At 38.6% G+C, this 131,941-nt stretch overlaps 21 protein-coding genes, 1 long non-coding RNA gene and 1 other non-coding gene across 32 annotated transcripts in view; 9 read left to right on the top strand and 14 right to left on the bottom strand.

Annotated features, from left to right (window-relative positions):
- The window catches only part of LOC133713630 (uncharacterized), a 2,695-nt gene extending 660 nt beyond the window's left edge, over window positions 1-2,035 (top strand). The window contains exons 2-7 of the mRNA XM_062139664.1: window positions 170-260; window positions 399-514; window positions 712-771; window positions 851-916; window positions 1,531-1,730; window positions 1,813-2,035. Coding sequence (XP_061995648.1) covers window positions 170-260; window positions 399-514; window positions 712-771; window positions 851-916; window positions 1,531-1,722 — 525 coding nt within the window. The 3' untranslated portion in view covers window positions 1,723-1,730; window positions 1,813-2,035. The remainder of the gene's footprint in view (window positions 1-169; window positions 261-398; window positions 515-711; window positions 772-850; window positions 917-1,530; window positions 1,731-1,812) is intronic.
- A 331-nt stretch (window positions 2,036-2,366) lies between these two features.
- On the top strand, window positions 2,367-8,582 carry LOC133713626 (probable GTP diphosphokinase RSH2, chloroplastic). 3 transcript variants are annotated; one of them, XM_062139658.1, is made up of 18 exons: window positions 2,378-2,784; window positions 2,879-2,937; window positions 3,036-3,167; window positions 3,254-3,394; window positions 3,905-3,961; window positions 4,052-4,146; window positions 4,506-4,638; window positions 4,743-4,907; window positions 5,043-5,233; window positions 5,394-5,460; window positions 5,605-5,738; window positions 6,170-6,236; window positions 6,437-6,499; window positions 6,579-6,823; window positions 6,909-7,038; window positions 7,263-7,355; window positions 7,611-7,796; window positions 7,973-8,582. In XM_062139658.1, the coding sequence occupies exons 1-18, from the start codon at window positions 2,448-2,450 to the stop codon at window positions 8,252-8,254; spliced, it is 2,577 nt and encodes an 858-aa protein (XP_061995642.1). In that variant the 5' UTR covers window positions 2,378-2,447; the 3' UTR covers window positions 8,255-8,582. The 3 variants fall into 3 exon arrangements, with proteins under 3 accessions (XP_061995643.1, XP_061995642.1, XP_061995644.1); XM_062139660.1 differs by having other exon boundaries at window positions 2,703-2,784; window positions 3,032-3,167; XM_062139659.1 differs by lacking the exon at window positions 7,973-8,582 and having other exon boundaries at window positions 2,367-2,784; window positions 7,263-7,341; window positions 7,611-7,790.
- Window positions 8,583-9,104: 522 nt separating this feature from the next.
- LOC133713629 (uncharacterized) lies at window positions 9,105-12,467 on the bottom strand. The gene is made up of 8 exons (XM_062139663.1): window positions 12,336-12,467; window positions 11,999-12,114; window positions 11,288-11,368; window positions 11,070-11,118; window positions 10,842-10,938; window positions 10,367-10,419; window positions 9,932-9,994; window positions 9,105-9,689 (listed from the first exon to the last, which is right to left on the bottom strand). The coding sequence occupies exons 2-8, from the start codon at window positions 12,103-12,105 to the stop codon at window positions 9,414-9,416; spliced, it is 726 nt and encodes a 241-aa protein (XP_061995647.1). The 5' UTR covers window positions 12,106-12,114; window positions 12,336-12,467; the 3' UTR covers window positions 9,105-9,413.
- A 3,731-nt stretch (window positions 12,468-16,198) lies between these two features.
- Window positions 16,199-24,704, bottom strand: LOC133714014 (protein TOPLESS-RELATED PROTEIN 2-like). Its single transcript, XM_062140029.1, has 25 exons — window positions 23,815-24,704; window positions 23,503-23,682; window positions 23,112-23,225; window positions 22,861-23,019; window positions 22,408-22,585; window positions 22,198-22,324; window positions 21,976-22,085; window positions 21,697-21,835; window positions 21,494-21,603; window positions 21,181-21,250; window positions 21,029-21,102; window positions 20,860-20,955; window positions 20,687-20,782; window positions 20,417-20,544; window positions 19,812-20,046; window positions 19,552-19,719; window positions 19,254-19,361; window positions 19,038-19,184; window positions 18,534-18,647; window positions 18,258-18,440; window positions 17,989-18,117; window positions 17,791-17,886; window positions 17,419-17,604; window positions 16,810-16,982; window positions 16,199-16,714 (listed from the first exon to the last, which is right to left on the bottom strand). Exons 1-25 carry the CDS (start codon window positions 23,892-23,894, stop codon window positions 16,504-16,506), a joined length of 3,411 nt encoding a protein of 1,136 aa, XP_061996013.1. The 5' UTR covers window positions 23,895-24,704; the 3' UTR covers window positions 16,199-16,503.
- A 2,966-nt stretch (window positions 24,705-27,670) lies between these two features.
- Window positions 27,671-36,563, bottom strand: LOC133717989 (serine/threonine-protein kinase TIO). 2 transcript variants are annotated; one of them, XM_062144758.1, is made up of 23 exons: window positions 36,409-36,563; window positions 35,790-35,923; window positions 35,638-35,712; window positions 35,418-35,510; window positions 35,214-35,288; window positions 35,013-35,105; window positions 34,863-34,926; window positions 34,687-34,771; window positions 34,154-34,226; window positions 34,005-34,073; window positions 33,830-33,910; window positions 33,470-33,572; window positions 33,235-33,381; window positions 32,839-32,977; window positions 32,582-32,753; window positions 31,805-31,903; window positions 31,218-31,718; window positions 29,893-31,053; window positions 29,407-29,640; window positions 29,006-29,149; window positions 28,734-28,814; window positions 28,330-28,518; window positions 27,671-28,109 (listed from the first exon to the last, which is right to left on the bottom strand). In XM_062144758.1, the coding sequence occupies exons 2-23, from the start codon at window positions 35,877-35,879 to the stop codon at window positions 27,870-27,872; spliced, it is 4,008 nt and encodes a 1,335-aa protein (XP_062000742.1). In that variant the 5' UTR covers window positions 35,880-35,923; window positions 36,409-36,563; the 3' UTR covers window positions 27,671-27,869. The 2 variants fall into 2 exon arrangements, with proteins under 2 accessions (XP_062000742.1, XP_062000743.1); XM_062144759.1 differs by having other exon boundaries at window positions 33,235-33,369.
- Window positions 36,564-42,224: 5,661 nt separating this feature from the next.
- Window positions 42,225-45,234, bottom strand: LOC133715767 (uncharacterized). Its single transcript, XM_062142403.1, has 4 exons — window positions 45,050-45,234; window positions 44,026-44,488; window positions 43,567-43,824; window positions 42,225-43,447 (listed from the first exon to the last, which is right to left on the bottom strand). Exons 1-4 carry the CDS (start codon window positions 45,161-45,163, stop codon window positions 42,480-42,482), a joined length of 1,803 nt encoding a protein of 600 aa, XP_061998387.1. The 5' UTR covers window positions 45,164-45,234; the 3' UTR covers window positions 42,225-42,479.
- Window positions 45,235-46,697: 1,463 nt separating this feature from the next.
- Window positions 46,698-49,560, bottom strand: LOC133717471 (uncharacterized). 2 transcript variants are annotated; one of them, XR_009849642.1, is made up of 8 exons: window positions 49,402-49,560; window positions 49,187-49,271; window positions 48,951-48,988; window positions 48,669-48,710; window positions 48,504-48,571; window positions 48,296-48,374; window positions 47,204-47,311; window positions 46,698-47,078 (listed from the first exon to the last, which is right to left on the bottom strand). It is a non-coding gene; the product is annotated as an uncharacterized LOC133717471 (long non-coding RNA). The 2 variants fall into 2 exon arrangements; XR_009849643.1 differs by lacking the exon at window positions 48,504-48,571.
- A 689-nt stretch (window positions 49,561-50,249) lies between these two features.
- Window positions 50,250-55,130, top strand: LOC133714827 (uncharacterized protein At1g51745). The gene is made up of 5 exons (XM_062141084.1): window positions 50,250-50,829; window positions 51,797-52,380; window positions 52,473-52,763; window positions 53,387-53,625; window positions 53,725-55,130. The coding sequence occupies exons 1-5, from the start codon at window positions 50,654-50,656 to the stop codon at window positions 54,658-54,660; spliced, it is 2,226 nt and encodes a 741-aa protein (XP_061997068.1). The 5' UTR covers window positions 50,250-50,653; the 3' UTR covers window positions 54,661-55,130.
- A 270-nt stretch (window positions 55,131-55,400) lies between these two features.
- On the top strand, window positions 55,401-58,987 carry LOC133718523 (altered inheritance rate of mitochondria protein 25). Its single transcript, XM_062145380.1, has 12 exons — window positions 55,401-55,619; window positions 55,882-56,196; window positions 56,307-56,393; window positions 56,646-56,687; window positions 56,794-56,838; window positions 57,025-57,090; window positions 57,226-57,282; window positions 57,388-57,449; window positions 57,631-57,751; window positions 58,134-58,211; window positions 58,288-58,394; window positions 58,674-58,987. The coding sequence occupies exons 2-12, from the start codon at window positions 55,882-55,884 to the stop codon at window positions 58,702-58,704; spliced, it is 1,011 nt and encodes a 336-aa protein (XP_062001364.1). The 5' UTR covers window positions 55,401-55,619; the 3' UTR covers window positions 58,705-58,987.
- Window positions 58,988-59,283: 296 nt separating this feature from the next.
- LOC133718525 (gluconokinase) lies at window positions 59,284-60,994 on the top strand. Its single transcript, XM_062145382.1, has 4 exons — window positions 59,284-59,439; window positions 59,603-59,645; window positions 60,207-60,286; window positions 60,412-60,994. The coding sequence occupies exons 1-4, from the start codon at window positions 59,421-59,423 to the stop codon at window positions 60,843-60,845; spliced, it is 576 nt and encodes a 191-aa protein (XP_062001366.1). The 5' UTR covers window positions 59,284-59,420; the 3' UTR covers window positions 60,846-60,994.
- A 524-nt stretch (window positions 60,995-61,518) lies between these two features.
- Window positions 61,519-64,138, bottom strand: LOC133718522 (cell division cycle 20.1, cofactor of APC complex-like). Its single transcript, XM_062145379.1, has 4 exons — window positions 63,600-64,138; window positions 62,713-62,985; window positions 62,347-62,616; window positions 61,519-62,249 (listed from the first exon to the last, which is right to left on the bottom strand). Exons 1-4 carry the CDS (start codon window positions 63,696-63,698, stop codon window positions 61,527-61,529), a joined length of 1,365 nt encoding a protein of 454 aa, XP_062001363.1. The 5' UTR covers window positions 63,699-64,138; the 3' UTR covers window positions 61,519-61,526.
- Window positions 64,139-64,514: 376 nt separating this feature from the next.
- On the bottom strand, window positions 64,515-66,881 carry LOC133718524 (protein VASCULATURE COMPLEXITY AND CONNECTIVITY). Its single transcript, XM_062145381.1, has 3 exons — window positions 66,564-66,881; window positions 65,334-65,536; window positions 64,515-65,106 (listed from the first exon to the last, which is right to left on the bottom strand). Exons 1-3 carry the CDS (start codon window positions 66,657-66,659, stop codon window positions 64,773-64,775), a joined length of 633 nt encoding a protein of 210 aa, XP_062001365.1. The 5' UTR covers window positions 66,660-66,881; the 3' UTR covers window positions 64,515-64,772.
- Window positions 66,882-67,347: 466 nt separating this feature from the next.
- Window positions 67,348-70,161, bottom strand: LOC133717772 (B3 domain-containing transcription factor VRN1-like). The gene is made up of 4 exons (XM_062144502.1): window positions 69,775-70,161; window positions 68,508-69,140; window positions 67,969-68,418; window positions 67,348-67,823 (listed from the first exon to the last, which is right to left on the bottom strand). Exons 1-4 carry the CDS (start codon window positions 69,871-69,873, stop codon window positions 67,557-67,559), a joined length of 1,449 nt encoding a protein of 482 aa, XP_062000486.1. The 5' UTR covers window positions 69,874-70,161; the 3' UTR covers window positions 67,348-67,556.
- A 149-nt stretch (window positions 70,162-70,310) lies between these two features.
- LOC133717773 (uncharacterized) lies at window positions 70,311-72,062 on the bottom strand. Of its 2 annotated transcripts, none has more exons than XM_062144504.1 (6): window positions 71,827-72,062; window positions 71,516-71,728; window positions 71,067-71,233; window positions 70,900-70,984; window positions 70,697-70,765; window positions 70,311-70,605 (listed from the first exon to the last, which is right to left on the bottom strand). In XM_062144504.1, the coding sequence occupies exons 1-6, from the start codon at window positions 71,950-71,952 to the stop codon at window positions 70,435-70,437; spliced, it is 831 nt and encodes a 276-aa protein (XP_062000488.1). In that variant the 5' UTR covers window positions 71,953-72,062; the 3' UTR covers window positions 70,311-70,434. The 2 variants fall into 2 exon arrangements, with proteins under 2 accessions (XP_062000488.1, XP_062000487.1); XM_062144503.1 differs by having other exon boundaries at window positions 71,516-71,731; window positions 71,827-72,057.
- A 1,885-nt stretch (window positions 72,063-73,947) lies between these two features.
- Window positions 73,948-77,394, top strand: LOC133713820 (late embryogenesis abundant protein At5g17165). The gene is made up of 2 exons (XM_062139848.1): window positions 73,948-74,174; window positions 76,804-77,394. The coding sequence occupies exons 1-2, from the start codon at window positions 74,050-74,052 to the stop codon at window positions 77,069-77,071; spliced, it is 393 nt and encodes a 130-aa protein (XP_061995832.1). The 5' UTR covers window positions 73,948-74,049; the 3' UTR covers window positions 77,072-77,394.
- A 274-nt stretch (window positions 77,395-77,668) lies between these two features.
- On the bottom strand, window positions 77,669-80,987 carry LOC133713819 (pentatricopeptide repeat-containing protein CRP1 homolog, chloroplastic-like). 2 transcript variants are annotated; one of them, XM_062139846.1, is made up of 5 exons: window positions 80,814-80,987; window positions 78,843-80,728; window positions 78,545-78,697; window positions 78,162-78,443; window positions 77,669-78,054 (listed from the first exon to the last, which is right to left on the bottom strand). In XM_062139846.1, the coding sequence occupies exons 2-4, from the start codon at window positions 79,719-79,721 to the stop codon at window positions 78,267-78,269; spliced, it is 1,209 nt and encodes a 402-aa protein (XP_061995830.1). In that variant the 5' UTR covers window positions 79,722-80,728; window positions 80,814-80,987; the 3' UTR covers window positions 77,669-78,054; window positions 78,162-78,266. The 2 variants fall into 2 exon arrangements, with proteins under 2 accessions (XP_061995830.1, XP_061995831.1); XM_062139847.1 differs by having other exon boundaries at window positions 77,669-78,003.
- Window positions 80,988-86,631: 5,644 nt separating this feature from the next.
- Window positions 86,632-88,828, bottom strand: LOC133715128 (pentatricopeptide repeat-containing protein CRP1, chloroplastic-like). Of its 2 annotated transcripts, XR_009848947.1 has the most exons (4): window positions 87,505-88,828; window positions 87,226-87,378; window positions 86,835-87,124; window positions 86,632-86,734 (listed from the first exon to the last, which is right to left on the bottom strand). XR_009848947.1 is itself a non-coding variant. In XM_062141502.1 (3 exons), the coding sequence occupies exons 1-3, from the start codon at window positions 88,738-88,740 to the stop codon at window positions 86,948-86,950; spliced, it is 1,566 nt and encodes a 521-aa protein (XP_061997486.1). In that variant the 5' UTR covers window positions 88,741-88,828; the 3' UTR covers window positions 86,632-86,947. The 2 variants fall into 2 exon arrangements, 1 of the variants encoding a protein (XP_061997486.1); XM_062141502.1 differs by having other exon boundaries at window positions 86,632-87,124.
- A 900-nt stretch (window positions 88,829-89,728) lies between these two features.
- Window positions 89,729-90,350, bottom strand: LOC133717034 (protein LEAD-SENSITIVE 1-like). Its single transcript, XM_062143656.1, has 3 exons — window positions 90,257-90,350; window positions 89,962-90,178; window positions 89,729-89,891 (listed from the first exon to the last, which is right to left on the bottom strand). The coding sequence occupies exons 1-3, from the start codon at window positions 90,348-90,350 to the stop codon at window positions 89,729-89,731; spliced, it is 474 nt and encodes a 157-aa protein (XP_061999640.1).
- Window positions 90,351-92,324: 1,974 nt separating this feature from the next.
- Window positions 92,325-94,508, top strand: LOC133715564 (large ribosomal subunit protein eL13y-like). Its single transcript, XM_062142098.1, has 5 exons — window positions 92,325-92,445; window positions 93,078-93,193; window positions 93,289-93,422; window positions 93,874-94,032; window positions 94,119-94,508. The coding sequence occupies exons 2-5, from the start codon at window positions 93,085-93,087 to the stop codon at window positions 94,338-94,340; spliced, it is 624 nt and encodes a 207-aa protein (XP_061998082.1). The 5' UTR covers window positions 92,325-92,445; window positions 93,078-93,084; the 3' UTR covers window positions 94,341-94,508.
- On the top strand, window positions 92,797-92,909 carry LOC133719109 (small nucleolar RNA Z278). Its single transcript, XR_009850837.1, has one exon. It is a non-coding gene; the product is annotated as a small nucleolar RNA Z278 (small nucleolar RNA).
- A 285-nt stretch (window positions 94,509-94,793) lies between the features above and the next one.
- Window positions 94,794-96,882, bottom strand: LOC133715562 (protein AGENET DOMAIN (AGD)-CONTAINING P1-like). Its single transcript, XM_062142097.1, has 3 exons — window positions 96,319-96,882; window positions 95,157-95,603; window positions 94,794-95,052 (listed from the first exon to the last, which is right to left on the bottom strand). Exons 1-3 carry the CDS (start codon window positions 96,769-96,771, stop codon window positions 95,038-95,040), a joined length of 915 nt encoding a protein of 304 aa, XP_061998081.1. The 5' UTR covers window positions 96,772-96,882; the 3' UTR covers window positions 94,794-95,037.
- A 14,648-nt stretch (window positions 96,883-111,530) lies between these two features.
- LOC133718312 (uncharacterized) lies at window positions 111,531-113,772 on the top strand. The gene is made up of 2 exons (XM_062145123.1): window positions 111,531-111,700; window positions 112,473-113,772. The coding sequence occupies exon 2, from the start codon at window positions 112,505-112,507 to the stop codon at window positions 113,588-113,590; it is 1,086 nt and encodes a 361-aa protein (XP_062001107.1). The 5' UTR covers window positions 111,531-111,700; window positions 112,473-112,504; the 3' UTR covers window positions 113,591-113,772.
- A 12,908-nt stretch (window positions 113,773-126,680) lies between these two features.
- Window positions 126,681-129,816, bottom strand: LOC133715147 (SWR1 complex subunit 2). 3 transcript variants are annotated; one of them, XM_062141528.1, is made up of 12 exons: window positions 129,640-129,816; window positions 129,487-129,556; window positions 129,310-129,381; window positions 129,166-129,212; window positions 128,840-129,092; window positions 128,680-128,755; window positions 128,452-128,571; window positions 128,251-128,319; window positions 128,110-128,152; window positions 127,608-127,673; window positions 127,130-127,465; window positions 126,681-127,025 (listed from the first exon to the last, which is right to left on the bottom strand). In XM_062141528.1, exons 1-11 carry the CDS (start codon window positions 129,705-129,707, stop codon window positions 127,273-127,275), a joined length of 1,077 nt encoding a protein of 358 aa, XP_061997512.1. In that variant the 5' UTR covers window positions 129,708-129,816; the 3' UTR covers window positions 126,681-127,025; window positions 127,130-127,272. The 3 variants fall into 3 exon arrangements, with proteins under 3 accessions (XP_061997512.1, XP_061997513.1, XP_061997511.1); XM_062141529.1 differs by having other exon boundaries at window positions 126,681-127,022; XM_062141527.1 differs by having other exon boundaries at window positions 127,134-127,465.
- Window positions 129,817-131,941: the final 2,125 nt, after the last annotated feature.

Below are 131,941 nucleotides of genomic sequence, written 5' to 3'. Positions count from 1 at the left end.
AAAGAATCTAATGTTACCAGAGTATATGAAAAATGGCTTTACTTACATATGCATTTATTATACAAATGCTGGACTTGTAGCGTAGTTTGCCTATCAAAAAGAGCATGATTTTCACTTGGATCACCTTTTATTCACTTTCCTTGTATCAATTTTGTTTGTGGTGGCTTAGGTTGTGATGCTTGGACTAGATGCGGCGGGTAAAACAACCATCCTTTACAAACTGCATATTGGAGAAGTCTTGTCAACTGTTCCTACAATAGGTGGGTATCTTCAATCGCTAGAAGTGGTCTTCCGATACATGAGGCTCTGTTGTTCGGAAGTTGTTATTTGACTGCCGTACTGTTAACATGCATACGTGTTTCGCTGTCAACTTACTAAGGTAGCCTTATTCTGAACAGGTTTTAATGTGGAAAAAGTTCAGTACAAGAATGTGATGTTCACAGTTTGGGATGTTGGTGGGCAAGAGAAACTAAGGCCGCTCTGGAGGCATTACTTTAATAATACGGATGGACTGGTACTGTTTTGTTCTACTGCATTATGATTCTTGCTAGTCACTTGTCTCTCTTTTCATTACTTTCCTGTTTCTGGTTTCTGTATGCCGTTCTACTAATATGTCTTGCATCCTAGTCCACATCTTTTGGCTTTGTTATTGCTTGAATACACACAAGTTTCTTGATATATATATATATATATGTATTTTTGCCTACGCAGATTTATGTCGTTGACTCTTTGGACAGGGAGAGAATTGGACGAGCCAAGGCAGAATTTCAGGTTGCATGTTCAGAAAGAAATACAGTTCAAATACATTTGCCAGTAATTGTTTCTTACTTATCTATGTTTTTTCTTTCAGGCCATAATCAGTGATCCATTTATGCTCAACAGTGTCATCTTGGTGTTTGCGAACAAACAGGATATGGTAAGTAATAGCACTAGTTTCTGATCCCTTTTAGAGTATGAATGATGTAATGGGTGATTGGATTGATTGACGTACAATAATGATGATTCTGAGGGGATTATTGCCATCATTAGTCTGTCAATGTTGCTAGGCATTTGGAACTTAGAATGTGTCATGCATGGTGTCTGACCCTCAAGTAATTAGGTCCCACATCAGAATTCTCTTTTTCTTTTCCTTTCTTTGTTTTGGCAAAAATGAGAATGCTTAAATTACAATCTACTAAAGGCACAGTTAGATGTCAAATAAGGAGTACAGAGCTGCAGGCTGCTGTGTCTAAAGGGGAGAAATAGTATTTTCAGTGCATCTAAAACTTTTTGTCTTGACATATGATTAACTGAAAACAGTTGATTGGTGATGATACCTTTTTGGCTTCAACATTGCATATTCACCAGATCCCCATAGTAGCTAAAGCAAATTACTTTCCACTGCCAAGAGTCTAGCCAGTAGGTTACTTCTCGCTTGTTAAAATTGGTATGCCTATTTCTTGCGGATTCATGCCAGCAACAGCATACATTAATGCACAATTTATGTTCCTTTGCAACTTTGTCTGACTGATTTGTTTTCTCCCTTTACAGAAAGGAGCTATGTCCCCAATGGAAGTATGTGAAGGGCTAGGCCTGTTTGATCTCAAGAACAGAAAATGGCACATACAGGGGACCTGTGCCCTCCGGGGTGATGGCCTTTATGAGGGCTTGGATTGGCTAGCTAACACCCTCAAGGAGATGAGAGCTGCTGGATACTCTTCAGTGGGCACCTCATCATTCTAATAGTTGAGGTTTGACAATGTTACCTTGGTATTCTTTATCAGCAAAGTGGGAAGCCATCAAGTAGAGTCATTCTTTTTATCATTTCCGCAGGTTTATCTGGGTTTTTTGGGACTGTTCAATTGATAAGAGCTGGCGAGTTGCGCATCCAAACGACTGTAATCAACTCTAATCGGGGTTTTCCTGTCACTTAATTATAAACAGCGAATTTTATTAGGTGCTTAATCGTAGCCTTGGTGCTCAGACTTGTAACTAAATCCATTGTATATTGTGCCATCGATCAATATTCTCTAGCAATGTGTATGATTTGAAGCTCCCTTAATATTCTTTTCCCGATATCACAGTATATAGATGATGATAACTCTATTGGAAATTAAAAGATTAAGCTTAGAACCCATTATTGTTTAAGAAAATAGTTGAATTACGGAAAAGAAAAAAAGAAAAAATCATTTAGATTCCGAGCACCATGATAGGGGAAAAGAATCGCAATCTAATTCCACGTGTCAGCGTTTAGAGGGTGAGCATGAGAGACTTATCTTTTGCATGATGTAAGAGTCGGTTGTCTGCTTCTAACCAACAAGGCAAGAACTCTTGGCTTGGCTGGCAACACATGGTACCATTTTCTTTTTATTTTATTTTATTTGTGGTCTTGTCATCATTTCTGAATTGAAAGCATAACCATAACCACCATTTCCCACCAAAGCAAGTTAGCAAAAATTAGCAAAGCAATGCCCTCTGCCTCATGCCAAACCTCAACCTCCTCCTCCTCCTCCGCAATGTTCGTCCACAACTTCCACCGTCTCAGCCTCCGCAACTCCCCCAAATTCCGATGCGTCTTGGACCAGATTGCCCCCAACTTGGCCGTCTCCTCCTCCCTCAGCTCCGTCTTCACCTCTGCCAACCTCGTCGCCGCCGCCGCCGCCGCCTCCTCCGGCTCCGGCTCTCTCCACAGCGCCGTCACCTCCACCATCACTCAAGTCGCTGTCACCGCCGTCGCCATCGCCTCCGGGGCTTGTCTCTCCACTAAAGTTGATTTCTTGTGGCCCAAACTCGAAACGCAGCCAGGTGTGACACCACATATTTTATTTTTGTTTCCATTTTTCAGAATCAAACATTGATGATGCTTTTGATTACTATGCTTAATGTTAATGTGGTGCAGGCTGTGATATAGTGGAGGGAGTAGACGTGACTGGATATCCTATATTCAGTGATCCAAAGGTTTACCGCCATTTTCATTTTCTGCTTCAAATGTACATATAGAATTGAATTTGATGATTCTGCTTCCACTAAAACAGTTTAATTGTCTGTGAAGGCAGGTGCAAAAAGCTATTGCATTTGCCAAGAAGGCTCACCATGGCCAGCTACGCAAGACCGGAGACCCTTATTTAGTCCATTGCATCCATACAGGAAGAATCTTGGCCATGTTGGTTCCTTCAAGTGGCGAACGAGTATGCATCCTTCTTATTACCTGTTACTGTTTGAAAATAAGTTTTCCATGCCCCTAATTCGTTCAAATATTTAAAGTTTGCTGCAGGCTGTTCAGACGGTTGTTGCTGGGATTCTCCATGATGTCGTTGATGACACATGTGAAAGTTTTAACCGCATAGAAGAAGAATTTGGCGATGACGTGGCCAAGCTCGTAGCTGGAGTTTCCAGGTTAAGTTACATAAACCAGGTATTTATTCTCATAAAAATAAAAATAAAGAGCTGGTTAAGAGTTAGAACTTAGAAAATATATCAAAATATACTCGGTTTCTTTTGAATTAGCAGTCTCATGTCTATAGGACCCTTGCTTTCCCCATCAGGGATGCAACTCTCATGACTTTCGTGAAAGTAGTCAATAATTGGTGATCATGAAAACTCATAAGTTATGTCATTGTCATTTGGGTCGCCATACATAATGGACATAGCAGGTAGATATGGTTTGAAGATACTTCTGGTAATCTTCACATCTTCCATTTCAACAGAAATATTAAGCATCGGTGTGTGTATCGTTTTAAGTAATTGCTTTTGCTAATGATCAAAGCTGACGAAATTCACACCTGAAATGTGAGAGATGGGATATAATGGTGCAAATGTTATTTCACTGAGAACATTAGGCACACATTTCTGATCAACTGCACTTCTGCCATGGTGGAAGGGCATTCTTTAGAGTCTTCTCAGTGCTGTTCCCTATTCTTTGCAGCTTTTGCGGAGACACCGCAGGATAAATGTGAATGACGGGAGACTTGGTCACGAGGAGGTATAGGACTTGTATTTGACATCATAAAATGAGATCAGTTTTATATGCTGCAGTTTACTATATCTCATGCTTGCATTATGCATTTATCAGGCAAATAACTTACGAGTCATGCTCTTGGGCATGGTTGATGATCCACGTGTAGTGCTTATAAAGCTTGCAGATCGTCTTCACAATATGAGAACAATGTATGGGTCTCTAAACTTTTATTAATGTTACAGCTGTATTGATTGCCTTATGCTTTTATTAACTATTTCAAAGATAAACAGTTTTCGAAGATAAGTTTTTTGTTCTGATGTAAGCACCAACCACCAAGTTCTTCCTTGATCTGAAGATCTTTTAGTGATGTATAAAGTATAAATCAGCTAATCCTCTAATACTATAGATTATTTGGGAATCCCAACCAACAGAATCCTTTGTTCGTAAAAAACACAACAATGAATTTTCGAGTTGGTTGCTTGGAATTTTCTCTCTCTCTTCTTCTGTAAGTCTTAGGCTAATAACACCAGCAGATTGGTCATACTCCTGGATGATAATCTTTTTACAGTTATGCTCTGCCTCCGGCAAAAGCTCAAGCTGTTGCTAGGGAGACCTTGGTGATTTGGTGTTCTCTAGCATCCAGATTGGGTTTGTGGGCTATGAAAGCTGAACTGGAAGATCTGTGCTTTGCTGTTCTTCAGGTCTGCTCACAATCTCTTTGGCTGTCATTGAAGATCTGTTTATTATCTTTGTGGGTTGCTTGAACTGTTCATTCTATAATTGAATGTTTCTAATTCTTATGCAGCCTCAAATGTTTAAGAACATGAGAGCTGATCTAGCTTCCATGTGGAGCTCTAGCAGCAAAGTAGGAATTTTGAAAAGAATATCTGCAAGATCCACCTTAAATGGAGGAAGCTCAGTTTCGGACAATGAAGGATCCATCAATGATGAAGATGTCACAACCATGAAGGTAAACATTTGTAAGGAAAGCTTTGTTGCTTCTCTTCATAATGTGGTATCCTGAAGAATAATAAGTTCTCTAAAAGAATGAGGTTATACATGAAACTAAACTGCCTAGATACTGAAGTTGATGAATGATTTTCAGGATCTCTTGGAAGCCGTAGTACCTTTCGATGTATTGTTAGATCGGAGAAAACGGTCTAATTTTCTAAGTACTCTAGGACAAGATTTGGAGTCTCATAAAAGACCAAAGGTTGTGCATGATGCTGGAATTGCTTTAGCATCTCTGGTAATTTGTGAGGAGGCACTTGAGCGGGAGTTGATCATATCAACTTCGTATGTTCTTTTCCCCTTTCCAATTGCTCCTTGCAGTTCAATGTTCACTGAAAGTTGAACAGACACATACACATCCACACACAAAATTATATATAATAACCATATTTCCAGTCTGACCAAGGTTAAAAACTTAAAATATGTTCCTGTGCTATGCTTTCAGTTATGTTCCAGGGATGGAAGTAACTTTATCCAGCCGTTTAAAAAGTTTGTATAGCATCTACAGCAAGGTATTAATTCACTTCATGGCTTAATATGTTGCGGGGTTCATTTTCTTACCTAGAATTTATTGCAGTTTTTGTGAAGTACGCATATGGTCTTATGTAGAATTCCATTGTTCTAAAACATTGTGCTTGTATCTCCATTTGTTTCAGATGAAACGAAAAGATGTCAGCATCAATAAAGTTTATGATGCCCGTGCATTAAGGGTAGTTGTTGGAGACAAGAATGGAACTTTGCATGGACCTGCTGTCCAATGTTGCTACAGTCTTCTCGACACTGTGCACAAGTATATCTATTTTAATATATCTTTTTTTTTACATAGAAAATGGAGACTTTCCGTTTTCCTTTTTGTTTAGTTATTGCGGGATTTACTTATGATAGGGAGGAGTGGGATTAGTTAGGTAACTGCCTAAACCATGGAGCAAAATTTGGAGTTGAAATTTTTCTTTAGATGCTACAATTTGCCTTGATATAATAGTATAGATGCAAGTTGTGACTTATGACTAATATGAAACCTTTATTTTTCATTTGGTGTGAATGAATACATACTAAACAACAGTAAATCAACAGTCCACTGAAGGTCAACCAATTGGTATTGTATTGAGTATAGATAGGACTACTTTGCCATAAGTTTCTTATATTAATTTGTAATGCATAACATATATGGAGAGAGTGAGGAAGATTGATTGGCTTGTGATGTTGTTTTTTTATGTGCAGGCATTGGACACCAATTGATGGTGAGTTTGATGATTACATTGTCAATCCAAAGCCTAGTGGCTATCAGGTCAGATTTTCAGCTTTGATTGCACTATGTTTAGAACGCCATTAAAATGATTTGACAACCTGGAATTGTTTACTCTTAGTGTGATAAAGATTATATCATGTATTTACTATACTTGGGGTTAGCTATGTCCGTGTATGTTGTGCATTTTATCAGAGAGATCACCTTTTTTCCGTATCTTAAATGCAAATCCCCTTCTACAGTCTCTGCACACTGCAGTACAAGGTCCTGACAGATCACCTTTGGAAGTTCAAATACGAACGCAGGTGCCAACTTTCTTTCAACTTTAAATGGGATCAGACTCAATTGGCACCATTCAATTTAACTGATTATTCACTTTCCTAGAGGATGCACGAGTATGCAGAACATGGACTTGCAGCACACTGGCTTTATAAAGAGACTGGAAACAAGCTGTCTAACAGAAGCAGCACTGATGAATCTGAAATAGATGCAACATCCTTTATCTCCAAAACTATGGACGACCAAAATGATAGAGAAATTGATTTCTTTCAGAAGTATAGTATGTTGAAAATTGGGCATCCAGTTCTTAGAGTGGATGGAAGTCATCTTCTTGCTGCAGTTGTCATTAGGTACTTGACCATTTGATGTCTAGATTACATACGCTTCTCTAGGAGAGTATGAATCAATAACATATGATTAATTTTGACAATACAGAGTAGAGAAGGATGGAAGGGAATTACTCGTTGCCGTGAGCTTTGGACTAGAAGCTTCAGAAGCAGTCGCTGATAGAAAATATTCTTTTCAAAAACAACGGTGGGAAGCCTATGCAAGGTTATATAAGAAGGTTGACTGGCATTACTTCGAATATATCGCACTATATTTAATCTGAAATTTTATTCATGGAACGAGCTTTGAGACTGTTTACAGTGTTTTTGTCTGATCCATTTCTTAATCAGCGGAATAATAAGTTTTCCCAAATTATCTCCTCATTGACTTTGATTTTGCTCTTCTTCCTTCAACTGAGTACTCTGCTTAGATTATCACATTTGCTTTGACTTGGCATTCCAGGTATCTGATGAATGGTGGTGTGAACCAGGACATGGGGATTGGTGCACTTGCCTAGAGAAATATACGCTTTGTCGAGATGGTATGTACCACAAGGTAAGTTAATATATACATCCTGATATGTAGGAAATGTGGAACATCTCTTCGATCTTCAGAACTAAGTGAAGAAGAAAGTGCTTGTGTTTTCATAATAAACTCAGATCCAGAGTGTATGTATACATATATATCTACAATGTAAAGCATGCAAGGGGATTGAGATTTGAGAGATCCATAACTAAGTGGCAATCAGTTAGTTCCATGCAATGTATCGACTCTCATTAGGTGAATATGAAATTTTGTTTTCTTGTGCAGGAAGATCAGTTTGGGAGATTACTGCCGACATTCATTCAGGTGATTGATTTGACAGATGAAGAAGAATCTGAATATTGGGCTGTTGTTTCTGCTATCTTTGAGGGAAGACAGCTTGATTACATTACACCTACGCCAAGATTTAACTCAGTTACATCAACTTCCATGGAAACTAGCATCAATAACAAGGTTTGCCTGTGACCACATTCAGACACCCGTTCCTTCTTGCTTGCACTTGCTTCATGTATCCTGGCATTATTGCTTCACTTCATGATCCCGACTAATGTTAAGCATATATGTGGAGTTCTTGTATCAGACATGTACACAAAGGGCTCCAAAAGCTAATGCCTGCTTTCAAATTCCAGGTGCATTTGCTAAGGACAATGCTACGGTGGGAAGAGCAATTACGGTCTGAAGCAATTTATGGAAATGGACAAGCCATGTATCGACGGGGTTCTGTTGTCCTTGGGGAAGTGGTGATTATATGTTGGCCGCATGGCGAAATAATGAGGTTGACAACAGGCAGCACCGCCGCAGATGCTGCTAGAAGGAAAGGACTAGACGGAAAACTGGTTTTGGTTAATGGTCAGCTGGTGTTGCCCAATACAAAGCTCAGAGATGGTGATGTGGTTGAAGTCAGAGCGTAATAAATAGATAAAAGTAACTTCTCCTTACTGAAACAGGAAAAGAGAATGGCATACTTGAATTTATAGTATCACATCCTATTCAAGGGTTCTCAAGTTCAAAGTGACAAAAAGATGAAGAGGAAGCAATACCCAGAATACAATTTTTGGAAGTGTTGATGGGGCTCTATAGTGGTACTCTAGGATGAAAATAGAACAGATGCTTCAATGTAAGTGATTTGTGTAGAATATATAAGTTTCAACTAATTTTGTATTATAAAAGAGTAATAATAATAAAAAAGTGTCAAACCCCAATCTGAAAATCCGAATCCAAAAAGTGGAATTTGAACTCGATCCTCAACCAGTTAATAAGTGGGTGACGTTTTTACCAGAAATGCCACGATAATGTTTCAGCTTGACGACGAAGTTGGTGTCCCATTTTCAGTAGTTAAGAATTTGCGGCAAGGGGATTTGGCCTAAATTGCGCAGAACTTTGAAATGTAATTTTATTTACAAAGGAGGTTTCTGATGTTTACATAAGTTTCGGCATTTGAAAGTTCACTGAATATCTCTTACGTAGCAACTTGAATTGATGAAAAGCACTACGCGCGAGTCATTTTGAACTCAATCCTCAGTAAAGGGTTTTTGACTCAATTCAACGAAATTTGAGCGAGGTTTGAAATAGAATTCAAAACGTAAATTTGAGCTCGAGCTGTGTCACCTTTTGCTGATGCTCAGCTTATGTTTCGAGACATTTTCAAGAAAAAATTGAGCCGACAACGTAAGGGCAAAGCGCCCATTCTCGTATCCTCTCAATAGCGGATGCCATTCATGAATAACCCGAGTATCATGCCTTCTAGGTTTAGAGCTAAAATTTACAAAAGAGCTAAATTCCATCATCATCATCATCTTCTTTCCCTTCATACTTCCTCTGCCAATTGATGGTTATCAATATAACTGCTCATATTGTATTATTACATCAATCAAGCATACATATATGATAAGAATGTGAATCTATGCGGCCAGATCCATGTTTCCCTATGCTGCTAACTTGATGGCTTACCAAGCCGAATACCAGATTTCTCATGTAGACTTTCGGACCTTAATAGGGTCTCTGTTCAACAGAAAACATATCAACCAGTGAGCTTTGTAGAACAGGCGATATCTTGACTCCACTTGAAGACTAAGAGTTATTGGTCTGCACTGAATTTGTTTCTGATGACCCAACTATATCTTCAAAAGCTTCCATGGCAATGGCCATGTCATCGTCGATATCGGCCTGCTCAACCTCTACCATTACTTCATCCCTGTCACCTACCATAGGTTCCACCCCATTTTGCACCGAGTCAGAGTGAAGTTTAGGTTCTTCACTTGCTTTTTCTGGTTCATCTGTCTTTTGCAACACTGATTGTGGATACGGATCCGTTGAGATTGTCAGCATAGATGTCACCAATAGGTTCTACAAGCAAGGAAAATGCAAGTGGTAATGATATGAAATAAAATATAAAATACAAAATCTAATAAAATCAAACTAACAAATGTACTTTAGTTGGTTTACAGGGAAAAGTTTAACAATTCTTCCCTCAACTGTCAGTGTTTTTTCCTTTGCACTCTCAATTAAACATTTAGCTAAGAAGCCTAAATTTTGAAAAGCAATAGCCAAAGTGGAGGAAAAGAGTGTAAGGTTTTGGGCTAATATACCTTTTCTAGAGCTAGAGCAAGCTTTGAGAGGTTCGGGTAGATGCTGCGTGCATCCAATAGGATCTGCTTGACACAAATTTGAAAACAAAAATTATATCCGGCAAACAGATATGTTTTATCATATTTAACATATCAAATAAGCAAAAGACTTGCACTCAGTATAACAGTCTACAAACAACTCAGAGAGTACCAAAAATATATGAAAATACCGCATGTTTTTCAGTTAGAAATAATAGGGAACCATCTAATGGGGTACAGAAAGATGAAAGGAGAGACAGGGATAGCAGTTTCAGAAAGGTAGCTAATGTAGACAATTTAACACAACTATCAAAGATCTTGAAAAGCGTCAACAATGAGACGCAGAACACAATAATGAAGAATACCTGCTGGATATTTTCATCACATAAATACATAGTATAAAGTTGAAGTGATCACCTCACAAAGCCTCTGAAGGGTAAATGGAGGACCTTCGGTAAAACCATGAAGAGCTGCAATCAAGAAACATACTATAAACAATTCCCATAAAAACAAAAGTAACTGAAGATCCTATGAAACTATAAAAATCCCATAACAACATAAACTAAACAAGCTTATAGGAAAGAAAATATAAACTAAACTAAGAGAGAGATGCAGCTTCACGTCTTCCACTGTGAATGATGATCCTTCCAGTCATCCAGTGTTTAAAAAGCCCAGATTTGATTATCAGTCAACCCAAAAACCCTAAACCTTGATTTGCCATTAGCTAGTACCATCCAACCCATTTTCATACAAACCCAGAATGGCCTAGACTGTCAGTACATGAGATAGTGTAGGGTGTCAAGATCACACGGCTCTCAAGGAATAACAAAAGGAAGCAACAGATATTCTTTATAAAGTGGATATCATATATGATCAGGCGGAATGAGAATACCTTCATCCAACCTCTTCACCAGTTCTAGGTAGGTTTCTCCTAAAGTAGTAATTTGCTGCTCACTAGTCTTTTCTGCATCAGGATACTCTGACAGAACCTTCATAAATCAGGCAATCAGGAAGAGAAATCATAATATGGGTGCTAGATACAAGAAATAGAATCATGCATTGTGCACGTGTGTGTGTATGAATATATGCGACAACCATAAATACTTGAAGACCCAAATACCTGCTTCAGCTGAAAGGATAGCATGCTCTTTAATTTGTCCCAATCATGCCTGTAAGATGTACATAACAAGAAAGTTAACAACCAAGCAAAAACAAACGTTCCTTTTGCATGCATCTTAGCTAAGAGTAAACAAATTAAAGACAGATGCATGCACCCAGAAAAATGCATCAGTTTGACAAACAAAAGGGAGGGAAATTTCACATAGATAACAGCTTTACCAAAAACTCCCAGTGGATGCAATAACTTCTAGTATGCCTCTAACTTCACCATCAGCAATCTCGTGCTTGGAGTCCTTGGATCTGCATTCTCATGTGCAACAGGACTTTTTTTTAATATGAAAATCAAAGATAAAAATAAACAACATAATTGGGGTGCAGATTTCCAAACCCAATTAATGCCGTGAAAATGTAATATTCCTTTTTAGTGTCTCAATTATAAGGGAAAAACACTAATGATCCCTAAACAATGTTATTCCTTATATATAGTATTGAATCATTTGCGCCCTATCTTTGAATTTCTATGAAACTGAATACATATCAACTGATGTCAAGTTATTGGCACCTAACAGGTGAATCTTATGAATATCAACCTAAACCCTCACTCGGTCAATCTGAAACTTGTCTAATTCATTAAAATGTCCCTCGAGGTCATTCATACATTGTTTTCGTTATCAATTAACAGTGGCACAAATGGCCTATAGTGCATACAGAAGCCTTCAGCGACTGTTGTTTCAGTGTAGTATATAACACGTTGGAAACATTAAGCTAATCAAGTCAATTGAGTCCCAACCGAGATCAGTTCCCATGAACAACACTTTGATAATAGCATCGCAAAACATAAATATCAGCAACTCTATGCTGCTACTAGTCATATCCCTCAATCTTAGGATATTAAATTGCATAGCTTTAAAAAAAAGAAGAAGCACATACCCGTGATTCAATGCATCAGGAACCACAACAACATCATGTTGCTGCTGCTCAGCATCACCGGTTGAATTCGCCGAGGGCTCTGGAATTTCATTTGATGGTATCTCCATTTACAGCAGCTACACCGATTCAAGAAACAAACAAAATAAATAAATCAAAAACCAGATTGAAGCTGAAAAAAACACACACTAATTTCAGTAGCATCTACTATATACTAAATAAATAAAGTTTGAAATCTGTGTTCTGAATCAGCAATTGGCGGAGAAGTGAGAAAAGAAACGAGGTGCGAAAGTTCTGAGAGAGAAGAGGAAAAAAAAGGCGAGGAGGGACGAGAGCTTACCAGGTTCTGGATCTGTAACCCTATCTCTATCGAGAGAGAGAATCGAATTCTGGTTTGAGAGGGAGGACGACACCACAGACCTTCTATCGAATATCGTTGAACTTGGGCCTACTCTTCTTCTTTCAATTTCTCCCCATTTTTTTTTATTTGGTGATTGAGGTCCGTTGGCCCATAACTTGATGAGCTGGGCCTGAACGCTTGGATACTGGGCCTTCATCTGATAGCAAGGTCCCTTCACATGGCGGTAGTATTGAGTGTAGCAAACTACATATATCCCCTTGATAGGATTTCAAAACACAAAAAACTCTACAACATTTGGTTTTGAACATTTAAGGACAAAAGTTTACACTTAAGGACAATATACTCTCCACTTGCCACATGTCATGAGTTAATTTACTTTTTTACCCTTAACTACTTATTTTGACTTGTAATCCCTTTATAAGGATTAAATCTTACAAATAAGGACAATCTGCTCTCCACTTGCCACATGTCATGAGTTAATTTACTTTTTTACCCTTAACTACTCTTTTTGACTTCTAATCCCTTTATATTACTTTTTTTTGTTTTTCTGAGAATAATCCCTTTATGTTACTATTTTTTTTTCCCTGAGAATAATCCGTTTATGTTACTTTTTTTCCCCCTTAACTACTCATTTTGATTTCTAATCCCTTTATATTACTTTTTTTTTCTTTTTCTAAGAATAATCCCTTTATATTACTTTTTTTTTTTTTCTGAGAATAATCTGTTTATATTACTTTTTTTTTTCCTGAGAATAATCCATTTATGTTGCTTCTCAAAAGAAAAAAAATATATATATATATCTTTCTTTTACACGTTGCTAAGAGAAAGAATCTCAGACCTCACTCTCCTACTACTCTTATCTCATCGCCTAATCCTACTATTGCACTCGTCCAATCCTGCTACTGCACTCGCTGCACTCATACTCGTCAAGTTCTGCTACTGCACTTGTACTCGTGTCCAGTTCTGCTACTCATGTTCTGCTATTGCACTCGTCATTGCCTAATCCTGCTACTGCACTCGCTGCACTCATACTCCGTCTAGTTCTGCTATTGCCCTCGTACTCGTGTTCTGCTACTGCACTCGTCATCGCCTAATCCTGCTACTGCACTCGCTGAACTCATACTCGTCCAATTCTGCTACTGCATTTGTACTCGTGTCCAGTTCTGCTACTCGTGTTCTGCTACTGCACTCGTCATCACCTAATCCTGCTATTGCACTCGTCATCACCTAATCCTGCTACTGCACTCGTTCAATCCTGCTACTGTACTCGCTGCACTCATACTCGTCCAGTTCTACTACTGCACTTGTACTCGTGTTTTGCTACTGCACTCGTCATCGCCTAATCCTGCTACTGCACTCGTCATCGCCTAATCCTGCTACTGCACTCGTCATCACCTAATCCTGCTACTGCACTCGTCATCACCTAATCCAGCTACTGCACTCGTTCAATCCTGCTACTGTACTCGCTGCACTCATACTCGTCCAGTTCTACTACTGCACTTGTACTCGTGTTTTGCTACTGCACTCGTCATCGCCTAATCCTGCTACTGCACTCGTTCAATCCTGCTACTGTACCCGCTGCAATCATACTCGTCCAGTTCTGCTACTGCACTTGTAGTCGTGTTCTGCTACTGCACTCGTCATCGCCTAATCCTGCTACTACACTCGTCCAATCCTGCTACTGCACTCGCTGCACTCATACATGTCTAGTTCTGCTACTGCACTTGTACTCGTGTTTTGCTACTGCACTCATTCAATCCTGCTACTGCACTTGCTGCACTCATACTCGTCCAGTTCTGCTACTGCACTTGTAGTCGTGTTCTGCTACTGCACTCGTCATCGCCTAATCCTGCTACTACACTCGTCCAATCCTGCTACTGCACTCGCTGCACTCATACATGTCTAGTTCTGCTACTGCACTTGAACTCGTGTTTTGCTACTGCACTTGCTGCACTCATACTCGTCCAGTTCTGCTACTGCACTTGTACTCGTGGTCTGCTACTGCACTCGTCATCGCCTAATCTTGCTATTGCACTCGTCCTAACCTGCTACTGCACTCGCTGTACTCATACTACATGATGTTAGAACTACTACAAGATGTTTGGTACTGTGTTGACCGTTGCACATCTGCTACAAATTTGGCAAACTTTGAAGTAAATATATAACTTATAGTGTACAAACACTCCATCTCGCTAAGTACAGACCACACACAGAGAAGCAAAAAAAGAAGCTCACAATCTGAACAAACAGTCAACTACAACTAAAGCACAATGAGTTCGGGAATAAAAGCATCCCCAAAGTTGGACCTGCCTAGCAAACAATGCTCTTGAAGGATAATATTACATTATAGCACTAAAAAATGGAAACAAACGACTCATAATTTCTTGCAATGCAGATTGCATAGCAGCCTAAACAACAGCAGCACTAATAACAAAGCAACCAAAATCAAAAGGCAAAACCATATATGGCGAGACACGAATTGTAAATAACTATGCCAATACCATTCAACCTGCTGGCATACGCGCATAATTTACAATGATTGAAGAGTACTTATGAACCCGAAGATTCAACCCAATTCCTCTACCATTGATTTACCATAATTTTCCTAAAGATTTCACGATTTTAAAGTAGCACCTCTTCTTGCTCTTCAATTTCAATTTTGAATCCTGTTTCTGATCATCATGAAGTGGGTCTGGGTTGTTAACAATACCAGAATCAGAGGAAACAGAACAAGAATAAGAAGCAGTACCTGTAGAGGCAAAGACACAGCGTTTGACACAGCGTTTGAATCAGACAAGCAAAGCTGATTAAGCTCGGCCAAGGAAGAGTTCGTACTCAAGGATGCCAGAATTGAATCGAGAAACCCAGAACAGCCGCCAGAAACCACGAACAAAGCGACAACCAACGCTACCCAAAAACACCAATTGTTCAAAACACCAGCAAAACCAAAAACTAATTATAGCACGAGGTGGAGCACGACGAGAGGATAAATTTTCCTACCTCAGACACCACCGGTGATTGCCGGATTGGCCGGAAAATTCCCAGAAACCGACTGAAGATTCAGGCTTCACTCCGTCGCCGTCCATTGTCGCACGAGAAAGCCGAGACCAGAAATAGATCGGCGTTGAGGAGACGAACCAGACGCCGGTGGTCCGCCGTCACTTGGTCGCCGGAAAACAGAAATTTCGGTCGGGTCTTCTTCTGGGTCGCTGGGTCTCGAGAATGGGTCGAGTTGTCTCGATGCTTATCTGTTTTGGGGTGTTTGTATTGGGTCAGTGGCATACGTGTAAATATCTCATCAAACTAAGCATTTTGGTCTTTTTCCATTAAAATTAGGAGTCAGGCTTGCATCATTTCACTTTTGGGCCTGGGCTCATGTCCTTATTTGTATAAATCTTTTTGAAAGTAGGTTTTCTGTGTTTACATCTTTGGTCATGTGCTACTATGTAATTTTCTATATTGAGTGCCATCTATCCCCCTATGACCGGTCATTGAGGATAGACACAGTTTGAGTTTATCCCAGTCAACTGGGATCCTCGAAGGCCTAGGCTTCAGTTTGATCCTTCATTGTGTTGTGTAGAGTTAATCGGTAACCTAGGTTTCACTTAGGCCTCTTGTTTTTTTGGAGGAAAAAATTGCTGCGGCTGTGTTCGAGTCTCTCGAGTTAAAAGTGGGTGTGTTTTTATTCATACGACTCTAAATCTGTTTATTAGTACAAGAAAATTCTCGTTATTTAGATGTACTTAAAAAAAATAAAAATAAAAAACAAAGCAACGATAGAATGTAAAAACAAGCTCAGTTATAAACAATATTTCACTCCAAAAACCATCAACTCATGTGTATTGAAAAGAAAGAAAAAACGGAGCTAAAATACTGCCGGAAGGCAAATTGGCCTTTCATGGTAGACATCCAACAAAACAAACTCTGATAACAAACGATATACAGATTCATATCCCTACAACTTCATTTGGCAAACTAAAGAAACACAAAAAGATATACATAGAATAAAGAACCATAACCCAATGCAATGGCTCGGCCGAAAAAATGGGTAAAGGTAATAATACTAGCTAGCTAAAATTCATGAAACTGCAGCATCAAGTCTGTCTGGTCTACTCGTCTCCAACATAACTTAAACTAGCCACATTCATCACCTGGAAGGTAGTTCTGATGCTTGACCACTAGGAGAAGGATTTGATGAATTGGAAGGACCATTATCTTGAGAGGGTGTGCCACCCCACTTCAGCTCTGCATCAGATGGTTCAACCACATGCACTGACCCGTCAGTCATGCCAACTGCGATCTGGTTAGGCTCAGATGGATGAGCTGCTACAACCACAGGATAGGAGGGGTTGCCACCGCTGCAATTGTACAAAATTAGGTTCAGTATGGTAAAGAGAAAAATACACAAGGAACAGGGTTTTATTCAACAAAGAGCATGATACTTTCTGCTCACCTGAGAGAAAATGATGGTATATAAGCAGAAGGCGCTATTCGACATCTGAGTCTTAAGCTATCAGCATCAAAAACTCCCACAGCACCGTCACAAAAAGTAGCATAAACCAACAAACTATCGCATGAATATATTGCACATGAGATGGGAGCAGCAAGGGCATCTTTTGGAGACCACTGCCAACATACAGGGGAACAAAGAAAAGTCAAATTACAGTAAAGATGTACTAATTTTTCTATTCTAAAAGATGATGGATTAAAATAAATAAATCTCATCGTTCAAGACTTCAAGCATTTCTGGACAGATAACTTTTTACCTGAGTTAAACCCAAGATTGTTATATTACCGAGTAATGCTACAGTGAAAATAAAAATGTGCCTCAAACAAGAGTTTTCATTGAAAAGGGAGATGAGACATTGACCTTGGCACAGATGAGTATATTCTAACCATTGACTTTGGCACAGATGAGTATATTCTAACCAACTGTACACAAAATTTCATTGCAAATAGCTCATTTCTAACTTCTAAAGTTGTTTCACCACCAAACCAATATTATCAACTTATCTTAGCAATTCAAGATTAAATAGTAACGACTGTCTGGTGAATAACTTACAAAGCGTAAACAATCAAGCTTGCTGTCATACACAGCAATTTGGCTTTCATGGGCAACCAATAGATGTGTGTGATCGTTATGAAACTGAACTTTTGTTTCTCCAACCAATGGGGATTGCCGACCAGTTGGTGCTTGTATGAACCTTGTTTTCTTTTTCTCCCACCCATCAATGCTCCACACACATAACTACAACCAAGTCATTTAGAGTAAATGAAAATATCAAGCAATTATAGTCTATGGAATCAAATGTGAAATAATTTCCATAGAAATAAGATTAAAACACTCATTTTGTTTCATTAAAGCAGCATCTCATCTTAATGGAAAAACGTTTTATTTTTAAATTGTTCCCATTATAAATAACCAGCCACCAACCTGGGCATCAGCTCCTGAAGAGACCAGTATGTTAAGAGTCTGGGAAAATGCAAGGCCCGTTATCCGATTCTGGTGACCCTTAAGTTTGGTTTTGACCTGTCAATTCCATCTAACATTTAGTTTTTCAAATAACCAGACAAAATGAACAAAAGCTCAAAGACTTCAAGAACATAGATATAGCCATGGGAGGATCTTTACCTCATCAACCCTGACATTATATATTAAAATAGTAGAGTCCTCCATGCCAATAGCAATTATATTATTATCTTGAGGATGGAATGCCAGAAAAGTGGCAGCAGGAGGGGGAGATACAAATGTTGTCATGACCTGGAAAACAAACCCCAGGCTTATTCAGTAAACAATAATTAAATGAGATTGAATATTTGAGATACCAAATATAACTGAAGTGCAAATATATGCGCTACAGATATTTGTAGATGGTTCTAAAAGAAGCAGTAATAGCATACCTTAAATGTCATCATGTTGAACAAAGAGACCTTCCCGCCAGATGCAGACATTACGTAAGAATCATTTTTAGATAAAGCAATGCATGCAGTAGATTCCTCAGCTGGTTTATTGTCATTTACATCATTAGCCATAAGAATTCCATTCGGGGGCTGCCACAACTGTGGAACAACATATGCACTAGCCTGGAAAAATATCACAAGGTAGGAATCCATAAGAAACATAAACTAAATAACAGGTAGCAACACTTTAGGAAGGACAGAGGACAGAAGCCAGACCTTCCCTGATGGATTATTCCTGTCATTACGCGGCCACTTCCAAAGCTTGTGAACAGCATTGGAGGCGAGGGCTAACAGAGCCAAACCATTATTCGTGTACATTAGTCTCACAACCTGCAATTTCCAATAATTACCGTCGATATGGTATTACGGAATCTAGAATCAAGGATGTAAATGACTTTTTCCCTACAGCATATACGTATGCAGGCACTAATTTGTACCAGTTTTAGATGCAAAATCAGTAAAAGTATGTCCCCTAACTGAACAAAACTAAAGCAGAATTTGCTTTATTTGGTATAAAACCCAAAGAAAAGGAAAAAAAACATAGTTAATTAGAAGGTGAGTTTCCATTGGTGGGGGAAAACAACGAACACCAAAATGAAAACTAAAGAGGTGGGTCATCATCTCATGTATTATAATTAAAGGCTTCATTTACGAATAACTTTTTGAAAGAGGATTTATATATGTGTGTGTGCGCACGCACGTGTGTGCGTGTCTCCACACCTTTCCAGCTGTTGTAGAGTCGGGCAATCTTAAAGCTTTCATTTGAGAAGGATCCGCAATATCAGAAATTTTCCAGCTCTTAATCTTGTCTATATCATCAGGGATCCGAGGTTTAACATCAACAAGCCTGCTGTTCTCCATATTACCCTGCATTGAAAACCAATATAAATGCACGAACATAGGCAGCATTAAAAACTTCATGCCACAAAAACTTACCAGACTACTGATAGAAACAGCAGGTTGGATTCTATCAGCACGTTCGAGGGTTGGAGCAACAGCGTTAGAAACATTCCCAATGGGGCCTAGTGCATTGACAATCAAAGGCTGCCAGAACAAAAGTAACAAACAGTAAGCAATAAAATTACCTAGCTGACAGAAATTAAAATACGAAGCAATAATGTCAGCATAGCATACACAATTGGCACGCATCATATTGATACTGATAGACAAATAATGGATAGGGCCAGCAAACATTTTAGAAATACTGCCCTCAGGAGGACATAGCAAAGACTACCTTAGTGTTGATGGGCTCAGAAGTGCCTCGGTTTCTCTCCATAGCTTTGCTCTCCAACATCCTTATCAAGCGCAAACCATCATTATTTGCTAAAATCTTTATACCGCTGTCAGTCGTTGTTACAGCTAACAAGGAACCTTCTTTGTTGAATCTGAGTCTAGGACTAGCCTGCAAAAAGTAAAACAGACAAAAATTACTTCTGTGACTTATCTACTCCACATGAATGCTATTAGCATAGTGTAAAGGAGAGCATTACTCACAGGCAACCCGCCATCTGCATCAACAGCTGTCAGCACATTGGTATTGTCCATATCCCAGAACTTTATTTGAAATTCATCACCAGCGGCTAGGAACCGGTTCCTTGTTGTGTCAAACTGGACAACATCCAAAGAGCGTTTTCTAAACCCAGAATATGTCCGTTTGATGGCCCCTTCGCTCTCATTCCACTCCACCAGATGAGATTCACCTTCTTTACTCGTTCCACATGAGAAGAGTCTACACATACAATATGCATCTACTTTAAGAAACATATATATTTGAGCGATAAATTTAATATACACTAATGGCTTCCAAGATTATAGAAGAAATAACTGAAAACATTGATGGAAATGTTCCAGAAAGGGGGGAGATGGGAAAATTACTGTAAACTCTCTCAAATTTGCATCATTAGAAATGAGGAGGCTTACTGACTAATAAAAGGAAAAAGAAGTATGAAAAGGCCTCCTCGAGTGATTTATTATTCAAAGGCTTTCCCAAATTTGCAATCAACTAAATATAATGGAGTTCACATATGGCAAATAATAATATAGACACGAACACATCCAGCAGTTTATTAGGACCTCACTTTCATCTGAACAAACTTTACCTGGTTCCATCTGCACTATAAGCCATCATGGTGCACCAAAGTCCAGGAGCATCATAGTCCACCCTTGACCCCAAACAATCATATAGCCAAGCTTTAATCTTCCCATCAATCGCAGTTGAAAAAATGAACTGAAACAAGGACAAGTGCCCTGGTTATACAAGTATAATGGCGATTTTCCCAGCTTCATTTGTTATGTGAATGAATGGCAGACTCCAGCTAATATCTACAAGTCAACATGTTGAAAAGCTACACTATCCAAAGGATACATACTTGTATATTTTCTTTGTAATGAGGGCACACTGAATATACAGGAGCTTCATGGCCTTCAAATGTATATTGTCTGCGTCCGGCTGCAGCATCCCATACCTGTCACAGAGATACTCACAATCAGGAAGCCCAGACCTCTTGTGTGTACAAACCACATCAAATCTTACAGCTAATACCTTAATCACTTTATCATCTCCGCAAGTAACAATACACAATTGCTTGTTGGGATGAGCAAATGCAATGTCATTAACACCGCCAACGTGAGCATCAATCTAAAGAATGAGAAAGATTGTCAATGACCAGTTCCAGTTCCCATAGAGAAAATTATCTGAAGTACAAGCCTACCTCCAAATGTTGTCTCAATTCTCCAGTTGGATTGTTAGTATATATCTGGACGATGTGCTTAGAAAATGCAACACCTGCACAATTTAGAAGGTAAGCCTATTTAACATAACAGATACTAGTTATTTAACTCATTAGATCAGGAGTATACATACCAAGCATAAGTCCATCTGGGCTCCAAACACAACGATTCACTGATATTGCAGCATCATTCAACAAAGCAGTCTGGTGAAAAAAAAAAAAAAAGGATTGGTTTAGAGTATAATCAGTCACTTCTAGAATCACAATATATGGTACCAGATGTTAGTGTGAAGGAGTCACCTACCCTGGTTATGGAAGAAAATCCCATAAGACTCAACTCTATATCCTTCCATAAACTGGACTCGTTATGAGTTTATGAAGGGTCATAACGCACTACTGACTAAACTAAACGAATCATCACCAATATGTAGTCAAAACGTATAATACCTGCAGTGGCATTGACGCAGCTTGTATATCCCAGACCTTGAAAGGTTTATGTACCAACCTTTCCCGGGATCCTAATTCCCAAAGACTGATGTCGCCAACATTTGTCCCAACTACAAACAAATAGTTGAAAATTTCAACAACAAAAAAAATTAAATGAACCTGGAGACATTCAATGCACCATAATAACATCTTTAAGTACAAACCTAGAAGAATATTTTGTTGCTGTGGATGAAAGTCCATGCTCATTACATTAGATCCTTGACTAAGGGTCCGAACAACAGCCTTCGGAAGGTCATCTTGTGAATAAGCATTGGAACTAAGCATCACCCCAGAAAAGGACACCTGCAAGAACATGGTGAGTGTATCATTTCTTTCTTCAAGATTTAATCAGAGAGTTGCAGCGGAATCTCAAATTTGTAGTACCAATACAAGTAACAAACATGACAACTGAGCTTGAAAAATAAATTCTTCCCTCTTCATACCTCATCAGATGGGCCAGTACGAATACGCTTAATCAAGTGCTCTGAATCAGCTGATTGATAATCCATCCCTGTAACACCTGTCGGCGTCCTTGGGTGCTTTAAGAAAGCAGCTGTATAAAGCAAACATAATGGTAAAAAAAATATTAAAAAAAATCATCTTCAAGGCCTAAAAAAAAAAAAATAGAGCTAAAAGCATTTAGTATTACATATGAACCTACTCACCTGCACTAGAAGGCTGCACAAGACCAGGAGGAGCTGCTGCAACAGCAGGGTGAGGCATAGAAGGATTAGCATTTGACATCCACCCAGCAATAGCACCAGGAGAAGGGGAGACAACAGGCTGAAATGGCTGCACAGAGATAAAGGGCTGATCTGAGTATCATTAAACATTGCTGCACTTCACTCTTATGCAGATGAATAGATGCAACTTACACCATGGGCTCCAATAGGAGGAAATGCACCAGCCTTTGGAATTGGTCCAACAAGGGGATTGTTTGTGGGAGGAGGACGAGATCCATTAGCATTCGGAGTGCAAGAATGATCCATAAATAGTGTTTTAATATCAGGATTTGGACGGGGATTCTTGCAAAGTTGGTGCTGCCAGTTGAGACTGAAAATTCAAAAGGGAAATGAACTTAGAAAGAGCAACTCTTTTAGAAAATACTATATGAGAAAGAAGTAAAAATTCCAGGAAGTCAGTTCTCTAATTGATAAGCAGAATTAGTGATAAATAATCAATCAATTCTCTTATCGATTAGAAGGGGCACTCGCTACAGAATTTTCAGGCATCTCACAGCATATCCAGAAGCTTGGTTGTAAAAAGAGTTGATAACAAGTTGACAACAAACTTGCACAAAATAAGTTAAAGAGGGGAGCGAGAGTGACCTCTGGTTTATCAAAGTCCTTAACCGTGAACTTTTGAAGGACGGAAATGCAAGTTTATCACGAAATAATGGGTTCGCTTCAATGAGCTTTTTAAGTTCTATAAGCATGATATTCCGAGCAGATTTTGTGTCCCCGTACTTGGAAAGCTGCTCATTTTGCCTGATGATATAATACAATAGAACTGTGTGAGGACCAATTATCAAGCATACTGCCATGTTGACAATGAACCAGCAGAGGAAAACAAGCAATACCTGAAGTTGTCAAGAGTGAGCAACTGAGTGATCTCCTTGAAAAGTTCCTCATTAAAAGATGCAAAAACCTTAAGGTCCTTCACAAGAATCTCAACAGCCTTCGCCCTATCCTGCCTGATAGCAGAAATAGACATTCAAACAAGCTTATCAGACAGCTGCATAACAACATATCAAACGAACCCTACAATGCTACAGAAAAAGTTCAATCCTACACCAACTAACGACTGAGCTTCTTTCCTTACTTTGAAGAAGATAAAAATAAAAACCACCATTTGCCTTTTTCACATCAACTTGGTATTGAATTTAGTACAGTCAACAGAGGGGAGAAACAGCTTGTTTGCATCAATTCAACATATTTATAAATATCAAAAGCGATGGGTTTGAATGTCACCTATCGAGAGCTTCCAAATATTTCTGCTTCCTGATTTCAAAGAAGATCTTCATTGAATACCGATTGTCTTCAACTTTAGTGAAGCCACCCAAATATCGCTCGACTTCGTCCCACTCTCCAGCCTGGACTTGATCCTCAAAATGCTTCATATTGAAGAAAAAGCCAGACTCTTGCTCTAGCCTAAAAGTTCAGAAGATGCACATTACATACAAGGACACGTAATCAAAACACAGACTAAAATATTTACAGTCTTTTCTTTCCCTAAACACAGGTAACAACTGAACAAAACATCATCATAAAACCGAAACTTACTTATGAACTGTTTCCTTGAACTTCTCCTCGTCCAAGAACTGTAAAATCAAGAACACCAGTTCCCTACTCAAGGAAGACATTGCCCCAGGTAATCCTAACCGCTCCAGTGCAAAGATTGGTGATCAAATCAACTACAATTTTATTTGGGTTTTACCCGAACTCCTTTTCGGATCCGAAAAGGTCAACAATGAAACAAAAAATCAAAGCCGCAGAACCTATTTCTTCCTTCACCTTTCCTATAATTGTGCTAATCTTTGCATCAAACCATTCATCATCAACCAACTTCTTAAAATCACCAATTTCACAGAGAACCAACAATCATCTAACCTCCAGCTCAGTAAAAGTAAATGCCTTCCATCACCAGATAAATTTCCAGAGCAATACCCACCAAAAAAAAGCACAAATACCCAAAACAAAAACAACACAAGCAAACCTCTTGGTTCAAGCAAACCCACTTCACATAAACCCCAAATAAGCCCTCAAATTTCAGATTCAACAATAAAGATCCAACCTTTACTCCAAGCTCACCCAATCAAAACCAGAGCCCACCCAAAGTTTCGACCTTGATTTCAAAATCCGGGTTGGGTAATCGAGATTGAGAAAAGCTTTACAGAGAGTTCACCAGAGACCCAGCAAAATCAAACATTTCTTTCTTCTTCTTCTTCTTCTTCTTCTAGGGTTAGGGTTTCTTTTCTCCGAAGCTCTCTGCTTTCCTCTCTCTTTCTCTCTGCTAAAACTCTGCAACAACAACAACAACCCCCTTCACTTTCTCTCTCTAAAAATGTTTACTTTGTATCTGTCTCTCTCTCTCTCTCTCCCTTCTCTCTATCTTTATATACTTTTTTCTCTCTGTAGGACAGAGACAAAGCTTGTGCTGTTTTGTGCTTTTGCTTGGGGCACTCACTCTCTCTATCTCCTCCTCTCTCTCTCTCTCTCAGTCTTTCAATTTCTGCTTTTATTAATTAATTTTCTTTTCCATTTTTGTATATATATCTGCTTAAATATGCTCTCTCTCTCTCTCTCCACTATCTCTTTCTCTCTCTCTACCTGACTTTCCTCCCTTACTCTAAATTGGACTCTAGTGACTATATATATATACATCACAGTCTACCTAGTAATGCTGAGACTGCACAGAAAAAACCCTAGTAGACCACTGGCAAATAATAATTCGCTGCATGACTCGCTCCAGTGGTTCCATGAGCTCGTGTTGCTATTGGTCCAGTGGCTTTATGGAAGGTCCGTGATAGTCATACATTTGGGTGACATGTGTGCTTCTTAACCCCAAATGGTACCCTCACACGTGGAAGCGATGGGGTTTTACTTTGTTTTTGTTCCAAAAGAAAGCATAATTGAGGTGTGCCTTAAACAGTCTCTCATTGAAGTCGGCAGTCGTCCTTTTCCCACTTTTTCTCACATTCACTTAATGCAACAACTTCACTTTCAACACCCTTTTACCAAAGAAAAATTCGTTTTCAATCACGTTACTTCGTTTTCAATTCTATTCAAAGAAGAAGACAGAAAGAAAACATCTTCCTTTCTCGACAAGATAAAATACTTGCTTCGTAACCGGATCTAAATTAAAGCTCGTAAAATGATTCGCTCAAGCCTGTCATGTGTAGTTTTCCTTGATATTTATAGATAAGATTTGATTAAATAAAAAATATCAACTCTCGCCAATGCATTTGATGATTATTAAATTTCATTATTTATAAATATGTCGTACTTTAAATTTTCACTTGTTATATTTATTTCATCATAAGTGAATTAACGGTAAAAAAAAATTACCCATGAAAGAGATGTTGTATTTACCCAAACCAACAGCTGGCTTCTTGGATAGTGCAAGGTTTCAATCCCTTTTAGTTAATTTTTTTTTTTTTTTTTTTGAGAATAATCCCTTTTAGGTGATTGAATAGCCTATTCATATTGAAAGGTGACCTTCAAAAGCTGCATGGGCTTTTTTAGAGTAAAGTGGTAGATGCGTGGTCGATTTGTCCTTCCCAACCCATCCAATCGTGAGTATCGTACACGTAAAAATGAAAAGGGAAGCTAGTACTCGTGAAAGAGTAAATTCGTTGTAAATAATAGTACTAGTCCTGACAATTATGACATTATTTGTTGGACATGTTAGTACTAGACCTGACCATGATAATTGATAACAAGAAGCAATAATTGCGCGAGCACATTTCCGTAGACTATACTTGTAGTGGAATTACATTTATTTTCAATGCTGAACTGATTAGCCTGACTTCCATTTTGTAAGGTTGTAATGTTGAACAAACCATGTGCTATGTAAAGATTGAAAATCATTTTATTCAGTTCCCTTTGCTAGCTAGGCTGGCCTGGCCATCCATAATGGACCAACCGGAACACAAATTCTGATGAGCACACCCTAAACAAGAAGAGCAAAAGTTTCCTAATGAAAAAGGAAAATTATTGAGTTTACTTAATTGTTTATCCAATTCAAACTCATTATATTCTTCTCACAAAATATTATTTTATAATCTGAATGATTTTTTTTTCTTTCTAAATGTCATGAAATAAATTAGGTCAAAAATAAAAAAATAATAATAATGTGTTTATTAATTTAGCTCAATTGACTGAATGAATTTTTTTTTTTTTCGAGTTCATGAAAAATTTGGTGCCAATAAATCAAAATTAAAATAAATGGACTTGTACCAGACAAAATAAAAACAAATGGAGGATGGCGATTGTGCCGCGTAACCACATCACCTCGTACTTATTTACCACTACCTCCTCTCACTATTCAATTTCTGGTGGTCCCCACTGGTTTCTTCTTTTTCCAACAATAAAATGATTTTATATTTTTATGACTTTTTCGATTAAGAATCTAATTTATTATCTACCAATCAATCAACCTGTCATCGTCGGGCGTAGTGCGCAGTAGCTGTCTTGTAATAGGGGTCTGTGATAAGCAGGACTGCTTATCACAATATTGGAATGTGTTCCCACTTTCCTGACAACATTTATGTTTTTCTTTTTCTTAATTTCCCAGATCTAACGCCCCTCGGCGTTTATTGCATGTAACACTCACACCATAATTCCCTCTGAATTTAAAGACATCACACTCAGAATTTGGGACCACTTCAAAAAAAAATTCAAAGGACAACTGAAAGTGGATTTGAAATCAACTTCAGTGGCCCAGAAATACATAGGGGCACAGCACAGCGTAACGCCAAGTGGCGTCGTATCATCAATAGATTTGGGTAAGTGAGCTTGTCAAGGCCACCGCCTTATTGTACGGAACCACACGTGGACGGCGGACCTACTTTCTATTAACTATAATACTAGGGTTAGCAAACAAATGACGTTCACTCCAAAACGAAGGCCCACCAACCTATTGACTCACAAGGCCCAATCACAATCCAAGGTCCAACCGTAATGATGAAGGCAAGGTAGGCACTCATTTATGGTTGGAAAACCTTAAGAGTGTGTTTGGATGAGGGAAAAAATGATGGAATTTAATTGAAAGTGAGGATTTCATAATTCTTAAAAGCCAATTCCCTTGTTTGGCATTATCAGATTGGTAGTTTTAAATTTCTCTGTGGAAAAAAACGAAGGAATTCGTTATTTAAATTCCTCACTTCAATTTCCACCAAAATAGGTGTTATTTACGAATTCCTTTGCAGTATTCAATTTTTATTTCCAAAATAAGACTTTTCTATTTTATATTTTTATTTGTTTTAAACTTTATTAATTTATTACACATTTCAAATCCTAAATAGATGCAACCAAACAATAGAAATTGCAATTAATGGAATTTTAGATTGATGGAGTTAAAGATTCCATCATTTATAAATTCCTACGGATTTTATAATGTTCTCATCCAAACGCACCGTAAAAGAAAATGAAACACCCTCCAAAGAAATTTAAACTAAAAAGCGAAAAATACAGTTGATCCATATACATACATACATACGAATACTATTGCAGCAAGCATTGTGCTTACCCCATGTGCAAACTTTGGTGGATGCCCTATTTAGTGGCAATGAAGGTTATATATGACAGTTGCTCTTACAAAACTTGGTCCAGGATGATCAGGCAACTTTGTTGATGATGGCGGAGGCGTAGTTGGCAATTGTTGATTCCGGGGATTGGCGGAGCCGTCCGATCACGGGGAACAACTCAGATGAACGGAGGAAATCTCTGCAGGGCGGATGCGAGCACATTTTTGCCAATGAAAACAGAGCTATTTTGAGAGGTGACTCTTGCGCTGAATCTTTCCTACTTGGGTTCAGAGCCAACACTGAGCACTCTGCCACCAACTTCAGCAAAGACTGCAACATTCACCAACTAAATTCTTAGTCATATTCATGAAAGTATAACATTATGAACAAGATTGGACCATTTCCTATTCAGTATTAAAACCAGCAAACTGTATGATCTATAGTCATTTCCTGATATATTTCAAGATAAAGTAGGAAGGGGAAATGGGGATGCACAAGAAAGCTGTATAAGATTATTTCAGATGGCTAACAAAAGTGAAAGACCACCAACCTGCATGGCTCCTCTAGAGACAATGTCTTCGCAAAGTTTGTTGGAGTTGCGGATAAGATTGCTTAGTGCACCTGCTGCATTTGCTTTAGTCTTGTCTTCCTCAGATGAAAGCAACAAATTGGCAAGCTGGGGGATAGATCTCCGCAGCTCTTCATACAACATATCATTATGGTAAGCGGCATTGCCAATCTGCGCAGAAAAGAGAGGAGAGATAGAAAGAGAGAAAGTGTGTGTCAGAATGAAGAATTCTAGCCACATAGCTACAAGGTTTAATTAATTACTCTCTACATATGTTTCTGATTCTGGAAGATTAATGACTATTGCGATGTAGTAAATTATAACCATCTATTGTAACAGTCGGCTACAATGGAACAGTATTTTTATTGCAGGGCAACAGAACTTACAGCAAAACAAGCAAATTTCCGTGTACGTTTGTCTGGGTCAGAGCATCGATCAATAAGGAGACCAATGATTTGATTCTTTGCCTGGATCATCATCATATTCAATTGTAAGACAAAATGGAGATCATCCAGTATCTGCCTACGTGTGTGCTTGTGGGTAGGATAAGCTTCAGATATCCAGATTATAGAGTTTTTGAGCGACACAAAACTTCAAAGCAATCCATTGTTCTCCAAATAGGAGCCAACATATTTCTAAGGATGCTTAGTTTACTTACTAGGGAACTGTAAAAGTAGGAGCTGTGCCGGCACATATTGCCTAGAGCACTGCAAGCCTTCGAACGCACACTAGGATCTTCATGGGTAAGAAATCCCTTGAAGAACTCCAGCAGAGAAGCTCGATTAATGTATTCGTAGAATCCCTAAACACCAAAAAGTATTAAGTACAAGATAGTGTTAAAAACAAATGTTCATGTATCTTCCTATGTTGAGATAGTAAGATTTAACAATACTAAATATAATATTAGCCAACCATTGAAAGTGGAAAAGGAGAGATGAAATTGAGTTTGGAAGACCAAAAGCATTTAGAGGGTTTATATAACCCTAACGTAGGCCCCAAATCTTATCTGGAATTTGATTGACAAGGAAATGATATTGATTAAAGGTAACCAAATCTAACCTTGTCCATGCGTGCCAAATCAGAAACAATCATCAGAACATCCAGCATGACTTCTTTTGGGCTTGAACGATCGAGCAATCTTCTCATCCTAGTAGGATCCAACAAGCCTTTACCCACAAGTTGAACTGCCAATGGTCGGTGACCAATCATTTTAGCCAGAAAGGCCACAGGTCTTCCCAAATCTTTTAACTCCAAATGTTCTAGACACCAAAGAATGATACCAGGCACTCCAACCTGAAAAATTCAGAAGCAATAGAATGAGAAACGCATAGGTCCTTGAGTACCAGGATGGCACCAGATTCAGCATATTAACTGATTCTGCATATCCCATATAATAACTCAACGTCAGTATCCCTAGTAGTGTATCATTCAAACAAAGAATTTGAAGTATCACATGAACCATCCTGAAAAAGAATCTACATATGAAACAAAACCCATTCCCTTGCCCTGTGTAGAGGAGGAAAAATAAAATGAAAAGGATCAAACCTCCAAAAGGATTTTAATATATTTTCCCAGGTCTTCCTCAATCACCTTCACCATGTCTCTGTCTTCAACGCCAACTTTCACACCTGGTGAACCCATGTTCAGAAGGATCCCACTGTTCACTGAGGCAGTCGCTGATGGCAATCCTGGAGCATTCTGAACAGCCACAAAAGGAAATGCCAAGAGGTCAATTACTGCATTTGTTATATCTCTTACGCCATCCATTCCTCCACCAGGCCCAACCCAGGACTTTACAAGTTTGAGATGCATGTCAGATATCAAGTCAGAGAGGAGTTTGATATGCTCACTTCTAAGCAGAATCTGACGAAAGGTTAAGGCTCCACCAGAAAGGCACTGACAAATAGATGATACTGTCCATACAACTCCAATAGGGGAAAGCCCAACTTGATCATTTGTGCTGGCAACTTCTTGAGGAGAAGCATTTTGTTGGTTTTTGGCTAACAAATTGATTAGAAGCAGAGGGATATTGCTTGCACAAAGTTGTTGAACAGCTAAGGGTCCTCCCCATCTCAGTCTGGCCTCCAGCAAGCCAACACATCCATCCCTAAGACCATGCCAGTTTGAGAGAACACCGTTGGTGCCATTAGGACCCGATACAATCTCATTGTTTGATGAAAGTTTGAGGCATTCACAAAGTGTCGCAGTTTGAGGAATCAAAGGCACTGCTACCTCAAAGACAGAGGACCCAACAGAAGCTCCAGATTCAAGGGACAAAATAGATGCCAGTGCCAACATGGCTGCTGCACTGTGAGTTTGAGAGGAAGTATTTGTGCTCTCACCGGAAGAAAAGTGATGAGCAAGGGCAGAAAGTCGAGAAAGCTGCTTCTTCGAGGATGTAGTAAGCATAAACAATGCAGAATTTCTTCCAGTTGCCTTTAAACATTGTGCAACTGATGCAAGGATGAGGCAGGAATGCAGAACCAACATAGTGGGATCGGTTATTTTGCTCTTCAAGTTGGTTGTCTCAATTGCTTGTGGATCTTTATTTTGAGATGAAATGCACACAGACAACAAAGAGAATATCTCAAAAATTATGGTTCCATCACCTCCACCACTGACAACAGTAGTTACAGGTAAAGAACTAGGCAGGCCACAAAGAATGCCAGGAACAATTCCACTCTGCAAGCAGCACCTCAACAATAGCTGAAACATGAAAGGCATATCTGTCATGTTAAAAAATGCAAGCTAGAGAAAGACCCAAATATGATTAGAAACATTTGGTACATTCTCATGAAAAAACACTTTCAAATTACTGTGTAGATTCAAAAATCATTGTTTACGTGTGGATAATTAGGAGAGAGAAACACCTGAATACCAGCACAGAGTGAAGCCTCAAGACGTTGATGAAGGCAATAATGGATGGCAACCTGAACTGGTTTAGATCTAACTAATGCTCTAGTAACTACAGCTACTAGTCTTGCTGATTCTGTTCCAATCAAAGAACCTCCTCGATCTTGAGCCCTTGATGGACTGCGCAAAGTGTTTAGCGGAAAGGAAATGGCATTTCCTTTTGTCGAAAAAAACTCTGATGTATCTACCAGCAACCAAATAGCCATGCATGCTTCACAGGCTGAACGTGACATATTTGAAGGACCCGAAATAAGACCTGCTCCAGCAGTAGCTAAGCAGAGACAAAGCTGATCCACTAAACCAGATGTTTTAGCATGATCCAAAATCTGTTTCACTGCTTCATTAGGATCAGAAACAGCCTGTTTCAGACCCTGATTAACTCTTGTTAACATGACAGTAATGCAAGCTATGGACTCAAACAAAACTCTTCCAGATGCATCTTCACTGCCACCAACAACCTACACATTGAACAAGATGAGAACCAGAAGCAGGACCTTAACTTGTTGCTGTAAAGTAATATAATATGTACCACAGAAAATCAAACCTGTGAAAAAATATCAGCTAAAGCAACCCAGTGCCTGAAATATGAGCCTCCAATGCCATGTCCAGCAATGTCTACCAAAACTTTAATTACTGAGAAACTCTGCAAAAGTAAGAAGCAAGATTCTGATCATACTTTTATCATCAAACAGCAAGAGAAGGGGCGATAGTCATATTTGCTTCTTAATCTGTTTATCCATTGAAACTGTTTAAGGTATTAAATCTCAAAAGTTGCATAACTTGTATAAAACAAAATCTCAGAAGAGTGGGTAGACAGGACAGAGATGAAAACAACAAATATATGTACATGAACAAAAATTTAAAAATTTAAATAAAAAAGCGCATTTGGGGATGGAGAAGGTAATAAGGTTTTCATCTGTCCATCAATCTGACACTGTTTCAGATACTAAATTATTGTGAGACTTCTACAAACCAAATCTCAGAAGTTGGAGGAGATAGGAAGGGGATGAAAACAACAATATATGAGTGAAAAAACAAAAGGGCTCATTTGGCATCTAGAAGTGTAGTATGCTAAGTTTCTTTTCTATTGAACTTTAATGAATACTGAGACATGCAATGTGCAGATACAAGGATTGTACGAGCATGACAAAGGTGCAATTTCAAATAACCAAAAGAGCACGGTCATTTTAATGACAGCTAATCAATCCCATGAAACACAAATTTCAAGCATTTACGGCTACAGAAATGTATGTCAACATCAGATACAAAAGCCCAAAGTAATTAAATGAATAAATATGAGTTATAGAAGAAGCAATCATACCTTTGCTCTAAACTCATTCAGTTCAGAAGATTTGATGCCCACAATGAAGGTGGTATAAACAAGAATTTCATGTATGATTTCATCAAGTAGGCCACTGGAAGTGATGGCACCAGCTGCAACTAAGTTTGAAAGGATTCTTAAAGACTGGTTTGAAGTAAGAATATCTTGATCCCTGTGTTTTCAACAAACAATGAAGTATTAAAGAACCGAATAATAGAGTAGGTTATATTCAGAACAGTCGTGCAATTCAACTTCACCTGCTAGAGTTTTGGGATCCTTGCGAGCATCTTTTTAGTGGTAGCAAAACATGTGCTAATGCTTCATTATCTTGACCAATTATTTGTGCACCTTTAACTGTACGAGAGTTATTTTCCAGTCTGTCGAGAATTTGACAACCTGAAGCAAACCATCAGTTAAGTCACCTGTGATAGCTACGTCATGTAAATTTAAGTAATGATAACAAGAGTTATGCTCTTCCATCAAATTTCATTGAATTTTCATTCTGGAATCAAATAAACTCTAAACAACCCAGACAATGATAACTTGGGGCAGCGGAGGGGCAGAGACTTATGGAACATAATATTGATCTGGTTGATATAAACTGCCTGAACTAAAGAAAATAATCAGATTTCTCGTTATGGAAACTCTTATACCTGACTGTTTAACTTTATCAGGATTTGCAAACCCTGGAAACTCCTCATTTGGAGAAGAATTGACTGCTTTAGAGTCTGGAATATTTGTTTGAGCATCATTTTGGAAACTTATTCCACTGTTGTTCTCTGAAGAAGCTGGAGAGTTGACTTTACCAATTACATGGTAAGAAGTTAATGACAACTGAAAGAAAAAGAAAAAAAAAAGAAACACTTAAAGAACAGAATAACGTGTTACCAGGACTAGAAACAGCCAAGCCACCTGATGTTTGGATTTTGTTTCCTTCACCCCTCCATGCTGCAACGCACCCCCTTTCTGCAGCAGTAGCAGAACGCATTTCCTGGAATAGGTTCAATAGTTGCATTAGTTCAGTGTTTCTACAACTAGGCATGTACAAGGCTACCTATGCAATACAAGACGAAGAACTTCCCTTGTCTTGACCTAATGATATACTGAACTCATTGTTAAACAAAATACAAGGTTAAGTACTACTTTCATTTTACAATTAAATATATCACAAGTTTCATCAATACAGCCCTTATGATCAGTTTCTCATTCCTTTTCTCAGAAATATATAACAACCAAGATTATAATTACCCTAGCCTCCAGTTCTTCAGTTGTCTCCTTAACAAATGGGTGTTCCAAAAGAGCTGGCCAAGTCAAACGATTTTGAGGCATCTGTTTACCAATAACAAATGACCAGCAGCATTATTGGCAGAAATATTCAAACTATTCAACAGAAAGAACCACATATTTGAAGTTATATAACAACCTTATTGAGCAATCCCTTCAGAAAGTTTTTAAAATTTGAACTCATGTTGTCAGGGTATTTAACTGGATCCTGAAAATTTTTAAAAGCAATATTAGAGTACACCTTTTATTGAGATACACAGCATGAACACAAAATTTGAATACATGTACCTTCACAATATGCCGAATGAGTGCATATACTGAATTTGTATAAAATGGAGGCTGGCCAACAAATAATTCATATCTGTTGTGCACACAAAAAAATAAGACATAAAAAGTAAGGGAAAAAAGAAGAAAAGATAAGGCAGAAAAAGAGCAGACCCAGAGAGGCTGTGGAACTTGGGATTACAATGGTTTATATAATTTAATTTGATATTGCAATACAATCCATTATAAAGTGTTGAAGAACAGCTAGACTAAATAAGCAATAAGGTAACAAAACAAACAATGTGAAGGAATGGATTAAATTAAAAATCCTCTTGAGCAAATTTAGAAAATGTTGAAGAACAGATACACCGAGTGAGCAATAAGGTGAAAACAAACAAAGTGAAGGAACAGATTAATTAGAAACTGTTGAGCAAAGTTATAGAAATACAAGAATCCATTACATGCAACATTGGTTAATATGTAACACATAGCCCAGTTGAATAAAAACTAAAGGAAATTGTTCTGCCAGAGAGTTTAAGTAAAGGGATGCAACTTACAATATAACTCCGAGAGACCATAAATCTGCAGTGTGGTTGTAAGGTTGTTCCCGTACTAGTTCAGGAGCCATGTACAGGGGAGTACCTAAGGAACATTAATGCAAACGTCACTGCATCAGTCAACAAAGTAACATAGATTCTTTAGTATCTAACAGTTAATCCAGAATCATTCTGACCTTTTATGGATCGCAAAACAACAGTATTTGTGGACATTGCACGTGCAAACCCAAAGTCACAGAGCTGTAACAATAATAGGATTCACAAGTTAAGTGATACCAGCAAACAGACACCCAGACTTATAAGAATACTAATTGCACACACTCAACCTTAACAATAGAACCAGCACCAATGAGAATGTTTTGTGGTTTCATGTCACGATGGATGATGCGGTTTGAATGGAGATAATGCAATGCTCTCACCTGCAATATTTGGTAAACATAAAATTATCAAACCCTAACCGGAAAGACCAAATAGTTAGTTATGATAATCAATTGAGATGGAACCAAAACTGGTAACAATGAAAGTACCAATTGCTTAGCAATTGCTTGAACTTGTTCTTCTGGAAGGTGCTTATCATCTTCAAGAATTTCAAATAGTTCACCCTGCATATCAAAGAAAAGTCCTTGATAATTAAACATCTGCAAGAGTTTCCTACTTTCCATAATAACATGCTAGTCTAGATAAACAAACACAGTCAACATATGTGTTTTAGATAAGGAAGAAATCAATACTTGTGCAAACTCTGTGACAACACAGAATTCTTGTGGGCTTTCAAAGGAATCAAGCATTTCAATGATATTTTCATGTTTTAGCTTCCTTAGAATCTGCAGATATAGCAGCACAAGACGTCATACAACAGACAACAATTAAAAAAAAAGGAGCAATAACCAAATCAAGGAAGCTATACATATACACAGATTTGTTTGAGTTGAGAAAAAACCAGCCTAATACCTCTATTTCTTGTCTTAAATTGTGGATATCCTTGTCGCTTTTCCCATGTTTCATAATAAATTTCATTGCAACGGTCTGAAAAACAGCCACAAAACATGTAATCGCATAAAAAAAAAAAAAAAGAAGTTTTCAGAAATGCAGAGCACAAGTACCTGCCCAGTGAACTTGCGTCTTCCCTTGTATACCTTCCCAAAGGAACCTTCGCCTACAAGCTCAATGACATGATAATTCTCGACACCCATACTCTAAATCCACAGATGTATTTATACCTCTACTCTTTATAGTCCTGTAAGTCATACATTACAGTCAATTAATGCAACTCAATTAAACTCATTCACGAACCATGCTTTACTGATTGAAATTTGGAAACAAAATTACTCAATTAATCTAGGTGTCAATACCTACAGGCTGTTCAAAACTGCTAACTCAACCATACCTAAATTGCTAAAAACTGCTAGCATAGTAAAATCAAGCTAGCTTTGTTCAAATCTTCCAGCAAAAATTACCAAATATAACGATTCGCACATCAATTGCAATCACGATTTTACCAAATCTAACTATAACTTCGAGATCCTGATATGACAATAAAACCGAAACCCTAACATTCGTACCCGTCGCCATGATCCCAACCCGAAACAAAAAAATCGAAAACAATGAACTAGGGCTAGTGGTTTACTAAGAACAGCGAATCGAAGTAAATGAATCGGCGACTAATTTAGTAGACCAGAACCAGCAGATTAGGGAGAATAATTAATGGAGGCGTAACAGTACCTTGAGCTTCGATCTGAGCATGAAAGGAATTGCTATCAATTTCAGAGAGAGAGAGAGATTTGAAAAATGGTGGATGAGAAAATGAGAGAGAGGGTTTCCGTTTTTTTGGATTTCTCCCGCCCAGTTAAGCTTTTTTTTTATTTTTCAAAGTTAAATTTCGGCGTTCTATTTTTCAAAATGATTTTGAGAGGGCTGTGCCCGGTGTGACTGCTCGGATTGGAGAAAGCGTGTGAGTGAGAGAGAGTTTCAGTTCAACACACACTGTCGTTCGGCTGAAAACGACACTGAAATAGATGCTGTAATGTTGTATGACATCATTAGCTTCTTTCTTTTTTGACAAATATGACATCATTAGTTATATATGGGAGTTTTAGGATCATTCACACGGAGCAATTATTTCTGTAGTTCCTAAGTACCACGTATTCTGAAACTCAGTTAATCGAGTGAATACGATCGGAAAAAATAAGGAAATAAAGAGCTGGACCAATTGGCAGAGAAACAAAACCCACGTGAACCAATCATATGATTTTTGGACTACCAAGACCACAAACACGTGGTCTAGTCCAAAGACCAATCATATGGTCTTTGGATACTTCTATATTCACTTATTCACGAAAAAATACGTATGTTATGAGGATTATTATGAAAAATATATAGATATACATTTTAATTTTTAATTTTTTTTTTTTTGGAAATGAATATTTATATATTCGCACGGCGATACTAAGCCACCACTTGAAAAATACATACACCAAAATCTAAGTCCTCGTAACAATAAATTTTTTATTTTTTTTTTAGAATCCTCGTAACAATAAATTGTAATGTCTGTTTGGCCTAAACGGGGTACAAAGCCCTAGCAAGTAGATATCATTATAGACATTACTGCACACTTATTTTAAGTGACTAAAAATAAAATAAAGCATGAAAAAAACCTCGACCTATATGATGAACAAAACTAAAACAATCAATTAATAAATCCGCATATCGAATGTAATTGGTGTACATCAAAACTAGCCAACAGATATATCATAAAAGGGAAGCTACAAAAAGAAATATATAGCGGCCATTGGGCCAGAGCCTAAAGCCCAAACATAAGTACTTGGATTTTTTAAATTTGGAGTTTATACCATCAACATGTAGAGGTGGAAGACTAGCTCTATATGTCTATTGTACATGTAAATTTGGATGTCGATTGTCACGACCAGACTAGCTCGCTCCGGTTTATGACGTAACAAATTAATGTAAAACAGAACAAAACTAGATTAGATGAATCAAAGAGATGATAACATTTATCTAGCTAGATATAGTATATATCTCAAGGGATTCCATTTGTAATTTTGAATGTATAGTATATATACGGGGGTCTTCCTCGAATAAAGAGGGTGCAGCAACGCATGTCACTCGGAAACATGTTTTGTTAATGTGCATAAGTGGCCGGAGGAGAGGGCACACCGGCGTGAACTGTGAACGTGTTGAGGACAGTTCTCATCATCAAAGAAATCGATCGATAATGCAGGCAGTGCACGAACCTAGCTAGCTAGCTACATGAAAATGTTTGAGATGCAATTATGCACATAAGTTTTCAACAGCTCCCCTTTAGCTAAATTCAGTTGAAATAGAAATTCTATAAATCGATATTATTGAGCTTATGATGAGAAAGAACAGGGTCGATCGATCCATCTATTTGTGATCGAGTTGTGATATTAAAATTATATGATTCAAAGGTGCCTCAAACAAGGAACAGCCGATAGGGGCCAGAACTTAATAGCTAGCTAGCTAGGTGGAATATTATTTTGGTTTCTCAAGTCATTTCATCAGATTCAATATTGGATATCTATCAGAATCTAAACACAAATGATATATCTCTTTGGATTGTATATATAGTAAAACCTTTTCACAAAAGTCTATGCATTGTATTATACTATGATTAGAATATGTAAATATTACATATATCTATTACAAATACTTACCCAAAGAATTTAGCATGCTGGGCGGCCTCTGCAATTCTTGGAACTCAGGACGACTGAAGAGTACTTAAAAGTAGAGATGGTAAGAAGAAGAAGAAGAAGAAGGCAATAAACGAAGATTGGTGAGACCATAGAATGGTCCATTGCGCGTTTGTGCAGGTAAGAATCGCTCCGTCATCCTCACAACGGCTGCTGTATATACCATTAAAAGCTCTGCAGCAATGGCTACCGGTATCATTATCGTATCTCCAGCTAATGAGAGTGTGCCAACTTTTAGTTAAGAGTGTGCTTTTGAAAAATGCTCCCTAGCTTGCATACGTTTTTTTCAAGGACTATTGGTAAAGGAATGCATTTCAAAGTCTGACTACAATTACTAGTTTACTACCAAAAGAGGCACATATGTTGGGAAAGAAGGGCCACCTTAATACAAGATTAATGGATAATTAGTCATCCCAGTATCCAACTTTTTTCCACCTCTCGTGTGATTTAATGGGCCGAGACAGTACTAGTACTTTTTTCCACCATGTAAAATAATGGGATTACAAGAAACAATCTCACTTTATAAGTGACTAAACTTCACTAAGTGGTAACACACACTATCTCTCAGGAGGAATTTTCTTCTCACTAATCTCTCAAGGGTGAGGATCTCGCTACTATCACAAACTCTCTGTACGTAGTTTGGATGACTCTGTCTTGGTTGTGTTGCTGCAATCTTTCATGCCAATATATAGACCGACTTCATGCACATACCATGCAAATCATGCACGTAACATGCAATTGGAAGCAAAGTCAAGCTTCCTTCCTTATTTCATGATTCAATGCTTGCATGCTTATTATTTTATTAATGCATGTCACCTCCATCTTTAATTTAAAGATTGCTGCCACCTCCAACCTATGCTTATAGGTTTGTTTCTTACCTTTCAAACTCTACTGCACCAACTTTGAAATCCAGTCAATCCACATACTAAATGCAATATGAAAAGCATTCTCCATGTTGATGGGTCAATCCCTAAAGTCCTAAACCTATGCTTTATAGGTTTGTTTCTTACCTTTCAAACACTAACGCACCATTTCTCAAAAATAAAATAAAAACTCTACTGCACCAACTTTGGATCCACAGACTAAATGCAATATGAAAAGCATTAATCTCTGTGTTGATAGGTCAGTCCCTCCTTAATTGGAGGAGGAAATCCATGTGGTGGCCTACTACATCAGGAAAACATTATTTGCTGTAGCCTTGGTGCCCCATTAGAAAGCATCATCTGCAGGGTAGGATTTTCCTGGTGCATTCCAGGTTTGACCTGTTATTTTTCCAGAAATGAAACTGTTGCTTATTAAGCACAGAGAGAGAGAGAGAGAGAGAGAGAGAGAGAGCTAAGATGTGTAAAATTTGATAGTATTATCAATAAGCAAATTTGACATGTTTAACAACTTCCAAGCCACCATCAGTGAGCTTACTACATTATTACTCAAGTAGCTTGCCACCACTATGACCGAAATTGAACAATGTCGAAAGACTTGCCCATTTGAACATGAAAAGAAAGAACAACAAGAAAATCTAAGCAGGGCAAACCAAGGTTTGAACCCCAACACCTTGAAGCTCACCCTCTCAACTAAAGCTGCTAGCTATCACTCTCTTTCTGTATTCAGTTTTCCTTGACAGCCATTTGGTTCTCTGGTACTTCACTAAGGGCAATTCTTGGCTTCTCTGCCATCTTGGTGTCCTTACTGTCCCCAATATTCAGTTGTTTTTTCAGCAGTTTCTTCAGCTGCCTTAGACTCTTAGCCTCAAATTCCTTCACGTACACTCTCCTTCTCAGCAATGACCCCCCATCTTTCTTCTTCCTCTCAACTCTCTCAAGGTCCTCATCCTTGTCCATCTTAGTGCTAGTGTCCAAGCTTTCCTCATTGTCATCAGAGATGTACATTGCAATTTCTGGTCGATTTTTGCCTGAAGACTACCAAGACCTCACTTATTCACGAAAAAAGTATATATTATGAGGATTATTATGACAAATATATAGATATACATTTTAACTTTTAAGTTTTCTTTTTTGGGAAAATGAATATTCATATAATCACACAACTTTACTGAGTCACCGCCTGGAAAATACATACACCAAAATCTAAGTCCTCTCAACAATAAACTGTAATGTCTGCTTGGCCTAAACGAGGTACAGAGCCCTAGCAAGTAGATGTCATTATAGACATTATTGCACACTTATTTTAAGTGACTAAAAATAAAATAAAGCATGAAAAAAACCTCGACCTATATGATGTTCAAAACTAAAACAATCAATTAGTAAATCCGCATATCCAATGTAATTTGTGTACATCAAAACTAGTCAACGGATATATCATCAAAAAATCCAAGGGAAGCTCCAAAAAGAAATAGCAAGAGAAATGAATTTAGGCCATTGGCCCAAAACCCTAAAGCCCAAACACTTAAATTTGGAGTTACCATCGACATACAGAGGTGGAAATCGTCCACTGTACATAAAATTTTGTACATGTAAATTTGGATGTCGATTGTCAGGCCAGACTAGCTCGCTCCGGATTATGACGTAATCAATCAATGTAAAACAGAACAAGACCAGATTAGATGGATCAAAGAGATGATAACATTTATCTAGCTAGATATGGATATATCTCAAGGAATGATGAGTTCTTCCATTTGTAATTTTGAATGTATAGTGTATATACGGGGTCTTCTTTGAATAAAGAAGGTGCAGCAACGCATGTCACTCAGAAAACATGTTTTGTTAACGTGCATAAGTGGCCGGAGGAGAGGGCACGCCGAGGCCAGGGTAACTGTAAACGTGTTGAGGACAGTTCTTATCATCAAAGGGATCGATCGATCGATAATGCAGGCAGAGCATGAACGTCGCTAGCTAGCTACATGAGAGTGCACATAAGTTCTCAACAGCTCCCCTTTTAGCTAAATTCAGTTGAAATAGAAATTCTGTAAGTCGATATTATTGAGCTTATGATGAAAAAGAACAGGGTCGATCCATCTATTTGTGATCGAGTCGTGACAAGAAAATTATATGATTCAAACATTATTTGGTTTCTCAAGTCATTACAGGTTCAATATTGGATATCTATCAGAATCTTAACAGAAATGATATCTCTTTGGATTGTTTATACACACAGTAAAACCTGTTCACAAAAGCCTGTGCATTGTATTCTTAGAATATGTAAATATTACATATATCTGAATATATCTATTACAGATACTTTAACCAATGACTTTAGCTGGGCGGCCTCTGCAATTCTTGAAACTTAGGACGACTGAAGAGTACTTAAAAGTAGAGATAGAAAGGAGGAGCATAGTCCTCGTCGTGATAGTGGTCGAGCCGAGAAGGAGAAGGCAATAAACGAAGATTGGTGAGACCATAGAATGGTACATTGCGTGTTTGTGCAGGAAAGAATCGCTTCGTCATCCTCACAACCGCTGCTGTATATGCCCTTAAAGCTCTGCAGGAATGGCTACCGGTATCATTATTGTATTACCAGATGATGAGAGTGTGCCAACTTTTAGTTAAGAGTGTGCTTTTGAAAAATGCTCCCTTGGTATTTAAGATTGTCAAAGTATGCGTTTTTTCAAGGACTATTGGTAAAGGAATGCATTTCAAAGTTTGCCTACATTTACTACCAAAAGAGGCACATAGAGAATGCTTTTCATGTTGCATTTAGTCTGTTATATCCAGGTTTGACCTGTAATATTCCAGAAATTAAATTGTTACCTATTATTCTATTAAGCTATATATATATATATATATATATATATATATATATATATATATATATATATATAGATAGAGAGAGAGAGAGAGCTCTCTCTCTGATGTGTAAAATTTGATAGTATTATCAATAAGCAAAATTGACATGTATAACAACTTCCAAGCCACCATCAGTGAACTTACTACATTATTACTCAAGTAGCTTGCCACCATTATGACTGAAATTGAACAATGTCGAAAGACTTGCCCATTTGAACATGAAAAGAAAGAACAACAAGAAAATCTAAGCAGGGCAAACCCAGGTTTGAACCCCCAATACCTTGAAGCTCACCCTTTCAACAAAAGCTATTACTCTCTGTATTCAGTTTTCCTTGACAGCCATTTGGTTCTCTGGTACTTCGCTCAGGGCAATTCTTGGCTTCTCTGCCACCTTGGTGTCCTTACTGTCCCCGATGTTCAGTTGTTTTTTCAGCAGCTTCTTCAGCTGCCTTAGACTCTTAGCCTCAAATTCCTTCACACTCTCCTTCTCAGCAATGACCTCATCTTTCTTCTTCATCTCAACTCCCTCGAGGTCCTCGTCCTTGTCCATCTCAGTGCTAGTGTCCAAGCTTTCCTCATTGTCATCGGAGATGTACATTGCAATTTCTGGTCGCTTTTTGCCTGAAGACTTTGCTGAAGTTGGACGAGGAAACTGAGTTGCAAGGTTAACCGGCAAAGGTGAGAATGTCTTAGTCATCGTGGCAAAGACTTCTGCCTTGGCAACTTCTGCTGCTTCACTCATATTAGCACCAGCATTTTCAACAATCAAGCTCTTCTGAGCACTTTGCTTTTCTGGTTTATCAGCAACAGCCTCATCCTCACTAGATTCTTCTTCGGTGATGTCATCATCAGAGTCTTCCTCTTCACTAGATTCTCCTTCAGTGCTTTCATAATCAGAATCTTCCTCTTCATTTGCTTCCCTCGTATCATTCATGTTATCCTGAAGCTCATATGAAGCTTCAGCCACTGCCTCATCTTCAGTGCCCTCATCCTCAGAATCTCCTTCCGTGCTGGAACCTGATTCAAAATCAAATTTTCCACTGTAATCACCCAATGCTTCAGCCTTGGGAGCTTCTTTAGGCTCTATTACAGTGGCAGCCACATTCACATCAGAACTCTTGCTTGCCGGGCTCTTGGTAGGAGTTGAACTCAGAGTCAATGAAGTGGGCTCAACAGTTTTCACAGCACTTGGAGGTTCGTTTACTTCTTGTGGCAGCGCAGATTGAACAGCCGCAACATGATCAGAATCTTTGGCAACTACCAAATCTTGTGCTCCTTCACAATGAGGTTCTGCAGTAAGCAAACTCGATGAGATTCAAAGAAGTTCAATGAAAGGAAACAAATTAAAGTTTAATGAATAAGCAGAAGCATCTTGGTCACAATAAGAAACAAACTCCAATTGAACTTACCCTTATCCTCAGCTGAGCTCTCTTCATTAGATTCACCCATAACCTCTGAAATCATAATGACATCTGAAGCTGACTTTGGTGCAGACATCTCAGATTCCATTCCTGATTTCTGCATTGAACCATCTTCAGTCACATCCATCCTGCTCTCTTTCAACAGACTTTCATCCACAACTTGTCCATTTGATTTTAGCTCCGACGAAACTTCAGAAGCATCAAGTCCATTTGAGGTCCCCTCAGATACTGTTTGCGTATCAGATCCTGTTCCATACCATACGTAATTCATGTAAGAGAACAATAATTTGGCTCCACATGCCATCTAAGAAACAACAAATTTAGTAAATTTGGGCTAGTCTACACAACTTGATATTTTAACCAAACCATATCCAAACTCAGCTAGTCTACACAACTTGATAATCATAATCAGTAGTAACTCATCAAAGGAATGTCAACCGGACTTACCCTTAACAACTGAGCTCTCAGATTGCTCTGAGCAATCCATGGTATCTGCAGAAAGTTCATCAATGCTAGAAGTCATAGTGTTATCCTTATCCAGGCTCATGTTAGCCATGGTCTTCCCCAACAACCTCACTGATCGCCGGGTGCTATAAGCGCGCTGCACAGAAGTTGTTTCAGTTAGGGTCTCCGTCTTCTGGCGAGCTGAAGCCGCTGGAGCCCTCCTCCTGGTGCTTGGAGCAGCAGGAGTCTTAGGTGGAACCTCAGTCTTTTCCTGGTCCACCTCTTCAACAACAGTCTTCTTCGTTGCAGCACGCCTAGTAGTGCGAGTCAATGGCTGTGAGCTCTCTGGCTCTTCATTGACGGCCTTTCTCCGAGTGGTGGTTCTAGCCGCAGTACGAGAGACACTTGCTGATCCAATCATAACTTTCTCTGGAGATTGGTTCAACAACTCTTCAAGTCCTTCAACCTGACACATTAATTTACATTAACAATGTCAGATTACCTTACAAATCATCAAAAAACTTCACGAATCATCAGGAAACAAATCATAAACACTACACAAATTCTCAATTGGATTCCTAGAAAGTAAAACAGGATTGAACCAGCTGTATATATTGATATACTCTTATTCAAGCCGTTCATTTGTAAACTAACTCAGCAATCAAACAGAAAACATAGACGATTCGACAGATTCTATCTTCCAAATTCATCGATTCAGCTGAATAATGTTATATATGTTTGAATCCATTAACAACGATCTGTTGCCCACACAAAAATTGAGCTCAAATCACTCCTAAATTCATCGATTTTCCAGTTACTTCTAAAATCTCACCAGTCAAACATGGATTGGAAGAAAGAAGAACTCGCGATTAACACTAGAAAGTTCAAAACACAAATTGAATCCACTAAATCAAATCAATTGCCAGAAGATCTGGATCTGATTTCCAGAAAAATTTCATGGCGAGCAAACAGATTGGAATGACAGATTAACAAATAGATATTGCAATTGAAAGGATTGAAGAATTACATGTTGAAGAGCAGAGAGAGAATCGGCCATGGCGACATTGGTGATGTTAGCTGGGATTCCATTCTGCTTGCACAGAGCCTGGAGAGCCTTCCTGGTGAGGGTGTGGAAATCCATTGATCACAAAACAAGCTGTTTTGGTCTTCCAAAAGTGAGAGGCGGCTAATAGAGAGCGAAAGAGATATGAAAGCGTTGGTGAGAAATGAGGAAGAGATCGGGGGTATATATATATATATATTGGGGGGAGAGGAGAAGAGGGACGATTGGAAAACCCTAGAGATTGTGACCGTTGGAGCGCGATTTGAAATTTGAATTTGTTGGCATATTTTATTGTTTCCTTTATTTCTCTTGTGTTTTTCGTTTTTTTGGTAAGTGAATTAAAGATGAGAAAATTCAACAAATGGAGATGAAATATGGACTTTGTGACATTGGATTTATTTAATGGACATGTATTTTACAATTTTCGATTCATTAACCAATTCATTAGGAAGGTTTTTGAAATTTTAATTTTAAATTTTCCGTATTCTCATTATGAGCTTTATGTAGTTGGTTCGCTATTGACTAAATTACTAGAAGAGCAACAAGATATTTTTGATTTAGCTCAATCGTCAAGGAACAAGCCTCTAACATTTTTTTGTAGGATTGTACTCATACATATCCTTGACAAGTACAATGGCATCTCTCCTGCTAGTGAGGTTTACCATAGGTCCATTTGTGTATTCCCTTTGTAAGTTGACATTGAAACTAAGTTGACTCGACTCGTTCCCCGTTTACACCTATCCCCGACTGTATTGGTCAATATGAGATTCACATATGAAAAAAAATCACAAGTTTACTACTACATAACGAGGACAGAGACAAGGTATCTCAAAATTGGGGTCGAAGATTGTATGCACACCAAATTTCAAACATTAACGAATGTTCTTGCTGATTGTCTTGCAAGGAACAACATTACCCATGACTATAGAACTGTTGAATTTGAATATCCTCCCTCTCATGCCTTGCAAGCTTATTTAGATGATATGGACTCTGTTGCTAGAGTTAGAAAGTCCATGAACAGACCTGCTGGTAGGTCTTCTAGTTAATTTGCTCCCTTTGCTCTTTGTTTTTGCCTCTTAGGCCCCTTGTAACCAAAAAAAAAAAAAAAATTTCAAACACTAACGTCCTAGCTCGTGCAACAGTATTGCGATTAATGTTGATGTTGGTCTTTAGGCCCAAATATTTGCTTAGTTGGTTTGGGCCAAACCGCACGAGTCAAAACTACTCTTACACTCAATGGACTAAATCAATCAATGTTGTCATGATTAACTTTGGACTAGAGCATGTGGATACGAAGCTGGAGTTCAAATCATTCCTCGCCCACAGCTGGCCAAGAAAATGAAGGACCTTTTCCCTTGGGGTTAGGGGAATCGAAATGGGTGGAGTTATGGTGGAAAGGGTTTAGCCCGTTTAAAGATTAGAAAGGCCGACATTAGGGTTCCTAAACTTTAGGTGTCACTCATCTAGGCTTAAAAGGTTTAAGTGAAATCTGGGGAGTATTTGGTATATACTAGAATTCGTGCCCGCGCGTTGCTGCGGGTTTTACTGTTTTAGAATAGAATCTGACGTACAGTTTAATAGGATAGAGAATGTAGTTGAAGTAAATTTTATAACAGAAGATGTAGAGTTGTAGACCATGTTCTAGTAACACTCCACTAATGTAGATGTTGCGGTAATGTTCAAAAAATAGGCTTTCATAGTTTAAAGCTAACATAGTTACATTTGCTGCTCGAACAGCTTGCAAAAAATAGGTACAGTTGCAGGCTAACTTAATTACAATCACTGCTTGATGTACTTGTCAAAAACAGATGACGATGTCTGTTAGCATGTGTATGCTTAAAGGTTGTTAGCCTGGTAATGAACAGCTATGGAGATTGTCCAAAAAGTTGCTGCCTCCAGTTCTCTGCACACAAAAAATGTCATGACACTTTAGTCTGTTTTCTCTTTGCTGAAGGTCTCCATGGATGATAATGCTGGTTCAATGCTGCCTTCCCTATCATGGAAATAGAGTATTAGTACTGATGTTCGGAAAACTAAAAGATTTTTAGATTGAAGATGAGGGTATAGAATACAAACTATTCTAGTAATGACTTCACTTAATTAAAGGTCTAGACTCACCTTGGCCGGTGCAAAATATTCTCAATCTAGAAACTGAGTTTCTAGTGGATGACATTCCCATATTGTTGTAGCATCTAGACACACTCCACTATTAAAATAGTATGTTTACTGCATAAATTGATTGTGATAAATTTCAGAAAGGGGAAGTGAAGCATTGAATAACAAAATTGTAAATTTTGGAAGGAGAAAAAAGGATCAGCAGTCAATATATATATGGTAGTTGTTATTTTAATGTTCAAAATTCATTTCATTCCATCAGTTAGATTAATTTTAGGCAGAGAAGTTGTAGTTGATACAAAATCGATATAGGTGAAAAAGAATACTGCAATTAATAGAACTATGACAAAAACAGTGAGCCCAAGAGCTTGTAGGAGTGCTCTGCAGAATAAAAACAGGAAGATTCCCACATGAAATTTAGAGGTCCTCCGAGCAAAAAAGAGTTCAGTGGCAAAGAGTTCACCTGAATTAGATTAGACGTGGAGTCTAACCAAGTATACTTAAGGAGAGTTTGAAAAAAAAAATAGAAAAAGAAACCATCAGATTTGCAAACCATACCATCATTGCAATTAGAAACATTTTGAAGTAACTTGAAAAAAGTATTGGCAGCAGAAGGTCTAACATACAAATTAAATCTAAGTTAAAGAAATACAAATTGAAAAAATACAATTTAATCTTTATTTAACATACTACTGATGACACAATGAAATCATTGGAATCAAATCACAATTCTTTAAAACTTAGGAGAAATTAACTCACAGAGTCAAACATATAACCGGGGTTTCATCAGAGATACACAGAAGGCCATTGCTTGAATCATATATCCTAAATTGTTCTTTTGGTAGGGACTGTGCCAGATTTTGTTGAAAATAGATGAGCACCAATGCACATCCACTTCGATTATAACTTCCAATGCAAAGGTGGCTCACGATTTTGTTTTAGGGGCACCTCACCAATGCACACATTCATTCAAACATCGGTTACGTGCACACATTTCAACAAAACCTTATGCACAGTCCCACAACACAATCACTAACTAAATGATATTTTCAACAAAATCAGAATAAAAAAGCAAGACATTTGATAGTACACTACCTTAGAAGCACTAACTGCAGGAATCACAACCACAATTGATTGAACCGCAGACACATCAAGCAAACACAATTGATCAATTCTGCATAAAAAACAAAAATGAATGTCTGCATGTATCGGCCATTTCCAATTAAATTCACACATTAAAGCAAACAGCAAATAAACTCTGCATCTTAACATTTCATCTTATTGGAAAAAAAAAACCCAATACCTTCACACAGATTCCTTTCTAATTACAAACAATTATATCCAGCGATGATCTAAAGATGTCTCCAATTCCTTATTCATCAAATACAGAACCCAAAAAAAATTTCAACCACAAAATTAAGATTGCAAAAAAAAAAAAAAAAGGAAAACAACAAAATAGATCAAATACCTTCCACTTCTTTTCTTTCAAGCAAGCAAGAGCTCCTATTCTCTTTGCTCCACAAACAACAAAACCCCAAAAGAAAAAAGTCTTCATCAGATCTAATCAAATAGAAACCCAAACTCTATGAAAACAAACCCAGACTCTATAAACTTTTCATCGATAACTAAATCTGACAATCCAGGAAGATTATGAACAAATCGAATAAAACCCATTTCAATTTTCAAACTAAATTAATACGCAAAAGTTAATCAATACCATAGGAAAAAAATATATATCAAAAAATCTCACCCCAAGCTGCAATGTTTGTAAAGCTTCAAGCCTTATTCCTGATCAATGGTCCAAATAGTAAATGATTAGCTCGCAAAAAGCAAGTTGCAAAAACCCAACATGCAGAATCAAAATCAATACAATCGTTCATAAGCAGGTTGCAGAGACCCAACATGCAGAATCAAAATCGATAGCTTAACACAAAAAGGAACCAAATAAAAACACCAACTTCCACAGTCAGAAATTTCGATACCTACCCTTCAGTCATGTAGAAACTCCTCTCCCGTTTCCTCCAAAATCACCCTCCTTCTCTTCGCCCAAATCAGCCACACACCCAAGAATCTGTCACAAAAACACTAAATCAGACGTATACCCAACAATCTTTCACACAAACCCAACAAATAAGTACCAAATCGACCAGACATGAATAAAACAATAACATGCAAAACCCAGCACCCCAACAACTACATACCTCCAGATACGGAGACGACAGCTTACAACGAAGAGAGAAACAGAGAGGGAAATGCTCGCGTCAATCACCCCAAGACCTTTTATACCTAGGCCAAACGTATATCATGTTGTATTATCTACTAAATCTCACCCAAAAACGCAGAGCTGAGACAAAAACAAAGAGAAGGAACGAAGAGAGAGATAGATCGCGTCTCTGACCCCAACGGCTTTTATACCTAGGACAAACAGAAAATCGCAATTAAGCAAAGAATGAAGGGCAAAACGGACTTTTCACATAACCGGCTCGGCTCGAGCCGACACTGTTACTAAGCCGATGAACAGTTAACTGAGAATTAGTATATAGTAAATTTTTGATAATTTTGTAATGGACGTAACTATGAAATTCATAGTTTTGCTTTTTTTTTTTTTGAAGGGAAAAGAAATGCACCAGCCCATAGTTTTGCTTAAATAAATCATGTTGTGATAAATCTTTGTATGATTTCATGTCCCGCGACAACAAGCAAATTAGACATTTAATATCCTAAAGAAAACTCAGCTAAAACCAACTCCTCACAGGGCAGGCGTCAACCCTCATTCATAATCTCACGACTTAGAATACACCTGGTTGATCGAAGGTCCTGTGCCACTTGAACTATGTAACTATTGCCCTAGTTTTGAATAAAATTGATCTAAAAACAGAGTAGATAGTTGCAAATATAGGTCACAAGAAAAATGGGTTATACCATGTGTGGGAATTTGCAGTTGGTCCTTTGCAAAAATCCCCTTGGGCACGTGACACGACCACACAGCGGATCGATACTTATTATTAAGCGCAAATCCGATTTCCTCGTGTCTCACTATTCCCACAATCAACACCCCCACCCCACCCCAACTCTGCCTTCTCCAGAGCTCCGAGCCCCATTTTAATTTTAATTTTAATTTTATTTATTTTCACAGAGAGAAAAAAAAGAAAAGAAAAGAAATAAAATAAAGCACGCAAATGAAAAATCCCCAATTCTGAATGGAAACCCTAGAAGCCCTGACCCGAATTTCTCCAATTGGATCCTCCATTTTCGTCTCTATTCGGATCTCTCCCTCTTCTTCTTCTTCACTGTTCCTCGCTGCAGGCTGACTCAGACTCCGTCACTGATCACAGAATCACAGAGTGAGAGAAAGAGAGAGAGAGAAAGTGACGCAGAGAGAGAGAGAGAGATAGAATAGAGAGAGAGAGAGAGAGAGAGAGAGAGAGAGAGAGAGAGGAAGAAGTGGCTCTTATGGAGAGTACAGATTCCGGCGATTTCAGCGTCGGATCGATCGTGTGGGTACGGCGGAGGAACGGGTCGTGGTGGCCGGGGAAGATAGTCGGGCCGGAAGAGCTCTCCACTTCGCATCTAACCTCGCCTCGCTCTGGTACCCCCGTCAAGCTTCTCGGTAGAGAAGACGCCAGTGTGTATGTCTCTAATTTGCTCTTTGCTTTTTAGTTTTTTTTTTTCTTTTTTTCTTTCTGAGTTAAAATTTCTATAATTTCTGCTTTCGGAATCGTAATGCTCTTTGCTTTTTTTTCTATTTGAGTTGAAATTTCTGCTTTCGGAATCGTATTGCTCTTTGTTTTTTTTTTTTTTTCTATTTGAGTGGAAATTTCTGTAATTTCTGCTTTCTGAATCGTATTGCTCTTTGCTTTTTTTTGTTTTTGAGTTAAAATTTCTGTAATTTCTGCTTTAATCGTGTTGCTGTTAATAGTTGTTCAAATTCTGGGCTGTGATCGCATAGTTGTTCACCGGATAAGAATGGCGATGAACTTTAGGGAGTGTCTGGTAATGTTTTTGGTGTCTGAAATCAGAAGAAAAGGTCTTTTGCTCTTTTACTAGAAGATGTTAAAAACTCGTTATGGGATGGAGTACGTTTGAACCTCATTAGGTGCAGGCATTGGTACACCTTGAACCAAACCGCACAAAAACTACACCTTTTCACTCTTTAAAGATTGTATATAGTATTAGGTGCATCACGGAATGAGTGTTTGCGGTGATGTTGTACTAGTACTGCGTAGGCCTCTGTCGTGTTTATCTATGGCAGTTTGATGACTTGTGTTTCGGTTTACATCCGTTTGGTTAATATCTTAGAACTATCTAGCAGAATCCTAAAGACTTCAGGCCTCCAAAACATCATTACCATCTGCTGTTTCTTTTGCTGTATCTACCTGTCAGCACACCAAAATATCATTACCATCTGCTGTTTCTTTTGCTTTATCTACCAGTCAGCACACCAGTTTCTTCTGAGACACTGTTTACAGTGGATTTCATTAGATATGTTATTCTAGTATTGTGGTTTTTTCTTTTTAAACTGATGATTTGTAAGTAATGCTTATCTGCCTTCCTTTTTCTGTTTAATAAAGATATTCTTGTTGTATTTTTTCTCAGTGATTGGTACAATCTGGAAAAATCCAAGCGTGTTAAGCCATTTCGATGCGGTGATTTTGATGATTGCATTCACAAGGCTGAATCGGCGCAAGGTATGCCGCCAAAGAAAAGAGAAAAATATGCACGTCGAGAAGATGCTATTCTTCATGCGCTTGAACTTGAGAGGCAACTGTTGAGGAAACAAGGAAAGTCAACTTCTGAATACATGAACAGTAAATATGGCGCTGTGAAGGAGGCAGTTATACCCTCAGAAAGTTTGGGAAAAGACCATTCAAAACTTGGGAATTCCAAATCGCATCAGTTATACAAGCGAAAAGATTCATTTCATAAGAAGGATATTATAGGTAGTCCCCTGTCTTCTCAAAGACTCAAAGAGGGAACTCAATTGAGTGGTGAAGATGATCGTTTTGAAGTGACACCTCGAATGAGAGGCTTGCAGGACTTTGGTCTGAAAATTGCCTCTTCAAAGCGAAAACTTTCATCTTCCTCTACTTCAAACGGTTTTTGGAAACCCACAATTGATGGTACTTATCAAGCATTTGCTCATGGTGGCCTCAGCCTGGGAGGAACAAGTCACGTGAACGGTAATAATTACATCGTCCTTTTGTCCAAGTTTTGCAGGATAGTCTATTGTTCTTGCAACCTGACAGTGCTACTCTTTCTACTTCTGTTTCAGGAGCGGAGCAGACGGGAGCTATTTGCAGAGCAAAGAGGAGTAAATGTGTATACTTGCCAGCTGACTCTGGTGATTCTTTGGAGTATGAAGCAGCACCTTCAGGCCATATTGAGATATCAGCTTCCCCTGTTGGCACTCGTCTACATGCTGAGAGTTTGATTGAGGACAACACTTCTGGGTTTACAGAAGATCTAGAGGAGTCCAATTCTTCTGAAACTGATTCCTCTGACCATGGATCTGATTCCTCAGAGACTGAACCGGATATGGATGAAGAGATGCCTTCATTTTCAGGTTCCGCTTTAGTGTTTCATATTTTGTTAATTTAATGTCTTATCAAGTTGCCAGATTCTGTTGGTGTAATCTATTCTTAATGCTCTTATGTTGGAAAGATTATGCTCCAAGCTTACAATATAGTGCCTGCCAAAAGAATAACTTAATAGGATATCTTCTACATGATTTTCTTTATTTCTTTCTTTTAGTAGTTGCCTCCTTGTTTGTCATATATATATGTATATATTACTTCTACTGAAATGTAATTTATTTTGAAATTGTGGCAAGTGCCTACATATCTTATTCTACTATATGCCACCCTTGCTTAAGTATCTATGTTTTTTGATCTGTCTGATTATGGTAATCCTTTAGTTTTCTTAGCTTTGTAGTGTTGCCTCTGGTCTTTAAGATATTACTATATGTATCATCAGTTGGTAGATTTTACTATTAAATTCTTCAGGGAATTCTGGAATAGTGTCCAATAATGTATCATTCTGCCAGATGGCACTGTTGCATCATCCTTTGATTATTTGACTTGGTGACACCTTTGGTCTTGGGTTGAAGATATATAGTTCTCTTGTCTCTCAGTAGATTCTCGGCTGATGTTATGTTCATTTTGAATTTGTTTCTTGATGTATCTACAGATCCAGAAGTAGGAAGATATGAAGCACAAGAACGTAGAAGCTTGGTTGATGAGGAGCCAGATGAATCAACACATTCTGGCGACATGCCCCACCTCTATAATCAGGACCCTTATTTTGCAAGTGAAGCTGTGTCCAAATGGCAGTTGAAAGGGAAAAGGAATACCCGCAATCTTAGTAAAAGATCAATTGATACAACTGAAGGAAGAGGTTATTTTTATGGACCATATTCTGAAGAAAAGGTATGTACTTTCAGCCAAAGGTATTAGGAGTTCCAATTTCTGTAGAAGTAATGATTTTACTGATTCCTAATGGGCTAATATGGGTAAAATGATTTTTAGGCGGAGATGAGTGGAATGGACGATGGGTACCCCCTATCAAGAGCTGCATCAAGAAGTCGAAACAGGGTTGGTCTGAATATGATTGATTGGGAGGATGGGACCTGGGAAGACAGGTCTGCCTGGGATGAATGCTGGGACATCAAAAGAGAGCGATTTGACCCGGTATATGATGATCGCTATAATCATCGCAGGAGGCCAAAATACTTGATAGATGTGGACTTGAAAGTCCAGGCAAGTTACCAGAAAGAGCCTGTCCCTATTGTTTCTCTGATGAGCAAGTTAAACGGGAAGGCAATAATAGGGCACCCCATCCAAGTTGAAGCCTTAGAAGATGGTTTATCTAACACGCTTCTTTCAACATTTGATGATTCTGGTGAGGAAGCAATTGACAATGATGGGGGTACAACTCTTCCGCACGCATGGAGGACTGCAAGGAGGACAGCAAATGTTAGAGTCCCGCGTCCTCATTTATTTTCTACATTGGATGGTGATGATGCTGCCGATGACCTTCCCTTTTTCGATGAAGGTAGACCACCATTCAAGAAATTAAATATGGGGAGTTCCAGTCACAAGGCAAGCCAGGTCAGGAGGAACCCTCCTCACAACTCCCGGCTTCCCACTGATAGAAAGTTCTCGAAAAAGGTGTCTAAGAAAGTAAGCTTATCATCTAGCCTGAAAACGAAAACGAGGACCTTATCTTCTTTAGCCATTCAACAGAATTATGGTAACAAGGGAATGATACAATATGATAGTGGCCAAAGGGATAGGTTGGTGAAACCAGAGTCTTCTGTATCTGTGCCCACAACTGTAGCTTGCATTCCTGTGAAATTAGTTTTCAGTAGGTTACTCGAGAAGATCAATAGGCCGCCATCAAAAGCAACAGCAGCAGCAGCCAGTAATGCGGTTTTATTGAATGGGGATGTGGAGAGAAGTTGATGATAGATTACTTGTACATTGTTATATAAGTACAATAGCACAGGATTTACTGCTAATCTCTTGTTTACGGACAAGCAATACTCCCTATAAGTCAGCATGTTTCTGCTGTCTTTTCGAATAATCAGGTGAAGATGAAGCAGGTAGATGAGGAAGCAGCCATGTACAGCAAAGAGAGAGAAGGTTGTCAACTGCATGTTTGCTGGAAATGGATTTCTGGAGGAACAAGGCTCGTGTTAGGCAGGAACTGTAGTAAGGTATAGATAGAATTCATAGGGAATGTACATTTATTTCCATACAAGGAAGGCTATGTATCTTGGTCCGCTTTTCTCAATTTAATTTAATAAAAATATAGAGAAATCTGGAATCTTTTGTTTGTAAATGTAGCTATCGATTTATCAGATCAATGACTATTGAGTATGAGGTTTATATTAGTAATGTGTCAGATGAGTTCCTTGGTGTACTCTTTGTAAGGCAGTGGCAGCACACAAGAGTTTCATCACATATTTCATCTCTTTTACATTCAACCCTTGTCTCTTTCACTACTCTTCCGTGCATATTGAGATTCTTGAAAAGGGTTGGTAAAATTTGAAATTACCGTATCAAAGTTAGGAGAGGCGCACAAATTTGTGTAGTTTTACGAGTAATTATTGTGTGATTATCTATGTGGTCTCAACCAAGTCAAGAGAACCTCTCTAGGGTACATATAAAGGAGAAAGAAGAAAATAACCAAATTTACACATTAACCTCATCATAGACTTCTGGACAGAACTCTCAGAAGTCTGTGATGAGGTTAGGATTTTAAGCTGCGTCACACCATAGTAAAACCCAACCCTTCGTTTTAGAAAGAGAGTCACGTCTCTTTCACACCTTCACAGGTAGAGAAACACAGAAAGCTCAAAGCTTTGAGAGAGCACCTGATCGGAAAAACAGAACCGGCTGAGCTCAACTCAACTGAACCGGTGAGTCCGAATGAAACTCCGATTCCAATCATATCCCTGTTAAAAAGAAAAAAGGTCAACTGTTGTTCTTGATAAAAAGATTGAAGCTTTCCAAAGCTTAGATTATTCAACCATTGGAATTTACTGTAATTTGTTTACTATACTATTATCCTGGAAAAATTTTCTCATTGATCGAGTCGTGTAAATTTCCGGAGTAAATTTTTAATTTTTTTTGCTGGATTGATCAAACTCAAGAAAGAACACATTTTGAATTGAATTGTAGATGAATTGGAGAAGCAGTTGGCTTAGCCTCACTAAGGTTTACAAAGCTGCGGCAGCAGATTCCAAATGTGGCTCTTCCTTGTGGTCAGGGCTAGCTTTGTCTCGGAAATTTGGAGACAAGGCTAAGGCTGATACTGGGTTTGAGCTGAATAGGGACTTCCTTGTACAGCTATGGATGGCGGATAAGGAAATGGAGCAGTTTCGGAGAAAATCGAGACGGAGGGCTGTTGAGCAAGATGAGAATAGCGTGGTTGGGAAGCAACCACCTGTGAGCCAATCCATCTCGGGATATCTGAAGCCGGAATCTCCAGAAGAGGTCCATTCTTGTTTACAACTGTTTTCGAGTTTCTGTTATCCGAATTGTTGCGCATATGCCTGGTTTTGAGTAACTTGGAGAGTTCTTACTTGTGCATTGTGTTTTTTCAGGTCCAGGTGATGCCTCTTCTTGCTAGATCAAATATGCTCGTTACTAGGAATATAGAGTGGGCAAATCTTATGCTTGGGTTTGAGCAGGTGACTCTTTCCCCTTCTAAGTTTGATGTTTCTGTTTCCAATACTTGTTGAGAATTCCGAATCCAATTTTAAAAGGTTGTTGAATGCTGAATAGTGTAAATAGAGTTTAACGTTGTTGAGTGAATAAAGTTTTGAAGTATGGTAACAGATTCTTTGAGCATTGTTTTGGCATTTTCTCTTCAATTTATTTCAGTTCATTTTCTTGGTTTCTAGTGGTACATTCTTTACTAATATTAATTGATCTAATTCCAGGAAAATCGGTATGCCATAGTAGATGTATGCTATCCACAATCGGTGAGTAATCATTCTACTTTGTTTCATCCTATTGAGGTTTCTATACAAGAAAGTTTAGGTTTTGAACCGATGGCTCATCCTGTTTGTTATCAATGTTGTTTTGTAGCCTGTAGGTTTCATTCGTGAGGAGAGTCATGTTATCATGAGACAGGTACTTTCTGATCTAATCTTTTTTTTTTTTTTTTTTGGTTTTGTTATAAAGAATATTAGCATGAGCATGATACTGTTACTAAATCTCACTCATTAAAGGTTGACATTTGTAGAATCACCTCCTTTCAATAGCTGCTGTGCTTAATGCTATCTTATATGATGATGCTTATTTCTTTTTGTTTTGTAGTTACTTCGCCAGCGGCGTCCTTTTGTTGCTCGAGTAACTGATGGCATGGGTAATGAGCTCTTTAGGGTGAGAAAATATGCATTTTCTTTCCTATTATGTATATTTGTATAATATAATATATTACATTTAAGAATTTAAAAGATGCTTCCAGGTTTGGATAGATTGATGTTTTAGGCTGATCTCACATTTTACCTTATGTAGGTTCGCAGGCCTTTTTGGTGGATAAACAGCTCAATTTATGCAGAGATCAATGGTAAGGTATGAGAATCTGACATGTTATCTGTTTGTGGTTGCCACAGTAGTGGAGGTTGTTGTGCATGCAATTCTTATTGTTGATGGTGTTGGATGTTTGTTATCCTCTAGGAAGTTGGTGTGGTTCACAGACGATGGCATTTGTGGAGAAGGATATATGATTTGTACCTAGGGTAATTTCCAACTGCTTATTTCCCCTGTAACTGACTACTCCATACAAACTTTTGTAACTGACTACTCCATACAAACTTTGATTATTAGACATCCTCAAACTCATTGTTGATGAATCTTTTTCTTGGTGTTCTGCGTTGCTTTCCCTCTGTTTCATCTAACCCTAAAAATGATGGTATGTAGGAATAAACAATTTGCAGTTGTTGAAAATCCTGGATTCTGGCATTGGACATTTACTTTGAAGGACATTGATGGGGGTGTTTTGGCTGAGATAGATCGTGATTGGAGGGGTTTTGGCTTTGAGGTTGTTTCATTGTCTAAATCTAGATAGTTGCATTCTGGTGCCTTTTCTTTACCTCCCCCCTCCCTTCACAGTATACATTCAAAAATCAAAACGGTTGTTTCCTAGCAAAAAAGACAAATAAAGTTACTTGTTGGAATTGTACTTGATTGCATATTATAATAGTGTTAATGTTCATTAAGACTTAAAAACGAGGTTTCTGTCATGGTATACATTACTATCTTGTGAAGAAAGTGATCACACTTTGGAAGGTACCCTTTGGGTACCTAGATCTCTTTTAGCATTGTATGATAAATTTGATATGTTATGATTCACATTCTGGCCTGTGCTCATCATATTCTGCAAATATACCAATTAATGCTTCATTAACTTTTCTATCATGCAGCTGTTTACTGATGCTGGGCAATATGTGATTCGGTTTGGGAGCTCTGATCCCAGCTCCAAGATAGGCCTTGCTAGCCAGGTTGAGTACCCAATCACTAAATAATGTTCTCATTTTATTTATTCCTCTTATTCTTCTTGCTACATGTTGATGGCAGATTGAAGAGTTGGAAGTAGTTCGCCCATTGACTCTGTCAGAGAGAGCTGTAACTCTTGCTCTTGCTATATCGTTGGATAACGACTATTTTTCAAGACATGGTGGATGGTAAGCTAATCCCTTTTTTTTTTTTATAAGAAACCATTGCTAGGATGGTTATAGGAGTTCTGAGTTCGGTATGTGCTGTGCGTGACATTACTAAAATAGCAGAAAAAGTAACTGCTTGTGCTATATGAATTTATAATCAGTACCATTTTGCAAACTTAGGCACTCCAACATTGCATAGTTCTTTCTTGGAAATATGTATCTTTCCTTGTATATCTTGGGAGACTATTTGAGTACTTAAAAATGTTTTCTCTTGCATGATTTGTTCTTCGTTTTTCCCAGGGGAATACCTTATTTTGATGTAGGTGAATAGATCTTGCTGGCCGTGTGGTGTGCAGACGACAAGACCAAGTAATTATGTGGTCAGTTGTATTATGTGAGGGTTCGGAACAATGCTCGCCTGCTTTGTAATGCTCCTTTAGAGGTGCTCTAGCGGACATCATTGTGCAGAGAGACAATGGCCAAAACATGAAAGAATAGAGTTTTCAATTACAGATGTAACCCTTGATGGGGCAACTTCATAATAACTTGAAATTTTCACATCATGGTCCTCGACTTTTACATGACTCAATTATATGGCAACTCAAATTTGAACTTGCGATTTCCATATCAGCTGGTAGCTCGCAAATTGTAACAATGCTTTAATGGATAGGATTAAGATGGGTCTATGAGTTCGATTTTAACTATGAAAGAAATATACGTTTAGAAAGCAACATATTTCGACAAAGTTTAGGCTTCTAAATTACTCAAGTAGTCCTGATTCAGATAATGAATTTCTACTTTGCAACAAGGACAATATCTTAACTTGCGTGCAAAATTTGTATACGATAACAAGTTGGAAGAGAAAAAGAAAACACATGCATTCAACTAGGCTGCAAACCAAACGCGTCCTTAACCTGTGAGTCAACCTTCCCATGTCTTTTATGGTTTTAAAACATTTCCGTAGTTGGCACTACTCCAAAATTATAATGATGATTAAGAACTAGTTTTTCCGGGCCTTGTTAGATTCATTGTATTGGTGCGACGAATATGGCTTCAGCTCTCGAAGGTATGCATTGTGTTCTTTCTTCTTGGGTAGTTTCTTTGACTTCAACAATCCAAGTGATAATGCAAGCAGAAAACTTCGTATCTGATTTCACATGAAATTTACTTTTCTTACAAGTATTTATATATGTCTCTGAAATTGATTGATTCTGAATTGGTTTTAACAGGGATGGTGATTGTGATTATGGGTGTCAGTGGTGCTGGGAAATCGTAAGCCTTAAACTCAGCTTTTGTTTTTGTTTGTATACGCAGAGATAACTATCATCAAATATATTTGTCCAGGAAACCTTTATCTTAAACTCGCTAGTTGCCTCTTCCATTGACTTCTGTAATTTCGATTCAGATGGTTTGTGTCGTACTGTTTATGTGATCCAGCTTACTGTAATAAAAGTACTTCAACATTCTGGCTTCCACAAATTCTATTCCTTTCAGTTCTAATTATGGTATCACATTGTGTTGAAACTCATATCCTTGAAGATTTGCAGGCCCATCTTCTTCTCACATGCCTTATGCATTGCTTTTAGAGATCGTTTATGTTTGGCAGCACTTGTTTCTTTGCTCAATTTCAGTGTAGAACATGTGCTGATCATTTGATGGGGATATAAAAGAAGCTCAATCCATTCATACTATCTGTAGCAAATGAATGTGTGCTACATTTTCTCTGTTAACATTCATTGTTTCATGTGACATTGTTCTTCGCAAAATTGTATATCTGATCTTTCAGTATCTATTGTTTCTGCTTATCATGCATTTGAATGTATCGTTTGACAGAACTATAGGTGAGATGCTGGCCAAAGAGACAAACTGTAGCTTTATTGATGCTGATGATTTCCACCCACAGTCAAACAAAGGTAAAATAGGTGCTTTGTAATCAGTGTTGGAAATGTTTCTGGTTTCTATTCAAAATTCTACCTCCTTTGAACAAAGATAAACAATCCACTATCTTCCTGAAATGTTTTATTTTCTTTATAAACAGAAAAGATGAGTAAAGGGATCCCTCTTTCAGAGGAAGATCGAATTCCTTGGCTTGAAACACTTCGGAATGCCTTAAGAGAGAACTTGGTCAGTGGAAGCACTGTAATTCTTGGTTGTTCAGCTCTGCAGAAGCGGTACCGAGACATTTTAAGATCTGCAGACCCTAACTATGAACCTGGAAGTTATGCCAGTCTGGTGAAGTTCATCTTGTTAGACACCAAGGCACATGTGCTGGCTGCTCGATTAGAGAAGAGAGTAGCAGAAGGAAAGCATTTCATGCCACCTGAACTTTTGCAGTCTCAGTTAGACTTGCTTCAGATTGATGATTCTGAAGGGATACTTAAAGTTGATGCTAACCTAACTCCACAAGACATAGTAAACACTATCCAAAGATTGTTTTTTGGCTCAAAAGTCGTCCAAGAATGCAACCATTAGGCCAGTTTAGTGAAAGCGTAGCAGGGAAGTGTAGATCTTCTTTCCTGTTTGGCCTCACAAACATGGTTTTGATTTCTGAAAACATATTGGTGGAAGTAAAGGTCGACTTTAAGCCTTATTACTTGTTCTGTTTAATTTCCTGTTGCTAATGTCTGGTGTCTTTAAGAAACGGCAGGTATATTCCCAGTACACAAATTATAATGAAAGAAACCACAGCAAAAGTATAAGTAAAGACAGAAAAGAAGAGAACACACAAACAATTTACGTGGTTCGGCAATCTTTGCCTACATCCACGGGAGGAGATTAGAATCCACTATCAACCAAGTAATTACAAGTATTTCCTGGTAATCTATATAGGAAGGAGGGTATACGGTGAATTCTACAAAGAATGAGGCTGAGACTGCTGTATTGGGTTGTACTGTACTTTTCAGAGTTTCTATGCAAGCTAGGGGGAAATATACAAGAATGAGCTGACTGTCTTGGGTTGTGCTGTACTGTTTCAAAGTTAATATGTAAGCTAGGGGGGACTGAGACTATCTTTGGGTTGTACTGTACTCTTTCGAAGTTTAAATGAAGAATGCTAAGGCTCCTCCACCTTATGCAACTCCTTATCTGCTTGATCATATGATTCCACTGAGCAAACTGAAAGGCTTCACCTTATGTGACTCCTCAAAATCTTGATCATCGGATACGGTTCATATGAGCAAAAGGTTCAGAATGAGCTTTAGGAGCTGGTTTAGCCACCTCAGGGACACCAAAGACATTCCAGAATCTCAGGGTTTCATCACCAGCCGCTGATGCTACTGTGCAACCATCCGGACTCTGAGCCATATAAAGAACCCTGGAAGTGTGACCTGTAAGTTCTGCCATTTTAACCATGGATGGGTACTTCCAAAGAGTCAGCTGGTTCTGTGTAAACCCGTGTGAGCTAAGCAACTCCCTTTCATTCTTGTTCCAAAGCAGAGAGCAAACCTGAGACCCAGTGTCTACTGAGTTCAAGCATGCGCCTGTGTGGGTGTTCCAGAACTTTATGCACCGATCACCCCCACCTCCACCGGAAGCAAGCAAGTTGCTCTGGAATGGACACCAAGCAAGGGCTTTAACAGCAGCTGTATGATCTTCAAGCCTGTGAAGCCACTGTGTTGATGACTGTGAAGATGCAACTGATCTGTCCCATATATGCAGTAGGTTGTCATTTCCTCCACTTGCCAATTGCTGCCCAGAGGCTGACCATTTAAGTCCACAAACCTCTTGCTCATGCCCTCTGTATGTCTCAACAATGTGGGATCTAACTCTCACATCATTGTTGACAATACAGCCGTCCATTCCTCCAGTAGTAAGAATGTTGTTGTTCCATGCCAATGAGCCAACTCGCGAACTGTGGCAACCTCTCAAAGTCCTCAGCTGAAGAACCAAAACAATATCAACATTAGTAAAATTGAGCACGAAACAAAAAGGAGGACTATGAAAAGTGGTACAAGGGATAAAGAAGACTACAAACCTGCTTAGTAGCAGTTGAGTCCCATAGCTGTACTTCGGAATTGTTAAGTCCAATGGCAATGTGGCGTCCATCAGGAGCCCAACTGACACTGGTTACAGGTCCAGTTTCATCATCAAAAGTCTCCAATTCCGAAGTAGAGCCAGTGCTAGCATCCCACAAGTAAACTGTGTTTGCGAGAGCAATTGCGAGTACATTGGCACTTCCCCAATCCAACAGATTGAGGTAGTAGTCATCGACAAGGTCAGGAGCATCCAATGTCCTCTCTGAGGTCTACACACACACACATCAAATAAAAGATTATAGTTAGAACTCAGAACACAACAAACATTGACAAACAAAGTAAAGCAACATTGATCCAATACTCACTTGAGGAATGTGTCTCCTGGGCTTTGCTGGCTTATCTTGGGTTTGAGAAGAGAAGAAATCTTTGGGGTACAGATCCACCGGGGCCGGAGGCTTGTTCTTGAAAGCAAGAATCCGAGTGCGGTTCATGTTCAAAGCCTCTGCCAATTTCCTCTGATAGGCCTCCCTGGATGGAGAACTGATAGCAGGGTTTTCCTTACCTTTCCTGCTTTCAGTTAGCATAGATTGCGCATAGCCCATATCCATTGCTGATCTGTTTGGTATGAATCTGTCCAACTGGTAGTCACAAAAAGAAAGAGCAAATCAGAATACTGAATAAAAGAATAAAACCCATTTTTGTATGATGCAAATCAAGACCCAAATTCCCATATCAACCATATGAAATCCAAAATCCCAATTCAAAGTAAAACAGGACACATTATACATTTCAGATTAAATCCAACATCAGATCCGACAAATTTAGAGATCCCAACGTGGATGAATCCCAAAAACCCATCTTTTACTAAAACCCCTAAACCCTGAAATCCTGAATCCGAATTCAAAGTGAATCACAACCCACATATCAAATGGAATTGCATTTCAAATTCAATTTACCATCAGGTCCAACAAATTCAGAGATCCCAATACAGATGAACCCCCCAAAAACCCATCTTTTATTAAAACCCCTAAACCCTGAATCCGATTCAAAATGAAACACAGCCCACATATCAAAAGGAGTTGCATTTCAAATCCAATTTAACATCAGATCCAACAAATTAAAGATCCCAATGTGGATGAATCCCTAAAAACCCAAATCAAATTATCAAGATCCCAATTCAAATTATAACAAAAACCCCAATCTCATCAATCAAATTTCTGAAAATCCCTAACAGATCTAACGAAAAACTTACGTTTTCCCGAGAACTCTTTCTCTGAATGAACTGTTCTTGCAGAGGGCCTCTGGAGTTAGACTTGTAGTTGGATGAAGAATTCATTGATCCTGCATCCATTAGTTTAATACCCACAAAAGAAATATATATATCTATATATATGAACAATATAAAGACTGAGAGCAAAAATTGAAGAAATCCTGCAAAACAGAGTTAGATTCAAGAAACCCAAAACAATTTTATATCAAAAAATTGAAAAGATGAAGGCTTTTGTGAGCGTTGAGACTTGAGAAAGTTGGAGAATTAGAGAGAGAGCTTTTGTGAGATTACTGGGTTGAATGAGTGGGTTTATATAAGGATTGGAGGCGATGTGATTTAGGGTTTGGGGCTCTGCAAAATTATATAAAAGGAATATTTCGGATTTGGAAAACCCTGCAACGGCTATATTTTGAAACCGAGCCGTTGTTATCTTTTTTAGAGACAAAAGTACCCCCTTACACCTATCTGAAGATTAGATTGAGATTAAGCCCATTGGGTGGGAATTAGGTGGATCACTTAAGCCCATAGGTTTATTTCGCTCTAATGTAACCAAAAATAAATTAAATTGAGATTAAAGCGAAGCCACAAGACTTGTCGGTATCCCTTTGAAAAGATTGGGAAAATCGTCGAGTGATAAGTGAGAATTTGACTCTAGTTTCTATAAGTTTTCTCAAATTGTAAACAAAAAATTAGTTGGAGAAAAAGAGATTAGGAATCATCATACGGTTCCCAAAGCATTGGCCTTGGATTAATATGTAGTCCATCCAGCTTAAATTCAAGCACATTGTGTTCGTGGATGATACCAAACCCAAGACACAAACTTCACCTACAGTACCAACAGAGCAGACTTGGACTAAAAAACTCCACATTTCCTAGAATTCTATTTGCCTACTACGATAATCGTCAAAGGCTGATCATTATATAGAAAGGATCCACAGAATGAACATGAATATCCGAGCCTACATGTATCCACGAATCATGCGAACTGTTGTCTCACATAAACCTATACCACAAGCACAGCAGACTTCGACAAGAAAACTCCAGATTTCCTAGAATATGCTATATGGCAACTACAACAATCTTCCAACACCGATCACCATCTTCATAGGATAAACACTGAACACGAATAGCTGACCCAAGATATATATCCACGGATCATGTGAATTGCCGTCTCATATAAGTGTCTTCATGGACAAAGACAGGGTCTTGAGTATTATTCTGTGCTGGAAACTGGGGTTGCCCCATAGCTATTGCTGGCCCCTGAACAGCATTACCACACAGATTGTCGTTGTTCTTTGCTGAATTTAAGGTCATGTAGTAGAAAATTCCTAGGGTCACACTTGCAAGGGATAAGACAGCACCTCCAGCAAACACTCCAGGCTTCACAACATAACAGTAGTAGCTGCCAAAGTACATGCTTTCTACACCATGTCGATCGTTGAGTGCAGAACCAGTGAGCAGCAAAAGAAATGCTATTACAAACGAGAACCTGCACCAGTGAGGAGACTAGAGTAAAACGCATGCCGTGCTAATCCGTCCGACACTAATAGATAAATTTGCAAAACCAAGTGAAAAGGAACAGCAACAAAAACAATAATAAACTTGCAGCATAACAATGCATTGCTTTGCCATTCCAGCCCTAGTCATTTCCTGATGAAATTATAGTTTCATCAAGGATAACAACAAATGTATCACCAATTTTTAGTTATGAGTTACCAGGAAACAACAAAGCAGATAAGGGCAACCGTCCAGTTAGAATTGGAAGGTCGGGGGATCCTCTTGCAACAAATGCATCCTGTTGAAACATTTATAATTATATGAGCTACCATAAGAGCCACTGCGGCAGTAAAACCAAGACCAAGAGCTGCAGTCCGAGGATATTCACATTGACTAGCATTGACAAACTGAACCTGAGAACCCTGTAGGAATATAACAGAAAGTAAGCAACCAATTTCAGCATCCCTTCCATCATACAAATGGAGACTAGTATACCAAACAATAATCAGAGGCACTGGTTCAAAGTTTGAAGTTCAAACAATCCCTCGATACTGAAAATAGATCAATTGTTAGCATATATAACCCAATTGAAGTCTACTAAAAATGTGTCAAATGCAGAGAGAAATCAAAAACTCTCCAACTCTTTTCCTTAATCTCCATCTCAGATTCTCACACATATACAGCTGTTTCAACTATGAAAATATTAAGGTTTAGTTATTATCACTGTAGTCGACAAAACAGAGATTACAAGGAAAGGATAGAATATACAGGATGATTACCTTGCCACATTAGTTTTAATCAAGCTTCCATAACACCAGTGCTTCAAATTGCTTTCTAGTTTGGTGAAAATTGGCCTATTTTGCATCGGCAAACTATGCATGCAACTCACCTCATCCTCATTAAACCCAAAACCAACAAGTTGGCTAATGAAGTATTTGGAAGTTAAAGGTAAAGCAAAGACCAAATATCTTATCACTTCCAAACCACAAAGGATGACTAGTTCATATCAAGCTAAAGAAAAAGAAAATCATTTCTGATCAAGCTATACTTAAAATAGGAGGGCTGGGAGCATAATAAAAAACATGAAAACGTCTGAGCTTCCCAATCTGGAACTTCATCGCAAACTCAATAAGAGAAACAAATAAAATAGTAGCAAAGACAAAATCAATGCAACAAAAGAAGCATATAAAATTAATCTCTCAGTTCGGTCGAACCAAGTTAGATACACCAAACTTAAAAACACAACTTCCTGGCTCAATAGTATAAAAGTTTACAGAAATAAAAGGTAACATCACAACTCCTCTTCCAATTTCCCTTACTCTTCTGACCAATCAATCAAAGGGCTAGTACATAAACAGTAAAGAAACAATCTTCGCACGAACCCATATCAGATAAGGCCAAGAAAGATCTAACTCATCAAAGCAAAGCTACTAATTTCACTTCTTTTACCTTGATTCTTGTTGCCTCAGCACCAAATCCTGTAGCAGCCGACAACAGCCCCAACAGTCCCGCCACACAGCAAACCAGAAGCACCTTTTTCTCCATCTCAGAAAAATTAACTCTCTTCACTCTCACTCACACTGTTTCAATTCTGCGAGTAGATTTTGGTTATTTGTGTCCAGAGAAAAAAAAAAGAAGGCGTAAAGTTGATGAAGTAACTACTGTAGTGTGTTGCGTAAATGATGATATCGAAGATGCCGTCAAGCCCAGTTCTTTTTCTTTCGGTCTGAACAGACAGACACAAATACAAAGTGCCAAAAGGAAAAAGAAAGTAAATATGGTTCTCTTTTGTGAGAAAAAAGAAACAAACTCCAGCCTCCAGGGGTAAAACTATAGTTTTCCTTCCATTAAAGGCTTTCTCTTTATTTGATAATCAATTACATGCGTGTGAAAATTGCTGTGAAAATTGTCCTTATCGAGAAGAAAAAGAATGGACGTGAAATTGTTGTAAGTAATGTATTTTATTATTATAAAAGCAACAAACCCATATCGGTGGTTTAGAATAATAATAGATCACAATTTTTCGTACACGCAACATTGATAGGGCCAGGCGGCCACCTCATATTTACATGAATAATTAAGACGGGAGTAAAGTTAGGTTATAATTCTCCTACTTCATACTTTAGAATTTAATAGTGATGTTACAAGTGCCTATTCAAAATTACTGGTCTAGTTTGTATGAGCTGCTAAATTAACCCATGTGAAGATTTTTAGTTGTCAACTTCAGGCTTTGGACTTACAAAAGACGTATTTGAATGGAGCTTACCGACCTTCCTAGGTTACTGTTTTGCTTATATCCAGGTTCTATGTGATTCATATTTTACAAAACCAGTGATTTTTCCTCTGGAACTTGAACATAACCAGCAATGTCATACAAGTCTTCGTTACTAATATTACAATTAACTAAACAACATAAAAAGACACCATTGATCAGTGCTGCTTTCACTTTGCATATTCACTGGCATGGAATATTGAAACTTTGAGCGCATCAGCCTCACTCTTGATCAGCTCAAACACACAAACATCTCCTTCCTCCAAATTATTATGCTTGGTAAATTCACCAAATCCTCCGCGTATCTCCATTATGTGGCGTAGTGGCTCATAAGTGCAGACTGTGCAGCGCACGGCCCGCTTGTCACTAGAGGCCTTAAGGTTGATGAAGTCAGCACATCCAAGCAGATGATCCTTCACAAACTCAGCAGGCACATGCTGACCAAACAAGTAACATCACAAGTCACCGAAAAGTTTCAAGCTAGATAATGTTGTGTACGTGTGTGTATCACATTCTGTGTCTTAAAACATGAGGAAAAACTTCAAGGGGGATAGCACATTGTGGGTGCTGGTGTGTCTTTACCACAAAAGAGTTGCGCATGTTGTGCGCTCGCAAGATGACCATGAAAGCAGGATTTTCAATCTTCAAAGCTCCCGCAGCCTTCATCGCCTTCTTGGTTTCTCTGGATAATACCATCTCTTTAATCTTCTTAGAGAAGTACAAGGTTCCACTATCAAGAATCTTTGGATTTTTCTTTTTCCCACCGACCCTGACTGCATATTCAGCGTTGCGCAATACCGAAAATTTTAACACAACATCCTTCCTTTTGATCAGCTCAAAGAGACAGACATCTCCATTCTTGAAATTATTGTCTCTGAAAAATTCACCACATCCCTTGCCTATTCTCCTCATCACCTTTGTATTTGCTGGGAAAAAGCATCGGATATCCCACTGCTTTTCATTAGAATCCTCAAACTTGATATGTTCTGGACATCCTCTCATATATCTCCTTCCAAAGGCAGTTGGAACATACTGCACAAGTGAAGCAAATTAATTACAGGTAACTGAGCAACACATACATCTCAGTGAAGTTTCAAAAGAGCATAAAATGCATGACTCACCATATAGTAGTTGTCAAGATTGCATTGCTGCAAGATAACTGCAAAAAAAGGATTTTCCAAGTTGAACATTTTGGTAGCATGGATCACTTTCTGATGTTCTTTGGCAATCGTAATTTTGCAATTAGGATAAGTGTAAGCAGCTATGTTCTTAACAAATATTTCCTTGTATTTCTTCTTTCTTGTGGGAAAATCCTGTGAGCTAGGCATTCTCTGTACCTTCAACTTGGCTCGCTTAAATCTCTTGGTAATAGCAACACTTTTCCTGTTCCTCTTAACATGTTGATCTACACATTTGCCTCTGCCTTTGCTGGAAGTAGGGAGAGTTCCACAAACATCATCCTCAACATCCTCTTCATGTTTGATACTTTGACCAACACAAGGGTACTCGATCTCACAACAACTGAAATCAAAAATGCGAACATGGAATGTCGAATTTCCTTGATAACTAAAGACTAAGAACTGACCATCAGTTAAGGAGTAATATTCTGCGAATTTTTGCCAACGGCCGACAAACCAAATCCTCTTGTGAGCTCTTTCCAAATCCACTTGCCAAACACGACCAGCTGGAACAATTAGTGTAGCAACATTAGACAGTTCATCCCCAAATTCTAGTGCAGACTTTAGTGGAATATCCTGCAGGCACCAAAATTAGTTAGACCAAGTTACACAGGCAATGTCAGTGTACTGACCAAAGTTTACAGAGAAAGGCGCAACGCTTAGCGTAATTGAAAGCAAAAGCTAAAATCAGTCAGTCTGTTAGTTAGAGAGGAGCATGACATTGTAAACCTCAAACTGTAAACTGTACCGAATCTGAAAACAAAACCAGCACTAATTTACAGAAATGGGATCATTAATCTTGGAGTAATTTCTTAATGATATGCAAAGCGTTTGACTTGACAGGAAAAGATTCGTCAACTCAGACTTCTGATTTCCTCTTTCGCCTGATCTTACAGGAGGAAGCATTAAGAATTCTCTTTTCACATACACCAGTGTGAAAAGACATACCAAAGTGTGTCACTTTACCAGAACAGCTTGCTCAACTGAAAGTTCTGGTTTTGTTCTTGAACTGACTTCAAAATCATAATTTAACTTAAAAAACTTTTTTTAAGTAATGAATTTTGGGGTTTAGACAAACAGGATGGTAAAGCAAATCCAGAATTTGAGTAGATTCATTCACATCTGAAGCATTAATAGTCCTAATGGTTAAAAAAGAAACCTAAACTGAAGTGTTCATTACTCTATAGAGCATAATATGAATGATACTTACTAGTTTTTGGTTCTCAATGGTGGGGGGAAGTATAACTTTGAAGAAATTTGCCTTAGAATCCGACAGCCGGAGTGAAATTTCCGATGGAGGAACGGCCATTTTTCAATGTTCTTCAACCAAAGTAACCAGAAGCTTTCTGGTTTGGTTGGTTTCAAGTCTCACTCTCATTTATCTTCTACCATAACAGACAGGTATTTAATGCAAACACTGTGACTGACTGAGCTCAATGTTACTACTCCAAAGTCCAAAAGTAAGAAGTGACTAGTCACAGACCAGAAGCAGAGTGAAGTCAGCTCCATGCTTCTAAAGTTGAATAATATTTTACCACCCTTCTCGTTTCCAAGGCAGAGACTACGTCAAATCAGAACTAAAGCTTTCGTCTTTACACAGGAAAATAATTTTGATCACTGGTTAGTGTGAGCTCATCATTTATGATTAACATTTGAAACTGTAAAGTTTTACAACTCCCTGTTGTCCCCTGTTTTGGTGTTTCTTGATTTATTTTGGCTTTATCATTCATGCTCGTCTCATCTAAATGATTCCAATACACGATACGGGCATTGACTTTAGAACAGATTGTTACAACAATTGATAGTTTGATACAGGTCCGAGCCTCCGAGGGTATAATTGAGGTTGAGGTTATGTAAACAAGAGGCTAGGTCATTGAAGACCATATACAAGCAATGCTCCCACACCGGCAACACCAGCGACGAGGCCAATAATGACTCCAATAGGAGGCAAACCGCCACCGATAGGTTTCCCTGTGCTGACATCATATCTTGCAAACCTCTTCTTCGGTGCTATACATTGAGGGCATACGTACGAATCCGGCTGTAAATTCATTAAAGTTAATAATCACAATTAGCCCTTCAAAATCTAAATGCACAGTCAAGATTGATAGATATTTAGGTTACTTAATTACCTGCTCATCAAAAGGCTTTGATAATGTGTATATGAATCCACAGTCAAGGCATATGTGAGTAGCTCTAGCCTGAAAATCATTGTACATAAATGGAACATTAAGGTACTAAAGATGGGGGAGCATGCACCAAACCAAGGATTAAAGCTAGCTAGCTTAACTATAATCTACCATTCATGGTATTAACTAGGTTGAAGCTTGCTTGCCTTTTGAGACTCGGTTAGTTTCCTTCCAAAGCGAGGAGGAGCTGGACGCTTTGGTAGCCGTTTAACATCTACTTCAGCACCACCTCTGCAAGCATTAACAATCATCCCAACTAAATAACTCATTTTTATGAAAGAATTGAAGTGAAGCTAGCTAGGTGGGCACTTACCTGCTAACAACAAAGTAAACGTTGTCAGGCTTCGCGTTGATGGCAGTTTTAGTAAATCCAAGCTTATCCGCTGGCCATAATTCATCTCCAAAGAAGCTGCTAGTGTAGAGCACCTGGTCCCCTGCCTTAAGCCCTGCCTTCGCTGCATTTCCACCTCCTTCCACGGCCTTCAATTAACAATAGTTTCAAAAGTGAGTAATATTCATACTGAAAACTCTATGTGCGGTGCACTGATGCATTAATACATATATGTGTAGTTTTTTTTGGACAATCTACCACTACATGAAGTCAATCTATAACTAACTACAGAATTTAGTGGTTGATTGAAATTTATCTATCATTACATAAAGTTAATGTATTGATGTATTAATGTAGGCAATGAACTCATGGAATTCAACTAATGATTAAATTCTGCAACTTTGGAGGTAGACAAAATTAAGGGTACTCACAGTGATGGTAACAACACCTCCAGGCTTTTGACCCAAAGTGAGGCCTAATGGCTTGTCAACCTCAGCCTCAATTGTCTTTGCAGCCCCAGCTGTTCTTGCAACTATGCTAAGTAGCCGACCTCTTCTTACAGTAGCACTGCTAATATTCTCAGCTACGAAGGATTCAGATACACCCCTTTTGGCTTCTCCAAGTGACAACCCTTGGAAGCTAGTCTTCTACACAGAGAGCAAATTAACTAACCATCATAAAGGATGTGTCTTTTCTTTGTACTGAATTGGTAACCAGCTAGAATAACTCATATATATGTTACCTGACATTGTAGTGGTGCCAATGATTTTGGGGTAGTGATCTGTGGAGTTTTGATGGAGTACTGGTGCCTGTTGAAAGTGGCAGAGCAAGAAGAAGAGGAAGAACCTGCAAGCACCGCCGGTGACATGTCGTTTTGTATCACCAAACTGCCAGAGAAATGAAGCTAAAGAGGAAAAGCACTGTCAGTTGAAGCTGTACGTGCCGGGCACAGGTTTCATTCTAGGACCAGATAAACTTTGGTTGACATAGCTAGAGCCACATAACCTCTTCAATGCGTAGCCACAAAATTTTTAAAAAATGAACTCGAAAAATATTCTCTTCCAATCAAATTCAAGAGTGAGTGCAAGGAACTGGGCCTTCCAGAGGTTTCAAAGGGCTGGCCCAGATGAGTTCAATCCAGGCCTGGAAAAACCTGCATGAACCACGCTTGAAAAGAACTTTGATGGTTAAAATGGTATGCCCCAAAATATTATTTCATGTTCAATTATTGAAGCCCAAATTAGGACCGAATGTTCTTCGGTTCTACCATTGCCCTATGCCCCTATGTCAGATTTGGGTCATGACCATCTTTTTTAGTCTCGTGGTGTACCGAAAATTGCGTAGCCTCTCTTTAGAATGATTGAAAGTTATGTTTAGGCTTGTTGATCTGACTTGTGTAGACAATAGTGACTCCGGATTATATTATTTCAACCTACTTGTAACAATTTCATCAGTTTAATGATATTCATATTATGATTAAAGAAAAAAAAAAAACTTGTTCCGTGAAGGACTTGTCACCTATTTATATTGCAGATTAGATCTTTTGACTTAGCAATTTGTAAGCTCATGAAAAGAGAGTCCACATGATCAATACTTTAAACAAGTCGGATTAAATTGACCTTGTTTAGTCTAAAATAGTACACAGTTTAGTCTCCAAACAATGTCTCACAGCTCATGTGTGATTATATGACATGAATCATGCAACCACTAAATGAATCTTGGAGCTACCTTTGCAACATAGTGGTATAATATTAATTTAGGTTCATGCTGTAAACCATGCTTTCCTTTTTTGAATTACAAGGTTTGAATCATGCTCTACCTAAAAATATATTTTATATTCGCATCTTTTTTTATTCCTTTTTAGTTATATTAAGATATAATTCATCTTCTTTTATTAAAAAAAGAGAGAGAGATATGATTCATCTGTTGTACATTGCTATTTCAATACATATAATAAATTAATTCAAGAAATAGACTAACTCAATAGTCAATACATTGATACATGAGTTTGATATTACTCTATTTCTATATCAAATTAATTTGTATATTTGTGTTAAACTACTTCATGTATCACTACATTAATGCTCTTATCTATATTATATTTAAAAGAATGAGCTTTATTAGTCGAAGTGAGTGTGAAAAGACAATAAAATTCTTAAACCTTATATTAATTTTTAATAATTGAATGGTAGTATGGTAAATAGCAAAATAAATAATTATATAAAAATAAAAATAAATGATCTTTCAGTTAGTTAGCTACCCATATTTCTATTTGCAATAATCACTCATAATCCAAATAAACCTCCCACTTTTGAAAACAAATAACTTCTCTTTTTTCCCCAATATAATAATAATAATAATAATAATAATAATATAAAGACTAGTTTTAATAATAGTTTCCAAACGACATGTCCTTTTTACTTGATTAGAGTATATGTTTACACAAGTTGTCAATTATTAATCTACTAAATAAACAGTTTATAATTAAGAATAGTAGATACTAATACTAAGATAGAAAAATCTACTAAAAATAAACAGTCAACAAACGACCACCCAAGACAGCCATTAACTGTTGACCAAGTGCCTCCAATCAGTCCTTGACACCAACAACCCCCGTTTAACAAACCCACCCCAAACGACGTCGTCAAGCATATTCCATCCTTCCCGCGTAACAAACGCGTGCAACAAACCCAACCGTCAAACACCAAAACGGCACCGCTTTACAGTACCAGAAATGCGTACGGGTAGGGCGGGTAGGTTGCTATCCAAACAAACCGGGCCTGCTGGTGCAGGTAAGGTAAGAATCGGACACCCACTCTCTCTCTCTCTCTCTCCCCTACTATATAAACACCGAGTCACTCCCCTATTTTGTTGCAGATAAAACCAACACCATCACACTCTCTCTCTCCTATAGTCTCTCAAATCTTCTTCTACCTTTTCCTCTCTGCAGCTTAGTCTTAATTGTATGGCAGCTAATTCCAGCAGCCGAATGATCGCCAACTTGGGGAAGCGAGTCGTCGTCAGCCAGATCCGAGTCCGTCCAACCACCGACTCAACTCGCCTCTCACTCGCTGCTCCTCTCGCTCTCAGGTACCTAGATTTTCTTTGAATTTTTAGCTGAAATTGATGCATCTGCTTTCGTTTTTGTATGAAAAATCTGCTAGCTAGCTAGTTACTGTTCCTGATGATCAGTATGTGGTTGCGGAAATTCCCAAGAAATTTTTGCTCAAATCGGCGCATGTGCTTTCATTTTTGTACAAAAAAACTGCTAGTTAGCTACTGTTCTTGATGATCAGTATGTGATCGCAGAAATTTGTGATCTGCGGTTTATTTGATTTTTCAGTACGTGATGAGGAGTCACTTACTCTGGAAAATTGGCTAGCTAGCTACTGTTCTTGATGAGTCATTTACTCTTTTCGGTTATTTCATTTTTCTCTGGAAATTTTGCTAGCTACTGTTGTTGATGATCAGTATGTGATTCTGAGAAATTTGTGATCTGCGGTTATTTGCTTTTTCAGTACGCGATGAGTCACTGTGACATTTGTCCTGTTTTAGATCCATTTCTGGTTGTTAGTTTTTCGGATTTTTCTACGGATAAACTTGGCTACGTGATTAACTCTTATTATTTCCTTTTCCAGCAGACTAGGAATTTTTGAAAGAATTTATATAAAAAATCAAAGTTTCATCAGATTGTGTGTGTGTCTGTTTAGATTCTTTGCTTTCTTTTTGCAGCCAAATGAATCGATGCTCATTGTTGCCTTGTAGGTATTGATTCAGGGCTTATTAGATTTTATGCTTCTTATTCCATTGTTTTCATCGAATATATTGTCCTTTTAACTTTCTGAAAAAGAGGAAAAGAGGAAACCGGAAAAAATATGCTAAATTGATGTTTATTCTATACATTTTCGTACTAAATGCTTTTTGCTGTACTTGTTTGTGGGGTACTGTATAGATAAGGACGGACAGACTAGGGTGGGTATTGGACGCTTGCCCACCATTGATAATTCAATGGAAATATAGAGATAAGAAATTAAAAAAAGGTGGAGGAGCTAAATTGAAAAGAACATAAAAGTTTAGTTGGGTCGGTAGCCATTTTGGAAGATTAACACTTTATGGATTAAAATTGGAGCAAGATTAATTTCATGACAGCGACTGAACTTGCATGTCTAAATTCCATACTGTGCAAGCACTATCTTCTTGCTTTGTTAAAGTTGTGAGACCCAATATGACTATTATGTACTAATATTAACCCTAGTTCTCTTTGTGAACTGTCAAAATCAAATAAGAACTAAATAAAAGCCTTGTAAGTTGAGATCTCCAAACTTGGTAAATTTATTATTTGAGATCTCTCTGTGAAATATTATCTTTCTTTTGGCATGGATTTGCAGACATATCCGGGTAATTTTTATGGCTATAACTAACATGCTCTAAATTTTCTTCAAATCACTGGCATGCTGCTACCCATAATCAAATTCTTTTACTTGTCTCTCTGGTTTGATTATTGTTTTTTGTAATAACATTTAACTAATGGACTGTTGAGCCTCCACCATCTCATTTTTGTTGCCTACTTACCACTATAATTGGAAAGTCGTTTACTTGGACCATAACAATTATTTTTTTGTATTCTGTGAAATAGTTTTGATATTTGAAAAGAGCATATTTATGCATACCAGTATATATGTAGAAAAATTCTTACATACGTGCGGCTGCCCAATCAGAACCCACCAAAATTTTCTTTCATTCCGAAACTGCTCCTGCTTTTTTAAAGTGAAATATCCAAAATACCCTCCTGCTAAGGTTCTGATCGGTCAGCCCATACCACGTGTTCCTTGCGTCTGCCGTACAAATATATATGTATATTTGTTTCTGCTGGGTCGGTTGGTAGTCATTATCTTATGAAGATCACATTGTTGGTCATGTGACCAGAATCCCCTTGTGTTGAACGCCATGAATATGTCTCTGGTTGGGGGTTGACACCTAACCAGCTTAAGCCACATGGTTGTCAGTAGCACCTAATTCTCACTCTGGTTTAGGAAGTAGGGAATCTCGATTTAGATGAAACTGATGCCCAACTTGGGAGGTAGGCAAGTAATGAGTACAAAGATGGTGGGACATAATTATCCTTTCAAAAGATGAAAAGGATGACTAGACCACAAGGGAGGATAGGAGGACCATATACTCATCCTTACTCATTTTCTTTAATTCAGTGGAAGGTAAAACTTAACTTATCCACATGCTTGATGGGAAGGTATGGCATACTCTGTAATTTTTAAACATGGTTGGCTAGACTTCATTGTTTCAAGTTAATTTCATACCATTTGTATCTTCCTGGATGCTTTACCTGTATCCCATGTTATCTTAATTTTCTTTGGTTTTTAACTGGTAAGAAATAGCCCTCATATAGAAATGTTAGTCATTGACATCTCATTTTGATCTGATTCTTAACCATGCATCTTGTATTTGCTTAGTGTTTTTATTTGAATATGTGATATAAGAAAGTTCAGTAGTTGAGTAATGAGATGTAGGACGTGATACCAACTAGCCCAGGAGCATAGCAAACCTACCTGAATGAATGTTATTTCTATCAGCAAAATCTTGCAACAGTAATTAATACTGGAGTTGGTATTTCAGTTTGTCTAACATAGTATCAGTACTATTACATGTTAGGATATATGGTTCTGTTAATGATCTGAACTCTGCATGCTTTATGTATATCCAGGAGGGCTGCTCACACCTCAGTTTATGACAAGAACCCTGATGAACAAATTCGCCCTAGCTTTGTCCCAGACGATGTGATCCCAGCTAAACCCGAGAAGTACTGGGCTCCAAACCCTCGAACTGGGGTATTTGGGCCTGAGACTGCGCATAATTCCACCCCAGCTGAAGAGTCTGGAGCTGTGAATGGTAACGAGACATCGGTGCTGGAGGAGAAGGCCTGGTACCGCCCTACCAACATCGAGGACTTGGAGAAGCCTCACGTGACTTGAGCTGTTGAGCCACGTTCAACCCTTCGGTTATATTATAGAATAGAAGGGTTGAGTTTATAGATAAATAAATAATATATAGGCATGGCTACTGCTGGCTGCCTATGCATGTAGTTGTTAGTGCGAGTAGTTTGTAGTAGTGTAAAGTGTTTGCCCTCTCCGCCCTACAAGAACTGGTTTGATGTTCATATTATATAGCGAGTAGTAGGGCTGGAGTTGACTGCATTTCATATACATGCACCTAGACATGGGCTGTCTTCTTCCCGTGGTATGGTTCCATAAAATACTTGGAATCTTGGATATGCATGTGATCTTATTCTCTCTCATCCTCCATGTTAGTAAGATGCGAATTAATTGATGCTTATGCCATGTTGAATTTGGCTATGCATATTGATATTGCCTCCTCTGGAAACCATCTTCCTAGGGCCCGCACGCCCATGTTTCAATGCTCAACCTAAAGGCCTTCGTCAAAGCTCTAAAGATAATTGATGATTTGATGCCATGTTGAATTTGGCAATAGAAAACTCATTGTAACTGGGTCGGTGAGGTCATTGAAAGAACAACAATACACCCGGCAAGAAATGGGTGCGATGGAAACTCTGAGCAAACAAAACTTGTTCAAGATTGTATATTGATTTTCTCGTAAAAATATGAACAAGTTTTCCATTACATGTACAATATGAACATAATTTCGATTGGTCCACTCGATTCTGCTGCAAAACAGCAAAAGATCTGCTTGTGTTTAGTTCAGCACAAGCTATAAGTTGGGTCTCTGATGGTGCGAGCCTTGGCTTCAGAAAACACAGTTGGCAGCTCACAAAGAGTGTTGACATGTGTTGGATATATCTCTCACATTTTTCACTTCATATAGTTAATACCAAGATATTTGAGATCTCACTCCCGTGTATTGCATCAGAAACAGAAATTTTCACCAGCTGACAGTTTCAAACATTTATGAGTGTGATTCAACAGCCGTCTCAGAAAACCTGAAAACAGCATTATATAGAAGTACAAAGTACAAACAAGGTCAATTAGATATAAAGCCATATCATTGAAGCTCAAAACATCATGAGAATAGAAGAAAGAAACTCACCCTAGTTAACGATAATATCAAGAGTAGTTTGGTCTCTAATTAGACCCATACGACACAACATGAGCACATTGCATCACAAACTCACTTAAAGCCATCCGGATACTCTCAATTCCTCTGTTGAAGGACCAATGAAGCGACTTCTAACATCTGTCTAGCCTTTCTATCTGGGGTGCATCCAGCACGTTCCATATCCATGTATATCTCAGGGACCTTATCATACTTCCTTGCTCGAATAAACGCCTTCATAAGGGTAGTATAAGTAACTACATCGGCGCTTAAACCCTTCAGAAACAACAAAATCATCACCATTAAAAACTTGGCTTACAAGTAACATGAAAACTGACTGGGTTGAAGAAATGTTTCTAGACCTCTTATAGACTTACACTTTCTTTTATATGGTGATAAATGGACAAAGCCTCCAAATGTCTACCAGCAATACCAAAAGCATTAATCAAAACATTCAGCATTATCACATTTGGTTCGATTCCCTCGACTTCCATGAGCTGAAGTACTTTGACTGTCTGATCACATGATCCCTGCATTAAAGAAGAATACCAATAGATGATATGCATATATCATATGCATATTGATATATGTAGAACTACAAAGAAATTATGGGACGAAATCTTCATGCTTCAAGTGAAATTATATGGAAAGACTTTTGAAGTGCAGAAAGATAACCTGCTGGGCATAGGCATTTAGTGCAGATATACACTCTTCTGCGTCCTGAAATTTTCCATATTGCCCATAAATGTCAACCAGAGCAGCATAAATAGTCCCACTTTTTTTATGCCCTCGGCTTCTCATATTCTCAAAGGTCTTCTGTATCATATCCCACTTCCCTTGCTCCCCCAATCTACTGATAATAGTAACAAACATTTTCGGATCAAGATATAATCCTTGTTCTTGCATCTCGGTAAACAACTCCAGGGCCTTCTTTAACAACCCAGACTTACAGTGCCACCTTATCAACGAATTAAAGGTCGAAATATCAGGCCTTACACCTTCTTGTTTCATTTTCCCAAAGACTTCCAATGCTTCATCCAAGTCGCCATATTTCCCAAATGTATCAATAATGCTGTTGTAAATCTGTTTGTTTAATACCATCCCCATTTCTCTTATCTCTTCCACAATGTCCATTGCTTTCTTCCACATCCCATTGTCCCTATAAAGACCAATAACCTTACTATACACAAATGATCCCAGCCGAAACCTCTTCCGCTTCATCTCATTAATCATTGACCAAGTATCCTCCAACCTCCCAGCATTGACACAGTAATCAAGTAAAATCTCATAAGTTTCTTGATTTCTCTCAGTACCCAAATCACCCATTACCCCCAAAACTCTAATTGCAAGTCCTAACAAACCTTTCTTCAAAAACCCTCTAAGCAACACATTGTAAAGCTTAATTCTTGGCCTAAACCCCACAAAAATCATTTCCTGAAACAACACATCAGCCTCCAAAGTCCTCCCAATACTTCCTAGAGCATCAATTAGACGAGTGTAGGATACCGAATTGGGTCGAAAGCCAAGAGCTTCCATTTGAGCAAGAAGAGCCATGGCCTTGTCAACATGCCCAACTCTACAAAAATCTTGTAACAAATGGTTGTATAACTAAAACCGAGAGTTGGGCCATTTGGGTGGTCAGTAATTGCATGCGTTTCGTCGTTTAAAGCTAGAAAGTTGAATTCTTTGACACCCTCGCTGGGATTTGAGTGAGTTAGAGAAGCATGCAGCTTATGTTTCTCAGAGTATTTGAGACAAGTTGGACAGAACAAAGAGAGAGAAGTGAAGAAGCTACCTGAGGATGATGACACTGATGGTGACTTGGGACACAAAATGGACTGCGTCAGCATCTCTCTCGATCTATGCCCTTTTGGAAACTTTCTTAATTTCAAATAATCTCAACATTCAAGCGCGCGCTGATCAGATCATGAGTTAATGACCCTACTGATCCTTTTCAAGATTTTTTAATCCGTCACTGATCTCTTCAGGCGACGCCCTATTAGTGACCCAGATATCAATCATCTGGTTCAACTTGTTGAGCTTCTCCTCGCCGTGAGGATTCTTCACATCAACAAAAAGGCTCTCAATCGCCTGCTTTAACTCGTTGAGCTTCTCCTTGCCGTGATTACTCTTCACATCACTATAAAGCCTGTGAATCGCCACCTTGATCGCCGATATAGCCGTGCTCGCCAGGTCGCTCCTGCGGTTCCCCGTCGTGCAGAACACCGCAAAGGTCTCGCAGTTGTTCTGAAGCACGTGATAGTCCCCAAAATCTTTCTTGTTTAACTCCTCAATGGCGCGGCTGATGGTCTCTTCTGCACGGGGAGCCTCGCCGGTGGTGCATGTGCCTGGCCGGCTGATGACGTAAAGGCCCCAACTAACGCCGTATCGGAAGCGGCGGAGGGAGTGGCCGTCGCGGAAACAGTCAATGCAGGACATGACAACTCCTCGGAGGTCATTTTTGACAAGCCCACAGTTTCTGCATGGCCTTCCTCGTCTCGATGTGTTTCCTTCTTGTGTTCTGTTAAAGTGAATCACTCTATCTCCCCCAATGAAGATACCTAAGCGAATACATGAATTAGTACATGGCATTGAAGAAATTAATTAAAACAATAAAGAGTTAGGGACTCAATTATCAGTACTAACCATGGTGGGCGTAGATGGCCGCTTTTCTGTAAGCATAAATACGATCTCCAGGCCTGAGTCTCTTTCTATCGATCTTGTTTGTAAGCTTCAGAGTCATTTCTATCAAACTACTTGAGCCAGAGCTAGCCATATGCAACCTATGGATTGAAGTTTTATACTACTTGAACTGGGAGAGGCGTTGCTTGACTTGGAAATTCTCTCGACTTGAGCTTCTTTTATAGCGTTCAAGCAGAGTACAGACAACACACAGTGACGGACTACTAATGTTTTAAAACGCTAAGGCGTACGCCGTACCAGAGGCGTTTTCTGGAGAGCCTCAACAAGGCGTAAGCCCTCGAGGCATAAGGCGTAAGCTTTGCATCATAAAATAATAAGTATGTATTAAAGAAAAATTTAGTAAAACACATGTATATAGAAAAAATAACTAATTATATATATAGAAAAAATAAGTGTTTGTATTGTAGTGTGCCACTACTTGTATCTTAACAGATATAAAGTATTTAGGAAAGGTGGAAGACCAATAGATAAAGATAAATCAGAGTAATCTTTCAAAAAACCATAATAATCTCTCTCTCTCTCTCTCTCCCTCCTTCCCTCCTCTTCAGTTCTACCCCTTTAACTCAGTCTCTATCATGATTTGGAGCAGAAATCATCTCAAAGACAACGCAGAAGTTCAGAACTCATCTACCATCTTATGTTTTTTTTTTTGGGCGTACGCCTCCCACGCTTTTCACGCCTATAAGTACGCCTCTACGCCTTGTGATGAAATCTGACGCAAGATATACAAAGAAATAAGCCTTTTGCGCCTCAGGCGCACCCTAAAGCGCGCTTTTTAATACATTGTAGACTACACACAGTCACGGACTGCACAATACCGAATGGTTCATATAATTACATATAATTGCACCACATTTCTTTACACTCTTGTGACTACATGATTCCTCACTTCTTCAAGATGCATAATCCGTACTCCGTTGTCATCTACATATGGCTCCTTTGACAAAGTCACTTAGCCTCATTTGAATGATTGAACCTTTTTATCATCTTTATACTGTTCAACTATAGACTACCACACACTACCAAACAGTACACACACTAGTGACTACATAGTATCAAATGATTCCTCACTTCTTCAATATGCATAGTCTCTACTCTGTTCTCATCCATACTAGTAGTAAATAATAAAGTGACTGAAGCTGTTCTATGCATAATAAAGTAGTAAATATAATTTAAGAAATATCAGCATATTTTCATACTAGATACATTACATAAGCTATTATTATTTTATAGATTGCAAAAATTGGTATTCTAACCCAACTAGTGTATTTAAATATTTCAAAACAAACTAAGATTACAAATTTGGCACAAAACTTGGCTAATTAATGTGAGTCCAACTGGAGCTCAATAATTTAGAACAGCATACTCCACTCCCCAAACTAGTGTATTTAAATAGGGCTAAATACTGGTTACTACCTTGTGGTTTAGGTCCAAAATCAATTTAGTCCCTGGACTTCTAATTTCATCAAAAACACCCATGTACTTTCAATTTTGATCTAATAGGTCCAATTCGTTAATATTTTGTTATGGGTTCAAGTTATAGTTGGATTATTTGTTGAAAAACTATTTATTTGATAGATTTTTAATAGTTGGACTCACTCCTAAATTGACTATGCAGACCATCTCAACACCACATCCTAAAACATAGGCTATATATGAGCCACGTCAACAAGTTAAATGACTCAATTGTTGGAAGACTAACAAATTGGACCTATTAAATCAAAATTGAAAGTGCAGGGGTGTTCTTGATGAAATTAGAAGTTCAGGGACTGAATTGATTTTGGACCCAAACTACATGGTAGTAATCAGTATTTAGCTCATTTAAATATTTCAAAATAGACTAAGATTACAAATTTGATACAAAACTTGGCTAATTAATGTGAGTCCAATTGGAGCTCAATAATTTAGAAAAACATACCCCACTCCCCAAACTAGTGTATTTAAATATTTCAAAATAGACTAAGATTACAAATTTGACACAAAACTTGACTAATTAATGTGAGTCCAAATGGAGCTCAATAATTTAGTTTAGCATACCCCACTGCCCAAACTAGTGTATTTAAATATTTCAAAATAGATTAAGATACAAATTTGACACAAAACTTGGCTAATTAATGTGAGTCCAACTGGAGCCCAATAATTTAGAACAGCATTCCCCACTGCCCAAACTAGTGTATTTAAATATTTCAAAATAGACTAAGATTACAAATTTGACACAAAACTTGGCTAATTAATGTGAGTCAAACCAATTATTGAAATATCTGCGATATTTCCGATATATTCCCCGATATCTCTATTTTTGGAGAAACCAATATATCTAGGGGGTTAATATTTTATCTTCTACCATTGCCCCCGAAATTTCTCCGACATCGTCAAATATCCTCGATATATTAGATATTTGGGATATATCCCTAATAAAGTGAAGAATTTTGGGATGTATCCTCGATAAAGTAAAGAAATATCTGTAAAATCTAATTAAAAAAGAAGAAGAAAAGACTCAATAATTCTCTAAATGCAAATCTGTGTAAAGAGATATCTTCTCAAGGGAAATCTGGGTGAGGAGAAATCCCCTCAAAATGAATCTAGGTGAATGCAAATCTGTGTAAGGAGATATCTCCTCAAAGCGAATATGGGTGAGGAGAAATCTCCTCAAAGCGAATTTGGATGAGGAGTATTCCGTTCGAGGGAAATCCGAGTGAGGAGAAATTCGTATTTTAGCACAAACGGCTTCTTCTTCTACGTGTGAGAGAAATTGGAGTACATTTGCTCTTATTCATACCAAGCAAATGAACCGTTTGGCATATCAGAAGTTGGAAAAGCTTGTATACTGCTACTACAACATGAAGTTGCGACTGTGAGACAGACATGCAATGAATAATGTGGTCAATGAAAACAACTATCTAGATCTACTTCATGTTGCAAGTGGGCCACTTGATAATGGCATTGATCCACTTCATAATTGGATTATGCCTGCACATCTCGATGATGAAGTTAGAGGACCACAAGTTGTAGAAACTGCAACTAATGCTGGAATCAATGTAGAGAGGGTCTTACTGAAGAAGGTATTAAAAACCCAAGAGATAATTCAGATAGTGAAGATGCGTGGGGTGGTACAGCAACTCCTGATAGTTCTGATGATGATGAAGATGGTGGAAGCGGAACAGGTGGTGGAGGTGAAAGATATGAATATGGACAATCTTCTGTGGGTGGAGGATTAAACCAATTTACCCGTGAAGGTAATTTTGATCATGCCACCTAATATGAAGATCACGGAGCTAGAACAGCTGGTCATGGTGCTGAAGAGAAGACCCGATATGGGAGAAGGACTAGAAGTTCAACTGATGATCAAAGTGCCCTATCTGATGTTTCTTTAATTGCCTTAAGTTTTGACTCTATCAGTTTAGGCACAGAGCGCAGTGAGACCTCAAATGAATCTCATGAAGACAACAATCAATTTGGCTCTGACGCTTACGCCTTATGGATATAATCAATATGGAGAAGTACATGATCAGTCATCCATTTGGATTCATCCTTATTATCCCTTTGACTGTGGAGCATATATATCCTAAACTATATACAGCAAATTGCAAATAACCAAGGAGTCAGGGATAGAAGTGTTTACGCAGACAATGTGCTACAAATTGAAAAGGAAATCAAAGAGAGCCTTAAGCACATGAGGAAATCCTACTGGAGAAACTTCTTCACCATGAGAAGAGGTGAAATTCAAAGCAACTTGTATGTGAAAGCAGCAAAGCCAAAGATAAATGATATAATGTTCAAGTTTCATATTGTAATATGTATAAATAATTTTTGGGATTATTAAATAAATGAGTTGTTGTTAAGAAAAACAAAGATGAAATGTAGAAATATTCTATCTTCATAATGCTATTAACATTCAGCAGTGTTAATTCACATTATCCAAACCACAAAGGCAATTTCATAATTTACTTGTCAATAGAAACAATTCAAAAACAGAAGGAATCTGACCACAAGGTATGATACCTTGCGCATGGGCCTTGCACAGTACCGCATGGGAATTCAAAAAAACAGGCCTGCTAATGGTAATTTATGGGCTAATAGTGTAGGTAATGGTAATTTGCTAAAAATTCTACCCTATAGATCTGCATACCATGCAGATGGCCGTGTGAGTGGGTGTATGAATTAAATATATCACAAAAATTGATTATGTCATGTAATGAGAACCACCTGATAGGAGAAGATTGGAATGAATGGTACACAATTGATCTGCATAGTATGCACTGAATCCGATGAATAGAAATAGGAAGGATTATTTATGGATTAAATACTTGTTACTCCTCAAACTTTTGCCTGAAAAACAGTTTAGTCCATCGCCTTTCAAATTAAACTGGATAGTCCTTATTCTCTCTAATTCTCACACAAAATGTCCAAAACAGGTCTAAAATGACTATTCTACCCCCAAAATCATTTTTTATTTTTTTCTCTCTCTTTTTTTAATTTCTCTCTCTCTTTTTTTTTCTCTTTTTTTTTTTCTTTTTTTTTTCTGGCTGGTTCTCTCTCTTTCTCTCCAAGCTCGTATTCAACCTCGAGTTTATCCACTCGATCCACCGCACTCACTACCACTCTGCAGCGCTTGGTGGGCCCCCTCCACCCCTCATGGAAGCTCCGCCGCCACAATTCCATCTCCACCTCCGTCGTCGTCCCCACTAAGCTCAACCACTTCTCCTCCTCCTCATCCTCCACCACTCCCACCAATAAGCCACCTCACTATCATCATCCAACATATTACGAATGATCAGAAACACCCATATTAGATCGAGCAATAACAACACACAACCCAGATCATAAACACCCAGAAACAACCCAGATCCTAAACACCCAGAAACACCCAAGTCGTTGACATACCGATCAAGATCGAGAGGGAAGGAGAGGAGCGAGTCTCTGGGTTTGAGATTCGAATACGAAACAGATATGGTGAAGACCCGACTCGACCTGCCGAATTCAATCCAGCAATTCACGAGGTCCACCGCCACGAAGCTCGACTCGGAACCCGAACCCGGGTCCTCCACGCTCTGGAGCCCCAAGAACCCGTAGGCGTCTCCGACAACCTCATCGTCTGGCGAAATGATAAAACCCAGCCCGCCGCCGATCGAGGAGGGGTTCAAATTGCTGACGGAGAACGTGAAGAATGTGGAGAAGCTAGCCGGAAACGGAGTGGAGGGTTGCTTGAAGGGGACGGGCTTCGAGTAAAGCACTCTGCCGGCGCCGGAGTTGCATTCTGATAGAGGAAGACGAAGACCCATTTAGTGGTGGGTTCTGGAGAGTTGAAGAAGAAGATGAAGATGGGAAATTATAGAGAGTAGTGAGGACTAAGGAGACAAGATCGATCTGTGGAGAGGGAGAGAGAGAAAAGCAGAAAAAAAAATAAAAAAAAAGGAGAGAAATTAAAAAAAAAGAGAGAAAATAATAAAAAAAGGATCTTGGGGGTAGAATAGTCATTTTAGACCTGTTTTGAACCTTTTGTGTGAGAATTAGAGAGAATAAAGACTATCCATTTTAATTTGAAAGGCGAGGGACTAAACTGTTTTTCAGGCAAAAGTTTGAGGAGTAACAAGTATTTAATCCATTATTTATTTATTTGTTTAGTTCAGCACAAGCTATAAGTCATTAAGTCGGGGTCTCCGACGATGCGAGCCTTGGCTTCAGAAAACGCAGTTGGCAGCTCTCATGTGTGCTGGGACATATCTTTCACATTTTTCACTTCATATTGTAAATACTAAGATATTTGAGATCTCACTCCCGTGTATTGCATCAGAAACAGAAAATTACACCGGCTGAAAGTTTAACTATTTATGATGTGTAATTCAACAGCCGTCTCAGAAAACCTGAGAACAGCATTTTATATAGTACAAACAAGGTCAATTAGATATAAAGCCTTATCATTGAAGTTCAAAACATCATGAGAATAGAAGAAAGAAAACTCACCTTGGTTAACGATAATATCAAGAGAAGTGTGGTCTGTAATTATACCAATACGACACAACATGAGCACATCGCATCATAAACTCGCTTAAAGCCGTTTGGAACTTTGGATACTCTCAGTCCCTCTGTTGAAGGACCAATGAAGCGACTTCTAACATCTGTCTAGCCTTCCTATCTGGGGTGCATCCAGCATGTTCCATATCCATGTATATCTCAGGGACCTTATCATACTTCCTTGCTCGAATAAACGCCTTCATAAGGGTAGTATAAGTAACTACATCGGCGCTTAAACCCTTCAGAAACAACAAAATCATAACCATTAGGAACTTGGCTAACAAGTACCATGAAAACTGAATGGGTTGAAGAAATGTTTCTAGACATCTTATAGACTTACACTTTCTTTTATATGGTGATAAATGGACAAAGCCTCCAAATGTCTACCAGCGATACCAAATGCATTAATCAAAACATTCAGCATTATCACATTTGGTTCGATTCCCTCAGCTTCCATGAGCTGAAGTACTTTGACTGTCTGGTCACATAATCCCTGCATTAAAGAATAATACCAATATATGTTATAACTTATAAGCATATTACAATGAAATTATGAGACGAAATCATTGTGCTTCAAGTGAAATTTATATGGACAATTTTTAAAGTGCACAAAGAGAACCTGCTGGGCATAGGCATTTGCTAAGACACAAAACATACTGGCAGAGAGAACAAGACCTTCTGCCTTTAGTGCAGATATACACTCTTCTGCGTCCTGAAATTTTCCATATTGCCCATAAATGTCAACCAGAGCAGCATAAATAGTCCCACTTTTTTTATGCCCTCGGCTTCTCATATTCTCAAAGGTCTTCTGTATCATATCCCACTTCCCTTGCTCCCCCAATCTACTGATAATAGTAACAAAAATTTTCGGATCAGGATATAATCCTTGTTCTTGCATCTCGGTAAACAATTCAAGGGCCTTCTTTAACAAACCAGACTTACAGTGCCACCGTATCAACGAATTAAAGGTCGAAATATCAGGCCTTACACCTTCTTGTTTCATTTTCCCAAAGACTTCCAATGCTTCATCCAACTCATCATATTTCCCAAATGTATCAATAATGCTGTTGTAAATCTGTTTGTCTAATACCATCCCCATTTCTTTTATCTCCTCCACAATGTCCATTGCTTTCTTCCACATCCCATTGTCCCTATAAAGACCAATAACCTTACTGTACACAAACGAGCTCAGCCGAAACCTCTTCCGCTTCATCTCATTAATCATTGACCAAGTATCCTCCAACCTCCCAGCATTGACGTAGTAATCAAGTAAAATCTCATAAGTTTCTTGATTTCTCTCAGTACCCAAGTCACCCATTACCCCCAAAACTCTAATTGCGAGTCCTAACAAACCTTTCTTCAAAAACCCTCTAAGCAACACATTGTAAAGCTTAATTCTTGGCCTAAACCCCACAAATATCATTTCCTGAAACAACACATCAGCCTCCAAAGTCCTCCCAATACTTCCCAGAGCATCAATTAAACGAGTGTAGGATATCGAATTGGGTCGAAAGCCAAGAGCTTCCATTTGAGCAAGAAGAGCCATGGCCTTATCAACATGCCCAACTCTACAAAAATCTTGTAACAAATGGTTGTATAACTCAAAAGAAATTTCCTCTCCTAGAGTTGGGACACTTGGGTAGTCAGTAACTGAATGAGTTTCGTCGTTTAAAGCTAGAAAGTTGAATTCTTTGACACCCTCGCTGGGATTTGAGTGAGTTAGAGAAGCATGCAGCTTGTGTTTCTCAGAGTATTTGAGACAAGTTGGACAGAACAAAGAGAGAGAAGTGGAGAAGCTACCTGAGGATGATGACACTGAAGGCGAATTGGGACGCAAAAGGGACTGCGTCAGCATCTCTCTCTATGCCCTTTTGGAAACTTTGTGTTCTGGTGGTTGGGAGTTTCAGAGTGATACTTCGTTGGTCTCCAGAGTTTCAGAGGAATCAAACAATGTGGATTGGTGACACTGGAGGCTGACCCGATCAGGTTTTCATGGGCTGGTGAGCTCTCACTTCACAAAGCCCGCTTACCAAATGACAAGCCCAGTGAAAAAATGATAGAAATATATAGGAAATTTTTTTATCAACAAACTCAACCTTAAAATGAAAAATTGAACTCTTAATCATATGTTATCTATTGTTGTCATTCATCTTTTGATTCGAGTTAAGGTTAAATGGTAGTGTTTAATTTTATGATATCAAATTTTATAGTAGGTGACATCAAAACACTAATCCTAAAGACTAAAAACATCGACCTAAATAGATTAAAGTGCAAAACTATGCTTGTAACCATTCAACTGACTTGAGTTAACTAAAGTTGGTAAAGTAGTATCTTCTTGTAAAAATGAAAAGAAAGCTTAATATGTGCGAAGACTGCATTGGAGAGTTATTATGGTTCACCCTCTATCCAAACATAAAATGTAATAAATAAAAACGTGTTTCTAACTAAAGCGTGCTACCTAATTACATTCTTCGAACAATATGTACAAATTACTTTGATAAAGAGCGAAAGCAAGGAATTTGCTTCCTCGATCATAACACCCTTAATAGACCGATAAAGAAACTGAAATACAAATTATATATGCTCATAGTCATTCCAACTGATCACATACATAGAATAACACTCCATTACCTAAACAATAATAATCGACTAACCCCCTTGGATCTGGTATATATATAGCTCCTTAATTTCAAATCATCTCAACATTCAAGCGCCGGTGATCATGAGTTGATGACCCTCCTGATCCTTTTTCTGTTTAAGCGACGACATATTAGCGAGCCAGCTATCAATCCTCTGCTTCAACTTGTTGTGCTTCTCCTCGCCGTGATGAACCAACACATGCATCACGATTCACGAAGAAGCCTATCCATCGCCACCTTCACACTAGCCTTGATCAACAACATGGCGGAGCACGCCTGGTCGCTCACGCGCTTCTCCGTCTTGCAGAACATTGCAAACGCCTCGCAGTTGTTCTCAAACAAGTTGTAGTCCCCGAACCCATTGTTCCTGTTAAACAAGTCATTGGCTCGGCAAATGGTCACTTCTGGCGGGTGAGAACGGCCGGTGGTGCATGTACGTACCTGGCCAGTTGGTGAGGTAGCGGCCGTAACCAACGCCATATTGGAAGCGGCGGAGGGTGTGGTGTTTGAGGAAGCAGTCGACGCAGGACTTGACAACTCCTCGGAGGTGGTTTTTGTCAACCCCGCAGTTCTTGGATGGTTTAGCTCGTTGCGATGTGTTTCCGTCTTTTGTTCTGTTATAGTGAATCACTCTATCTCCCCCAATGAAGATACCTGAATTAGTACATAGGTACACAATGAAGCAATTAATTAGAACAAGGAATTAGGGACTCGAATATAATTAGTACTAACCATGGTGGGAGTAGGTGTGCAATTTTCTGTAAGCATAGATATGATCTCCAGGCTTGAGGCTATCTTTATCGATCTTGTTTATGATATGCTCCATTTCTGTCAAACTACTTGAGCTAGAGCTAGCTATATGCAACTTAGGGATCGAAGTTTTACACTACTTGAACTGGGATACACGTTTTAGGGTTACTTGACTTGGAAACTGTACGTCTTGTTTGGTGGTGTTTAACAATTAGCTCATATGTGGAAAAACAGCTGAGCTTGAACTTGTCTTCGCAATGATTGATGGTAGTTTTTTTTCTGCAACTAGGTCCATATTATAAGCTAGTAGTTCTTTCGTGCCACTCTACCATGTCAATTATTGTACAGTGGCTTATAATTACCCAGAAGTTAAATGCATTTATGCATTGACTGATTGACTTATGTGCATGCATTTTTAAATATTGATGCATGCAATTACAGATTATATATACCTGTTTCATTTAAAAATTAACTATGAACTGCCTACTCCGACTGAGTCCATGTTTCAAAGACTCATGATTGATCGACCCAATAAGAATTAATGTTTTGGTAAAACCCTGACTTTATCTTCGCGTCGTATTATATTAGAAGGGCTATTATATATAAAAGTACCCCTATCAAAGAGAGTCTCAGAGTTGCTGTGGTTTCAGGTTACAAAAGAAAGAAAGAGTGTTCAGGTTTTCCCTCCTCCTTAATGACTGAGAACAATAACTGCAAGAATAAATGCTGGTAACCTCTTAAGTGAAGGAAAAGAGAAAAGAGAAACATGGGAGCTTAGCATATTCATATAGAAGGAATAGAGAGATCCATCACATTTGCAATCATAAGTGAAAGCATAATTATGTTATAACATGGATATTGTCATGAATATACAGACTAGACATGACCATCCATCATCACTCAATTAGCCAGGTCGATCATAAGAAACTTATGTTGGCGGTACTTCGGTAAACCCTAATGTTTATATCCTCGCTCCCTGAATTTAATTTAAAACCTTGAACCCTGCAGGCAAAGAGAGTCTCCAACTTGCTGTGGTTTCGGGTTCTCTCTCTTAGTTGGTTATGTATGTACACGACTTGAGCCAAGTTATTGGTCGATCCTTAAGTGTTTCGTGTCAGTATTAAGGACAAAATTGATATATAGACGCCATGGCATATAATAAGCTTAATTCTGCGTTTTGTTCTTATAAAGGTGCGGCTTAATTATACATATCGTTCATATTTTTGTTTGTTGTTTCGTTAATTATCGGAGGTAACTGAGAAACCATGGTTGGGCACAACATTAATCTTGACACATTATTCCAAACTGCAGCTCAGATCAGAGGCAAAAGCCATTTGTACGCAGAAGTGCAGAAGTACTTGTCGAGATAACGGAAGAGATGAGATCCTTGAGAGCTTACGACAAACTTCGTGTGTATAGAATGAACAAAAGCCATGCCGGTGCTTGAGGGAAGACTGGAAGAGGGCAGCAGAAGCTGAGAAGCAAGTAGAATCCTCTTTAGGTTAATTCTATCTATTTACTAGACTTTTGTCGTGCTCAGTTGGAGTTCTTATGTATTGAATCATGGATGATGACTTGTTAATTAATATTACAGTGTACTTGATGTTCTCTCTCAAACTTCTTTTATCTAAACTCGAACTCGAATGAGATTGAAAAGAATCGTTCGATTCTTGTGGAGGGTGCTCATCTAGCTCAATGCGTAATTATAGTTTCCAAACTTTCAAACCAAGCTAAATCTAAACAATTAACCAACATCAAAGCCCGTCATCCATAAATTAATATTTCCAAATGTCAGATATCTTTTCCCTCTAAATATATTGATCAAACAATCAAAGTAAAATGATTGATCAGAAAAGAGTAAAAGGAAGCTAGCTAACCCATGTTCTTTGTCTAGTGTCTCAATTTTTTTTTTCCTTACTTTTAATATTTTTATTTAATTACCAGTAGATGTGATGTGGGACAAAATTGAAAATTTCGAAATCTTAATGCAAACCGTGGGCTTACACATGAATCGGAGCCCAACCCAACTTTTCACAAAGCCAAGCCCAACAAGAAATAAGACCCTGATATTATAAAAGCCGGAAACCCTAGAAACAAACTCCCAGTGCTTCAGCCGCGAGAGAGCAAAAAGCTTAGTTCATCATCTTCACCCTTCTCTGTAGCTCCTTCAGGTATTCCACTTTCTCTCTCCTCTGCTTCGTTCCGTACAAAATCACCGATTTTCCATTGTCTCACTGCAATTCTTCTTTTCGTTCATCAAAAACTGAAATGAATGCCGTAGCTGAACTCTAGAGCTGAAATCACGTTGTTACTTCTATGCGTTTTTCTGTGTTCGTAATCGGAGATTTCTGATATTTGAGCTAGTTATAGCTTAGATCTAGAAGCTTTTGGTCTAATAAGGCGTGGCTATTTTTTAGTTGTTGTTAAATTTTGATTCGGTTACTCAGTATTTGATAATTGCTAGAGGAACTTGTGAAATTGCTTATCGATATTGTTGAGTTTTTGAGAGGATTTCTGTGGTTGCTGATGATGATTCAATCCAGTTGTTTGAGGTGTAGTGGAGCCGAGACCCTGTAAAGGGAGAACCCCTCGGCAAAGCTGCATTTCACGTGATATCAATGGATTTAACTGAGGTGTTCGGCACTGTAATAAAATCACTGTGTTGCTTAAATCGTGTAATTTTCAAATGGATTACTACTGAGAATGTGTGTGTGTAGAGGTCAACTTGTATGGAGTAGTTTTTTATTTGAAACGAACTCTCAATTCTACAAGTGAATTATATACTCATTCGCTTACTTTACAGGTAAGCCATGGTGAAGCACAATAATGTTATCCCCGGGGAGCACTTCAGGAAGCACTGGCAGAACTATGTCAAGACCTGGTTTAACCAACCAGCAAGGAAGACCAGGAGGAGAAATGGTGAGTAACGGGCTTTGTTATATTGCTTGTTCCTGTATATGGATGCATCTATTATTTGGCTGAATTTAATATGTTACTTATTGTAATATTACCAGCTCGCCAGGCAAAGGCTGTGAAAATCTTTCCTAGGCCTACTGCTGGACCTCTCCGTCCAGTTGTTCGTGGACAGACATTGAAGTATAACATGAAGGTCAGGGCTGGTCGTGGCTTCACTCTGGAAGAGTTGAAGGTTAGTTTCTATATTATATTGGCAATTTTGTAAGCATACATGTAGCTATTTTGGTTATCTTTGACCTAATGTTGTGTTACCTTCTTCTTGGGTTTGCCTATCTCGTGCTAGTGAAGTTCTAATTTTATATTGTTTCATAGCATTTTCACTGAACCGAATGAAAAGGTGCTTGTGTTATGTGTTGTGCTCTTGTCATTCTGGAGATTGTATGTTGTAGAACTTGTCTTTAGGAGTTTTGATAAAAAGCTGCCAGGAATTTATATTCTTCCTGTTTCTTTCAATTTACTCTGGAAGAGGATGAGTTGGATTTTTTCTTTATTTGTGAAACATTTCCAGTTCAATTCTTGGCACAACTGCATAAAAGCTGCTCTCACAGACTCAATAATAAGTTTCAATCTTCTGGTGGTTTATATTATCTTCTGTGATAGTTGACAAATCATTCATATATCAGGCTGCTGGAATTCCAAGGAAACTTGCACCAACCATCGGTATCTCGGTTGATCATCGCAGGAAGAACCGTTCTCTTGAGGGGTTTCAAACTAATGTGCTTCGCTTGAAGACATACAAGCAGAAGTTGGTTGTCTTCCCAAGGCGCGCTGGCAAGTTCAAGGTAATCTTAAATGGTTGAAGTGGATTACTTCAATAATGATTGTTCGTGAAGTAATATCTTAACCATATTTACACACTTTGTTTCAGGCTGGTGATTCTGCAGCAGAGGAGCTAGCAAATGCAACCCAGCTCCAAGGTCCTCTCTTGGCAATTCAACAGGAGAAACCAGTCACTGAGCTCGTGAAGGTCACTGCAGATATGAAGAAAGTCAATGCATATGACAAGCTCCGTATTGAGCGGGTCAATGTCCGTCATGTTGGGGCCAGGGCAAAGAAGGCTGCTGAGGCTGAGAAGGAAGAAAAGAAGTAGAATGCTTGTCCTCAATGTGTTCAATGTTTTGCAAGGATTTCTTACGTCTTGCCAGATTTTGCAAATTAGCTTTGACCTATTTTCTGGGACATATTCTGGATTGATGATATTAGGTTTTGTAATCTCAGTTCAGTATGCGGAGGTTAAAAATTTAATGGTTTTTTGTTATATTGCTCTAGTCTTGTTGGTTATGAACTGCTCTCATGTTTATTATCACCCTAATATGATGAGTGATTGGGCATTAGTTTTGCTTTGATTAAAATTCCAACGCGAAATTGGATTCCCAAAAGCATTTCTTTTGACCCAGATGAAAGGATTGCATAAATCCAGTAAAGGAAGCTCTGAATAAGCAATCAGGGGTATTGACTGCTAATCGGAATATAGATATTATTCCAAACTGTCATGGTTGCAAGTTGTGTCAACTGACAAGCCATGAGAACAAAATGCAAAAGCTAAAAGAGGATCCAAAGCAGATAAGTTTTGTTGCAACAAAATGTCCAGATAAAAACTAGCACATCAGCGATCATTAACATTATCGGTCAAATGCTCCAGTCCTAAATCTTGAATCCATGAACTGTATACACAAAGTCATAGCCTACATTTACTTCTTTAACCAGATAGCCTACATTAGTAATGTTACTGTCAAGTCTCGGTTAAATGCAGTAACCTCATGGAATGGAAAGCTCTCTGCGATACTTCACTGCATGAGTGCCTGACAAAAATCTCTGTTAGCTTTCACAGACATGCAACCTAACCACTCCAGAGAAAGAAACATTCTGAATTGCATCAATAAAGAAAGGTATTTAGAGTTTATACCTGAGAAGCCATAACCCAAGTTCGATCTATCCAAACTTGGCGTGGCCTTAAATCAGAGTGGTCAAACACCATTTTATCATCAGTACCCTCAAAGTAAACTTTGTACCTTCCCCCAAGCAGCACCTTACATATCTTACCTTCCCACCATCCATCATTCCAGTAAGCATCAACCTCTTCATTCATATTGTAACAATCAACCATAACAGTTTCAGGCGGACAAGGCCTTACGTGTTGTGCATCAATCTCTTCTGTTAAAAACTCTTTACCATCATCCGTCTTTAAGCTCTTATACTGAATGAGAAATCTGTCCTTCCCCACTACTTGGACAACACTTGCCGCAAACCAGGAGCCTTGAAATCCATCTTCATCATTGGAAACCTCAACTTCTGTCCCTTCTCCAATTTCTTCCTTCATCTGTGTCTTTTCGTCCTTGGTATTTGACACATCCTGCATTTGAAATTTTGAAGAGTTTGCATTTATGCCAACACAAGAGAGGAAATTCACAAAATATGAGATAAAACTAAACATTTAAGAAGTGTATACTCATATCACCAAGAATGTGCATGCTTTACTCTTAAACAAAACATCAAAAAACTAACTTCCTCTTTTCACCCAATTCAAACAGAAGTTGAAAAGTTATGATATAGACAGAAGGTAATAAAACAAAGCAAACAGAAGCTGTCAAGTTAAGAAAGAAGAACACCCGTTTTCTTAATAGTGAGGATAACCTATCAAGGGAAAATGGAGTAGAGACAAAGCTCATAAACAGCCCAAATCAAGCAATCCAATCTTCTCTATGTTTAGGAAGAACCACGCCTTATTCTCCTTTGAAAGTTAAACAGTTAAGCAGCAAAACGGGCATTCCACACTAAACACTGTTTGTTTCCAAACCACCTCTCACTCTTTGTTCTTATTCCCAACCACCATTCTCCCTCTCAAACATTAAAGAAATAAGCTTTTTCTAAAAAACACAAATATCCTACTAAACAAATGCAACTAGCATTAGAAATCACCTCACAACAACAATCAATTCCCTCAATATCTTCATCCTTCCCCCAAAACCCACCACAAAGTTTCAACCTTTAAACCAAAATCACATCCCTAAAAATCAATTGACCCACAGTAAAATCTCAATCAAAGCCCCAAAATTTACTCCACTTACCCTCTCTTCTTCTCTCAGAGGAGGAACCCAAGCCCCTCTGACCCACTCCCTATGAAGCCTCAGCTCATCCGCCTCAAACTCAACTCTCTGCTTCACAAACCTAAAAAACACCTCGAAACGCGCGCCGCCCAGCTCCTCAGTGATCACTCCCTCCCACCACCCGCCGGCCATGAAAGCGTCGACGGCGTCGTTTCGCTTGAAGGCGTAGCCCTCTTCCCGCGGCTGCGGCGGCCTGAGGAGCGCCACGTGGAACTCGTCCCGCAGCGACTTTTTTCCGGTGACCTTGCGGTAGAGCTTGGTCTTGAATCGGTCGTATTCGACGGTGAATTTGGCACGATCGGCGGAGGCGGCGACTATTTTGGCCGGGAAAAGCGAGCCGCGCATGGAGTGGACTGGGCTCGTGACCTCCACGTGGGCTCCTATCTGGAATTCGGATGAGTCATCAGCAGCCATGGCTAGTGTGAATGTGAGAGAGACAGAGAGAGAAAGGAGGGTTTAGGGTTCTTCAGAGGGTTTCGAAACGCGACACGCCGAGAAATAACGGGGGGTTGGCGGGAGACGTGATACGAAGGGGGAAAGGGGTTATTTTTTTTTTTTGGGTGGACGAAAATAGCCTCGCATATTTCTGGTGGGTCGACGCAGTAAAGAGAAATTGATTAAGACCGAGTTATGAGTTTAACTTTTTACCATACCAGTGGTAACTCGGTGTTGTTCTCCTGGTCGGACCAGGAAAACGAGGAAATTGCATGTTTGGTGGTCCTTGCATGACGACATATGGAGCATCCAGACATGGGAGTCTTTGAAAGCTGCATTTCCATTGAATCAGGAAACAAAAAGTAGAATGTTACTGACTACTAGAAACAGAGAAGTAGCTTTACATTCAGATAGAAATGGTTTCCTTCACCAACCTCGGCCCTTAAACGATGATGAAAGTTGGGAATTATTTGAGAAGATAGCAATCACCGGAAGAGATCGGATACGTATGTTTCTCACCCAACTCTTTACATAATTTTACTGCTCTTATTTATATATGGAGACTAATAAATATAATTGAATACCATATTTTTCCATTTGGCTCGATCAATGTAGGTTGTAAGCAATTTTAGTGCATACCACAACCCTGTTGGCGTGAGTCATGCCATGTAATTAGGATTGTGAATATTGAGTATTATTAGGATTATTATGTTGTAATTAGTTTCCTAATAGGTCTTGATGTATCTTGTATATATACTCCGTTCGGAGAAGGTAAATATTACATCTGAAAATTCCAATCTCTTTGTTCCTTTGTTCTATTTGACTTGGTATCAAAGCCGAGATCCATTCAGACTCGGTGTAGGTGTTATTTGGTTTCCGCTGCGAGAGGAAAAAAAAATCAATTTGCTCTTGTTCTTTTGTTTCTTTGGTCGCTGGCCCTTTCGTTTGATTACTAGTCCCTTTGCTTTATTCTTGGTTACTGGTTCTGTTGCTTCAATCATACCTTGGTTGTAAGCTTGGTATTTGGTATTTGGAACACTAATTGATATATATATCAATCATCAATATATCAATCATTCCTTTGGTCTACATTCTGTACTAAAGCATCCCTTTGGTCTACGTTCTGGTCTAAAGCATCCCTTAAGCTACGTTCTGCACATCAAGTCCATTCTACACATCTGCTCTTAGGGACCGACCGCTTCCATCAACAATTGGTTTGTGGTTTCTTAATTTGGATATTTGAAGAAAATGGTGGATCTGACTATTACCGATGGGAATACTAGAGGAAGTGGAGGACGTGGTGGTGGTCAAAGAGGCAAAGCGGCAGTCCAATTGGTGTCAGAACCTGACTTCTACGGCATTGCAGGGCAAGATCCTTCACAGGGTAATGTTTCCTTGACTAAGGAAACTCGAGGTAAAATTGGTGTTGCTTTACATATTTCTGACTTTACTGGTAGTGATACATGGATAATTGATTCTGGTGCGTCTGACCATATGACCTATGATAAGTCCTTCTTTGTGTCTATGTCATACCCTTCTATATCCCATGTTTCTAATGCGAATGGTGCGTCTTTTCCAGTCTTAGGTATTGGGTCTGTTCAGGTTACACCATCCATTGTATTGCATGATGTGCTTTATGTACCCTCATTGTCTCATCATCTTTTGTCTGTATCCCAGTTGGGGTCACAAAATAAATGTTTTGTAACCTTTTATTCAATGTATGTTATTTTTCGGAATCTGTGCACCAAGGTGATCATGGGCAAGGGAGACCTGAGGGGGAGACTGTTTCACTTGGATTGCATGTACGCAGAGCCAACACAAGCACCGGAACAGCCTTTGGCCCTGACATTGAATTCTGACAGATTGAGTGAGCTATGGTTGTGGCATAGGCGTTTGGGTCATCCATCTTTTGGAGTTATGAAGAAGTCCATGCCTTCATTGTTTCTGGGAGTTAGTGAGTCTAGCCTGCATTGTGAAACTTGTGCTTTGGCTAAGAGTCATAGGTCTAGTTACCCTTCGAGTTTTCATTCTAGTATTATGCCTTTTGAGTTAATTCATTCAGATGTATGGGGTCCTTCTAAACATTCTACCCTTTCTGGAATGCGATATTTTGTGTTATTCATTGATGACTTTACTCGATTATCTTAGGTGGTTTTACTTAAGTCCAAAGATTATGTTTTCTCTGCTTTTACAGCATTCCATAAGCTTGTTCGTACTCAATATGATTCTCATATTAAGGTCTTTCGTTCCGATAATGGGGGTGAGTTTGTCAATCATTCTTTTCATGAATATTTCCAACACCATGGCATAATACATCAAACTTCATGCCCACAGACACCTGAGCAAAATGGGGTGTCTGAACGAAAAAATCGTCATCTTCTGGACGTGGCTCGGTCTCTTCTACTTAGTGCTAACATGACTAAGTATCTTTGGGGAGATGCCGTATTGTGTGCTTCTCATCTAATCAATCGTCTTCCGTCTGTCCCTCTTCAAGGTCGTGTCCCACTTGAGGTCCTGTCTAACTATGTTTCTATTCCATCTTCTAATACTCTTCCTGCTCGTGTCTTTGGTTGTATTGCTTATGTTCATCTATATAAGAATCAGAGGTCAAAGTTGGATGCTAAAGCCCTTAAGTGTGTGTTTGTGGGGTATGGTTCTCATCAGAAAGGTTACAAATGTTATCATCCTCAATCCCAGAAGTTTTATGTCACCATGGATGTTACGTTCAGTGAAGTGCATGTTATTTTTTGCCTCCTGTGACTCCTCGTCAGGGGGAGAAGTCTTGTTATTATGAAGATTTGTTTAGTGGGCAAGATGGGAGACTGGCATCCGAGTTCTCAAGGCTGGAGTGTTTGGGAACGGAACTTGGAAAAGAGGACAGCAGCCCACCGAAGGGAGAAGAGAGGAAGTCAGCTACTGACCAGTCTACCGGATCAGTCTGACCAGTCGGCCGGAGAGGAAGTTCCCGATTCAGTTTCCAATGAAATTCCCGATGTCGCCAATGCCGTTTTGAACAGTTCTTCTGTCTCTCCCTCTCCTTCAATGGTCTCACCTACTCAATCATCACCCGAGGTATGTTCTAATCCTTCTTTATCTAATACTCCTTCTGTGTTAGCTAGTGTTCCTTCTTCTGTGTCAGATATTGTTCCCACCAAAACTCTGCCTAGTCCTTCTGTGTCAGATATTGTTCCCACCAAAACTCTGCCTAGTCGTTCCACCCGTGGTCAACCCCCGAAGCACTATGAACCTACTAAGTGCAAAAGCTAAATACCCCGTCGCTAATTATGTGTCGACCCATAGACTGTCTAAACCGTATGTAGCCTTTGTGAATCAATTATCTTTTGTGTCTCTCCCTAGTAAAGTGCAGGATACAATGAGGGATGAGAAGTGGATGCAAGCAATGATAGTCGAAATGGATGTTCTTGAGAAGAATTGTACGTGGGAGCTAGTATCATTACCACCCAGGAAGAAGACAGTTGGTTGTCGGTGGGTGTATACCGTGAAACACAATTCAGATGGATCGGTGGACAGGTACAAGGCAAGACTAGTGGCTAAACGCTATACTCAGAAGTATGGAGTGGATTATGATGAGACATTTGCACCAGTGGCCAAAATTAACACAATTTGGGTACTTCTTTCGTTAGCTGCTAATCTTGATTGGCCTTTACAACAGTTTGATGTTAAGAATGCATTCTTGCGTGGTGATCTGCATGAAGAGGTTTATATGGATTTGCCTCCTGGATATGGTACTTCTACTGGAGAGCAGGTGGTGTGCAGATTGAAAAAATCTCTTTATGGTTTGAAGCAGTCTCCCAGAGCTTGGTTTGGCAGGTTCACCAAGTTCATGAAGAAAATTGGGTACCGGCAAAGCAATTCAGATCACACCTTGTTCCTTAAACATCGGTGTGGTAAAGTGACTGCCTTGATTATTTATGTTGATGACATGGTTGTGACAGGTGATGACTTTGAGGAGATTCAAAGGTTACAAGGTCAGTTATCTTTAGAATTTGAGATGAAAGATTTGGGTACTTTGAAATATTTCTTGGGAATTGAAGTTGCTCGTGGGAAGGATTGTATTGTGTTGAGTCAGAGGAAGTATGTTCTCGACTTCCTGGCAGAAACAGGTATGCTTGATTGTCAACCTGTTGATACTCCTATTGAGCAAAACCATCGGTTAGCAGAGTACTTGGATCAAGTACCTACGAATAAAGCAAGATACCAGAGGTTAGTTGGCCGGTTGATTTATTTATCCCACACTAGACCAGATTTAGCCTATGCAGTTAGTGTGGTGAGTCAGTTTATGCATAATCCCAGTAAGACTCATATGGATGCTGTATTTCGTATTTTGCGGTATTTAAAGTCTGGTCCAGGGAAGAGATTACTCTTTTCAAAAAACAGTCACTTGGATGTTTCCGGGTACACAGACGCGGACTGGGCAGGTAATATTACAGATCGCAGGTTCACTTTGGGCTACTTCACATTTGTGGGTGGTAACTTGGTTACTTGGAAGAGCAAGAAACAGAAGGTGGTGGTTCGTTCTAGTGCAGAAGCAGAGTATAGAGGAATGGCCCGAGGACTTTGTGAGATGTTGTGGTTGAGAAATTTGTTGGGGGATTTGGGGTTCAGGCAGAAAAAGGCTATGAAATTGAAATTGAAATTGCTCACAATCCTGTTCAGCATGATCACACGAAGCATGTAGAGGTAGATCGACATTTCATTAAAGAGAAGCTGGATGGACAGATAATTATGTTTCCCTTCGTTCCTACTGAAGAACAGTTGGCGGATATTCTGATAAAGGCTCTCTCGAGTAAAGCCTTCTATGACTCACTTGACAAGTTGGGCATCCGTGATCTGTATGCACCAACTTGAGGGGGAGTGTTAGCGTGAGTCATGCCATGTAATTAGGATTGTGAATATTGAGTATTATTAGGATTATTATGTTGTAATTAGTTTCCTAATAGGTCTTGATGTATCTTGTATCTTGTAAATATTACATCTGAAAATTCCAATCTCTTTGTTCCTTTGTTCTGTTTGACTAACCCTATGTTTCAACTTTATATAGTGGGATCAATTCTGATCCCTACCACGTTATTACAATATTCCATTTACGATTAGGAAAGGAAAGGAGATGTAATACGAATTACGAAGGGAAAAGGGGTTATATATTTTTATTTTCCCGGTGGACGAAAATAGCCTTGCATTTTTTTTAGTTCTGTCATATTTCTGGTGTGTCAGCGTAGGAAACAGTAATGAACTAATGATTAAAACCGGATAGGTATAAGTTATCATTTTGACCTTTTACCGTACCAGCGGGAACTTGGCCTTGTTGTTCTCCTGGTCAGATCAGGAAAGCTTTGATATGATAGTGGTTTAACACCTTGTCCAATCCACATTGGCTAGAAGACGATGTAAAATAGTTGATTGTGCATTTGGTCTGAATTAGCAACTCCAATCGAAATCTATATCTAATAGTGGTTTAACACCTTGTCCAATCCAGCACATTGGCTAGAAGACGATGTAAAATAGTTGATTGTGCATTTGGTGAATGATGAAAATTGTCTTTGCGTTGTTTCTATATATATGGGGGATGGGTGGATTGACAAAGAAATGGTTGTTGCGTTTGTGGTAAAGTAATGACTAATGAATAATCCGAAGTGGATGGACTCTCTTCATACAATGTCATATCAAACTGACCCGACTGAGAGCTAGTTGAGCCCAAACCAAACTCATATGAGGGACCTAAATTACGCAAGGCAGCACATATCGGTCAACTGTCTCTTCCTTCTGATCAACTAAATCAGGAGAGATTCTTACTGTTCTCATTGAACAGACTTGTACATGCAGTTCTACAGTTCTATTTTGGTAACCGAGATTCTACTATGTAGTCGTAAGCCAAGTCATTTGTGTTATTCAGCAAAATCAATCAGGCATGTGTTAAATTAAAACTAGCCTACTGCAACTTAAATGCAGAACATATATATAAACTGAAGATATATTTCTATGTCAGACTAGGATTAGATATAGAGTTTAAGTAAATGACCAGTTTGGTTGGTGTTGTCCATTCCTTCTCCAAGATCCATACGATATAATCTCCTTGTATTGATGGGAATATATATAGAGATTAGTTTATGTTCTTGCAGGGGAATCAACAGATCTGTAGAATGTTGAGTCATAAATTACTTATGCAATTGTGCCCCATAACTTAGAAATTGATTTGTCTTGCAGGCTATTTTACTCTTTTTAATCCATTTCCTTTTATTTGTAGGAATCCATGCTTTAATAATAAAATGACTATTTGAGGCTCGAAATGCGGAGATTTGAAGCAAGGAAAAGAAGACACGGAGATTGGAAGAAAATTACAAATCGGCATTTCCGGCGACTTTTCCGGTGAACTTTTCCTCGAGCCGCCACTCATGGAGGATCATTTCTCCAGCAATGGAGGAGCATAGTTGTGTGAATCTCTCACTTGAAATTCAGATATTTTCCCTACACATTGTGCTTTTGTCTCTTGCACACTTTGGAGCTTTGTGGGGAGACAAGGTGGTAGACAACTTTTGCACACTTTGACACCAAGGGGAACATGGATGGCTGAAAAGAGGAGTCCACTCACTCAACTCCATCCAGCTGCAATCTCTCTCTTGGACTCACGGAAGGAAGGCTGGAAGGGATCTGCATTCTCTCTCTCATGATCTCTCAAGCAAGGCCACCATTTTTTCCAGCAGAAAACCTCCATTTTTTCACCTCTACACTCATCTTCTCAACACTTTCATAACCCTCCATCACCACAAATCATCACTAGCTACTCTTACTTTCACCATTCCCACATCATCAAGAGCTTGGAGCAAGGAGAAGGAGACATCCACCACCTCATGAGCTTGGAAACCCATCTCCACCACCACTTTTGGCATCATCAATAATCACTCTTTACTCTTTAACTCTTTATTCTTGATGAATCTTAGAATGTTGAAGTTTGTTTATCTAGTTATGAGTGAGTAGTGAATTTGTTGGGGCTAGGGTTGAAAGCCCTAGCCAATCTTGTATGATATTGATGTGAATCTTATGTTTTATGCAATTTTCCATTACCACCTTCACATGCTAATTCAAGAAGTGAATGCTTATATTGGAATTTGACTAGTTCAAGTATAATGCATTTGTCATCTCATGATTAGTGTTTTGAGATTAGTCACCTCTAGACATTAAGAGCATGAAAGCACACCATGTGTGCATATGAAGGTTGTGAGTTAAAATCACCTAGATCTAGGATTGGTTTGCTTGCATGATTATCTAAACTCAAAGCTTTATGCATCTAGGAACAATGAATTGAGACTTATCCGGTAATAGGAATTGTTCTTAGGTAGTTAATTCTAGACTTATCCGGTTAGAATTGATAACATTAAAGGAGTTTAAGCCTTTGTAATCTTATCCGGATGCAAAGAGGGTAATTGGGTATTTGGGATTGCATCACTTGTAGTTTAAGCATCAATGCATACAAGGGAGGCTTTGGTGGACAATCTAAGCTCTAACTCTCATCCATTTGACAACAACTTGTTTAATTAGCTTAGTTTACTTTTCTTGCTCTTGTTGTTTGAATTTGAATCGAAACCATTCCCAACATCAAATCAAATCTCTACACACCATCTTGCACATACTCACCATGAACTTGTACTCACTTGTGAGCCTTTGTTTGTGATTGTACATTTGCCATATTCTTCTAGTTTTCCTTTAGGTTTTTCCCTAGCTAGGAAAGGATTTACCAATCCTCGTGGGTTCGACATCCTTACTTAATCCTCTATTCTATAACTTGTACCTCTTGCACTTGAGGGTAGCTATTTGGCTTAACAAGTTTTTGGCGCCGTTGCCGGGGATTGGAGTGAAATCCGATTCCTAGCTCGGTTTGCCTTCGGGGAAGCTAGAAACTTTACTTTTTCTTTGAATTTTTGTTGTTGTTGAAATTTCCCAGAAAACGATCGATCTCAGCTTTGAAACGATCGATCTTTTCAAGTGTCAGAGAGGAAAAATACCAAAAACGATCGATCGTTTGGAAAAAACGATCGATCTCGACTGGACGTTCCAATTTTTTTTAAGAAACGATCGATCTCAGGGTATAAACGATCGATCGTTTCCCCTGTTTCAGCAATTTTTTTTTGTTTTCTTTTGTGTTGCAACTTGTGTACTTACCTTTGCTTTGAATTCTTATAGGTGTGCATGAATCTTATTGCTCAATCAAGTGAAGAGTATCCATCTCCTCCAAGCACACCAAGTGACGATCAAGACTATATCATTCAAGAGAATAGTGGTGAAGAAGAACCTTACCCCATCGGTCCACCCACTCTATTTCAATACATTGATCAAAGAGCACAAGAGTTGTTAAGGCAACTAAGGGAGGAGTGTCTTGAACCAAAAATGGGTGATGAACCAAGGCCATTGAAGGACTACACCGTTCCTACTTTCACAAATCATCCAAGTTGCATTGTCTTGCCACCATGTGCTCATGCCTTTTCTATTATGCCAAGTACCTTGCAACTTCTACCGGCTTTTGATGGTGGCTTCACCGGTGATCCATTTAGGCACATCAAGCTATTCAATGAAGTTTGCTCAACGGTCCAACTCAATGGTATTGATGAAGACAACCTTAGGCTAAGGCTTTTTCCTTTCTCATTGAAGGATAAGGCCAAAGATTGGTTGTACAAGATTCCGGCGGCAAGTATCAATTCATGGGATAACATGAAAGCCGCATTCCTCAAGAAGTACTTTCCACCATCAAAGAGCAATGCATTAAGGAACTTACTCATGACTTTCCAAGAGTTTCCATCTGAATTGTTTCATGAGTCTTGGGAGAGATTCAAAGACATGGAGCAAAATTGCCCTAATCATGGTGTCAAGAAATGGTTGTTATTGAGCACTTTCTACAATGGGTCAAGCCAAGATACCAAGAGAAGAATTGACAATGCTTGTCAAGGGAGCTTCATGGAGAAGAATGAGATCGAAGCGGAAAGTGTTCTTGACTCATTAGCCGAGTCATCCCAACTCTATGATAATCAAAGTGATAGAAGACCGGTGAAAGAAGCCAATGTCATTTTGAAGGATCAACACAGAAGAGGAGGTATGTATGAGATGGATTCACCAAATACTCAAATGCAGATTGAGTTGAAGAGGATTGAGGCCAACATGAATAAGAAGCTAGACTTGATTCTTAATACTCAAGGAAACCGGGAGCAACTCCAACCTATGTCGAGCAAGATGGTTGAGCAAGTGTGCTTAATTTGTGAGAGTGATCAACATGAGACAATGCTTTGTCCAAGAGGAGGTGCACTTCAAGTTGATATGGAGCAATGCAACCAAGTTGGTTTCCAACCAAGGCCAAGAAATGATCCATATAGTAACACCTACAATCCCGGATGGAGAAACCACCCCAACTTTGGGTGGGGAGGCAACCAAAACCGAGATCAAGGGTTTGGCAATCGTGAGCAAGGCCAAGGTTTTCAAAGGTCTAGTGGTGGCTATCAAGGTGCAAGCTCCTCCAACTACAACAATCAAGGAGCCAACAATCAATTCCAAAGGGCACCTTATCAACCTCCACCTCAACCACAACCTATAGTACCACCTCAAGAGTCATTGAAGAAGCCTAGTGTTGAAGACATGTTGATGAATTTCTTTGTGGAGAACAAGGGTACTCAAGCAAAACAAGATGAGAAGATTAATGTCCTTCACCAAAGCATGAGCAAGCTTGAGATACAAATGGGACAACTAGCCCAAGAGTTAAGCCAAAGGAAGCAAGGTGTGTTTCCAAGCCAAGTGGAGAACAACCCAAGGCATGAAGCCAAAGCCATTACTACTTTAAGAAGTGGGAGGCAAGTTGAGAACAATGTGTACATGCCTAAAAATGAGGAAGTTGTAACTCCAAGGGAGCCACCTGGTTTTGAAAAGAGAGAAAAGGGCAAGGCAAGAGAATTGTCACATGGAGAAGTCATCTTGGGGTTTAATGATGGTGAAGAAGAAGCTTTGAATGACAAGATGAATGCCTTTGACAAGCCTTTGGGTTTGAGAGTAGCCTTAGAAGAAGAAGTGCAAGAGGAAGCCTTGAAGAACGAATTTAATGTCAAGGTCGGAACTCATGACAAAGAAGGCTCTACATCTACTCCAACAGAAAGGCCATTCAAAAGAGGTATCACATTCAATCCTCCTATGAAGATAGTTCAAGAGAAAGAAATTTCCCTTCCTTATCCTCAATTTCAAAGGAAAGAGGTATTGAAGCAAAAGAATGAGAAGGTGAAGAAAGAGTTCCTTGATTTATTTAGGAAGGTGGAGATTAACATCCCTCTTTTGGATGCAATCAAAACCATTCCTACATATGCCAAGTTTCTCAAGGAGCTATGTACCCACAAGAGGAAGTTTGAGAAGGATGAGAAAGTGTGTCTAAGTGAAGAAGTTAGTGCGGTTTTGCAAAGGAAGCTTCCACCAAAGTTGAAAGATCCGGGTTCATTCACCGTTCCATGCAAGATAGGTAAAACTTTCTTTGATAAAGCTTTGATGGATTTGGGTGCTAGTATCAACTTAATGCCTTATAGTATCTATGAGTCTCTTGGAATTGGTGAAATCCGGCCCATTGCTATCTCTTTGCAAATGGCGGATAGGAGTGTTGTTTACCCAAGAGGGGTTGTGGAAAATGTTCTTGTGAAGGTACAAGACTTGATCCTACCGGCCGATTTCATCATTCTAGACATGGAAGAGGCTCCTCTCCATGAGAAGGAGTTGCCTATCATCCTTGGGAGAGCATTTATGGCAACCGCCGGTACTAAGATTGATGTCAAGGAGGGGTTGATGACCATGACCGTTCATGATACTACCATTGCTTTTAGAATCTTTGATGCAATGAGTAAGCCATCAAATGCCTATGATTGTTTCCGGATTGACGTTTTGGATGGTATTGACAAGATGGTGGAGAAAACTTTCATTGAAAATGCATCTCAAGATCCATTGGAGACATGTTTGCATCATAATGGCATAGAGTTCATTGAGGAGGCAACCAGAGAAGCCGAGCTTACACTTGAAGCCTTAAGGCCTTGCACTCCACATTTGCAACCAAAGGTTGAGGTACCTCTTGCCAACTCTACTCCTTTACTTCCATCAATTAAATATCCTCCTACTCTTGACATGAAACCACTTCCTTCTCATTTAAAGTATGCTTTTATTGGTGAAAACCACAAGTTGCCCGTAATTATCTCTTCATGTTTGAGTGCTTTGCAAGAACAAAAGCTACTTAGAATGTTGGATGAAAACAAGGAGGCCATTGGTTGGACTATTGCTGATATCAAAGGCATAAGTCCAAGTATGTGCATGCATAAGATCCTCCTTGAAGATGATATGAAGCCTAGGAGGGATCCACAAAGGAGGCTCAATCCTCCAATGCAAGAAGTAGTGAGGAAGGAAGTAATGAAGCTACTTGATGTTGGTGTCATCTACCCCATTTCCGATTCAAAGTGGGTGTCACCGGTTCAAGTGGTTCCTAAGAAGAGTGGCATAACGGTTGTGGCCAATGATAAAGGAGAGCTTGTCCCTCAAAGAGTGGCAAATGGGTGGAGAGTGTGCATAGACTACCGAAAGCTCAATAATGCCACAAGAAAGGATCACTTTCCATTGCCATTCATTGATCAAATGCTAGAAAGACTTGCCGGCCATGAGTATTATTGCTTTCTTGATGGGTATAGTGGCTACAATCAAATCCCCATTGCTCCAGAAGACCAAGACAAGACTACCTTCACTTGTCCATATGGTACCTTTGCCTATAGAAGAATGCCATTCGGTTTGTGCAATGCACCGGCAACTTTTCAAAGGTGCATGATTTCCATTTTTAGTGATATGGTGGAGAGATTCATTGAAGTGTTCATGGATGACTTTAGTGTCTTTGGGGATTCATTTGATCAATGCCTACACCATTTGGCACTTGTGCTTCAAAGATGTGAAGATTGCAACTTAGTCTTGAATTGGGAGAAGTGCCACTTCATGGTGAATGAGGGGATTGTTCTTGGGCATGTGGTGAGTGCAAGAGGAATGGAAGTTGACAAGGCCAAGGTGGAGCTCATTTCTAAGTTACCACCTCCACACAATGTCAAAGCAATTAGAAGTTTTCTTGGACATGCCGGTTTCTATAGAAGGTACATGAAGGATTTCTCCAAGATCTCTAAGCCTCTTTGTGATTTGCTAGCCAAAGAAGCTCCTTTTGTGTTTGATGAACATTGTTTGAAAGCATTTGAGACAATCAAGGTGATGCTCACTCAAGCTCCTATCATGATTGCACCGGATTGGTCTCTTCCTTTTGAGTTAATGTGTGATGCTTCGGATTATGCTATGGGAGCGGTTTTGGCTCAAAAGAAGGAAAAGGTACTTCATGCTATCTACTATGCTAGTCGTACCTTGAATGATGCACAAATTAATTACACCACAACGGAGAAAGAACTTCTTGCAATTATCTTTGCTCTTGAGAAGTTTAGAAGCTATTTGCTTGGTACCAAAGTTGTTGTGCACACGGATCATAGTGCCTTGAAGTATCTTTTGTCAAAAAAAGAGGCTAAGCCAAGATTGATAAGATGGATTTTGTTGTTGCAAGAGTTTGATATTGAGATCAAAGACAAACCGGGAAAAGAAAACCAAGTGGCGGATCATTTGTCAAGATTGGTTGAAGGAGGTGATGACTCCTCCATTCCTTTGAAGGACACTTTTCCGGATGAGCAATTGTTCAACATCAATGTCAAGAAGCTCCCATGGTTTGCTAATTTGGTGAACTACCATGCAAGTGAAGGGAAGTACATTCCAAGTGAGCTTGATTATCAAGGAAGGAAGCGATTCCTCAAGGAAGCACGCCATTATTTGTGGGATGACCCATATTTGTTCAAGTTTGGCAAGGATCAAATGTTGAGAAGATGCATAGCTCAAGAGGAGGTTCCTAGTATCCTTTCCCACTGCCATACACTTGCTTGTGGAGGTCATTTTGGAGGGAAGAAAACGGCATTCAAGGTACTAAGTTGCGGTTTTTATTGGCCTACTCTTTTCAAAGATGCACATGCCTATGTTAGTGCTTGTGATAGATGCCAAAGAAGTGGTAACATTGCTTCAAGGAATCAAATGCCCCTCACCAACATCATGGAAGTAGAAATTTTTGATTGTTGGGGTATTGACTTCATGGGACCATTCCCAAGCTCTTATGGCAACCAATTCATCCTTGTTGGAGTTGACTATGTTTCTAAGTGGGTAGAAGCAATTGCAAGTGCCAAGAATGATCACAATGTTGTGCTCAAGTTCCTCAAAGAGAACATTTTTCAAAGGTATGGCACTCCAAGAGCCATCATAAGTGACGGAGGATCCCACTTTCTCAACAAGCATTTTGAAGCTCTATGCAAGAAGTATGACATCAAGCACAAGGTTGGCACTCCCTACCATCCCCAAACAAGTGGTCAAGTTGAAATCTCAAACCGAGAAATCAAGAGCATTCTAGAGAAGATTGTGGGGATCACAAGGAAAGATTGGAGCACCAAACTTGGAGATGCTCTTTGGGCATATCGGACCGCCTACAAGACTCCACTTGGCATGTCACCTTATCGGTTAGTTTATGGAAAAGCATGTCATTTGCCTGTGGAATTGGAGCATAAAGCATATTGGGCTATCAAGAAGTTCAATTTTGATCTTGCTAAGGCGGGAGAGAAGAGGAAACTTGATCTATGTGAGCTTGACGAAATTAGAATGGAGGCATATGAGAATGCCAAGCTATACAAGGAGAGAACCAAGGCCTATCATGACAAGAAGTTGATCAAGAAGACATTTGAGGAAGGACAACTTGTTCTTCTCTATAACTCAAGGCTCAAACTCTTTCCCGGAAAACTTAGATCAAGGTGGTATGGCCCTTTTGAAGTTGTGAAAGTCTTTCCCCATGGTGCCATTGAGATCAAGAACCCAAGTAATGAGAGCACATTCAAGGTTAATGGCCACCGATTGAAGCCTTACTTGCTTGGTAGCTTGGGAGTTGAAGAGGAGGTCATGTACTTCATGGATGCTCCTCTTGTTCCTCTTCATTGATTTGGAGAGTCAACGGACCGGCAAGATGTCCTTAAAGCAAAGCCCTACTTGGAGGTAGCCATGCTCTTGATGCAAGACGAAGGAGAAAGAAAACTCTTGGAATAACACCAAAGATGACAAGCTTGGTGGCAAGACTTCGGTATTGTTTGCTTGGTGATTGGAGGTGTTTATAATGGAAACCGTGGTCTTCAAGGGGGAGTTTCTCATAATCCTTTACTTACATCTTTCATTTTCATGTTTACTTAGTTGTTTGTAGTGTTAAAAGTTTAAGTTTGGTGAGTGGTTTTGAAAAAAACAGAGCAAACGATCGATCTTCACTTCCAAACGATCGATCGTTTAAGAGTCACAGAGAGTTTTGAAATCAGGAACGATCGATCTTCACTTCCAAACGATCGATCTCAAGCCATTCCAAAAAAAAAAAAAAAAAAAAAAAAAAAAAAAAAAATTGAATAAACGATCGATCTCACCATTTGGTGCGATCGATCGCTGAAAGAGGCAGAGAGTTCACAATTTCAAAACGATCGATCGTCCAATTGGAACGATCGATCTCAAGCCACTTAAAAAAAAAAAAAAAAAAAAAAAAAAAATTTCGGGCCAGATTTTAACGTTTTTTTTCTTCTCTTCTCTTCTCTTCTTTTCTCTTTCTCCCTGCTTTCTTTCTTATTTCTTTCTACCCAGTTCGACCCTCTCTCTACGGTGTACTATTCATCATCTTCCTCCTCCATTCTCCTTCATCTTTCACTCAACTTCAAGCCAAAAACTTGGGATTTTCGGGTTTCTCTCTAGATTTCTAGGTGTTCTTGAGTCTTTGGTGAAGCTTTTGAGCTTTCTCCAAGAGGTAAAGCTCTATCTCTTAACTTTGAACTTCTTGTGTGTTGAAGGTGTACATTCCGATTTTGTTCATATTGTAGGTTAATTCTAGGTTGTTAGAGTTATGGATTGATGGAATTTGGTGTTCTTTTGTTGAAACTTGATGATTTAGATGTTGGGCACCATAGCTAAATTTCCAGATTTTCTAGAATCCTAGATTTCCATATTTTCTTTTGCTTTGATTGTTTTTCCAGATTTTCTTTTGCTTTGTTTGTTGTTGTTTTTGCTTTTAGTTTCTTGTTTCTTGATTGTTTAGTTATGGATTGATGGAATTTGGTGTTCTTTTGTTGAAACTTGATGATTTAGATGTTGGGCACCATAGCTAAATTTCCAGATTTTCTAGAATCCTAGATTTCCATATTGTCTTTTGCTTTGATTGTTTTTCCAGATTTTCTTTTGCTTTGATTGTTGTTGTTTTTGCTTGTAGTTTCTTGTTTCTTGATTGTTTAGTTATGGGTTAATGGAATCTAGTCAATGAGCTTCAAGAATTTTGATATTGTGATGATTGCCATGATTCTTTAAATCCTAACTTTACTATTGTTTCCTTGCCATTTGTTTATGTGATTGTTGGATTCTTACCTCAATTTGCTTTAATTTCATGATGAATTTGATGGTGGTGGTTAGGAATTTGGTAACCCATAGTGAATTTTGTGTTAGCAATAGTCATAGCTACTTGAGTTGTTCTCTTGTTCAAAGGTTGCTTTCTAAAAATGTTTGTGTGTAATTGTTCTTGTTTTTAGGCATCATACTCATCATCGCTCATCTAGCCAAGATGTCAAGACGTCAAACCGAAGCGAGCAAGAGGCCTAGGGAAGAATCCTCCTCCGGCCCCGTGAGGAAGATTCATTCTGAACGGAATGTTGACTTGGTTAGAGCCACCTCCTATCCTCCTCTTGTTACTCTTAGGGCTTATATTTCATCTAGAGGGTTGACCAACTTAGCTTCCAAAAATGATGCATTTGATGAAAGTTGTGTTAGAGACTTCTATAGGGGTTTTCCTCCGGCTAAGCCTACTATTAAGGAAGTTGTGGTTAAGATTCGAAAGAAGCAAATCACACTCAGTCCGGCATTCATTCAAGATTTTCTTGATTTGCCACATATTTCGGAGGATGAAATAAAAAAATTTGAGGACAAATACAATGAGTTAACACTACCTTATCTTGCGGAGCATGTGCTAGAGAGTAAAGATGCATATAAGAGTAGAGTTGGCCAAAAAGTTCATCAAGGTGATTTTCCTCAACCTTATCGAACCTTTTGGCAATTTGTTAGGAGAAATATTAGTCCTCACACCCAAAAGTCCGAGATCCCTACGGTTGGTGGCAACCTTCTTGTTCTTATGGTAGCGAATGAGATTCCTATCCCATTTGCCCTTATTATCTATGAGGCCATCATTTCGTGTGCTTATGGTTCGCCTAGGAGCCAATTAGTCTTTCCTTGTCTCATCTCACGCATTTGTAAGACCAAAAAGGTTCCACAAATGTCACGTGACGATAAGTGGCTCAAGGCTTATTCTCCATTAGATGATGAAGCCATTCTTAGGAGTGAGGCCCAAATTACCAATGCTAGACATGGTACCCCATCTTCTTCCTCCATTCCCACTCCATCTAGCATTCCCACTAGCTTTTCTTTGAGTTCCTTTGACATTTCAACTTTGAAAGGTCGGGATGCTAGATTATTGGCACGCCTTCAAATCCGTCAAAATGAGGAAATAATGAGAGGAATTGGTACTATCATGGCTCGGCTTGATTTGATGGGAGCTCCACCGGCTCCTATGGGTCCCTCCTTTGTACCACCTTCTGGCGACATGGATGTTGATGATGATGAGAATGGCAATGACGATGATGGGGAGGATGCTTGAAGACTTTGTTTGTTGTTTGTTTAGTTCTTTTAGTCAATTATTGTTAGTTGTGTTTAGTACACTTTTTATTTCTCGGTTTTATTTTGTAACCCCTAATGTTTTAGGGGGGGGACTTCATTTTAGTTATAGCTTCATATTGCTTTTAGCCATTTTTGCAACATTTTATGGCTAAGCATTTGTTCATTCACGATCATACTCTTGAAGCATGTTGGTACTTTTGTTTTCTTCTTCACTTTGTTGTTTGAACAATGTTGGGTTTGATGCTGATTTTTGATGGAGAATTTCTTGCTCAATGACGATGTTTGGCACTATTGGAGTTGGATTGCAAGGCCCTTGCCTTGTTGGTTATTTGTTGGTGTCTTGCTTGGAATTCATGGACTTCAAGGGGGAGAAATCTCTAACTTACTCTTGTCATTATTTACTCTTGTCTCTAATTTCAATTTGTGATTATTTACTTGTTTCTTTTTGTTTTATAAATAACTTGTGTTTTTCTTTCATACTTGGACTTTTCATTGAAATTGCTTTCAAGAAAATACTTTGTAACATTGAGGACAATGTTAAGTTCAAGTGTGGGGGGATTGTGTGTTATTGTTTTATGATTAAATAAATAAATTTAAAAAAAAAAAAAAAAAAAAAAAAAAACATTCATTCAGTCTTAATTACAAAAAAAAAAAATAAAATAAAATAAAATAAAATAAAATTAATTTACATATATTTACAAAATAAAATTGTAACTAAACCATGTCAGCAGATCCGGAGGAGTTGAGGCTGAGCTCAAGAACAATGCGAGAGCCACCGTTGTAGCCGCCACCTGAGTAGTCATCATAGCTGCTACCTCCCTCGGAAGGAGTCTTCTTGTTGCCAATGTCCTCATCGTGCATGGGGAACAGTGGAAGGGTTTCAATCTCCTGGTGATCTTCTCCTCGTTGTTCCATGGAAGTTTGTTCTTCATTCCTGCCAAAGAAAGTAGTACTGGTACTAGTAGTGAAGGGTGAGGAGAAATACGGGTCAACACTGCCTGGCCCAAAATTGAGATCAATGGATCCACCAGCACCAGTAAAACTAGTGGACCCAAAATTGATGTCGATGGATCCACCATCACCAGTAGAACCAGTGGACCCAAAATTGAGATCAATGGATCCACCAGTACCAGGAGAACTAGTTCCCATGGGCACTTGAGCAGCCTGATTACACCTCTTCATCTGCCTCTCTCGAGCCCTGACGTTCTGGAACCAAAAATAAATGTTCTTGCCCTCAACCTGTCCATACTGGTTCAGCTGGAGACAGATCTCGTGAATTTGCTCTGTAGTTGGGCACTTAACTCTCTTGTCGTAGTAAAGATCCTTGAGGATTCTTATTTGATCTGGAGTAGGAATCCACCTGGTACGGCTTCGCCAGAAATCCGTGTTGGCACTACTCCCGGCTGCTTGGTTGTTTCCTACATCCTCGATTTGTTGCTGGGTTGGTAGCTCCATTAGTTGCAGAGTTCGTGGTTCCATGGTGATGAGTTGAGAGGAAGTGTAAATTGAAGAACAAAGTTGTTGAGTGTTTGTGGGAGATTGACCTTAGAAGGATTAAGGTCGATGAAGGGGTGTTGGAGATCTGAAAGTTCAGAGAAAAGAAGGATTGAAATTGATGAAAAAAGGATTTGAGTTTCGAGAGGAAGGCTGAAGAGTTTGAGAGAGAATGGCTGGGGAAAAATTTCTTTTCTTTGGTGTGAACAGTTTTTCTCCAGGATGCACCTATTTATAGAACAAGGTGAGCAGATCTCCACCGTTGGATGGACGATCTCTGAGATTCATTCTACGCGTTGGATTAAAGTCGCCTGAAAACACGGAAAAGCTGTTGGCGCGTGGAGAGCGTGTGAGGGGACTGAGAGGATCTCGAGGAGCTACAACAGACAAGCTACAGCCGAAAGCAGATCTAATTGCCGTGAATCAAGGAAAAGAAAGGACGCGTGGGGGAATCAAACGGATCTCGAGGAGCTGTGACAGACGAGCTACAGCCGAAAGCAGATCTAATTGCCGTAAATCACGGAAAAGAAAGGAATATTTCCGCGTGGGGGAGTTGTTCATGTGCATACGTGTTTCTTGGGCTGTGAACTGTCATAACCCTTCTCTTTCCCGGAGAAGCTTTGTTCAAACTGTGTGCCTTTTCAAATTCCTTCTCCTTCATCATGGTTCGAACCAGGGTTACTGCTCGCATGGGCGTCAATCAACGCCGTGTTCTCTCTTTGGAGGAAGAAGGTCGTCAAGCGGCCGCTAGAGCTGGCCTCACTCGTCCTGGGGACCATCGTCCTATACGTGAGCGTAGCCGCAGTCCCCCTCCTCTGCCTCGTCGCTCTCCCAGATTGCATCCCGGAGAATCCTCTTCCTCACCAGCTGCGCATGCTCCTCGGCCTGTGGCCACCCTGGAAAGCTTGTCGGATTCGATTGATGATTTGCGTTCCTCTCTCCGCGATGGTATTATGGTGACAGATTGGAGAGTCACATGCATGATCGATTACATCTCTGAGATGAACCTCTCTTTGATCCGCTGTCACACTGCAATAAACAAGCTTGCTCAAGAAGTCAATAACTTGCAGAGTTATCCTCCTGGATTTCCTCGCAATGACTCTACTGCATCACACCATGAGGACCCTCCTCCGGAGGCTGAAACCAGCAAGAGGGCTGCTACTCGCCCGCATACCGCTCCTCCAAATGAGTAAATGGAGGTATAAGTCTAGGCTGAAAGACTTTAAACATTAAGCGCTGCATGGGAGGCAACCCATTTCAACTGTAGCTGTGGAGGAGCCATCAAACGCTGATTTGCTTTCTTGAACTCTTCCTTCTATTTTATTTTCATGAATTCTAAGTTGTTTTAGGTTTCGTTGCGTTAACTTTCTCTTCTATGCTTGATTTATGCTTTGCATGCTTTATATTTGTTTATACATTGAGGAAAATGCATGAATTAAGTATGGGGGAAAGATTATTGCTTTATTGTGTTTTTAGTAGTTAGTATATATAAAAAAAAAAAAAATAAAAAAAAAAATAAAAAAAAAAAATATTTGCAAAATAGTTGATATTGGATTGTGTGTGTTTTAGTTGATATTGTGATACACTAAGGTATATTGGATTAAACATAGTCTTGAAAAAGGGTAGCTGTTTCAGTCCCATTGCACATCGAGACTCCCTGTTCCCGTACCTAAGTGTTGAATTTGAATTATTTAAAAAAAAAAAAAAAAAAAAAAAAAAAAGTCTTTTCTTTTCTAGTTTTGTGTGTGTGTTCTTTTAGGTTTCTTCCAACACCAATGATGAACTTGAGCTTAATATAAATGTGGGCTAGAAAGCATGTTTGGGTCTTATGAGCTTTATTTTTCAAAATAAATCATTATGGATCAAGTGTTTGCTTTCATTTATATCCATATTTGTCATGTCAATATATTGAGCTAGAGAAGCATAGTGAGACTTGTGGGAGCCATTACATGCCATATAGTGAGATTTGAGCTTAATTGGAGTGCATACATGCCTTATAAGCACTGATTTCTTCATGAGTGAACATCTCATTTGCTTTGCATCTCTAGAACTTGCTTCATATCTTTCGAAACTCTTTGTCTCAATGTTACATCTTGGAAATGATTTAGGCAACTAGGAATCCACCATGGCCAAATGAGTATGTCCCAAAAGATTGAATATCCTTAGATTGCCATTTTGAGCCTTTGTGTAATTAGCCTTTCAATTCTTCACACCATAAATGTTTACCCTTAACTTAAACATTTGCCTTACCCTTTCAAGTTTTCTTAATGAGCAATACGAGATTGTTTGTGTTATGATGCTAAAAGAAACAAGTTTGGGGGTACTCGGAAAAGAATAAGTTTGGGGGTGTTCTTTGTTTTGCAATTTTACTTTTTATTAGTAAAAAAAAAAAAAAAAAAAAAAAAAAAAAAAGTAGTATGAAAAAAAAAAAGTAGTATGAAAAAAAAAAAAAGAAAAAAAAAAAAAAAAAGAAGAAGAAGTGAAACAAAAGAAAATCTCAAAAGAATGTTATTTCAATTCAATAATTAGTTTTTGTTCAAGTTTGGGGGAGTGGTGAGAAAGTGAAAATTGAGCATCTTTAATTTTTAAGTTCTTACTCTCAAAAGGATTGTTGCTTGAAAAATTGCTATTCCATTCCATTTCATTTCTTTAACCCCTCACCCCTAAGCCTCATTACATCCAATAAAAGTCCTTTTTCATCCAAGGTGTGATTTTGTTGATAAGTGGAGATAAGATTGAAGAGCAAGCATATGGCGGTATTGCATGAGATTGTTTTGAGTGTAGAATAGATAACCCATAAACACTTGTGTGAAAAACAGAGTGAATATCTTGTGAGTTTATGGTTAACATGGTTTGACATGCATTCTCAATTTCGGTATGTTGAAATGACAAATTGAAGACATGCTACACATTTCAAAACGCAAGCATTTGATCCATGATCCATGAAGCTTTAAGACTTAACTTGATTTCCATGCCCTATCGATGTTGTGTTCTTTGAGGAAATTGTTGGAAGGATTAGGTAGTTGTTGTAGTGTCGGATTTGGGTTAGTTTGCTTGAGGACAAGCAATGTTTAAGTTTGGGGGTATTTGTTGAGTCATAAATTACTTATGCAATTGTGCCCCATAACTTAGAAATTGATTTGTCTTGCAGGCTATTTTACTCTTTTTAATCCATTTCCTTTTATTTGTAGGAATCCATGCTTTAATAATAAAATGACTATTTGAGGCTCGAAATGCGGAGATTTGAAGCAAGGAAAAGAAGACACGGAGATTGGAAGAAAATTACAAATCGGCATTTCCGGCGACTTTTCCGGTGAACTTTTCCTCGAGCCGCCACTCATGGAGGATCATTTCTCCAGCAATGGAGGAGCATAGTTGTGTGAATCTCTCACTTGAAATTCAGATATTTTCCCTACACATTGTGCTTTTGTCTCTTGCACACTTTGGAGCTTTGTGGGGAGACAAGGTGGTAGACAACTTTTGCACACTTTGACACCAAGGGGAACATGGATGGCTGAAAAGAGGAGTCCACTCACTCAACTCCATCCAGCTGCAATCTCTCTCTTGGACTCACGGAAGGAAGGCTGGAAGGGATCTGCATTCTCTCTCTCATGATCTCTCAAGCAAGGCCACCATTTTTTCCAGCAGAAAACCTCCATTTTTTCACCTCTACACTCATCTTCTCAACACTTTCATAACCCTCCATCACCACAAATCATCACTAGCTACTCTTACTTTCACCATTCCCACATCATCAAGAGCTTGGAGCAAGGAGAAGGAGACATCCACCACCTCATGAGCTTGGAAACCCATCTCCACCACCACTTTTGGCATCATCAATAATCACTCTTTACTCTTTAACTCTTTATTCTTGATGAATCTTAGAATGTTGAAGTTTGTTTATCTAGTTATGAGTGAGTAGTGAATTTGTTGGGGCTAGGGTTGAAAGCCCTAGCCAATCTTGTATGATATTGATGTGAATCTTATGTTTTATGCAATTTTCCATTACCACCTTCACATGCTAATTCAAGAAGTGAATGCTTATATTGGAATTTGACTAGTTCAAGTATAATGCATTTGTCATCTCATGATTAGTGTTTTGAGATTAGTCACCTCTAGACATTAAGAGCATGAAAGCACACCATGTGTGCATATGAAGGTTGTGAGTTAAAATCACCTAGATCTAGGATTGGTTTGCTTGCATGATTATCTAAACTCAAAGCTTTATGCATCTAGGAACAATGAATTGAGACTTATCCGGTAATAGGAATTGTTCTTAGGTAGTTAATTCTAGACTTATCCGGTTAGAATTGATAACATTAAAGGAGTTTAAGCCTTTGTAATCTTATCCGGATGCAAAGAGGGTAATTGGGTATTTGGGATTGCATCACTTGTAGTTTAAGCATCAATGCATACAAGGGAGGCTTTGGTGGACAATCTAAGCTCTAACTCTCATCCATTTGACAACAACTTGTTTAATTAGCTTAGTTTACTTTTCTTGCTCTTGTTGTTTGAATTTGAATCGAAACCATTCCCAACATCAAATCAAATCTCTACACACCATCTTGCACATACTCACCATGAACTTGTACTCACTTGTGAGCCTTTGTTTGTGATTGTACATTTGCCATATTCTTCTAGTTTTCCTTTAGGTTTTTCCCTAGCTAGGAAAGGATTTACCAATCCTCGTGGGTTCGACATCCTTACTTAATCCTCTATTCTATAACTTGTACCTCTTGCACTTGAGGGTAGCTATTTGGCTTAACATAGAACACTTTTGTAACTGCTTTGCAGTTATAGCAGTTCCTTCCATCAAGGAAACTGTTTATAACTCCTTATCTAGTCAGACAAGGTCTTATCTTAATCATATGGCTTTAATTAAGTGTTTATAAATGATTTTATAACTCAATTAAATCACCAATGTTTTATTTAAATCCCAATAATTTAGCTTCATTTTCTTTTGCTGCTGCAACTCGTATTCATACCAGCTTTATATATCTAGTTCAATATGATCTTACAATCTCCCACTGAACTAGATATATGTCTAAATGTAAAAATGAAACAACCTATTGCTGTAGTGTGCACTGGATTTAAACAACATTCATCTGATTCTCAAAATTCTGTCAATTGCAATTAACTGTGATGAATCAAAAGAATTGCAGTATGTTAACAACATAAAGTTTCTTGAAATCACATCACAGTAATTACAATTACATGAATTACCTCAAATGCAAAGAACTGAATATGCTTAACATATATTGTAATCAACAATTCTTTAAGCATTATTGACTCCAGATTAACCTTGGAAATAAGTCTATTATCTACTGCATAATATCACTGATTCATATCAGTACTTCATGTATACTTGAAATGATTATGCAGATGCAATATTCAGTTAAATTCATACTATATAAAATGAAGTAATAGACTTAAATGTGAAAAAACAAATCACTTGAATATTGTAGCACTTATTAATACTGCAACCATTACACAGTAAACCTACAATTCAGTAACTTAAGCATCAATACTAGACAACACTCCCATCTTCTTAACATGCTCCACAAAACAAGCAACTGGTAAAGCCTTTGTCAAGGGATCTGCCAATTGTTCCTTTGTTCCTATCTTCACAATTTCCACTTCTTTATCTCTCACACTTTCTCTTACTGAAAAATACTTCACATCTATATTTCTAGATGCTGAAGTTCTCTTGTTGTTCTTTGAAAAGAAAACTGTTGCTGCATTGTCACAATATATAGCCATTGGCCTTACTGCAGAATCAACAATCTTTAGTCTTGAAATAAAACTCTTAAGCCATAATGCATGAGTTGTAGCTTCAAAAATAGCAATATATTCTGCTTGGAATGTTGATGTTGCAGTTAATGATTGTTTGCTGGTTTTCCAGGATATTGCTCCACCAGCAAGCATAAATATGTATCCAGATGTCGACTTTAAGTCATCTGGATCCTGCTTGTAAGAAGCATCTGTAAAGCACTCTACTTTCAATTCTTGATCCTCAATTTTTTTGTAGACCAGCACATGATCTCTCGTTGCTTTTAGATACCTCAAAACCTTCTTACCTGCTACCCAATGCTCATGACCTGCATTGGATTGAAACCTGGATAGCATATTGACTGCAAAAGCTATGTCAGGTCTTGTGCAGACCTAAGCATACATTAAACTTCCTACCAGCCTTGCATATGGAACATTTTCCATGCTTTTCTTTTGGAAATTGTTCTGTGGACATTGACCCTTGTGAAGCTTATCACCTTTTGACATTGGTGATTCACCATTTCTCCCTTTCTCCATGCCAAATCTATGCAGTATTTTATCCACATAATGCTTCTGAGATAATCCCAACACATGTTTGCTTCTGTCCCTCTCAATTTCAATACCAAGTACATAGTGTGCTTCTCCCATATCCTTCATGTCAAAATTCATTTGCAGAAATTCTTTAGTTGATTTCAACAAGGCTACACTGTTTGTGGCAAGTAGAATATCATCAACATACAAAATTAAAAATATCAAATAACTCCCACTGATCTTGCAATATATGCATTCATCAAGTTTATTCTCTTCAAATCCAAAATCTGTGACCACTTTGTCAAATTTCAAGTACCATTGTCTAGAAGCCTGCTTTAATCCATAAATGGACTTCTTTAAACTACAAATCTTGTTCTCATTTTCCACATATCCCTCTGGTTGAAGCATGTAAATTTCTTCCTCCAAGTTTCCATTCAAAAAAGCTGTTTTGACATCCATTTGGTGCAGTTCCAAATCATAATGTGCCACCAAGGCCATGATGACTCTAAAAGCATCCTTGGTTGACACAGGTGAGAATGTCTCATTGTAATCCACCCATTCCTTTTGATTGTAACCCTTTGCAACCAGCCTAGCCTTATACCTCTCAATCTTTCCATTTGCATCTCTTTTGGTTTTAAATACCCATTTGCAACCTATAGGCTTCATTTCTGCTGTTCTTTCCACCAAGTTCCACACACAATTCTTTGACATGCTCATTAACTCATCCTCCATAGCCAATTCCCATTTTTCTTTATTGACAGATTGCATTGCCTCCTTGTAAGAAACAGGATCATTATCTTCTCCCAAATCAAATTCTACCTCAGTATAAAATAAATGATAATCATCAGAAATTGCAGGCCTTCTTTCTCTTGTTGATCTCCTGACTGGAACTACTTCTGGAACAACTTCAACTGCTTCATTGCCACCTACTTCATTCTCTTGAAAGTCCACACCATCATTTGCTTGATCTTCAACTACTGCAGCTGGTTCATTTTGCATGGTTTCTATTGGAATTTGATTTCCAATGATCATGTTTTCTTGAGTATAAGGTTTATCTTCAACCACAATTTCTGGATAAATTAAACAAACCATTCTTCAAAATTCTTCTCATTTTGACTTGTGCTTGATGCATCTATTACTGCCTCACACTGATCAAATAGCTCATCAAAGAATGTTGCTCTATTTGTCTCAAAAATTCTTTGACTTCTTGCAGAATTATAAAACTTATACCCCTTTGATTTTTCTGCATATCCAACAAAAAATGCTGATATTGACTGTGAATCCAACTTATCTTTCTTCTCCACATCATAGACTCTTGCCTCAGCCTTACATCCCCACACATGAAAATGGTTTAGGCTTGGTTTATATCCAAACCACTGCTCAAATGGAGTATTTTTCACAGCTTTTGTAGGAGTTCTGTTACTAATGTAATTAGCTGTCTTTAAGGCTTCTCCCCATAAAAATTTTGGCAGGCCTGATCTAACAAACATGCTCCTAACCATGTTTATTAGGGTCCTGTTCCTTCTTTCAGAAACCCCATTCTGTTGAGGAGTGTAAGGTGTGGTGTATTGAGCAATAATTCCACACTCTTCCAAATATAAAGCAAAGGGTCCTTTATGTTGTCCCTTTTATGAGTATTTGCCAAAATACTCACCTCCTCTATCCGATCTCACCATCTTAATCAATCTCTTAGTTTGTCTTTCGACCTCATTCTTGAAAATTTTGAAACAATCCAACATTTGTGATTTTTCAGAAATGAGATAAATGAAACAATACCTTGAAAAGTCATCAATGAAAGTGACAAAATATGAATTTCCACAAATGGTTTGAACTGGAAATGGTCCACACACATCTGTATGTATTAAGTCTAAAAGATGCTCACTTCTTTTAGAATCAAGATTTCTGGAATTTGTCATTTTTCCTTTTAAACAGTCAATGCAAGTTTCAAAATCATTGAAATCTAATGCAGGCAAGACATTTTGTTTAACTAGTTCCTGCATTCTAAATTTTGAAATGTGACCTAATCTCTTATGCCACAAAAAAGATGAGGCATTGTGCTTGAACTTTCTTTTGACACCAGAAACTTTATCGATTGAAAACACATCAGTAGAACAACTATTTTTGCAGAAAACTTCATTAACACAATTAACATGCCAATAGCCATCAATGATATCAGCATTACCAAAACAGAAATCAGCTTTATAAAACAACATCCTAATATTATTACTTGAAAAGCTAAAATCACCATCTTTTACAAATTGAGAACCAGATACTAGGTTTCTCTTTATTTCTGGAATACAATACACATTAGATAGTTCTAACACAAACTTATTCCTAAACAATAACTTGACAATTCCTACAGCTTGAACTTCTACTTTTTGTCCACTTGCAGTACATACTTTAGTCTCATTCCTTCTTGGGATTGTTATTCTGGATAATCCCTGCAATGAGTTCACAATGTGAATAGGTGAACCAGTATCAAACCACCAAGAATTGTCAGTTTCAAAACCATTTGACTCAACAGAGAAAATAGATTTGAGTAAAAAGTTACCTTTCTTATTCAGCCAATTCTTGAAGCCATCACAGTCCTTCTTGAAATGTCCAACTTTCTTGCAAAAGAAGCATTTCACTTGACTTGGCGATGCATTGAGAGATTTACCCTTGGTGAAGTCAGATTTCACAGGGTTCTTAGATGAACTTCCCTTGAAGTATTTTCCAGAATTTTTCTTAAACTTGGGTTTTCCCAAGTAGTTCACTGGGTTTCCCATGTAGTTTATGGTTATAGCCTTACCCCTCTTGAGTACTTCAGTCTTCTCCTGTACACATATGGAGATGAGTTCATCAAGACTCCATTTTTCCTTCTGAGTGTTGTAGAGACTCTTGAGATGGCTGTATTGGTCTGGCAGTGAGTTAAGCAGCAGATACACCAAGAAAGTGTCTTCAACTGTCACATTTAGACCCTTCAACTTCCCAGCAGTGTTTATCCCTTGCAAAATGTACTCCCTGATGCTTCCTTGTCCATTGAACCTCATCTTGATAAGTTTATTCATCAAATTTCCAGTTTCAGCTTTGTCAGACACCTTGTACTTATCTGCAATGGAGTTGAAAAACACCCTTGCATTTTCAGAATCTGCAATTCCTCCCTTCACTGCATCTGTCATGCTTTTCTTCATGCAGATCAAGGCCATTCTATTATGCCTATGCCACTGCAGGTACTTGTTCTTAGTCTCCTTGCTTGCATTAGCAGCTGGCTCCTGTGGTGGATCCTCCCTTAGCACATGATCAAAGTCTAGAATTCCTAGGTTCAATTCAATGTCTCCCTTCCATTTCTTGTAGTTTGATCCATTGAGCAGTTCAATGTTACTGATGCTCATTGGAAAATGCAGTGCTGCAATATGTATTGATGTATTCAGTATGGTATCTATATACCATTGACTCAATATAATTTCCCAATTGCAATTTGATAATTTGCATTTCATACAGTGTATATATTCAAGATAAACATTTGTCAAAATAAGAGTGATATCATTTGTGATATACAATCTCAAAAGACAACTAAAAAGTTCTTTCTTACATATACACATATCATCATACTGATTTAATTGAAATGACTTCTTTGGAAGCATATAACAATTCAAATGATGTTATCTTGATTAATGTTTTCTTGCAGAAAACTATAATGCTCTTTTACTGTGACTACTTTGATAGCATACAGTATAACAACATTGGTTCCTTATATGACATTTCATAAACTTTAACATGTCAATCTATTCATGACTACTGTGGTAGCATATGAACTTCAATGAAATTACACAACATTTATTCTAACAGAATTTAATTATGCATACATGCTTTATCATATTAATATTGCAAATTTTAAAAATAACCAGATCAATATAATCATATAAGCATGTATAAGCATTCATGTAATCTCAGAATCATAGATATATCAATCTTAGTCTCAGCATAGATGCTCTGATACCAATTGTTAAATTAAAACTAGCCTACTGCAACTTAAATGCAGAACATATATATAAACTGAAGATATATTTCTATGTCAGACTAGGATTAGATATAGAGTTTAAGTAAATGACCAGTTTGGTTGGTGTTGTCCATTCCTTCTCCAAGATCCATACGATATAATCTCCTTGTATTGATGGGAATATATATAGAGATTAGTTTATGTTCTTGTAGGGGAATCAACAGATCTGTAGAACAGTTTTGTAACTGCTTTGCAGTTATAGCAGTTCCTTCCATCAAGGAAACTGTTTATAACTCCTTATCCCATCTTCTCCGGAAAAACCAGAGTCGTGTAATTTTTGAAAGAATCCGTTTGATGGGTTCCAAATATACAAGTTTCGGATAGACTCAAGAGCTGCTGGGTTCCAATCATCCAAGTTTTGCTCAGGCTCAACAAGAGCTACACATACCAACCCATTGCAGGAGCCTAGTAGCTTGACACGATACCCACGTTTATTGAATGGACAGCTGCCTTTTGTGACTCCAAACGACGGCGTCTCCAAGTCTAAGGATTCAACTTGAGAGTGGGCGGTACCGGTGGAGAGGAGGAGTCTACGACTTAGGGTTTGCTTCTCGGATGCTAATTTCACATAGGATGTCTTGAATTGTGGGTCGTCACATATAATGGAATGCCACCGTTTTGAAACAAGGCTGAATCGGACTAAGGGTTTTTGGGGAACCCTGTGAAGGATTTCCACTACCATATCTTCCGGTAGCCGGTAGGTCTTCCATCCCTATTGCTCCGAGGACAACGATGATCGATCAATGTAGGTTGTAACTTGTAAGCAATTTTATTGCATACCACAACCCTGTGTTTCAATTTATATAGTGGGATCAATTCTGATCCCTACCACGTTACAATATTCCATTTACGATTAGGAAAGGAGATGTAATACGAAGGGGAACGGGTAATTTTTTTTTTCGGGTGGACGAAAATAGCCTTGCATTTACTTAGTTCTGTCATATTTCTGGTGTGTCGGCGTAGGAAACAATAATTGATTAAAACCGGATACGTATAAGTTGTCAGTTATCAGTTTGACTTTTTACCGTACCAGTGGTAACTTGGTCATGTTCTCCTGGTCAGACCAGGAAAACTTTGATCTAGTAGCGGTTTAACAGCTTGTCCAATCCACACTTATGGACTTATGGTTGAATGAAAAAACAACTTGTTGGAATTGGTTCAGAAATTGAAAGCATTACCCAAATCTGAAGAACCCTAAAACCTCCTCACTCGTTAATGGCGTCTGACCCTCAAATCCTGCAATCGTTGCTTGGAACGATTCATTAAATGAATAATCATAAAGTTTCTGTTTGTTAACCAAACTATATGTATACAGAGCCAAAACTGGATAAAATAGCACATATCAGCAACAAAATTTACTAAACATCTGGCGATTACTTTCAGATACAAAACGTACTGGCTAGAAGGATTCAGCTAACCAACACCCATGCTTTCTGAAGACCAACTCTCTTTTTTATTTGAGGTGAACACCAACTCAGAATAAGCATTTGAATGCTTCCCGTTGCAAGTCACCGGCTCCTCATCATAGTTAGACAAGAGCGCTCAGAAGCATTTATAAGTCTCTAGCCATGCCACCCTACTGCCATAGTAAATGCAGAGATAATAACACATCTCAAATTAATATGATTCCTGAAGTAATATATACTCCAAACTGACATTTTACTAGAGCCAACATAGACATACTTACAAATAACTTGTGATTCTAGTCCGCAAGCCTTCTTCATAGAGACTTCTTCTTGCCTTGCACATAGCCAATTAGGCGGAAAAACATTTTCTAAAGGATCCTACATTAAGAACTTTGAGAACGTGCAGTCTCAGATTCAACATCACTCTTCAGAGGATACACTTTCAAGAGCTGGAGCCCTGCGGAAACGTGCAAAGTATCGAGGATATGACACCTCACTTTTATTTGACACCACCGATCTCTTCTGCCTTGCTGAAAAACCTTTCCCAGAAATTGAATCATACAAATCACCCAGGTCCATCTCTTTCCTAACTGCACCACTCTCTTGTAGAAAGCTGGAAATTGGTAACAAAAAGATAAAAGAACAAAAAAGTAAAAAAAATCAGTCCAAATTATACATCAATATATGAATGTAAGCAGCAAAACAAAACCCTATAAGTACGAAAGAATAAAATCCAATAGATGAAAAAAACATACCGCTGCCGAATAATTTTAAAAGCTTCCTTTGTTGCATAAGGTAGCCCTGTCTTTGGATCGCGGTACCTACAATATCAAATAAGTTCATTAAGCGGACTTATAACAGAATATGGTCTGACTGACAACCTTACAGTTGTATGTTTCCAACATCATCAATCCTCACACTCTATGGGAGCTCAGTCTGCTTCTCTAATATCTACTATCACAAATAAACAAAGAGCAGGACACCAAGCATTCATTCATGAGATGGCAAGCTTATTAGAGCATTGTTCAATAGTGGGTAACAATTGTGACAGATATAATACCAAACGTTTTCTCTTCATTATGAATTCAATCTTTGCTCTTATTTCTTACTTTTCTTGAGTTCACACTTCAACTAATAAAGAATTGAAGCACAGCATCAAAGTAAAAACCATATGTTCCCTAGCTAATGTTGCCTACTCGAATTGTATTAGCGCATACACATATATCAGAAGCCACATCATTAAATAATAACACTTACTTGGCAGGTAAGCCAGTAACTGCACAGACAGCTTTCTCAGGATCTGGGATAGAAGAACAAAAACACATGCATTATAAGCATTGTTCTGGAACATCACTTAAAAAAGTCATTTTCCACACCTTAATCTGAACTACTACTTACAGGGAGCAGATGTTGTAGAGAGATCAGAATGGAACGATAACCCTCTGCTGAATTCCAGATATGAGTTACCTAAAAGAAATGCAGTGGATATTTCTTTATCAGAATACTATATTTGTCAGAATGATGAAAACCCGGGTATAATTGCAATATTTGAAAGAAAGAAAATATCAGATCAGAATAAATTAATGACAGAAAGCTTACCATCTTTTGAAAAATAACGTAGTTGTGGACCAGTATAGACAGCCTTATGCACAATTGCTCGCTTCTTAACTTCTTCCTCCCTTGCTAGAACACGTTCCAAATTCCTCAAGTTGATAATTTCTGAAGATACATAGGTATACAGTTTAAGCCTCAATTTCAAATAAGTACTAGTAGAGCCCCAATTCACATAAAAAAGTTACTATCAATACTGAGACCTATAATCCAAACCTGTTTGAGCAGCTTCCAGAAGCATCTCTTCCTGGCTCATCCTCTTCTCTTCGCCTTCCTTTTTTCTCTTTATCGGCTAATGTAACAGAAAATCGATATTCATTACAAACACAATCATAATTTGGAGTATAGCCAACACCCAAATACCATCGACACTTACCCTCATGGTTGCTTGCAAAGCAGCACGATTTGCCTCTCTCTCAGCTTGCCTAACAACCACTGCAGTTCTCGTAGATTTCCTCACACTTCTCTCCCCTTCCCCATCCTCAGGAGCATCATGATGATGCTGTTCAGTTTTAGAAGAAGATTTCGGCTTTTCATTCTTGGAGCTGTCTTCTATCTTCGAAAGCACTTTTATCTTCTTCTTCTTGCTTGGCTGCTTCCCCGGAAATTTCAACCGCTTCTTCGTCCGTCTGCAAATCAAAATCCAATAAATTCCAACTAAAATAACTCCAAATGTCACTTTGAGTAAGCAAAAACACTAACCTTTCCTCTCCCTCATTGTCTTCTGCGCCTTCGTCCGGGTCAGGCTCCTACACCAATTTAACCTAACTCTAATCAAAACAGAAATGCTAGAGAACTCGAAATTAAACTAAACAAATGTAAGCACTGGTCCAAGAGAGAACTCACATCTTCATCGAAATCGCTATCAAACACATCAGCAACTTCAGGCTCTGCTTCATAGTTATCATCTTCTTCCTCCTACCACAATTTCCATCCATAAATCACAAACTGTGTTCACCACTACAAATTACACTGAACAAAAATTCGAAAAGAGAAAAGAAAAGAAAAAAAGAAGAAGATTACATCTTTAAGAGCCTCTTGATTCCAGAACGTCTCGTCCTCTTCGATTTCTTCATCCAGTAACTTCGTCATCCTGAAATCATCGAAAAAGTTACACTCTTGAATTTGATCGAACCAATCGAAACTCATAATCTCAGGTATTGAATTATCAATTACCTCTTCCCTCTGGTGGCGCGTGAGGTGCGATCCAGAAACACGGCCGGGTCATCTTTCGGGTCCTCCATCGCGAAACTAAACCCTAGACTCCTACAGAGCTTCAATCTCAGTCACTGACTAAACCCAGAAAGCTCCGGCCTCTATGAGATATGTAATACTAACGACACGTCGTCCACTGCTTAATGACACGTCCTTTCACTTATAAGAAGATGGACCCTTCATAAATCATCTAAAATAGTTAATACGGTCAAATTCAAAGACAGAAAGATAAAAATATAGAAAATTGAATAAGTGGCCGACACAAAAGTTTCTTTTCTCACCCCTTTATCAATAGGGGCCGTGACCACTTACCCAATTTTAGCTTAAAAATTGTCCACTTACTCCACTAAGAGTTTTTTAACCTCATTTACCCAATTTAAAATCTATTGTCAGTTTTGCCCCTATTGATTAAATTGAAACTCATCAATCTCTCTCTCTCTCTCTCTCTCTCTCTCTCTCTCTCTCTCTCTCTCTCTCTCTCTCCAAACGATGCCGGATCTCTCTCCCTCCCTCCCTCCATCCCTCCAGCAGGACGCCCACGACGCCGGCTCTCGCCATCACTGCGTCGAAACTCGTCGTCGTGCTCTCCGCGGCCAGGCTCGACGCCAAGCCGACGGTCTTCGTCGCTGAGAAGCTCGGCGAGGCCGGGCTGGACCTTCTGAAGGAGTCGACGACCGCCAGTAGAATTGAGTACGTCTTCGATTTGCTTTTGTCTCTCTCGCCAGCGACTGATCATAACGGAAATAGCAACTTGATTGTATCTCCGGTCCCGGGCTGCAATGGATCAAAGCCTAAAATTAACTAGTGTATCTTGTAACCAGGAGAGAAGTAAGTTTGAGGAGTTGCCGGATTGCATTCTGGAATCCATAGTTTCATTGCTCCCGCTAAGAGATGCAATGGAGAGTAGCATGATTTTCTGAGGATTGAAGCACGTTGGGTTGAATTCAATACAAACAAGGCGCAATCTTGTATTTGATGTTCCAAACATTTACGGAAGTCGGAGACGACCAAGAAAAGATGATGAAGACTTTGTAAGACGTGTGGATCAATTTTTGGAGCGTTACCATGGTGACAAAGTAGACTCTTTCACATTTGACTATAACTTTAATAAGGAACCATGGCCGCATGAAGTTGTCAGTAAATGGATTGGTTTTGCAATTAGAAAGGGTGTTCAAGAGCTTCGTCTCCACTGCTTGGTTTTTTCTGGGTGGCCCTATTTTTTGTTTTTTGGTAAATTTGACAGAAGGCTTATAAGGAAAGAAGAAAGAAGAATGAAAAAAAAAAAGGTTTTATTGAGTAGTTATACATGTCTATTGCAGGGCAATAATATGATTATTAGGAGGCAATAATATGAGTATTGAGGGGCAATAATATGCATATAAATTAATCAATTGTGCCTGTAGTGTATTCATTTTGGTTTTGGGAGTTTATGCAATTCACTGGAGGGCAATAATATGATTATTGGAGGCAATAATATGATTATTGGGAGGCAATAATATGAGTATTAGGGAACAATAATATGATTACTGGAGGACAATAATATGGTTACTGGGTATTATTATGGGGCAATAAATTAAGACCCCGGAATCCGGTCACCAGTCCGGTCGCCGGAGTCCGCTCACCTGTCGCCGGAAACGGGTCACCAGTCGCCGGAGTCCGCCACCTTGACTCCGGTCTCCAATGACTTCTTTCTCTAAGTGACAAAGAAGGAGAGGGCAAAATTATCCCAAAAATAAATAAAAATGAATTAAAAAATACTTAATTGGATATTAGGAAATAATCTCTTAGAGTGTTTGGGTAAGTGGGCAATCTCTTAGAGTGTTTTGGGTAAGTGGGCAATTTTTAAGCTAAAATTGGGTATAAGGCTAAAATTGGGTATAAGGCTAAAATTGGGTAAGTGGACTTATTATTGTCTTGTATAAGGCTATAAGCAGCAAATAGCATTTTTAATTGATAAAGATTCGAGTTTTGCTCAACTTTAAGGGGGGTGTATTCATTTAAGAGTCTACAAGATTTTTTTGTATTTTGAAAGTCTATGGGTATTCAATTGAGATTTTAAACAATCCTTTAAAATCTTGATGTATTCAATTAAGATTTAAAATTATCCATTCAAATCTGCAGATATTCAAAAGTATACGGAATTTTAAGGATTTCATTAAATGCTGGATTTTGGAGGATTTTATAGTGCTTTTTATACATATCAAAACTCAAAAACAATCCAACCACTTCTCAAGAGATTTTGATGGATTCTTTCTCACTCAAA

This window comes from Rosa rugosa, chromosome 6 (assembly GCF_958449725.1).
Source record: "Rosa rugosa chromosome 6, drRosRugo1.1, whole genome shotgun sequence".
Lineage (NCBI taxonomy): Eukaryota > Viridiplantae > Streptophyta > Magnoliopsida > Rosales > Rosaceae > Rosa > Rosa rugosa.
Note: the sequence above shows the minus strand (reverse complement) of the source record. Positions and strands in the feature narration are given on the sequence as shown.

What these genes read in the sequence shown, in the direction of transcription:
- LOC133718524 (XM_062145381.1), bottom strand. Translation starts at nt 66,659, where the DNA reads ATGGAGAAAAAGGTGCTTCTGGTTTGCTGTGTGGCGGGACTGTTGGGG. An exon ending in CTGAGGCAACAAGAATCAAG is followed by an intron (nt 65,537 to 66,563) that starts GTAAAAGAAGTG and finishes ATATTCCTACAG; the next exon opens with GGTTCTCAGGTTCAGTTTGT. An exon ending in ATCTGCTTTGTTGTTTCCTG is followed by an intron (nt 65,107 to 65,333) that starts GTAACTCATAAC and finishes TCACTGGTGCAG; the next exon opens with GTTCTCGTTTGTAATAGCAT.
- LOC133714827 (XM_062141084.1), top strand. Translation starts at nt 50,654, where the DNA reads ATGGAGAGTACAGATTCCGGCGATTTCAGCGTCGGATCGATCGTGTGG. An exon ending in AGGAACAAGTCACGTGAACG is followed by an intron (nt 52,381 to 52,472) that starts GTAATAATTACA and finishes CTTCTGTTTCAG; the next exon opens with GAGCGGAGCAGACGGGAGCT. An exon ending in GACCATATTCTGAAGAAAAG is followed by an intron (nt 53,626 to 53,724) that starts GTATGTACTTTC and finishes AATGATTTTTAG; the next exon opens with GCGGAGATGAGTGGAATGGA.
- LOC133717772 (XM_062144502.1), bottom strand. Translation starts at nt 69,873, where the DNA reads ATGGCCGTTCCTCCATCGGAAATTTCACTCCGGCTGTCGGATTCTAAG. An exon ending in CCATTGAGAACCAAAAACTA is followed by an intron (nt 69,141 to 69,774) that starts GTAAGTATCATT and finishes TGGTGCCTGCAG; the next exon opens with GATATTCCACTAAAGTCTGC. An exon ending in ATCTTGACAACTACTATATG is followed by an intron (nt 68,419 to 68,507) that starts GTGAGTCATGCA and finishes TCACTTGTGCAG; the next exon opens with TATGTTCCAACTGCCTTTGG.
- LOC133717773 (XM_062144503.1), bottom strand. Translation starts at nt 71,952, where the DNA reads ATGTCACCGGCGGTGCTTGCAGGTTCTTCCTCTTCTTCTTGCTCTGCC. An exon ending in GAGGTGTTGTTACCATCACT is followed by an intron (nt 71,234 to 71,515) that starts GTGAGTACCCTT and finishes TGTTAATTGAAG; the next exon opens with GCCGTGGAAGGAGGTGGAAA. An exon ending in GTTTACTTTGTTGTTAGCAG is followed by an intron (nt 70,985 to 71,066) that starts GTAAGTGCCCAC and finishes TAATGCTTGCAG; the next exon opens with AGGTGGTGCTGAAGTAGATG.
- LOC133714014 (XM_062140029.1), bottom strand. Translation starts at nt 23,894, where the DNA reads ATGTCTTCCTTGAGTAGGGAACTGGTGTTCTTGATTTTACAGTTCTTG. An exon ending in TATTTGGAAGCTCTCGATAG is followed by an intron (nt 23,226 to 23,502) that starts GTGACATTCAAA and finishes TTCTGCTATCAG; the next exon opens with GCAGGATAGGGCGAAGGCTG. An exon ending in GGAATAATCCATCAGGGAAG is followed by an intron (nt 18,441 to 18,533) that starts GTCTGGCTTCTG and finishes ATATTTTTCCAG; the next exon opens with GCTAGTGCATATGTTGTTCC.
- LOC133717034 (XM_062143656.1), bottom strand. Translation starts at nt 90,350, where the DNA reads ATGGAGCATATCATAAACAAGATCGATAAAGATAGCCTCAAGCCTGGA. An exon ending in GCACACCTACTCCCACCATG is followed by an intron (nt 90,179 to 90,256) that starts GTTAGTACTAAT and finishes GTACTAATTCAG; the next exon opens with GTATCTTCATTGGGGGAGAT. An exon ending in CTCACCAACTGGCCAGGTAC is followed by an intron (nt 89,892 to 89,961) that starts GTACATGCACCA and finishes CTTGTTTAACAG; the next exon opens with GAACAATGGGTTCGGGGACT.
- LOC133718523 (XM_062145380.1), top strand. Translation starts at nt 55,882, where the DNA reads ATGAATTGGAGAAGCAGTTGGCTTAGCCTCACTAAGGTTTACAAAGCT. An exon ending in ATGCAGAGATCAATGGTAAG is followed by an intron (nt 57,283 to 57,387) that starts GTATGAGAATCT and finishes GTTATCCTCTAG; the next exon opens with GAAGTTGGTGTGGTTCACAG. An exon ending in TTTTCAAGACATGGTGGATG is followed by an intron (nt 58,395 to 58,673) that starts GTAAGCTAATCC and finishes CGTTTTTCCCAG; the next exon opens with GGGAATACCTTATTTTGATG.
- LOC133718312 (XM_062145123.1), top strand. Translation starts at nt 112,505, where the DNA reads ATGTCAAGACGTCAAACCGAAGCGAGCAAGAGGCCTAGGGAAGAATCC.
- LOC133713820 (XM_062139848.1), top strand. Translation starts at nt 74,050, where the DNA reads ATGGCAGCTAATTCCAGCAGCCGAATGATCGCCAACTTGGGGAAGCGA. An exon ending in GCTGCTCCTCTCGCTCTCAG is followed by an intron (nt 74,175 to 76,803) that starts GTACCTAGATTT and finishes ATGTATATCCAG; the next exon opens with GAGGGCTGCTCACACCTCAG.
- LOC133718525 (XM_062145382.1), top strand. An exon ending in GTCAGTGGTGCTGGGAAATC is followed by an intron (nt 59,646 to 60,206) that starts GTAAGCCTTAAA and finishes ATCGTTTGACAG; the next exon opens with AACTATAGGTGAGATGCTGG. An exon ending in CCACCCACAGTCAAACAAAG is followed by an intron (nt 60,287 to 60,411) that starts GTAAAATAGGTG and finishes CTTTATAAACAG; the next exon opens with AAAAGATGAGTAAAGGGATC.
- LOC133715767 (XM_062142403.1), bottom strand. Translation starts at nt 45,163, where the DNA reads ATGGATTTCCACACCCTCACCAGGAAGGCTCTCCAGGCTCTGTGCAAG. An exon ending in TGAGAGCTCAGTTGTTAAGG is followed by an intron (nt 43,825 to 44,025) that starts GTAAGTCCGGTT and finishes GGTATGGAACAG; the next exon opens with GATCTGATACGCAAACAGTA. An exon ending in GAGCTCAGCTGAGGATAAGG is followed by an intron (nt 43,448 to 43,566) that starts GTAAGTTCAATT and finishes TGCTTACTGCAG; the next exon opens with AACCTCATTGTGAAGGAGCA.
- LOC133713819 (XM_062139846.1), bottom strand. Translation starts at nt 79,721, where the DNA reads ATGGCTCTTCTTGCTCAAATGGAAGCTCTTGGCTTTCGACCCAATTCG. An exon ending in TAAATGCCTATGCCCAGCAG is followed by an intron (nt 78,698 to 78,842) that starts GTTATCTTTCTG and finishes TCTTTAATGCAG; the next exon opens with GGATCATGTGATCAGACAGT. An exon ending in ATCACCATATAAAAGAAAGT is followed by an intron (nt 78,444 to 78,544) that starts GTAAGTCTATAA and finishes TTGTTTCTGAAG; the next exon opens with GGTTTAAGCGCCGATGTAGT.
- LOC133715147 (XM_062141528.1), bottom strand. Translation starts at nt 129,707, where the DNA reads ATGGAGGACCCGAAAGATGACCCGGCCGTGTTTCTGGATCGCACCTCA. An exon ending in GACAATGAGGGAGAGGAAAG is followed by an intron (nt 129,093 to 129,165) that starts GTTAGTGTTTTT and finishes TTTGATTTGCAG; the next exon opens with ACGGACGAAGAAGCGGTTGA. An exon ending in CTCTACAACATCTGCTCCCT is followed by an intron (nt 128,153 to 128,250) that starts GTAAGTAGTAGT and finishes CTTCTATCCCAG; the next exon opens with ATCCTGAGAAAGCTGTCTGT.
- LOC133715564 (XM_062142098.1), top strand. Translation starts at nt 93,085, where the DNA reads ATGGTGAAGCACAATAATGTTATCCCCGGGGAGCACTTCAGGAAGCAC. An exon ending in GAAGACCAGGAGGAGAAATG is followed by an intron (nt 93,194 to 93,288) that starts GTGAGTAACGGG and finishes TAATATTACCAG; the next exon opens with CTCGCCAGGCAAAGGCTGTG. An exon ending in TCACTCTGGAAGAGTTGAAG is followed by an intron (nt 93,423 to 93,873) that starts GTTAGTTTCTAT and finishes TTCATATATCAG; the next exon opens with GCTGCTGGAATTCCAAGGAA.
- LOC133718522 (XM_062145379.1), bottom strand. Translation starts at nt 63,698, where the DNA reads ATGGATGCAGGATCAATGAATTCTTCATCCAACTACAAGTCTAACTCC. An exon ending in CCAGGAGACACATTCCTCAA is followed by an intron (nt 62,617 to 62,712) that starts GTGAGTATTGGA and finishes GTGTGTGTGTAG; the next exon opens with ACCTCAGAGAGGACATTGGA. An exon ending in ACTCAACTGCTACTAAGCAG is followed by an intron (nt 62,250 to 62,346) that starts GTTTGTAGTCTT and finishes TTGGTTCTTCAG; the next exon opens with CTGAGGACTTTGAGAGGTTG.
- LOC133715562 (XM_062142097.1), bottom strand. Translation starts at nt 96,771, where the DNA reads ATGGCTGCTGATGACTCATCCGAATTCCAGATAGGAGCCCACGTGGAG. An exon ending in CTCTGAGAGAAGAAGAGAGG is followed by an intron (nt 95,604 to 96,318) that starts GTAAGTGGAGTA and finishes TTTCAAATGCAG; the next exon opens with GATGTGTCAAATACCAAGGA.
- LOC133717989 (XM_062144758.1), bottom strand. Translation starts at nt 35,879, where the DNA reads ATGGGTGTCGAGAATTATCATGTCATTGAGCTTGTAGGCGAAGGTTCC. An exon ending in TGATAAAGTTAAACAGTCAG is followed by an intron (nt 32,978 to 33,234) that starts GTATAAGAGTTT and finishes GGTTTGCTTCAG; the next exon opens with GTTGTCAAATTCTCGACAGA. An exon ending in CCTACTTTTACAGTTCCCTA is followed by an intron (nt 28,815 to 29,005) that starts GTAAGTAAACTA and finishes ATGATGATCCAG; the next exon opens with GCAAAGAATCAAATCATTGG.
- LOC133715128 (XM_062141502.1), bottom strand. Translation starts at nt 88,740, where the DNA reads ATGCTGACGCAGTCCCTTTTGCGTCCCAATTCGCCTTCAGTGTCATCA. An exon ending in CAAATGCCTATGCCCAGCAG is followed by an intron (nt 87,379 to 87,504) that starts GTTCTCTTTGTG and finishes TCTTTAATGCAG; the next exon opens with GGATTATGTGACCAGACAGT. An exon ending in ATCACCATATAAAAGAAAGT is followed by an intron (nt 87,125 to 87,225) that starts GTAAGTCTATAA and finishes TTGTTTCTGAAG; the next exon opens with GGTTTAAGCGCCGATGTAGT.
- LOC133713629 (XM_062139663.1), bottom strand. Translation starts at nt 12,105, where the DNA reads ATGGAGATACCATCAAATGAAATTCCAGAGCCCTCGGCGAATTCAACC. An exon ending in GGTGAAGAGGTTGGATGAAG is followed by an intron (nt 10,420 to 10,841) that starts GTATTCTCATTC and finishes TCTTGATTGCAG; the next exon opens with CTCTTCATGGTTTTACCGAA. An exon ending in TTGCTCTAGCTCTAGAAAAG is followed by an intron (nt 9,690 to 9,931) that starts GTATATTAGCCC and finishes CCTTGCTTGTAG; the next exon opens with AACCTATTGGTGACATCTAT.
- LOC133713626 (XM_062139658.1), top strand. Translation starts at nt 2,448, where the DNA reads ATGCCCTCTGCCTCATGCCAAACCTCAACCTCCTCCTCCTCCTCCGCA. An exon ending in CTTGCTGCAGTTGTCATTAG is followed by an intron (nt 6,824 to 6,908) that starts GTACTTGACCAT and finishes TTGACAATACAG; the next exon opens with AGTAGAGAAGGATGGAAGGG. An exon ending in GAGATGGTATGTACCACAAG is followed by an intron (nt 7,356 to 7,610) that starts GTAAGTTAATAT and finishes TTTCTTGTGCAG; the next exon opens with GAAGATCAGTTTGGGAGATT.